General features: G+C 40.0%; 1 protein-coding gene across 1 annotated transcript; it reads right to left on the bottom strand.

Moving 5' to 3' along the window:
* Positions 1 to 25702: 25702 nt before the first annotated feature.
* Positions 25703 to 100649, bottom strand: cdh2 (cadherin 2, type 1, N-cadherin (neuronal)). Its single transcript, XM_054758913.1, has 16 exons — positions 100320 to 100649; positions 98426 to 98534; positions 57955 to 58160; positions 51682 to 51849; positions 50653 to 50808; positions 49532 to 49676; positions 48045 to 48217; positions 45876 to 46013; positions 42907 to 43092; positions 42205 to 42458; positions 40650 to 40792; positions 39623 to 39856; positions 37741 to 37974; positions 37424 to 37563; positions 32502 to 32666; positions 25703 to 27177 (listed from the first exon to the last, which is right to left on the bottom strand). Exons 1-16 carry the CDS (start codon positions 100386 to 100388, stop codon positions 26971 to 26973), a joined length of 2727 nt encoding a protein of 908 aa, XP_054614888.1. The 5' UTR covers positions 100389 to 100649; the 3' UTR covers positions 25703 to 26970.
* Between the last annotated feature and the right edge of the window lie 43530 nt (positions 100650 to 144179).

The following is a 144179-nucleotide window of genomic DNA, read 5'->3' as shown; positions in this document are numbered from 1 at the left end:
GGAATCCTTTTGAGGTGCCCATATCAGCTGTACCTGGAGTTTAATGAGGAAACCCTCGTCTCAGTCACCTGTAATTAGACTCACAAATGACAAGGCCAATGAAGCGATAAAGGAGCAATATTTGTGTAAAACATTACCATGACTCCTGAGCACTGGAATGAAATGCATGATGGCAGATTTATTGACGTTATGCATTCTAAACAAACTCATTTGTCCGTCACCATGTACGCTTGAATGGAAAAAATGGAGATTAGCCGCGTGACCTGTACGTCTCTCTCGCCTTCACAACGCAGCTTTGGTGTTTTTCTCCAAATTATCCTGGTTAACAAAGATCCATCTAAGATGGACGCATATTGCTGTCATGCCTGAACCGGAACATTTGGAGAATTCCTCAAGAAAGGAGATGATTACTTCGAATGTATACGAAACCTGGTCGGAAAAATAGACAACCTCTGAGGTAAAAAACAATCCATTCTGACGGTGGTCGACAAGGTTATGTTAAGTAGATGCTTGTTGAAGCATTGTAGCCATAATGGGTACAATGTTGTTTGGCAGACATTTAACATCACTTTCACCTTGATTGAAGACCTTTTTTTGACAAAGACAGCAATGAGGCGCATGCAAATGACACCGTTTTCCACTCAACAAAAATATAAACGCAACACTTTTGTTTTTGCTCCCATTTTTTGTGAGATGAACTCAAAGATCTGAAACTTTTTCCACATACAGATTATCACCATTTCTCTCATATATTGTTCACAAATCCGTCTAAATCGGTTATAGTGAACACTTCTTCTTTGCTGAGATAATCCATCCCACCTCACAGGTATGCCAAATTAAGATGCTGATTCGACACCATGATTAGTGCACAGGTGTGCCTTAGACTGCCCACGATAAAAGGCCACTCTGAAAAAACTGTCATATTAACTGATCATTTAGATGTAACTTTGCTGCTCATCAATCAAGGACATTTCCCACAGACTAAAGGCCCTTTCTCACCCAGTGGGATGGTTCACTTCTGTATGATATGCATTTTCCGGCGTTTCCATTACAAAGGGCCCACTTTGCTGTTATACCCTCCTATGGTACAGTACAGGTTGCTTGTACTGTATAAGGTGGAGCTAAACATGCTGCTGTCCATTGATTGGTCGGCAGAGCACTGAGAGCAAGAATTTACCCGGAAGAAAACAGTAATGACATTTAAAGAATACTGTGGTTTAAAGTGCCAAGCTGGTGTTTCGCTTGGCAATTTTGGCGGAGGTGTAAAGAAATGAGGAACAAAACATACAAGATTGTAAGTGTTTTGATTAGCTGCCGTTGAACTGCCAGTTTAATTGTTTTAGATGGCCCATTATTAGCAAATCTCACAGAGCACATCTGTGTTTCTGTCTGGCCTCAAAAGGAGGCCCATTGTTCATTTCCTTTCTTTTCTTCGCCTCGCCAGAGTACGAGGCAGCCGTGTTGGCAGTGACGCTGATTGGTAGAAAAAGTAGGAAAAAATGGCACGGTGACAAGCGTGAGCAAACAGTCTCAGCATGATCAAAGCTGGCTGAGTGGAAGACAACACAGTGTACAGTGAAGAAGTGAAGAACATCACCTCCACACGCTACAATTCACCACATGAAACATGAAACGAGGGACATTGCTTTAATTTCAAGCACGTAATTGGTGGTGTAACTTTCAGAGAAAACCCAAATGTGACATCTCCTTTAACCGTAGCCTTCCTGGAGAGATGCTGTTGTTACCTCAGGTGTGACACAAAAACATTCACAGACACATAAAAGAAAAACGTCAAGAATATGACACGGTAACAACCTCCGTTCTGTGTCATGCTCCAAATCTGCCAACGTTTGCATGATTAGCACACCTCTCCCCTGCAGCGAGCATTACTGCATACCCGCCGAGGCACAAAGACATGTGACATGGCTAAGCACTGTCATTAGATGCAAGGGAGGCAAAGTTCAGCAAATGCCGTCTGCGCTGGGCCTAATGGTTGCACGCTTTGGATGAGGAGAACATGCTGTAATTGCAGTGGTTGAGTTAAATGGAGGCGGTTTGTGCTCGGTGGGCACTCTCTCCATGCAGCAGGTTGGAGGCTAGATTGTATTTTCTGGAAGATGGCGGTGCTATCCAATACCTACATCCATTTTCTTTAGTGTGCAGGGTCACGGGGAGAGCTGAGCCTATCCCAGCTGACTGTAGGTGAGATCCAGGGTACACCCTGGACCAATTGCCAGTCAATCACAGGGCTGACACACGGGAACAGACATCCATTTACACTGAAAAGCAATCACAAGTATGCTTACAAGACCACAATATAATAAAATGAGAACATTTTTATGGCCCTGCTGACTGTCCATTGGAATATTGTGGGTTTACAATTCACCTAGTGGTGTAGGTACACACAAAAGCAATGATAGTGGTTTATGTTGTCATACTTGTGACACTGAACACTTTTTAGGCACTAACATGTTGTCACTAGTGGCGTTGTATAAAGGGCCTCTTTAAATCTTCAATTACCTGGAGTGTCCTTGTAACCTCCCTCGAATGACGCCACAGCACTAACCACCGAGCAACAGTGCTGCAAAGGGCTAACCATTATTGATAATTAGCTTCACTGTGCTACTATTTGACAACTATGTTTTTTTCCCCCCACTTTCCACTCTTGTGTGCATTCCAGAATCAAGGCTGGATTTTGGGCAACAACCTTTGAATACTGTATATAGTTATCCCTTCCAGACCAGACGTGATAAGTGAATTTTCGCAAAATAGGATTCCTTGCTTATAAATGGAATATTTTTGTAGTAAGAGCATACAAAAACTGTTTAAGACTTAAAAAAATTTCTTTTAATATTTTTAATATTATTAGAGTACTCGAAACAAAATATAACCCCTATAGTCACCTTTACACTCATGTTACCCAATATAGGAGACATAATAAGAGTAAATAAGACATAAATAAGACTTGTGCTCATATGTGTTGTTATAAATGTGTTCACTTGTGGAGCTGGGTGGCGGGTGGACAGGAAGTGATGCCCGAGGTTCAGAGTTGAGTTTTAGCTTGGCGTGGGTTACTGCAACAACAGTAGCCCGTGTTTTTATTAGGGATTATTGTACCTGTTACCTTGTACCTGTGACATATTTCAGACCTGCATAAAAGCCTGTTGTTCCAGCAATCAAGTCTAGCATTTGTGTGTCTCAATGAACATTACCGTAACTTAACTGACACCAAGTGACCAGTGTAGAATTCTATGTATCATTCACAGCATATTTGAATGCGTCTTTTGAATGCCTTATATGTATTTACCTATTGTATTTGTAATTTAGCCATTTTTATGCTTCAAAAAAATTTATTTAGGCAAGAAATACAGTGCTCCCTCATTTATCGCGGTGGATATAAAACTGTGAAGTAGCCAACTTTATTTGTTTGCAATTATTATATGTGTTTTAAGGCTGTAAAACCCATCATAATACACTTTTCTCAGACAGGCACATTTTTTCCTCACGTTTCTCTCTTGTTTAAACACTCTCAAAGTTCAAATTTTGTTTGAACTTTAATAATCAATCTCTTGGACACAATAAATTATTAAGTGACTCAGTATGTTCACTCCTCTGACATGCCTCGCCCCGGCCCCGTTCGGCTATAGCGTTTTTGTATCCTTGTTAAAACATATAGCTGCTGTTGTAGTATTTTACTCCTCCTCGTAGTCCTCCATGGACCGAAGATTCATTTACAGTTTTCCACAATGGTGACGTAGCAAGGAAACACTACATAAAAATTGCTTCAATATGTATATTTTTTTACTAAGACTAGGCCGTATTCAACTACAGCGTGATTATTAATTAATATATTTGTGTAAAACAGTGACAGAGTGAAGCTGCGTACTTCGAACCGCAAAGTGTAGTATTAAGTGTACAAAAAGTACACAAAGATGTAACACAGAAAGATTTTTTTTCACTTTTAATTCAGTAAATGTTTTTTTCCAAACAGTGCGGAACAGTATGTGCAATACGGCTAGTTAAACAGTAACCCACCAGAAAAGTAACAGTCATCCTGAGCAAAAGCCGCAGATCGATTGCGTGCAACCTAAAAGTCGCATCACATGCACCTCTCCATGTGTTCTCCGTGATGGGGGCGCCCGCACGAAGCGGAAAATGACTGTGTCGAAGTAAACAAGATGTTACAATACCGGAACGCAACCACAAATTAGCCGCATCACTGTGTAAGCTGCAGGGTTCAAAGTGGGACAAAAAAAAGTAGCGGCTTAAACATTGTTAATCATGATATTTACAAGTGTTGGAAAATAGTATACTATGGGACCTTTAAGATTTTAGGGGCCCTGACATCTCTCATGTTGGCTAATAAAGTTAAAAGTCGGTCTGCTAAAAAAAAGGGTATGTATGAGAGTAAAAAGATATCCATCCATCCGTTTTCTATGTCGCTTATCCTCATTAGGGTCGCGGCGGTATGCTGGAGCCTATCCCAGCTGACTTTGGGCGAGAGGCGGGGTACACCCTGGACTAGTCACCAGCAATTGCAGGGGACATATAGACAAACAACCATTCACTCTCACATTCATACTCATGGACAATTCACAGTCGCCAATTCACCTAACATGCATGTTTTTGGAATGTGGGAGGAACATGCAAACTCCACACAGAGATGCCCAAGCGGAGATTCGAAACATGCTAACCACTCAACCACCGTGCAGCCGTAATTTGGGTATACTTACTGTAAATATATACACATCCATAATCTTTATCTGGATCACTGCTGAATGTTACTGCCAATAATTCATCACTGTGATTAGTTGATCTGAAATTCTTGCTCTTTTTGTGTGTATAGATAGCCCTGTTCCTGAGATCAATCATTGCAGGCTCACTGCGTACATCCATTACCTTGCTGGAGCCTTACAAAGGGCCTGCTTGAAGGGGGCCATCAGTGAATGGGCCCCCCGCCATCGTAAATGTGGTTACAGTTTAGAGCTGAACTTCCTTTGTGCTCAGCTAATGGCGCACTCTAATTGTCGGGACTACCTCTACGATGCTGGTGGCTAGAGTAAAATTACCCATTCATACTCCAGTTCCTAAGACCAGTAAGATCTAACTGATCATCTAGCCTTTTGTCTTCCTTACAAATGTATTAACAGAGATTAAAACCTTTAGATAAATCATTGTCTCCAGCATCATCCATATGAATAAAATATAGACTTCCCATAAGGGATGGTCAAACCTCCACTCAGCTCTCCTTACTGAACCGGGTCAGAATGAAAAACAGTGGTAGGGGGTTGGGTTAGAGCCACCATAAAGCAGGTCTGCGCAGATCCATATCCAATTGTAAACACACTAAGGGTTATGTCTTGGTCCGCTCTGGTAACCAGCCCGTAATATGATGATTACTCTGTGGATGTGACCCATAGCATACATTAATGTTTACACCATCTGCATTATTAAAAGCTATGAAACTTAATGGTGATTCACATTTTTTACAGTGTGAAGCAATGCCTAATGGCAGTAGTATTAATCATCATAGCATTACATATCTAAGGAAACGCTATGTTGTCATTTCAGTTAAAAATAGCAGAATTAATATATCATCAGTGCCATGGTAATCCTGGATCACCTATTTTAGTGGTCTATCATGGGTGGACCTGCCTGGACACATGTATAAGCGCTGACATGGACTCATAACACTGTTAATGTTTGGTACATGCAGTACAATCAGTAACTTGGCTACGTTAGTTTATATTGCTTAATAAATACCTGTTGCTACTTACCTCTCTGCATCTTAAAAAGTCAATTGCACTTCACAACAATTTCCTTGACAATAATCAGCAGAAGAGCAGAAGAGTAATGATGGTCACCAACCTTAATTTTAATATTTTGTTTTGCACAGTAGTTGTTCCAGCATTGAAATATCTGTATAGTGGTCCAGTTATACGACAAAAACTAAAATCTAAAAAAAAAAAAAAACGGCACAAAACTGCCTGTTTAGACTTTGCCGGGGAGCATCAAACATGGGACATTGAAAGGTGGAAAAAAGTTGTATTCTCTGATGAGAAAAAATGGAACCTTGACGGTCCAGATGGCTTCCAACGTTACTAGCATGACAAGGAGATCCCACCTGAGATGTTTTCTACCCGGCACAGTGGAGGGGGGTCCATCATGATCTGCGGTGCTTTTTCATTTAGTGGAACACCGGAGCTTCAGGTGGTGCAGGGTCGTTAAACGGATGCAGATGTTGCAGCGGGCATCCCTCATGACTGAGGACCCTCGTCTGTGTGGTAACAGCTGGGTTTTTCAACAGGACAACGCTGCAGTTCACAATGCTCGCTTGACCAAGGTCTTCTTCAGGGAGAATAACATCACTCTTTTGGACCATCCTGCATGTTCCCCTCATTTCAATCCCATAGAGAACATTTGGGGATGGATGGCAAGGGAAGTTTATAAAAATGGCCATCAATTCCAGACAGTTGATGCCCTTCGTGAAGCCATCTTCACCACTTGGAGCAATGTTCCCACAAGCCTCCTGGAAACAATCGTATCAAGCATGTCCAAACCAATTTTTGAAGTGATTAACAAGAACGATGGAGCTACTCCTACTGAGATCATTTTTTGTTCTGGTTTGGAGAGTTTGTTGTTATTTTTTGAGCGATGGTCTTAAACTTTTGATCAGCTGATAAACAGCCTCTTCCAGTTTGTTGTTTCAGTGTTATTTTTTCAAAATGCTTTTTGTCTCACTCCCCCTTCTTGCTTTTGCATATTGTAGCTCTACTTAAAACCTCATTAAGATCCGAATGTGCAAAATACAAATTCTAGCAATTTTTCAACTGGTATTAAGATTTTGATCAAGAGTGTATATCCAGAAAAACAAATATCACTTGTACTGTCAGATCAAAAGTTAGGCGCAGACGGGATCATAGCGCAGTGAACTCTGGAAGCAGTAAAACACACTCTCATCCAACTGCTGCAGCAGACAAGCTTAAGAAGTGCTGATTTCCTGATTAGTCACAGGTGCGTCTCCTGGCTCCGCCCCTCAGCAACACAAAGATGATCTAAAAACAAGAAACAAAACAGAAGTAAACGTGGCCAAAGCGAAAAGACAAACAAAACACAACATTGTTGACAAAGCAGCAAGGCAGAAGGAGAAGAGATATCCACATGGATGACAGCTTCATACTTTGCTATGAGTTGTTTATTGAATTCAATAGTGTTTCTCACTTTCTTCATCAAAATGCTGGCACTCACGCAGTGTATTACTAACACGACAAAACGCGTGCCATGCTATACGCAACATTTTTGTGTACAATTTCAACGGAAACCGAAAAACACCTTAACCGGCGCCAGTGCTCACCAAGGTTCCACTGTACATCCGTTTGTCGCCAGACCTGTCTTTTGGAACACCGACTTTCTTTTCAGACCACACCTCCCTCGTTCACTTTATTGTGAAGATGAACAAAAGCCCTTTTCCCACCAAATGACCAGATGCTTTTAATTGTTGCTAACAGTCGTTCCAATGGTCTTTGAGTGCGTCTCCTGAATGCCTTAAACAGTTGTGGTTTGAATTTTGCGGATTCACTCTATCATGGTTTTAAAAAAAATATACCCTAAGGTTATTGAGGGAACGCTACGCTTAAATGAGCAGTTGGTTAACCCTGCAAATCTTGCGCTATTCTTTTTTTAAACTTGGCAAAGCGTTTGTATATGTTCCTCGCCTTTTGTAGCCAGCTCTGTCAGAACATCTCCCACTGGAGCCTGTGGGAGTCCTCTCAAGTAAAACCAGCTCCCATTGGTTTTGTCCTCCTACTGTATACCCACACTTATTCACCAAAGCTCCTTTTGTCTCAGCCAATCGGTCCCCGTTAGCTCTGGCAGATATCACAGTATTTTCAAACACAAAGAAACGAGTTCACCTTAATACCGTCTTTGGGATATGCAAGTGCTGCAGTTGGCAAATACAGAATAGTGTCTCTTTTTGAAGCCCCCCCACCACCACCACCACTCGTCCTCACTCAGTCCTCCTCTCACGCTACATGATCAAGCCTCAGAGGAAGAATTAAGTCAAGAGCCTGATGGGATTTCTTTTTTTTTTCTGCCAAACCCTGCATGGCTGCTGATGGAATGCAGCCCATAATTTTACATCAATTATACCATTCCGATTTGCGGCTGTGCCCAGTTCATAATGCCCAGTCATTTGCTTATGGAACCCCACTATGAAATTACTCTCAACTGGCTTGTTTTTTTTGTCGATTTTGAGTGACATGACATGACAGCTTTCAAAACCATGTGTGTGGATGTTTCCATGTGCTTAAATACACCTCACTGGCATCTCATGATGCACTTCTCTGCTGCACACATGCGACATGTTTTTATGAACAATGTAAATCGCAAATGAGAGCGTTTAATAAGATGCTTTCTCTGATGCAATCTTTTGTTGAAACACATTATTACCCCTGCAGCGGATGTTGTAATGCACCAGAGAGCGCCCTGTCAGATAGTCCGCCAAGGTAATTTCCAGTGTGTAAACATCAATGTCATACTTGATACGGTTGTGCCCATTAGTTCAGGAATGATGATAGATGGCCACCGATGAACCCCAAAAAACGTGCCCGTCGGTCCAAAGGGGATGAATTTACCATTTAGATGGTATTCTTCTTATACTTGTGTGCCTGCACAAAAATTAATAAGCGGCGTAAAACGTGAAGTAGATATGCAATCAAACTCACTGTGGGATGTTGTTTAGTAATATGAGCACTCAAGCAAATAATGTGCTTTGTTCAAGGATTCCAACACTGTTCTTCAAGACATTTTCAGTGCAAACTTGATTAGATTATGGCTCGTTTTATATCTGTTGATGATGGATTATTTTATGTGGGATTTGTCATTCAGTAATGTTTGGGGATATTGTTGTGTATAAAATACACAATATTAGTGTATAAAGTCACGGTTGGGTCTATTTTCGGTACAGTAACAGTGCAAAATGCACAACTACTAAGCATTTGTGTGAAACTATCTTTAAAATGACGCAAGAAAATGCAATCGCAATCTGCTGGCAGGTAATCTCCAATAAATACAATTTTGAAATGGATCAATAAACTGAAGAACCAAGCGTGGTCTAATCATTTTTTCCACGACTGTAAATGAGGGTTGTGCTCTTGTGTTTTGCAGTAAATGTGTGCCGGATGTGTGGAGGACAGGAAATGATGTCGTAGGTTCAGAGTTAAGTTTTAGCTTGGCGTGAGTTCTGGCAGCAATAGTAGGTCATGTTATAATTATGATTATTATTATGATTATTATTGCTGGGCCTGTTGTGATTCATTTAAACCTGCAATAAAAGCCTGTTGTTCCAGCGACAAAGTCAGGCGCTTGTATGTTTCACCGAACATGACTGTAACATTACTGAACCTAGTGACCAGTGTAGAGTACTACATATCACTTATTTAAATGCGTCTTCTCAATGCCTTATATTTGTATTATTTAGCTATTTTTATGCTTGAAAATGCATAATTTACAAAAAAAAGTAACATTTGCTTAAATGTTTTTTTTAAACTAATAATAGGCTGTATTCAGCCACGAAACAGCTTGATTTAATAATTAATATATTTTTGAAATAATGTTTTTGAGTGATGCCGTGAAATTTGAACTGCAAAGTGGCGAGAGATGACAGTATTGCCAAAAGCCTCGTTTTCGCCAAGTGGTAATTTTTGTTTGTCAACAAGTGTTTATTGCTTACCTTACTACGAACTAGAAGATTACTCATTGTTGTCGCACTTTCTGATACCCTTTTGTCAGCGCTCATCCCGCTGGCACATTTTGGGACATAGGTATGAATGTGAATGGTTGTTTGTCTATATGTGCCCTGCCATTGGCTGGCGACCAGTCCAGGGTGTACCCCGCCTGTCGCCCGAAGTCAGATGGGATAGGCTCCAGCATACCCCCGCGACCCTAATGAGGAGAAGCGGCATAGAAAATGGATGGATGGATGGAAGTGGAATTAAATTCAATGCAATTCAGAGAAATTCATTCTCATCATGTATCAGTTGGACAGCCGTTTTAAAGACTTGCGTAAAACAAGGTATTCTGGGAGATGAAGTGCTTTTCTATCCTCCTAGCCAACAATTTGTTGTTGTTGTTTGTTTTTTTTTTACAATTTTAATGATCTGTTTTATCTGAGTGGGTTTTAATTTGTGATTTAAAAAAAAAATACTATACTTAACTATATTCTACAATAAAGTATTGTGCACATGAAGGCCATACAATAATATTTTTCTAAAATTTGTGCTTTAAATGTATACTGTAAAGTTACCAGACACCTTAATTATCATGAATATCAATTTTCCTTCCTGTAATTCAAATTTGAATTGCAATTCTGCTTCCTGGTTCCAACCGCGATTGAAATTGAACAACTGACTTGGAAGTTAGAGGTCATTCTCAATTCATTCTCAGTTTTGTACAGCCCTGCTATGTTTTCTTCCACCGCACACACAGTACTATTAACTATTTTATTTGTAAAGTATTAATAATTTAGGGGGGTGCGTCGAGGGCCGCCTGTTTTCATGTGTGATAGTTTTTCTCTAAACATTTCAATACAACAACAATTAATTGCATGATTTTCACTCAAGTTTCAATCAATATTATACAAACTTGTGTAGCTGCATGCTAAAGTTCAACACGGCATATCTCAGTGATGGAAAAAAACAAAACAACTCTGAGTGTTTATGCATATATGACCCCTTTCCCACTCCTTAGCACTCAATTTATGACGAAGATGTCAAGAAAATAATTCTCTTTGTTATTGAATTGTAGATGTTTCATCAATTAGCGGCCCGTGTACCACTCCTTGCACTTCTTTTTGAATTGCATGACTTATTGCATAACTGTGAAAAGTCGCCCCGAATGGATTGTGTTTGACCTCTGAAGTTTTGCAGTATTTGAAATAGTTTCTCGTCGCATACGCTGTTATTAATTACCTGAGCTAAATGAAAAGACACTTGAAGTGAGTCTGTACTAATCCAACCATCAAAAGGCCCATACAGTAGCTGTCTCACAAACGCTGTGTCAGTAAAATCAGCTCATTTGTAAACTCCGCTGCAGAACAATGAAAGCAGCTGGAAGCCAAAGAGGAGAACAGGATGATAGAATCGGCTGAAGACAAGCTTGCTTCCCCTTTCTCCCATCATAAAGTGTGATTGATCACAGTATCATGCCATTAATGGTGTTGCAGCTCACATCCAGACTCTGGGATAACAAGGTCACACTTGCACCTATTTTGTGCAGTGCCTTTTTCTTCATCCTCCTCACACTTGGGAACCTTTTCAATCAAACTGACTTGACATCAGAAATCTGGATTCTTGCACTGCACTGCAATGTTATTAGAAGTCTTCCAGGAGGCTATTTAACATACATAACATCTGAAAGACTCACTCCCATCCAACGATAACCAAGGAATTATTGGCTTTGCATAGTCAGTTCTTGGCTAATGGGTCTTAATGGCATCTCCATGGCTCCTATTTAAGACTCTAATTGGCAGTAAGGTGTCCCAAACTGTGGTGTGTTTTATTAAATTAACTATTGATCTTGGCCTCATACGCAACTGACGTCTGAGTCTATGGACACCTTGTTATTGATGCACTGCTGCTGCGGTTGGAAAAGCATGTCAGCAGCCAAGACATTCACTCACTCAGCAACACTGCATACTGCAGATAGGATGCAAGGCATTGTCTTGCTTTTAATGCTTGATTCATTTCCACCACCCTTAACACTTGATTAGAGTTCATGTGTTACAACTACCATATAATTGATCAAAGTAATTTCAAATAGTGTTTTTGTGTTCAAATAGTGTTTTTGTGTGTTGTTTATTTAATAAAATACCCCAAATTCATTCTCAGTACTAGAAAAGAACTCGGAGAGCACAGACCTCCGCCAGCCGACATAGTTCCCCCCATATTGTGATTAACACCATAAATATTAGTCCTATATTGATTGTATCTACATATTCAGATTCATTGACCATGAAAGCATACCATTACCAATAGGATTCATAATGATATCAATATTAGTTCAGTAGTTATTCAGAGAAATTGCATTTTCCGTAATGGCGGTTTTCTTCTGGCTCTATCTCCATAGCTTTTGAAGATACAACAAATCCGTTGGCGCACTCCAGATTCCACCGTGTCTTGGCTACATATAACGGTGTTTGTTGCATGTTTACAGCTTCATTTGTTCTCTTACGATGAAAATTCCAAAGGTATTCTATTTGTTTGTTTTTTTTTCATATTATCCGGAATTATTCCATTATCTGGATCAGTCTTTCATGTTTTGTAGAACCTGTTGGAAGGTTGTCCTGTATTTTTGTTGTCCTGTGCTCTGACCATCCATCCAAATCCATTCAGAACTTTTTTTTTTTTTATTTTGAACACAAACAAACAGATAAACACCGGCAAAAACATAATCTCCGTTCTATGGTTGCACTTTGCACTGCGCTTGGCGGAGGTAAAAAAGCAAGAAATGACTTAACCCTTAATCCATGCTTTTAAAGTAGGACTCGGTGTTCTGTAAATACTTGAATGGACAAACAGAAAACGCAAGACTAAGAACCATTCCAAAAACAGTTTGGACCTGAAGTGTAGGAGTTATTAAGGTGCAGTTATGGCTGTGATAAAACAGTAAGTCGTTTAGCTTTATAATGATCCAAGTTGATTTCATCTTCTGCTGCAATAAACAGGAAGCCTTTTTTGCATCTTTTCCATCCACAAGAGAAATGCAAATGAGCCAAGGAATTCAGGTTAGCAATCATGTCCACTGTGACACCTCTGAATACTCCCTTGAGTAAAAATCTGTGCTCCAACTACAAGCCGCTTGCAAATGTTTCCACCACAGAGAGCGAGCATCATCTCTGCTCCTCATGTTAAATTAAGGGCGAGCAGTCGAATCAGGAGAAGAAGCCATTTGAGTATGGGAAAATAGATGAGTCAGCGTGGGGTGAAAACCTCATTCAATGTCATTCAGCTGCAAACTAAATGTGTTTTACACCTTGAGAGTTAGCCGGGGCCCCCATTTCGTATTAGCATGAAAAAGCAGTTAAGCAATTTATTATAAAGCAGGAATTCCGGCATTCATAAGTAAAAGGGATTGAGGGAGCTTATAATCGCTGTTTATCACTACTTACAGCGGATGGGTGGTGAATACATCGGAGCTGACTAATGATTTTGAGATCCATTATCCAATGTTGAACAGAAATGCGTGGCGCAAATGGAAGCGCAGCAGCCAGTTTGTGAGTACGTGTCAATCAGTGTTGGTGTTGTTTATTTTTCTGATGTAGCCCTCGGCTACCCTTAGACATGACTGCCTACAATAGAGTCAGCAGACAGGAAAGACTGGTCTACTCAGTGGCCTCCTTTCTCCTCAACGTGGACTATACAATAACGATCCCATTGCGGTATCAGCGGCACATTGATCTCACAGTGGCTCAACAGATCGCCTGAGACCATAACACCATTATTTGTTCTCATTGGATGAAATTATCCAGTTATTGTGTGAATGTGGCCAAAGGAGCTAAACTCTTTGAGACAAGAAGGTGATGGGATGTCAAGAGTAGACAGGCATGAATAAATCTAAAGGCTCTGCTGGGATCTGATAGGCTAAGAAAAATATGCCCTGTGCTTCTATTGAGAGCATGGGCCAAATCATTCTTCTGTCCATCTTAATTCAACTGGAATCTGCTCACTGCTGGTCAAGTTTGGACTCCTATAAAGACAGTAAATGAATCCATCTGTGTGGGCATTTAATACACCCCATGGGGTGTCCTACTTTTGCATGTTTGTATGTCTTTGTTTGTGTAAGCCAACTCTGTTACTCCTGAACCACTGCACACAAATGGGTGAACATTGGAAAAAACATGCCCCCCCCCCCCCCCACACACACACACACACACACACACAAACACTTTGTTGCCTGTGCTATTATTTTTCTGACAAATATACCAAGTGGCGGTGCTGTTATTGAACCCCGAAGTTTCACCCGCATAAACCAGATTGACTGAAATTTCTCACCCAGCTCAGTACGCTTTACAAAACACCCACTGTAGCTTTAGGCGGTTCAGCTCAATCCCCCCCAAAATTTGGTGCACAATTTAGGGACTGACAAAAGAAAGATCGGCTGAAAAACATGGCCGTCATCAAGGAAAACACCTACGTCATTGACCGTTTTTTTATGATTGTAAAATCTGTACACTAAGGATGGTTCCATGTCTTCCGAAGCATTTTGAGTACAACCCTCGGGGGGGCACCAAACAAATGCCCTTTACAATTATCTACATGGAATTAAAACATTGCATTTAAAATGTAAAAAAAAAGTACTATTCATGCTCATGAAAAAATACCACTTTGCCTGCAAAACAGTATGACGACTTTTGCTTTTAATTGCTCTTGTGTTATTTGGTATGCGCTCATTGTGCTCCGTGCTCGTTGTGACATGGTCTACATCTGGTCTCCTCATTAGTACACCTGTGTCTTGCCCTTGACCTGTTGTTTAAGCAGTCTTTCAATCCAATCCAATCCACTTTATTTATATAGCACATTTTATAAACACTGTTTCCAAAGTGCTGCACAGACTAGCAAAACCACAAATAATAAGTAAATAAGGGAATCTAAATGTAAATGTAAATAAAAAGTAAAAATCACGACAGTAAAAACTAAAAAATCCAATAAATCAAAACAAAGAAGCGTACAACAGTAAAATATTTAAACAGGAAGTAAAAACAATAAAAAGCAAAACATTCGAAGAAGTAGGTAAAAAAAATAATAATAAAAAAATGAAATAAAATAAAATAAATAAATAAGTACATTGAATTAAAAACTAAAATAACTAAAACAATTAAAACTAAAAACAGTAAAAGACACAGAGGACCACGCGACTCACGTTGAGTTAAAAGCCAGAGAATAAAAGTGGGTTTTAAGACGAGATTTAAAGCTTTCAATTGTGGGGGCCGTTTTTACATGAGGGGGGAGAGTGTTCCAAAGCTTTGGACCAACTACAGAAAAGGCCCGGTCTCCCATGGTCTTAAGTCTGGTCTTATCCACCACCAGTTGGAGCTGGCCTTCGGACCTCAATGTGCACGCTGGAGTGTAGATTTGGATGAGGTCCGAGATGTACTGAGGGGCCAGCCCATTCAAAGCCTTAAAAACAAACAATAAAATCTTAAAATCAATCCTAAAACGCACAGGCAACCAGTGCAGGGAGGCTAAAATTGGGGTAATATGCTCCCTCTTTTTGGTTCCTGTTAAAAGCCGTGCTGCAGAGTTCTGGACTAACTGTAAGCGAGAGAGTAATTTACGGGTTATTCCCGAGTAAAGCGCATTACAGTAGTCCAGATGTGACCAAATAAAAGCGTGCATGGCTTGTTCAAAATGTTGCAATGATAAAAATGATTTGACTTTGGATAAAAGCCGAAGATGATAAAAACAAGATTTTACAATGGCGTTGATATGTTTATTAAGTTTAAAATCACTATCAATTATGACGCCAAGGCTGGTGGCTGTGGGACTGACTTGATTCTTGATGGGGCCCAAGTTCAAGAGGGGGTCATTATTATTAAGGACGATAACTTCTGTTTTCCCCTCATTGAGCTTTAGAAAATTTTGAGCCAACCAGACCTTGACTTCACTTAAGCACTCAAGAAGGGGTGTCAGGGGGGCATGGTCTTTTCTTGTAAAAGGTAAGTAGATCTGGCAGTCATCTGCATAAAAGTGATAGGAGTGCCATGCTTTCTAAAAATTGTACTAAGAGGGCTAAGGTAGAGAGCAAATAGGATGGGCCCCAGGATTGATCCTTGGGGGACTCCACAGTCCAGGGGGGCAGTTGATGAGGTGGTGTCACCAAGTCTCACAGCAAGGCATCTCCCTGACAAATAGGACCTGAACCACTCAAGGGCGGTCCCCCTGACACCCACACAGTTTTCCAAGCGAGATAAAAGAATAGTATGGTCCACTGTGTCGAAGGCAGCAGTCAGGTCTAAAAGCACTAAGATGGCTGAACCACCAGTGTCAGTCATTAAAAACAGGTCATTAAAAACCTTTAAAAGAGCAGACTCAGTGCTATGAAAGGCCCTGTAACCTGACTGGAAGGTGTCTAAAATCCCATCTTCATCTAAAAAAGGCTGCATCTGTGCAAGAACACTTCTTTCTAAAATCTTTGAGATAAAAGGTAGTTTAGAAATGGGCCGATAATTTGACAAAATTGAAGGATCCAGACCTGTTTTTTTAAGCAAAGGTTCAACAGCAGCCTTTTTACAAAAGAATGGCACAATACCAGAGGACAGGCTGCTGTTGATGATATTACACACATAGGGGCCAATAGTTGCCCACACCTCCCTAAAAAAGTGAGGGGGAACAGGGTCAATGGGAGAGGAAGAAGGCTTAAGACCATCAACTACCTTGGTAATAAAAGCCAGCGACACAGGTTCAAACTGATTAAAAACTTTAGAGCACTGTGTCACTGTAGACGAATTAAAAGAGGAGGGTAATATATTGGCACGTATAGACGCAACCTTATTATTAAAAAAGTGCAGGAAAAGTTCAAAGGTGTCAGCAGAAACTTCCAGTGTCGTGGATGGGCTGGGGTTTAAAACAGAATCAATAGTTTTAAAAAGAACACGTGGGTTGTTAATGTTATTTGATATCATATCTGCGAGGTATTTTGTTTTCTCAGCCTTCACTATCTTTTGATAACGCCTCCAAGAGGCTCTGAGGGTTTCGAAGGAGTCTTGCAAACCATCTTTCTTCCACCCGCGTTCGGCTTTTCGGCATTCGCGGCGTGCTTCACGTGTGACATCGTTGAGCCACACTTCCTGCTTAGTTTTAGGGCGCATGGCTTTACGCGGGGCTAGACTGTCCAGTACATCAGTACAAGTAGAAATAAAGCAGTCCATCAGTTGCTCAGCGTCAAGAGCAGCGTCTGGAGCCATTGCAACCCGAGATGCAGTGGCGAACAGAGAGGCAAAGGCAGAGGCCGTGTCAGGCTTGATGAAACGGCCAAGGCGAGCAGGAGCAGGCAGGGAGGCACTGCAGTGCAAATCAAAGTCAAACATGACCGGACTGTGGTCAGAGAACACTCCATCCCCGACAAAGATATTATTAACAGCCAGTCCATGGGACAATACAAGATCTAAAGTGTGTCCGTATATTTGTGTAGCTCCTGAAACATTCTGTACCAAACCAAAAGCCTCCACCAACTCCAGGAAGTCTTTCGCCATAGGCGCAGAAGGGCAGCAGACATGAATATTAAAATCACCCACAATTAACATTCTGTCAAACTTTACCAACATTGCAGCGATAAAGTCAGAAAAATCCCGGATAAAATCATTGTTGTGTTTGGGTGATCTGTAGATCGCGCACAACAGCGGCTCAGTTTGTCGCAGTTCGAAGCAGCTCACCTCAAATGAGGAGAAAGACACCATGGACGATGGCTTATGGTGTAAGAACGTTTTTAAAATAGTAGCAATTCCTCCTCCACGGCCAGTAGTTCTTGGCGTGTTAATGAAGGTACAATCGGGAGGCAACAGCTCAGAGAAGGAAGTGAACTCACCGGAATTAATCCAGGTCTCAGTGACGAATAATAAATCCAAGGAATGCGCTTTAAAAAGGTCCTGGAGGATAAAAGTCTTGTTTGAAACAGACCTCGCATTTACCAGTGCACACTTTGTTGAAAACTTAAGAGCCGCCGGAGCTGCCCGGTTCAGCGGCCGGAGGTTGCCGGGGTTCATGCCGCCAGAAGCTACAGGAGGGCGGCGATGGCACAGCACACAACGATCTTCGCGCCGCCCAACGATGGGCACCAGCCAGGCCCCAACAGAGGTGGGAAAACGCCGAGAGATGAAGCGGCGAAAATAGTCCTCAAAGTCCCTCGGAACATTACGTGGGAACCTTACCGCCTCAGGAGAAAGTGCCATCCAAGTTTTAAGCTTCACCAGTCTTTCACCTCGTGCCCCCTGGCGTCTACGTTTCCTGGGAAGCGACGGCTCTGGCCGAAGCAGAAACTCAGGTTTGTCTGACAGGTACGATGGACGCGGTTTATTCGGCCCCCATTGCTCTTGTTTTGCACAAGCGGCGACAATGTCCTGGATTTCAAGTAGTTCCTGACGGTTATACACCAGCAGAGAGTCGATGGTCCTCATAACAAATGAAAAAATAACAATAAAACTGATCACAGTGAGCTGAGGGAACCGGCGAACCAGACACACCGGCGCCATCTTCCGAGTAGTCAACAAGTGGAACGATAGGGCGACCTATCCCCAGAGGAATGAGAAGTACCTTCTTCAGTCTTTGTGTGTTTAGTCCCCAGTCTTTTGTCGTCATCATATCATTTTGTGAGTCTGCCCCTTGCTATCCTTCATGTCCTTACTCGTGTCCTGTGTTTTTTTTTTTCTGTGTGTGTTTTTGGACTTTTGCAGACTTTGCCTTTTGATTTTGTTTTCTTGATCCTGGGATTCCCCAGTGCCCTAGTGTTTTTTGGTAATTAAACCATTTTGTTGAACTGCATACGACTGTTGCCTCTCCTTGCGTCCCTGCATTTGGGTCCACCTGCCATGCCAACGTCATACTTTTTCTAAGGCGCAAAAACCTTGCTCCTGATTCACCTCATAGCAGATCTACTTGCTGCTACCAGCTGTCATAAAGGGATTCTATGGCTGGATTGGTGTCCCTCAGGACTTTTCTCTGGGACATTACTTTTTCTTTATTTTTACTGTAAACTGCTTCCCTTGTCACTGTTACATGCAAAGGCATTAGTGTTTGGTTGTACTATGTGCACATTGTCAAGCTCAATCTTTAGGAGAAGGTACTTCTCAATCCTCTGGGGATAGGTCGCCCTCTCGCCGACCCCCCTCTGTTGCCATTGACGAGACCTCTGAGTCAGGCAACAACTAGCTGTCCTTGTCCATTCACGTTGCTCTCTCCTGCACTTCCTCCCTCTTATAGCTTCAGCAAAATGTGACCATCGGTCACAAGGTTCTTCCTGCCTCTCATCGGGTGATATTTGTGTGTGACTCTGGTGACTGTGTGTGATTTCTAAGACAGTTGCAGGCCGTGGTCAATACAGAAAATCAGAGGAATACCCATACCCACGAACAATATGACTCCTTGTCTCTTCTTTCACTGAAGGCTTGTAAAGCAAATGTGTGTATGAGATAACATAAACAGAAAAACAGTTTTCGTTGTCTTGTGTGTCCTTATATTATATGTCCTTTGTGGGTCCACATGAACAGTTCATGCAAGAGGGAACAACAACCAGATGAAAAAAAGCCCAAAGTGACACTGAATGTTCATAGAGGCGCTGAAAATCTCCCGCTCGGCCCACGTGCATCATACAAAGAGAGCATCGCTGTCCCCAGGGTGTGAACCAACGACCTCTCATTTCCCCTCCCTTTTCGTTCAGAAGTCCACACGTCTGTGTGTGGACTGTCTGTAACTGAAAACTGATTTTAAAAAAAGTCTTCTGTTTGCATGAAAATGGCATATTACAAAGATGGGAAAACCGGCTGCAAAAAGCCTTGTTTCCACTCGGATTGGGCTGACACTACAGCATTCGGGCATCACTATACTGTACAATGCTGTATTACTGAAACCTTCCCGACTTGGTGCCTCATTTTGAGTTGTTCTGTCTATTTCTATTGTGCAGGGTGGTGGTAATGATTAATAACTGGCTGGAGGAGCGATCACATTCATTTTTTGATGCACCCACCTCTTCCAAGCATGCTGGTGTCAGGTACTGTAAGTGCACTGTGTTTCAGTACACACTCACACCAGTCACAAAAAAAGCATGCCCGAATAATGCACAAATCGGCCCAGGAGCAGTGCAGTGATTGCGGTTTATCTCATCGCACTGTACCATGTCAAACTGAACCAAACTTTACCACATGCAGGGAAACATGCATTAAGCAACACATTATTGTTTCCATTTCAATGAAAACACACAATAAAAAGGATTTGCTTGTTAAGTGTTCACCCTAGGCATGTGTCACTATGTCCAAAACCAAAACAACAATGGCAGATCACAGCACTGTTGTGGCGGTTTACCCCATTTGCTACAATACTGTAGCATTACTTACACGTACATACTGTATACATTACTTACATACGTCAAGCTTATTGAAAAGACTTTCAGATAAGATCACGTGTGTGCATTATTGTAGTGTTTCTTTGTTTGAGTGGCATTGCCAACTAGTGGCCTGGCATGTTTATCACAGTGTTTTCAGTCATTTTGCAGGTTTGTGAATAGTTTGCAGACTTGGAACGTTTCGCCTTGGTCGTCATATCAACACGTGGTGCATTTTGCGAAGCAACTTGCGGCTTATAAGTCCACGTAAGGATGAGGCTGTCAACTTACAACCTCTGAGCACTCGTGAGACGGTGTCTTTGCAGAGTGGTGTTCCTACCAGCACCCACGGGTCCCTGTTATCGACTGAACATGGCTTTCACCACATTGCAGAATTACAAGTCAGCCATTGCTCAGCGTTGTGTTTAAATGTGTGTGTGTGTGTGTGTGTTAATGTGTGAGCAAGTATCACAGAGCCCCCAGTGGCCGCTATGGCATGACTGTTGGTAAACATGAGACTGGAATCTGAGAGCATTAAAAAAAAAATCTTAAATTATGCTGCCGCTGACCTTTGGTGGGCCTTAAGAAGATGGATGCTGGGTGGGTTATCGATGGAACTTTAGTGGGCTGAAGCAGCGAGGGAAGGGGGGCATCTTTCTTTGTGGGCTCCCTGCAGGCTGCCACTGAATGAATAAGTAAGTAAGACTGGATGACAGAGAGCCGACATGCTGGGCACAAGACGTCTTTAATTTATTCGTGTCTAGACCAGGTCAGTGTCGTCACACCAGTGGCTTTCATTTCCTCTCTATGTGCAATATTAGAATCATTTTCTTTTTGCTTAAAGTCTGGCTTGCGATGTCTTGATCTTCAATGCCCGGTCAAAGATCCTCTACATCAGTGGTGCCCAACCTTTTTGAGGCCGGCTGACGTTCCCACAAAACTGTGGCAGACCGCGGGTGGGGTGTCAGGTGGTTGTAATGCCGTTTATTACGTACGTATTGTGTATAAAACAAAGACAAGCACAACATTAAAGCTGAGAGAGAACGATAATATTGTGGTTACATGTGTGTGAGTAACAGGCTGCGTTGTTTTTTACCGTCTGTATTGGTAGTCGCCGAATAACTAGTCTTTGATGTCAATTTTAACTTGAATCCAAAATGACAAAACAACAAACACACAGGTGGTTTTGCTCGGTGGTTTCTGCCCGATACTGGTCCGTGGGCGGGGCCGAATTGGGCACGGCACTGGTGGTATGGGACCTGCTGTTTTTCAAAGATTTACTGCAAAAAAACACAAGTAAAAAGATCCTCTTTCAGCACGAGCACTCTGCTGTTTTGAAGGACCTACTGCAAACAATGCTAGTCAAAGATCCTCTATGCAAGGAGCACTCTTTAAAGCCCTACCGCAGAACATCAGAGATCCTCCATATGACGGGGGGCCCTGCTGCTTTTAAGGATCTACTGAAAAAAACAGCTAGCTCAAGATCTTCCATAAGGCAAGAGTGCACTGGTGTTTTTAGTGTTTTTAGGCTCTCCCAAGTTTGGAACAAGCAACACAAATCACACATTCATTATTGACTCAGAGCTCTCCATACCCGGCTGTTTGTTTTGTTTGGTTTTTTTGTCTAAATGTGCATTTTATAAATCAGAGATGTCTGCATAAATTGGCAGATGAAACCAATGTCATTCCCTTCCCCACTCAATTAACAGCGCCGATAATTTATTTATAACGCCTCACTATTTTTATCCATGCGTCGGTAGGATGGAAATGTGCAAATGAGAAGCTGTTTAGAGCAATTATTTCAGCCCCCTCCCTCCTGCTTTTTCTCTGTCAATGTCAATGATTGCAATGCGTTGTGCGTTTAATCTGCAACATAATGTGTTCCAGAAGCTTCTTCTTCTTCTTGTGTCCTCTTCACTCTGTCAATGTTCACAACTGTGCCTGGCGGTGGATGTTGGATGTGCCTGCCTTGCTTTGTGTCCTGAGCTTCTCTGCCTTTGGGAGATACTCCACGCTGTGAAATTGGAGTGCGGTCCCGGGATGTAAGTTATTTCTCCTCACCTGCCGAGGGATCGAAAGACACCGCTTTGTCAGTGGGAGTTGACCTCTCGGAAGCAATCTGAACATCGAGATTAGATCCACGAGCTAAAGCAGCGATGTGTGATTATTTTGTACCCAAAAATAACTGCTGCTAAGTCATGTTCATACTACACTAGTATCTCTTATCATGAAGGGTGACTGAACATCCTGGTTTTCCAGGACATGTCTTGTTTTCTTTTTTTTGTTGTTTTTTTTAAGAGCATGTCCTGGTTTGGACACTTGGCTGCATGCCACTAGAGATAGAGATAGTTAGTGATATCTTTATTGAGAAGAGTGCTGACATAGCAGAACCAGTACAACAAGAATTTAACTTCTGAAGACGTTGAAGATATGTTCATTTTACATCATTAAGTTTGTGCGTGTGTGCGCACGTGCATGTGAATAACTTTCTACCACCAGCAGTCTGGCACTCACTTAATTGGAAGCCACACCCTCGTTTGTTCCTAAACCTCGCTGGACGTTAATAGATGCATATTAACCTCCAATACTATTAACTACAGGGTCAGGCAAAATGATCTGACACATTTGTAGGTTAAATAAAAGGCAAATAAATGAAAGAAACAAGAAAGTGTTTTTATTTTTGAAAAGTACATATAATGCCATTTTTTTCATATAATGCCATTGTTGTTCGTTTGTTTTTCAGCTGCTGCCATGAATTGGACTGGTGAGCATCGCGCTTTCATTGTGGAAACGTTTGTCAAAACAAACGAACACAATGAGCGTTCCGTTTGGTCTTGGTAGACATGATCCCGTACCAGCTCGAAACACGATCTTCTTATGGGTTACCAACTTCACAGCTACTGGATCCGCATTGAGTGTGTGGACAATAATGGATCCCATTTGACTGATTTCATTTTTAAAGCATAATGAAACAGAATGGCATTACACTAGGTCCCCAACTTACGAACATCCGACTAGCGAACACTCGCGGATACGAACACAAGCCGACTGGTCTATATTTTATTTTATATTGCCTTGTAGTCGCTCAATCAGTATTTATACTGCTACTGTACATGCTTGACCAGTAGAGGGCACTGTGACACTGCTAATGGGACCAACAGAGGAAGAGTTAGATGCTGGGGAGATAAAGCTAAATGGAAAGCTAAATTATACAACCCGGACAGAGCGTGTGATTAAAGTTTATGAAGAGTTAATAGGCCTGCTTAATTCTACACCACCCACAGAACACTACCTCTTTTAGAAGAGTCTAATGACGATTTGTCCTTTTTTTCAATAACTCCTCCTCCAACTCCACCACAACGACGTATGCTCGACCACTCCTCTTCAAAGGTAAATAACATTTATCATTACGTATTATTATATCACTTTTATTATTGTTTTTTCATTAATTATCCTCGTTTAATATTACTACTGCATCCAAACTCATATTTACATACATACACATATACTGTATATGTATACACGTACATGTAGTACCTATATCATTGGTAATATTACCTTTTCCCCGACTTAAGAACAATTCGACTTAAGAACGGTCGTCTGGAACCAATTGTGTTTGTTAGTTGGGGACCTAGTGTATATGTACTTTTTCGAAAATAAAAACACTTTCTTGTTCCTTTACTTTATTTGCCTTTTATTTAACCTCCAAATGTGTCAGATCATTTGGCCTGACCCTGTACTTTTGAACTTTTAAAAAACGCTTACTGTTAGAGGTTCACTTCTTTTTACACTTGTATAACATTTTTAACTTTAAAGTTAGGCCTTGTCAGAGGACACTATTGCAATTTAACAGTCTAAATCTAAAAAGCCAGCACACATTTAATTGTTGTTGTGGTCATGCCACAAAAGCCTCTTGTTGAACTTGTGTGAGGACTGCAGAATTTAGCTTGTGTGTTTGTTTTCTGGATTGAATCCAAGGAGGAAAGATGGACAGGTGAAGGCTAACAGACTTATATTCCCTGACGGCACACCGAGGGCTGGACAAGTTCTTGTGTAGAGCAACCACCAGCCTCCCTGCGTGCCTGGCCCACCATTCACACACAGACGCACACTTGTCATTCCGGTCCACATCCCGCACATATCCCAGGGGATACATGCCTTACAGGCACTTTTTTTTATTATTATTATGGAGGGCTCTTGATTTTTTAGGTCAAGTACAATGTGACCTACTGTTCTTTACAGTAGAAATCTCTGCTGTCGTTCAGCTTGCAGGATGAATTCAGCATTTTCACAGGAAGTTGACCTGAATGTGAGAACATGTTGTTTTGCTTCTGGCCGCTCAACTTTGAATAAAATAGCCTTGGAAGATATTTTCACACATAAAACGTTAAATGTTAGTATACTGCATTAAAAGCATTGGTGGTTTAATGGTACACGCGTTCGATTCTCAGCCAGGGTTGCGTCAGGAAGGACATCCGGTGTAAAAAGTAAGCCAAAACCATCACGCATACCTCTTAACCCTCCTGTTTTCACCGGGAAACTACCGTGTCATGCCCTTCTTTCCCGGTTCCCTCCCGTTCATAGTTCCCAGTATTTTCCCTGTATTTTAACGTTCATGAAAAAAATAAAATCCTCTCCAGCAGCATTGGTTTTGCGTGTCTGGGGTCGGGTACTGGTGGAAATCCTTGTGGAAGACCGGAAGTTCCCTTTTTCTCTTGGAGATCAATAAAGTATCTGCCTATCCATTTATCTATCTATCTATCTATTGAGCTTGGGTATATCATCCATCCATCCATCCATCCATCCATCCATCCATCCATCCATCCATCCATCCATCCATCCAATGTTTTCCTGTCTATGGAAGGACAGTAGTGACAAGCACCTTCCAGCTCATGCACGCCCCACCCCTTCAGGATGAAGCGAATGCTGCATGCGCCCCAGGTATGACATTTGTCTGTATTTTATGTGTGCTTAGCAATAATAGTGATGTCACACTTACATAAACGCATTAAACAGGCCGGAGAAGGTCACAATGTCAAATAAATGTTTCTGCAACATTATATTGTTGGCGACATGCTGACAAACAGAAACCGGTGCCGTGATACAACCCAGTGCACTCAGACGGTAGGCTGGGCTTGTGCACTAAGCCAAGAAGAGACGCTGGCGGCAGCCTCATCTTATGTTTCTGCCCTGTATTTGATCAGGAAATCAGCCATTTTTACTTAAGGAAATGTTAAAAATGATTGGAATCATACAGAAAGTACATTTAGAATAGTTCAATGGACAAATATTACTATTTATTTTGTTATCATTATAGTCATCCATCACCATATCGCAGTTCAAGTTTTGCGGCTTCAATCTATCACAGTTTTCTAAAATGTATCGATAAATAAATCATGCTGTTCAGTAATAAAAATCCATATTGAAGCAGATTTTATATATTTTAAAAATGGCTAAGTGAACTAAAATACAATACAATACAATGGCTATTTCAGATTGTTTTCTACGGGAAAAACGTACTGACTTCTGTTTACGTCAGGATGGCAAGATTGTGAAGTGAATGAAAGACTGCCTGTCTTTTAACTAAAAACCAAACAAATAAACAGCACAGTTTAGCTCCAAACTGGAATTTTATTTGGATTGTTTGGGGAAGAGAGAAAGAGACCAGAACATAGGTTTTCGACAAAGCTCAAAATGTTTTCCACTATTAAAGCTCAGCTTTAATATTTAGTGCCTTGCATGTCTCCCGCCGACTTTTTGGTACAAATCCAACAGTTGTGCTGACGTTACTACAACCACTTTTCAAATTGTATTGTTTTTTTTTCATATATGTATAGATTTTTTGAATACAAAAACACTCTTTTAATTCTACACATGTACTGTCACCCAGATTCTTTTATTTATTTTTTTTTATCCATTGTGTAAATAAATTTTTCCAAACAACATTTTTTTCCGTCATGAAAAGATAAAAACATGCAAAAAAATTGTTGTAATTTGTGGTCCAAATTATACATTTACAGGTTTGGAACTTTTTGCACTTCTTCATATACTACACCAAAATAAAAGATAAAGAAAAAACAAAACATTATGTACACACATCTTTTTACAGTGAAGTAAAACTCAATGATGATGATGATGATGATTGACGACTAAGGCAATGAAAGTGTACATGGATTACCTTTTTTTTGTTTTTGTAAAATACTACATCACTTCAGAAAATAAAACGTAAAATAATGTGCTACAAAAGTGTGATTGATAACTCCCTTTAGTTGCAACCAGTTGCATGTTTTAGTGAAAAAGTCTAGCGTACTATACAGTGCTGCTCTTAATCGACAGATTATCCTTCCTTCATTTTTATGTGACCATATTTAAATAAGCCTTCACAAACAGCACTGTGGAACCAAAGGAAAAAAAAAGAAAACAAATGTGAAGAAGCATACCAGAGTGTCACATACTTGTTTTTTTTTTTTAAATCACTCCAAAAAGTCAGTACCGTTAAAGCCTTGTAACATAAAACTAATCATTTCGATTCCAAAAGAAATGTACAAAAAGGCACATTATATCCCAGTGCTTCTGTACTGTGAAATTCAAGTGTAACTGAGCGCATTCAATAGCAACAGTCTTGAATGGTGTGACTGTCCACCAGTGCTGCCTCCTGCATCAGTGGAGCACAGCCTGTGCCTAAGCTTTCAACAAGCATTTATGTATGCAGAGACTACAACAATAAGCCTAGGTTGGTTGGTTGGTTGGTTTTTTTTTCGAAAAAAATCTCTGAATCATTTTCTTTCTTTTCTCTCACAGTTCCATCACAACATTTCCAAGTCCTTCCACGTGGAATCTTTCCTTTTATCTTTTTATCCTCCAATCAAGTGGCTAGTCCTAGTCGTCATTTCCACCATACATGTCCGCCAGTTTTCTGAAGCGAGGCCCCCAGTCGTTGAGGTAATCGTAGTCCTGGTCACCTCCACTGCTGGACGAGTTGAGTGAGCTGAGGGAGCCTGCAGTGGAGCCGCTGCCTTCATAGTCAAACACTAGCAGGGAGTCGTAGGGGGGAGCCGTGGGGTCGTTGTCCGCCGCCTTCAGTCCCTGTGGGGAGGTAAACAAAACCAATAAGTCGGGAGGAAGTAACATTATCTAGCGACGATCTCTGCCCCCTTTTGCACTGCCATTAAAAGCTCTTTGTGTGACAAGCCGCCAATTTTCCGGCTTCAGAGGTAGTAACACGCCGTAAGAAGACGAGACTGTGCCTGTGTGAAAGTAAGACTCACTTCTCCCTCATTGCAAGCAATCGTCACTGCACACAGTTAATGTCCCACTTTACTTGGTTCTGCATTAAATGCAAAGATAAATGCAGTGGAAGCTCGGTTAACGTGTTTTTCGGTCAAAAATTTGCCTCAGTTTGCATACAATATGGCGCACGTCACGTTATCAATACATTGCATAAGTCCAACTGTGTTTGTGACATATTTTTATCACAAAACATCTTTGTTAGCAGCCTGTTAGCATGCTAAGAAAATGGAAACCAGAACCGGACGTCATTGTCCCCCAGCTTGGTGCCTGTCTATGACATCATCAGCGGTTGACACTGTAGCTCTTTGCTAACTAACACAGTCATGGTGCAAGTCTCTGCTTTTCTTTCGATCACGGCTGAAAAAGAACCCGCAATGGAGACAAAGAGAGTTGCAAATCCAGCATTTTGAGAAACGCTACTGAATTAAAGAGATAACTCATAACTATGACGGTGCCATATTCTCTTCCTCCCTCGCTGCGCCTTGTCGCCGTCTTTGTCAATCACGTCTTCAGTCAAGGTGCACGTGACGTTAAATTCATGCTAGGACCTAGGTTCCCAATTGAAATTCCCTGATGAAAAACAATTAGCGCCTGGCACTCACAATTACGAGTGCGCGTGAACGCCTCACAGGAATCACCGAGCAGAAAGAAGGAAGGAAACAGAGCTTGAAGTTGTTCATTGCTGTGTGTCCTTTACATGGGGAAAAACAAATACATTTGATGATTATTGTGCGCGTTGAGAGTGTTTCATCTTGAAGATTTTATTTATATCGGTGTTCCAATCCCCGCACGGCGCAAAAGGTAACAACCTGTCACTGTTAAGTGGGAATTCCCCTGAAAATCAGGCCTTATTGCTGGTTGTATGTGTTTTTGTACTTTGGATACTGGTTTATCATGTTTTTGGTAGCAAATTAATATGCAGACTTCAATCATAGAGATCACAAGTGGACAAAAAAAGGAAAGCTCAAATTCAACCCGTTGAAATGGAAGAATCCCGACACAAACTGGAATAAAAGATATGTAGGACCTTATAACTTATCTATTTATCAGTGCAGAAAAACTTGACCAGGCAAATTACAATTTTTGGGCCCGGAATTACTTGTAAAATTAATTAACCAATTCTATTCAATATACTTCAAGTTGATTAAGATTTAAAAAAAAAAAAAGGTTTATGGCTTCCGGTCAAATGTCTGAAGTGATGCGCGACTATAAATTGCACTAGGTTGTCCCGATTTTGCGGAACACTGCCTGTTAAAGCTGGGAATGTTGCACCTTTTTCCCTTGCTGCTGGTCAGTGTGAATTTGCGGGATTCTGAGGTAGCTCTTCAGAAGCTCCGCGAGGCTCGAGAGATGATAGCGCCTCGCGATACCTTGTCATATTTCATCTAAATAGCAATCTCCGGCTCATGAATAAATACTTGGAGTGAGCACTGAGCACATCTGTGGCTCAGGCAACGGGACAGTGTTTTTGTCACGCACGTGTGACTGGCGCTCAACATTCACAGAAATCTTCATAACACTTTATAGATCGCGATTGATTTTCAGGACTCCGCTCCTCCTGAGGGCGCACGAGGGACTTGATGGATCGGTAATGTAGGAGCAGAGAGGTGCTTTGGCCACAACTGCCGCCTGCTTTTGCCACCTTCCTAAACAATAAATGGATTAAAGAATGGGATGCAGCTCCTTTCCCTCTGGGAAAATCATCCTCAGTGCCTCCATTTCACAAAAAGAGATTGATTTAAAGTGTCTCGACAATAAGCAATTATTTCCCACTTGTTAGCCATTGTCAAGTGTTTGCTGGAGGGGCCGATAATCTGGTGGGGAATATTACACATGGATCATTCATTACAATTACAGCCATAATTGCTCTGCTGGTTATAGCCTGCCGCCATCTGAAGCCAAAAACACCACGGGCGGCTTCATAAGGTTAGTCAATCACAGAATGCAATTTTAGTCCGGGCGTTTGTTGTTGGGAGTCAGCCTGACTCCTCTCTCAGCTTTTGCACTTCCTGTACCCACTAGAGTGGGCACTAATGAGTTTAATGATGTGTCTCCCCCCCCCCCACCACTACCACTGGTAATGGTCCCTGCTGTGTGGTGCTAAAACCAAGCACCGCCCCCCTCCCCCCGATCCTCAGACAGCCCGTCCTTGATACTTAGGTAAGATTCTTGGTGCCACAACGTGACTTTTACTGACAGTGGAATCTGGGACAAAAAGAACTTGAGCTTTTCTGGGTCGCCACTTGCTCTGACTCCTTGTGAGAGAACGCACCAAAATGACAAATGGCGGCAACGGACGACGATCCCAAAAACATCCATTCCCTCGCGTGCCGGTGCGTTGGCGACACACAGGGTGATGGCAAATTAATGGCGGCGAGGTGAAAAGACGTGAGAGAGACGGACGGCCGGGGTGCAGAGTTCTCATCCTTAGAAAACATGGTTGCCATCCAAAAAGCAGACACAAGCTCCATTTGTAATGCTGTGGTACTTGCGTCTTTTGGAGCATGTGAAAAATACATGACGTGCTCTTTTCATTTGACAGTCTCCCTTCGAGCGGGAGTCAATGAGGGCCTCGGGCAAACGAGGCCACTCTGAACGTTGCACTCGCGATGTTACTTTTTCCCTCTGTCTTCTCGTCTTTCTTTTCTGACACTTGGAGAGAGAAAAAAAAAGATTACATCTAAGTGTGTTAGCATCATGTACTTTTCTGCCTTTGTACATGTCTGAGTAGACGTGCGCAAGATGCCTCAGGCCTCTTCTTCTGGGAAAAAACAATAATTCCGTTTGAGGTAAATTGCCTCCCAAGTTGACATCATGCAGAATCCTATGAACCAAACTGTTTATTATGAGAACATTCCTTTAAAATTCAGCCTTTCATTGCAGGATCCATCCTGGAATTTGATTTGTTTCAGCAGCAAAACAATCCAAACTTTTCTCTAGAATGAAGCTGGCTTCTGAGGTAGTGTCAGGTATGAAAGGGTGGACAGCAATCCCTCGTTTACCGTGATGATGCGGTGAATTTCCGCAAAGTGAGATTCCTTCTTTATAAAAAGAATATTTTCGTCGGGAGCGCACACCTGTTTACGACCTTCAAAATATGTTGGGGGTTTTTTTAGCATTATTAGAGCCCTCTAAACATGAAATAACACCCCTATAGTCACTTTTACACTTGTATTACCCAATATTGTAGACATAATCTTAATAATAACATAATCTTAGACATAAGATTTAACATCGACTCACATGGTCACGGTTGCACATGGTCGTGACCCCAGGATGCAGAGACAGAGAGCGTCGAAGTGCAGGCATAAAGTGTAAATGTACTTGTACTGTATGTACCATATTTCTACACTATATGCAAATCGTGTTTATCTTTTATTCTTTTTATTTATCTTATATTCGTTTTATTTTATTACATTTTATTGAAGAGTGTTTGTTATTTTCTTCTGCAATTGAGCTACTGTAGCCAAGCAATTTCCGTTGTGGATCAATAAAGTCTGTCTAGGTCGAAGTCTAAAAAGTCTTTCATTTGCCACGAGCAGGTGCAAATACTCAGTTTTGTAGCCAGAAGTGGAACAAAAGGTGACAGAGCAAAAAGGCTCTGTGGAAAAATAAAAGAGATGGGAATGTGAAACTAAGATTGAGAGGCCACAATTAGTGACCTCACACAATGTATGCAGCACACACAATGAACCAGCAAACTTAAGAGTCAAACTGATTGATAAATGCAGTTGCACTGCCAAACCAGGTGTCAAGGGGCTGCACATAGCAAATAACAGGAAGTGCATACCAAAATAAGAGGCCAGAACAGGAAATAAGAAAATAACAAAGGAAAACTCATAAAACAGACAACAGCGCCACGGCGAGTGTGACACACGCTGTAGCATTGACAGTGTACTTCCTGTGGTGGCAGCTGTCTCATCAATGTAACATTACTGACACCTAGTGGCCAGTGTAGAATACTGTTTGTGCTTAAGGAGAGACTCACGATGCACTTCAATCACTTTATTAACAATTATTTATTAACGTGCAGTGAACATTCACACAGGAGATGCTGTCGGCCACAACTCAACTCTAGCTAGACGTCACACATGTCACTTCCCAGGTTTCTTAAAGGCACAAGCCGTCTTTTGAATTCCTTATTAGTATTTTTGTTCATTCAGCCATTTTTATGCTTCAAGACCCTTAATTTAGGCCAAGAATGCGTAAAATTGCTTAAATATGCATCTTTTTGACTCATAATAGACTGTATTCAACCACAAAATTGTGATCATTTATTTATATATTTTTTTAAAATAAAAGTGATAGAGTGAGGGCGTAACGTTCGAACTGTGATGTAGCGAGGGATGACTGTACGATGCCGGTGTATGCACTATATACCAGGGGTATAAAATTCTGGTCTGGTCCGCCCCATAGAGAGGCATATCTCTCTTCTTTCCCTGTAACTTTCACAAGTCTCACTGTCTTCTTTACCCTGACAGTATATGTCCTCTTCAGCCGTGTCTATCACTCGTTTCTATCGTCTTTCCCTGCATGTCTCACTCGTTCTTCCGTGTCACTCGCTTCGCTTTTTTCCTCTTGAATCTGTCTCTGTTGTATTTAGAGTCGCAGTATTTTGCACCAGTGCACAGATTTGATTGGCTACTAAGCTAGCGAGCATGCAACTGGTCAGTGGGTTTCCTGAGCTGAGCTAATAAAAACTTAATTTAAAAAAAGCTTAAATTAATGAATGAATATATTGACTATAGGTCCAAGTCTGTATTGGTCAGCGTCTGGGTCTGGACTCCAGAAGTTAGTGATCCCTGCTAGATATTATAATAGTGTGTGAAGTTTAAAGGTCCCATATTGTATTATTTTACTATTATTTTAATATTAACACCGGTAAGTTTAAACTGTGTTGCCCAAAATACAGCCTTGATGCTGGAATTGAAAAGTTAATTTTAAGACATAGCGAAGCCTAAATTAAGATGAAGTTTTTCCTTCATGATGTCATAAAAACGACCGTTTGAGTGAAAGTTTATTTTGCATAAAAATGGGACCTTTGACAACCAAGCCACCGTGTTTGTGAATTTGGAAGTATAGTTTAGTTGTTGTTGTTTTGTTTTGGGTTTTTTTTTTACCTCATTGATGAAGTCTCCAATGTCTCCAGGGTGGGGAGCACCAGACCTCATGGGGTACTGTGGCTCGGGGTGGAGTGGTCTCTCGTCAAGACGCCGGATCCCCACTGGTTTGACACCATCGGGTTCTATCGTGTCGGGTTGCTGGAGCTGACTCAAGTCGTAATCCTAAAGAGAAAAGACGGGAGGTCAAAGTCTGAAGGTATACGTAACGGTACACTGCACTGACTTCCACATCATGAGAATGTGCTGCAGGAAGGACAGGAAGTGCAGGCTCTAATCACCAGACATACAGTAGCATGGTTGCTATGCATAAGACAGGTCTAATCTTATTAACATTACCATGGCAACGGGAATGGCTGTGCAAAGTCATGACCAGGAGAGGGGGAGGAGTGACGGGATGGTATCACTAACAGTAGGTGTGTGTTCCTAATAGGCATGCTGCATAAATGGTACTTTTTTCGGAAGATCTATCGAATGTAATACCCCTTTAAATTCAGGTTTATTGTCTTCCTTCCACTTCATCTTTTCTACACCGTCAACTCAACATGCATCTGTATCATCTCCTGCCTCCCACTACGTGTGCACTGATGGGTAGGTGGGACAGGGCAGCGGGAGGGGGCAAAGCCAGTAACCCCTGAGGCTAGTGGGATCAGAACAACCGTCATCTCACAAGAATGTCATCCATCATTTTTGGTCCATTACTGTCTTGACTCAGTCTTGACCCCTTTTTTTTTTTAAGGTCATACACCAGTGGGGTCAGTCAGCCATGTTATTGGCTGATCAATACGGATTTCTACAATAATAAATAAAATAAGAAAGTGAAAAATGTAAAACAATATACAACAAAAAATATGCTCTATTACAATAAATCACAAAAACATGTATACATAAAATAATGAGCACAATAAAACAAATGCCAACTATAGGAAGGGAGTACATGTACTATATTTGTTTTTTACACAATACCACACTTGAGGTAAGCGATCGGTTCGCAAACACACTTTTCATTGGACAACGATAAAATATAATAATATGATTTGGAGATCGGTTTCATTGGACAGTGATGAATCATAATTACAATGTTTGGAGATAAAATACTTTTCATTGGACAGTGACAAAATATATTGTACAATTTGGGGTTACATGCTTTTCTTTGGACATTGTCGAAATACAATTGCGAAATTTGCAGATACATGCTTTTCACAGGATAGTGATGAAATATGATGGTGAAATTTGGAGATACATGCTCTTTCCTTCGGACAGTGGCGAACTATTGCAACTTTTGGAGATACATGTTTTTCATTGGACAGTAATGAAACACGAATGTAAACTTTCCTAACTTGTTTTCTTTAAACGGACCAACAAATCCCATGAGAATCCAAATGGGAGTTAGAAGATTTGTACATTTTTCTTGAGTTAAATACAGTGGAACCTTGGTACAAAATGATTTGGTTCTATAAATTACTGCTTAAAGGATGTCCCCGTCTCGGTTATCACGCCTCCAAGTGCGCCTAAAAAACTAGTCCGCGGAATCGGGTGCCCAAAAAAAGCATCCGCATGTTGGTGACTCAACAGAGACACATAATGACGATTGTACCTGCTGCTGAAGTTTACAATAAAGTTCAAGTGAGCAAGCGTACCGACCGTCCATTCTTTAAGTTTAGTTTGTTCCCGACTAGAATGAATCAGCGTCTGCGTGGCTCTTCCGTCATCTCCCCTCCTCTCTCCACTCATCCCCGTGTTCACCAACAAGTCTTCGATCAAGGTAAAGTCATGTTAAATGTTCATTTATCCATTTCATTCGTCATTTACAGTATATGTATTTTACTTTGTTTTCTGCATGTAAAATTATAATTATTCTCTGTTTAAAATGTGTTGTGTGTTAATATTTTGGGTGTAAACGATTCATTGGGTTTATATTATTACGGGAAAAATGTATTTGGTTTTTGTATGTTATGGTTTTCATCTGACCTTTTGGACTGGATTAAAGACCAGATTCCACTGTACTTGTCAAGCATTCATCTATTTTGTTATCCACATTGACCTCTCAATTGGCTATTATGGTATATCCATCCATGTCTGTGATCAGCTGTCTGCCTGCCTGTGATAAGCAGTGCAGAGGCCTGGCCAATGGCAACAGCTAAAATCATATAGTGAGAGAGCACCAAATGGACTGACACTTCAATTTCCTCCCTGGTGGGAGATACGGAGAACAGAGGTGGGTATTATACAGACCACAGCGCTGGGAAAGTCAGGTCCATTTTTCCCCTTGTACCTAATACTGACTCCCCTGACAACGCAGACAAGGCCATTTTCTCCCGGTGCCTGCTGTCCTTTGCACCGTTGAGAATGGAAGCTTGTTCGCGCTCCAGTATGTGGCAGCTTGTACTAATTTGCGTTTGAGCATCGTTACTTTCCCTTTCAACAAGTTTTTTTTGGTTTTTATGTATGGACGGTGAGGATTTGAATACACAAGTGGGAGCACTAACAACCGGCAGATGTTTTGATGGTCTTCCAGTCATATTGTTACCTTAGACAGAGCTTCATTATTGGCGCACAGCAGATGTCTGTCTCCAAATGACATCAGCCCACCAATTACAAGTCTCCCAGGCTAATTTGCCACTGTGTTGGGTCAGAGCGGGGTCTCCCGCTTATTTGTGAACCACCATGGCACTTCATCCAGAGAGAGAGCAGCCTATATAGCAAAACACTGCCTTTTTTACGAAGCGATTCCATTCTGCTAACAAGGGGTCATTAGGACAATTGAATTTGTGTCGCTACATGCCTGATCAGTGCAGCGAGATGCAGCGATGTCACTTTATTTATGCCTGTGGCATTTCAGGGGTCGCCACTGTATGGGGCTCTGAGGTGAAAACCAGTTTCACTTGAGCAAACATGTCCAATATTTTCTACAACCAAATAGACCAAAATGTGCCGCTCTCATTTTGAAATGGAATAAGTGTGCTTAAGAAATAACAGGAAGGGTACGTACTAGTTAGTCCACAAGTACAAAACACAATACATGGCTGCTTGACTTTCAAGTTGTTAAAATTTCTCCTCGGAAAAAGCCATCCATCCATCCATTTTCTATGCCGCTTGTCCTCATTAGGGTCGCGGGGGTATGCTGGAGCCTATCCCAGCGGACTTTGGACGAGAGGCGGGGTACACCCTGGACAGGTTAGCAGCCAATCGCAGGGCACATATAGACAAACAACCATTCACGCTCACATTCATACCTATGGACAACTTAGAGTCGCCAGTTCACCTAACATGCATGTTTTTGGAATGTGGGAGGAAACCGGAGTACCCGGAGAAAACCCACGCACACACGGGGAGAACATGCAAACTCCACCAAGAAATGCCCAAGCAGAGATTCAAGCCCAGTTCTTCCTGACCTCCTGCCAACATGATAACTACTCGGCCATCGTGCGGCCCCTCCTCGGAAATTCCATGAATTAATTCAACCTAAGTGCCACCTGACTAAAACCTTTCACCTGTACAGATTACATTCAAACACCTCTAACTGTCATACAAGTATAAAAAGTTAACCACTGTATACACCGTAACTTCCGGTATATAAGCTGCACCGGTGTAAAAGCCGCACGTGTCGACGCCATAAAATGGCATATTGTGCCGCGCACAAGTCAGTCCGTTACGACCAGGCAGCTCTTTATTTGACAGGAACCAATCATGAGCTATGAAAAAACTCAAGAGCTTGTCAACCTATTGGAAATTGCAAGAGGTCATTACTCAATATAACAGTCTGACTCACGGCGTCATCTTACAAACAACACTAAAGTCATCACACAGTAACTTAACAATCAAAAGGTATACCTAGTAAATATACAGACATGTACCAATACAAGTGGAAAAATACAAGTGTGAAAAAATGGGGAAAAAATTAATTAGTTTTTCCATTATGCATTTCATTGTAAAGCATTTCACATAGATGGATGGCACATAGAAAATAGATGGATGGCGCAGCAATGCTGCCTCTGTCCAACAGAGGGAGCCAGAGGAACCCGGAGCCCAGAGGTAGGCTGACATCATTGCAGTGCCCCAGTGAATGGGTTGCTCAGATGCAATGCATTAGGGGAAAACATTAAAATAGTTAAAAAAAAAAACACTCTTGACTCCCGACTGAATACGTAATGGAGAGCGAGCCTAAAGCTGTTTGCAGAGCAATACCGTCACTTCTTTTGCCTACATGCTATTTATGTCGTACAATTTGTATATGTACAGTAATTTATTTTTGATTAATTGTATTACTCTTAATTTTACTGAGTTCAATTTAAAGTTCAAGTTAAATTTGTGGTTCGATGATTAGCGTCACATTTGCTCAGTTTCTATCACAAAAAGCCAAACTGCAACAAACTACAACAACTCTATCATACAAGTGTAAAACAAACTTTCAAAACAACACGGTATAATACGACAAAATAAAGTAAAACCACAGAAAAAACTACTGACATTGTACTGAGCAGTCAGACCCTTCCCTCATTTTTGGTTCTGTGGTTATCATCACATTGTGATATTACTGGTACCCTACTTTGGTGGAGTTAATCATTTATGAACTCCAACGTGTTAAAATGAACTTAAAATGATATGACTTTAATAGCATTCATCTTTGGAGGCTCCAATATCCTGATGTCTTGCTGCTAGCTGCTGCTAGAGCTCTTTATACAATAAACACGAACACCATGTCATTAACCAGGACCACAAAACAGCCTTCTAGCCTCTTTTTGTGCAAATGCAAAGAAGAAAAAACATGAGAATGTTTTATTGAAGCAACTGATTGCCTTGGCAAAAACAAATGCTGAGTGACAAGATAGATTTTCAAGGCTTTTGAAATAATCCACAGTGTTATTAGGGATTTTAAAATGTGCACGTGTGTGTGTGTGTGTGTGTCACATCATCCCTACCTGATCCTCTTCTCCGCCGCCTTCCTCATCATACTTGAGAATGTTGTCTCGCACATCATCCTCTGGATCGATGAGGAGCTGCTTAGCCTGGCGTTCTTTATCGCGGCGCTTCATCCAAACCACAAACAGCAGCACGAGAACTTGGGAGGCACAGAGCAAGGTGTCATATTACAAAACAGCCACATTTTCATACACATGTAATCGGATCCTGTGTCTGCATGTAGACTATGTCTGTTTTGTTTTGCTAATCCCGCATTAATCTTAACGATCATCGGGATCATGTTTAGCTGGCGTTTCAAGTAATCTGCGCCACTCACTGAGGAGGATGATGATGCACAGAAGGATAGAGATGATGGCGCCCGTGCCCAGCCCGGCGGCCATGATATGCTGCTGGTCGGTGCAGTCTCCATTGATGTCACATTGGCACACTTTGATCCTCAGGTGGGAGGTGTTCAACAGAGGCAGGTTTCCAGAGTCCGTGATGATGATGGGCAGCTCGTAAATTCCACTCTCGAGAAAGCCAATTTTCAAGCGCAGTTGAGCATAGTCACCTATAGACGGACAAAAATGAATGCATAAATAATATAGTGTCATTCATACTTCCTACCTGGAGGTTGCGTCAGAATATCAAATCCAAAACAAGGAATTAGGATTTGGAGCATTACAAATCTACGGAATAGCATTTGATAATGCTGCTTAAGATTAAAACTGCTTGCCGTGATTATCCCAGTGGCTTTATCCTATCTGGCTATATTGTGTTTTAACAAACACATCTCTAACAGCTAGCATATTTCTAAAGGCTTTTTACACCGATAGTATAAAACAATACTAGTATTCTCAACGTGTTACTAACTCCATTGTGCACTACTTGGCTGCAACCTGCAGAGGTGGAAGTACAGCATGACCACAACTATGGCATATTTAGCTGTAGTCACGCATGGCAACTCAGCATTATTTTGCTCACTGGCACAGAAAGAAATTCAGCACAGCACAGGCGAGTAAAAATATAAATTTGCATTGTCTCTCTCCTCCGTGTGACAAGTGCAGATATTAAACATAAAATAATGCATAAATGCACACCTAATATTTCACTATATTGCCTTTTAAGGCTTTTGATTGACAGACAACTTTTAAAGATATAGTGTATGTATTGTATACGTAGATCAGGGGTGCTCACACTTTTTCAGCCTGCAAGCTACATTTAAAATGTCCAAGTCCCAAAGAGCGACCTCATACTATTAACATGAGGAATATATATACTTAGTATATTTCTAAATACCACTATTTATGTACATTGTACATGTATATCGGGGTTGCACACACTTCATCAGCATACAAGTTACAAAATGATCTACCTCTAACCAGTAAACTTTGAAACTATTATACTAAATATTAATGATTAGCATTTAGCATTCACAGTTTCAAAGTTTACAGGTCATCAAAGTAGTTCATATTATTCAATAATTCACTATTCAGTTCAGTATGGCAATAAATATGATTACACATTATTCCTCAACAGATGTGTACATAACCTGAGTCGTCTGTCATTATACATACAGTTCATGTATTACGTCCAGTTAGCATATGCTATCAAACATTACAGATAAACAAGAAATGAAAATGGTTATGCAAAACACAATGCAGCAACAATGCAATGACAATGACAATGCAAGTCAAGGCAACATATTAAAACGGTTTCAGCAGTGGGCACATTTTCCAGTTAATCATGAAATAGTAGTGTCAGAAACAAAAGTGCAGAAAACATACATTTCTATGGTGGCGTTCAGGATGCGAAGCAGAGCCATCAAACTTGACTTTTTTTTTTACATAACTATCCGCTACAAGTGAACGGAAAACTTTTGTTATCGAATCTTAACGCTTTAAGCAGTAATTGAGCTGTAATCGGAATAATAAAGACGAAAGGCGCATTGCTTTGCTGCACAGGCACAACAGCGAATCAGGAGGGGAGCTTAATGTCAGCTGAGGACATCAGTCAGTCAAAACATCCATCAAAGTGACATTTATGATGTGGGTGACACATGCACATTACCTTCGCGATTCACCAGTAGATCGCGATCGACATAATGGGCACCCCGGTGTAGATGTATGTATGTGTGGCCTTAGTCCAATGCCCTTTCTCGACATTGCAAATACTGTATTGTGTGTTATTTCAAAGCAATGCAACGTAAAGCGTCTTACCACTGATTCTCGTGATGGTCCAATTCCTCCGGACGTCAGGGGGCCTTTGAGCCAATTCAAAGGCAAAAGGCCCAGCATTGGGCATCAGGTCCCCATCGAGCGCAGTGATGTTTATAGCATTTGGCTCGGGTTTTTCACATATTTCTGCCTCCTGCGGGAACACCCTGGGAGCGTTGTCGTTGATGTCCAGCAGGTAGATCTGCAGTGTGCCGGTGCCGCTTGCTGAAGGGTTGCCTGCATTGGTCATAAAAAAAACAAAAAAAACACATGCGCGCAGTCAGTGCATAAATATTTATGGAGAAGACACACTTGGCAGGTGGGATATTACATATAAAAATCCTGAAATTCCATAAGTCATTGTGAAATTATCATGTAGTAGACAGAGGAGGAGAGGGCTAGGAAGCAGTATGACACTCCAAACAGCTATGTACTCCAGTGGGAGAGGGTCCATCCAAAGTGCATACTGATTTTAGAAACTAATCTCAAGTGAGGGAGAAAGAGCAGTATCAGAACATTTGGCTAGTGTGTGTGTGTGTGTGCATGTGTGTGTATGTCTGAGGAACGTCTTCCTGACCAAGGACATAGGATAGGAATACTAAAGCAGAAAAACAGAGGCCACTGTCGCTCCTCTCAGGCGCCTCTATGTATTCACTGTGCTGAGAGGCTTTTTTACCATTCAGACCACGCTCAAAGCAGCTAGTCATCCAATCCTGACCCATTAATACTGAGAAACCTATTTACTGGTAAAGTTTTAAGCCCATTAACCTACGCTATGCTTTGTGGAAAGGGGTAAACCTGAAAATAGGTGGGTAAGGTGGTGAATTTATCCACGTGCTGGATGCTTCTGCAATTGTTAGCACATTAACCTTCAGGTGAATGATGGGCAGTGTTCGCTAGAAGGTTGACCTTCTAGCATGGAGCATGTGTTTGTGGTTTTAACTATTTGACACCATCTCTCCTTGAGTGTTCTACAATAGTCACAGTGACTTAAAGGAGCTTTACAATGTAATTTCCCATGTTCACGTACCGTTGTCTGTAGCCAGGAATGTTGCATTGTACAGGCTGTTCTTCACAAAAGGTGACTCTCGGTCCAGTACGGCCATTGTTGTGATTCGACCGTTGCTGGGGTCTATCCTTAGCCAGTTGGCTGGATCGGACAGTTTGGTGTATCTGATGAGAGATGTAGATGGAGACATTTGTAAGCTATGCAAGTTTCAACTAGCAAATGGTCAAATACCAATTCTGCACCTCTTTGACATTTTGCTTGATAGAGGGCATATTTTTCAACTAATCTTGCTGAAATTTTACAGACATAGGCCTATCAGTCCCCTGAAGCAATGTACCAAACATTGTGGTGATTTGGTTGAACAGCCTAAAGTCACAATGATTTTGTAGAGCACATTGAGATGTGTATGAAATTGTAATTCTATGGGGCTTAATAACAGCACACAATAATAGCACAGGCAACACAGCAGAGGTGCACGTTCTACAGTAATTGTCATCCTTTTGTGTGCAGTGGTACAGGGGTAGAACAGTTGTTTTACACAAATACAGCAATTCCTCGTTTATCGCGGTTAATTATTTCCAGACCTCCAGAACTGAATTTCCGGGAAGTCGGATTCCTTATTTATAAATGGGACATTTACATAGTTAAAAGCATAGAAAACCTGTTTATGACCTTTTAAATCCATGTTTTAACATTATTAGAGCCCTCTACACATGAAATAACACCCCTATAGTCACCTCTACACTTGTATTACCCAATATAGTAGACATAATAACAGATATTATACATAAAGCATACATAACATTGACTTGCACGTTAGCATTGGGAGAGTTTTCTGGACAGCTTCCTGTGGCGGCTATTGTCTCATTAATGTAACATTACTGATACCCAGGGACCAGTGTAGAATACTACATACTACATGTTTGAATGCGTCTTCTCAATGCTGTATATCTGTATTTTCGTTCACTTAGCCATTTTTAAGCTTGAAAATGCTTAATTTAGTCTAAGAATACGTAAAGTTTGCTTCAATATGCATATTTTTTGACTAATAAGGCCTTAGTCAATCATGAAAAAGCAATAATAAATTAATGGATGAATTGAATGAAAAACCGTGATGGAGTGGAGTTGCGAAATACGAACTGCCAAGTGGCAACAGATGACTGCACACCATATTTTTTGGTCTAATCCAGGGTTTCCAAACATTACTGACAATATACCGTACATGAACAAATGAAATTGTGAAATTGTGATTGATAAGCGTCTCAATGGACTAAATGCATTGGTAGGGATTGCACTGCATGCTTTGTTACAATGGTTGGCAAATATTTGCGAGCTAAGATACTACTGATGGAAGAAGGAGCCAATGAGAAGAGGCTAACACATGAAATCCTATCAGTTTTACACATGGAGTGATGCACATTCAGTGATGGAGCCATTAATGTCACCACTGTTGCTGTTGCTCATTGTTCTAAAGTGATTTAAACATCTGCACAAGATGTTTTACTGAAGGATGTATCTTAACTGGTGGACAATCAACTTCTACGACGTTTTCCCTGCGTGACAGCGTGCCATTTACCGGATGCTTTGTTTCATGAAGCGATCGGGGTCCTGAGCGGTGAAGGTAGTCAGCATGGTCTCGGGCATCATTCCCTCTTCCAGCTTAATGAGTTTGGGGTTGGGCTCAAAGTAAGGGCTCTCGTTGACATCTATCACTTGAATGGAGACTGTGGCGGTGGACTGACGAGGAGAGTGGATGCCTCTGGCTAGGGGAACCTCATTCCTCGCCTCCACCGTCAGCACATACGTCCTAGTCATTTCATAGTCAATAGGCTGGAAAAACAGACGATAAGCTAAAGTGAGTCATACATTACCACATGGAATACATTGAAGATGGGGGAGGACCTTGCACTAAATGGTTGAAAATGGTGTGCACTTGAAAGACAAACCCAGGGAATTAAAGTACCTATAACGTCTCCTCCCTAAATTCACAATAAACTATTCATGCCTTAGTGAATAAATGAGAACAGCAATCCCATCAGTTTTTTATTAACAACCTTCAAATATGTCTGTTATAATGAGAAGATTCAAATTAATATGCCTGACAAACAACTATTATCTGTTTGAAATACTCCTAAATAGAACTGAATGTTGGTTTTGTTGTATTGTTGATGGCTGCAGGGATTTCTCAATCCATCTATAGAATGATTAAATGAATTCAGATCAATCCATCTCAATAAGGCTGCATGATAAAGGGGTGCGCTTTGAAAGGTGACTTTACCTTGACGACTGTTACCAAGCCCTCGTTAGTGGTGGGATCAGTGGGCACGGAGAACCTGCCAGTAGGGTCGCCCCCGGTGATTTTGTAGACAGCGCTCCACGCTTGTGTGTTGGGTTGGTCCTTGTCAGTCACTGACAGGTTGGCCACGATGACATTGACACGGTTTTCGTGCACCTCGCCGAAAAACTGCATGAATAAAGCATGAGAGCGAGAGAGAAACAGAGAGAGACACCGAGAGAGAGAGATATATATATATAGAGAGAGAGAGAGGAAGAGAGAGAGAGAGAGGCAGGCTGTTAGCGATGCTGTTGTGGAAGCAGGGAAACACGAGGCCTCGGGTAACTTATCACGTCGTCATGGTCATCTCATCCCCCTGTTCTCCCCAAACAACACAACAGTAGCATTACTTCTCAGTGATTCACGAGCACACTAAGTTCCTCTTTCGGTCTGGCTGACATCCCCGCTGTTGCATGTGTCAACATTTTTTGAGAAGGGAGGGGGGCTAAACTCCACGCCTGGCTGACTTGCTTGTATATCTGAATAACTTGTGAAATGCTCGGCAAGCAGGACTAAAAAAGAGAGCAGAGCTGCCGCTTGACTGCATACAGTGCTCACAGTGTTGGATGTCTCTGATTCCAGGTTCATTGCTTATGTTGTGGAATATTGAATAACTGTACTCAGAGACACAGCTTGACGGTGGGAAAGAAGGGTGGTTCATAGTTTATTGTACATTCATTTATATATGGCTCCGACCACATACTGTAGCAATGAGCTGGATCATCAATTATCGGCGCAACAGAATATTCACAAAAAAAGGTTCAGAACAAATAATGGTATGTAATGCCATTCACGTCACTTCCTGTTGATTAGAAAATACTTTGGAGGCAAGAGCTCCGCTTTTGCAACCAGAGTTTTAAACTATTTTGGCATATTCCTGACCCAACTACGTGATCAGCAAACCACAAGAGTGCGCTGACATCTCTGGCCTCAACTCGGACTCGTGAGAGGTACGAACTCGCAATAACTACTTTGTAAATACTGGACCAAAACTTGAAGAAAAGACCCCAAATTTCTTGTCAGTGGAGGAAGGGAATGAAACTATAGACAGGAATCTCAACTCCATGTTCCTCACTGATGTGACAAAAAAGGAAATCATTGATATTGTCAACAAAAGTAACGCAAAAACATCAACTGATTGTAATGGAATTGAAATGGAAACGATAAAAAAATAATTAATGAGATTGCAGAACCGCTGACGTACATCAGTAACTTATCATTCCAGACTGGTAAATTTCCAAACAAAATGGAAACAACTAAAGTAGTACCTATCTTCAAAAATGAGACAAACATTAATTCACAAACTACCGACCAGTTTCCTTATTTCCACAATTTTCCAAAATAATTGAAAAGCTATTCAACAACATGCTGGACAAATGTATAAATAAGAATGAATTACTCGCAGACAGGCAAAACGGATACAGAACCAACATTTCAATTTCCATGGCACTGATCGAAATTACTGAGGAAATTACCAATGCTAAAAACCACAGAAAGTGCGCAGCTACAGCATTTATAGATTTGACAAAAACTTTCGATGCAATTATTCACAATATCGTAATTGCAAAAATAGAAAGGTATGGAATCAGAGGGTTGGTTTTGAGCTGGGTTGTAAGCTCTCTAGCAAACAGGAAGCAATATGTGAAGCTAGGAGAATATACATCTGCTAGTTGAAATATATCATACGTAGTACCCCAGGGGTCATTGCTGGGACCAAAACTGTTCAACCTATACATTAAAGACCTAAAACTAATATTATTTGCAGACGATACTACTGCATTTTGTTCTGGTGAAAGTACACAAGAGCTAATAGGAAAAGTCACAGATGAAATGACTAAACTTAATACATGTTTGATAAAAACAGACTATGCCTGAACTTAAGTAAAACTAAAAGAAAGGACAGTCATGCGCAAATACAAATTGATAGTATGGACAATGAAAGGGTGAATGAAAATACATTTCTGTGGGTCATAATAGATGAACATATGAGCTGGAAATCTCACGTTTAAAAATATATAACACAAACTGGCAAGAAATACGTCGATACTGAATTAAGCAAAATTTGTTTTGGACCAAAAATCACTCCATACTCACTCTTACACAGACTACTGACTCTTATTATTTTTTCAATTTTATTTAGTTTTTTATTTTTTGGGGGGGCGAGTACATTGTCTGTACTCTCATGTTATGTTTCTGTCAACTATTAACCCTTTCATCAGTTATCATTGTATATTTATTATTGTTTATCATAACAGTCATATAATCTGTTTAGAGTGACTACAACTTTGGACTTTCACTTGTACAGACTTTCACTTGTATAGCGCTTTTCTACCTTTAAGGTACTCAAAGCGCTTTGACATTTACCTACTGATGACACAGCATCAGGAGTAACTGGGGGTTCAGTATCTTGCCCAAAGATACGTCTACATGTTAATGGGAGGACGGAGGATCGAACCTGCAACCTTCAGGAGATGACTACTCTAGCACCTGAGCCATGCCGCCCTTGACTACCATTTTCTCACATTGTTATACTACCTTATCATTTTCCTATGTATTTAAAACTGGCAAAGAGTATATTTGGAATACAGGAAGTGAACACATGTATTGCAATTGATATGAAACAGATGGGGGGGTTAGGATAAAATAAGCTTTGCTTCTTCCTACTCCTTTTTGGACATGTACAATTGTGAATTGTCCTGTTAGATGTATTACAATGTAACTCATATGCATTCCGATTACTATTAAACCGTCAACAGCACATTCTTGAGCTTTGAGTGTATGCTGACTGTCTGTGTTTAGTCCCTTCTTATCTACTTTTGTGGTCTAGGTGGCAAAGGCACTCAATTAATCAATACTGATCATTCTATCAAATCATTCCTCTCTTTTGGGGGTCCTTAAACCCCAAAGCTTACCGTCTCAGCTGTGAACTCTGGCGGATTGTCATTGACATCAGTGACTCTGATCACGGCCGTGGCTGTGTTGGAGAGGCCGTACGTCGGGTTGCCCTCTGTGTCAGTGGCCTGGATGATCAGTGTGTACTGAGGCACTTTCTGCAGGGAAAGAGAATGAATTGTTTGAGAATACAGCAATTGTATACAGTGTATGTACAGGTGGTCCTCTGGTTACGTATGAGCTCCGTTCCTAGACTGTGATGTAAGGTGAGTTTTGGTGGAAGTCGGAGCTTATACCTAAATTATAGCTAAATTACTCTTCATAAATTACTTCTTAAAAAACTCTTCAGTCACTCACACTGTACAGAAACACATGAAGGAACTAAATGGAAGCGTAATAAAATATGATTTTAAAAAAGGAATGAAAAATAAAAGCCGAAGCACTAGCAACATCACCATCTCAACAATAAGACCACTACGCTGCCACTACGCTAAGTCCTTGTTACTATAGTGCACTGCTGATGGGGATGTCATACAATTTCATGTCAAAAAATCTGAACTATCCCTTTAAACCCCAAAATCTGAACCCTATAAATTGGACTGACTTGAACTTTCTCACACAGCTCAACAAAACACAAAGTTTAAGGTGTTTCATCGAATCACCACAAAACTAGGGAACTGACAAGCACGTTTGTAAACTTTTACCAAAACATGGCCGCCGACAAGCAGAACGTCTTTGTAGGGTCATGGGCTGGACTTAACGAAAAAGTCATTGACCATGTATCTAATAATTATACAACTGTGAGGATATCTGTATGAGATGTACATGCTAGCATGTCTTCGGAAGAATTTTGAGCACAACCCAAAGGGGGGGTGCCACAAACAGTTACAATTATGTGAAACAAATTGGGATACCCTGTGTCAAAATGAAAATCAAATACTTATTAGACTGTGTATTTTTTAGTTAGATTATGGATAATTTGACTGGCACCCATAAGAAGCTGGTGAGACAGCATCCAATAATATAAATGCACACAGTTATATTGAAACAAAGCTATAATGGTTCTTCATTATGAATGCCGACCGATATTGATTTATTCTCTGGGGAGCAAGTGCGTTGCACCACTGCTGCTACACTCTACTGTACACTAGCACCAAAGTGACAAATGACTATTTTCACATTAACAGTTACTCAGGTGATGGACTAGTCACTTGGTAATGAGAATAGGGCAAATTACTTTCACGGTGGCGACTGTCGTACATAAAACGGCAGCCCCAAGGCGGACGTGATTGAGCAGCAACCCAGCCAGATTGCCCTCACTAGGATTACATCAACCTGGCTTGTGCTTTATATTTCATTTTATTTATTTTCTCCCACAGCTCTGTGATCCAATTAGGGGGGAGTTGTTTACAGCACAATGGAGCTATAAATTAACATGTGTGCTTTGGAAATAGGGATTATTAAAATGATCGGTGATCCATGCAACCTTCTTGTATGAGTTAAAAAAAAAAAAAGCCAAGGCCATAGGTGGTAATCAGCAAACGTACTTTGGCTCATTGGTTCTAATCGTCTGTATTAACAAACATGCCCAAGTTGTGATTGCCGCCATATCTTAACAGAACCACAGGATGTAAAGTTATAATGAAACAAGGAATACAGGCTTTAAGAAATTACCAGGAACGCATTGTAATGCACCATCCATCAGTTGGGTAATACCACTTTGATGATGAAGAGCAAGGGTTGTCAAACCTTTTGGGACCACGGGCCTCTTACAGGAGAGACGTAAGTACTTCAGACCTTTTTCAGTGAAATTACAAATTCTAATTTTCAAGTAAGAAACCTTAAAGCTTGCAGAAAATTATAAGTAACAAGTTACAACAACAAACAAGAACAAAACTAGAACAGTCCACATTGACTCCAGGGACACTGAATCGATCCAAATGAACCCACTTGGTTTTAAAAGCAGTACTTAAGTGCTTCAACATTAACACAGTGGTAACAATCTGGGGGTCCCCTGACTCCAGTTTGAGAATCCCTGCTCGAGACGAAAAAGTGAGTCACTGTAGTGCTCATCGGCTGTAGTAATGCTGATACCACATGACACGGTTACAATGTAAGCTACAGTATGCCCTTTACAGTATGCTGTTGTGGAATCTGTGCAACAATAGTAAGAAAAAACTGCAACCCACCTCTCTGTCCAAGCCTGCCGCCACAGTAATGATCCCTCCCGTTTTGTTATTGATAGTAAACATGTTGGAGGTGGGACTATCCGGGGTCTGAGAGAGGATCTTGTAGCGTAGCATCCCATTCGCAGTTTTGGGATCATCTTTGTCAACGGCTGTCACTGTCATCACAAATGTGCCTTTTGGACAGCAAGACAATGATGTGAGTAAACGTAGTGTGATAATGTGCAATTTAGATATGTTTATATAATATTGATGTAACGGTACACAATAATCACAGGTTTGGTACGTATATTACCTCGGTTTTAAGCTCATGGTTCTGTTGAATTTCACAAAATGCTGATGATTGATTTTTAAAATAGAACATAAAACAGGTACCGTGGTACAAGTAGTTCAAAAAGGTTCAACAAAAACCAAACCATACAAAAACTAAGGCAATTTTTCCCATAAGAAAAATCTAAATGACGATTGGATGGAACGTATTGTTGATGAAGACTCCCTGTGCATTCAGATTGAATTCAATAGTGTTCCTCACCTTCTTTATCAAAGTGCTGGCACTCGCAAATTTCTTTGGCCCCATGGGCACTCCATTTTGCGGAATTATACAATACTGGGCTAACAGACTAGTTTGTTACGTGAACTACGAATACCCAAGCATAATTTTGCCGAACATTTTCCACGAAAACTGAATTATACAATAACCAGGGCGTACAAAAACCAAGGTTTACCTGTAATGTATTAAATCCAATTCTCAAATAGGCCACAAGGTGGGCATATCTGTGTGGAGTTTGCATGTTCTCCCTGTGCATGCGTGGGTTTTCTACGGGTACACCGAATTCCTCTCACATTCCAAAAATGTTCGGTTAATTAGAGACTCTACATTGACCATAGGTATGAATGTGAGTGTGAATGGTTGTTTGTCTATATGTGCCCTGTGATTGGCAGGCGACGAGTCCAGGGTGCACCCCACCCAAAGTCAGCTGGGATAGGCTCCAGCATACCCCCACGACTGTAGTGAGGACAAGCAGCATAGAAAATGAATGAATGAATGAATTCTCAAATAAAAGATAATAAAAAAATATAATATATATAAATACATCATTATAGTTTACATTTAATATTTAGGAAAATGCACTGATGCAAGTAATTGCAACAGTAAAGTTTTGAACAGTATTCTTACAAAATGAAAGTTCCTTATTGCCTAAGTGCAATATTAATAATTCCGACTAGTAGCCCAGCTCCCTTTTCCTGATGTCTACTGAACAGTGCCAGCACACTGCTTTCGTCTTACCCACTTGTCTTTGTCCGTTTACATGTTTAACCAGCTAGTCAAAGGCTGGGCTGCACTATATCTGTTTACAGAGAGGACAAGTGACTATATTGCGTGACAGTTTTTTTACAATACTTTTGTACCTTACAAAATGCCCCGTATCAAAAAAGCTGATTGTGAATACACGTACCGTTACACCCCTGATATATATTGTTTATATCACCTGGCTTTGAACCCTCAGGGACAGTGCCATTCCACATCTGGTGGTTGAATTCAGGCCTGTTGTCATTCATGTCGATGACATTGATAACAATGTCGATAGGGTTTTCTACTTGGTTGCCATTCAGGTCCACGGCATGAGCTCTCAGCTGCAAGAAAATATCAACAGGTGAAGCACATCAATGGGGAGAATTCATGAGAATTCATACCTAGAGTACCTCTGTACACTTTTCGAGCTCACCAGAATAGTCTGCTTTGAGGTACTGTAATAAGTAATAAATGAATACTCTTCAAAGATCACACGCTTAAGTGGTGGCTACGTCTGTTATCCAATAAGTCAAACATCTCTAAGGTTGGGCCAGTGGCTGAGTGGTTAGCATGTTGGCCACACAGTCAGGAAATCGGGAAGACCTGAGTTTGAATCTCCATTGGGCATCTCTGTGTGGAGTTTGCATGTTCTCCCCGTGTGTGCGTGGGTTTTCTCCGGGTACTCCGGTTTCCTCCCACATTCCAAAAACATGCGTGTTAGGTTAATTGACGACTCAATATTGTCCATAGGTATGAATGTGAGCATGAAGGATTGTTTGTCTATATGTGCCCTGCGATTGGCTGGCGACCGGGTGTACCCCGCCTCTCGCCCGAAGTCAGCTGGCATAGGCTTCAGCATACCCCCGCGACCCTAAATAGGATAAGCAGCATTGAAAATGGATGGATGGATCTCTAAGGTTCTCCTTGATTCCCTCTCCCTCTATTGTTTGTGTTCAAGTTCATAAATAACCCAAAGGCTACGTTAACAGTTCATTGCAATGTCATAGAAATAGCACTAAAAACAGAGAATGCTTCTTGAGAGCTGGGATTATCTTAATGTCTTAATGTATCTAACACTCACAGCTCACTCAAAAGAAACTCCATAACAAATCCTTTAAATTCTCAGACGGATAAGTCCACTTTTCTGGGAGACCCTCATCAAGCAACAAGTCTTTATTGAGTCTGAGCAGACTGTTTAGGCTACACATGACCCTGGAGCACATACCAACTGGAGGGAAAGTACAACAACACAAGAGAGAGAGACATCATAAGGAAATCATTAAAGTCAGCTTTGGAAACGATCGTGTCTTGACTTACATGGAAGTTGGGAATATGCTCTCGATCAAGGGGCTTGTTAACGGATAGCTCTCCAGAGATGGGATCGATGAGGAAGATGCCAGTTGGAGGTTGATCAGCACCAGGGCCCGTCACGCTGTATCTCAGGGATCGGTTCTTGTCGTGGTCTGATCGGATCTTTGGTTAGAAATGACACAGTACCATATTTTTATTTATTCTGCCTGCCTTGCATTAGATTTTCCTTTATTCGTGCTCAAAAGTATTCCATTCCTAACAATAGGAGGAGTAACCCAACCCCACAAATGATTCATCATACATGCTACTGGGTTCGTGTAGATTGAATGTCTTATTGACAACTTATTTCAATACCAGTGACAATACCGGCTTAAAAACAAGGCGTAATGGGCGTATGCCAATGTGGTATTGAAGTTCTGTTCTTTTGCCGTGTAACTTGAGACGCTTCTTCCTGGTCCACGCTGAGCAATACTGCATTTCCTCCTGACAATATTATCCACTAAGCCCAAGAAATATCCAATTTAATGTGGATGGATTAAATATAATACATACAAATTGTGTGTATGGGACTTAGCACATGATAAGGAAATGGGTTTAATATACGGAAAAGGATCTTAGCTGTCCTGAGCATTGCTTGTCCTCTGTCAGCCGCCCACACTGAGTCTCTCCCACAAGTAAATATAAGGCTTCTGAACATGTCCTTGAGCCATGATAAAAGGACTACAATATCACCACAAGCAACTGAGGAGCTGCCGTGACTGTTGGTGAGCACTTGAGATTTCTCTGTGCCATCAAGTGAGTACGTACTACTGTATGCCCCTTAAAACAACAACAGAAAAAGTGCAAACTGCGACTTTCAGCTAAGATCTGTAAATAAACATTTTCTTCAAGTTTCATGTCTTGTGACCTTCTGAGGGGTAGCTCTGAGCAATGGCGGCCTACACGGTTGTCAAATCGAGGAAGAGGCATTTTCACTGGTTTTGTGTGTGTGTGTGTGTGTGTGTGTGTGTGTGGGGGGGGGGGGTGCAACATTACCCGAACAAGCTCTTGTGGGAATGGACCTCGCGAGTTCTCAGGGACATTGATTGGAGGAATGACCCAGTCTCTCTTCATGCGTTTCAGCTGGCTCTGCGTGTTTCGGGATGGAAATGCTATTTCCCTCAAATCCTTGGACATGACAGAAGCAGGAGTGGCTGCCTTGACCTGTGGAAAAGGATATGATTTAGTCCATAGGCTTGGCAATCACATCCGTGCAATAAAATGTAAACAGACTATATTTACTGTATGGCAATGGCAATACTTCCTACTACATTCCATTATTTAGGATTGTTGCTATCTAAAGAAGTATCTGATTTACACTATGGCCCAAATCCTCTGGATACCATTATTCTGCTCGGTACAGAAGCGAAGCAGGAGTTCCGAACATTCAGAAAGCAACTCTCCCATCCAATTAAAGGTCCCCTGTTATGCAAAATTTAGTTTTTAATGATGTTGTAACAGCAATATGTGTCCCTAGAGCTCGTTGATGAGCAGCAAACATGACAATAAGCTATCATCCCCCTCACTTGAGAGATGAACTTGAACTGTCGCTTTGTTTTCATGAACCTTCTTCCTCATGTACATGATATTGCCTCTGAGCCGCCTCTAGCTAGATGAGCCCACCCCGTGTCTCCGCCCACCACTTCACAGAGGACAGCCTTGCAAAAACAAACCAAGGTAAAAAGAAAACAGGCTTCGCTACACATCTTAAAATAAAACCTGGAGCTCAACTAATTTTACGATTTTGTTTTTCCTCAGCCAATAGGCTAACCTAGCATGATGTTGCTGTTAAAAAGTGACTGTTAGCAACACAAGAATAGTTATGTTTGCGTCCCCCACTTCGTCCCGTGAGCCGAGTTCTGATCAGTTTTCAGTGTTGAGGAAAGTAGTTCCGGCTAGTTGGTCTAGTTGGTGGGGTCACTTTAGTAAAGCATTTTGCTTCTCAAAACAATATGCGTTCAAAAGATTAATACATTTGCATCACAAAACGGTTTTCCACGAAAAAGTCAGACCTCACAATCGATCGGCATTGTAGTGCCAAACTCTTATGAGCTACTTTTTGTTGTCATTGTTATATTTTTCCAAACAAAAGGTACCTTTAGTTGTATCAGGCATTCAAATGAACAAGAAACTGAACAAACAAGGGTGGTCTAATATATTTTTCCATGTATGTTAGCTTTATGTGAATTTCTAAAAAAAAACAAAACCTGACATACTGTAGATGTCCTGTGTCAGTCAAAATAACATGGAAAAAAGTGAATATATAGTCCATATAGTCTACTCACATCTATAGCTGTAGGCCCCGGGGCTGTAAAAAATTCAGAATTGAATTGAGAATGATCTCTAAATTCTAATTCAATTCTTGAGTTTGAATTGCGGTTGCAAACAGGAAGTAGAATTACAATTCAAATTGGAATTGCAGGAAGTAGAATTGAAATTCCAATAAATTCAGATAAATTCATGATGCATAATTAAGGTGTAACAATGGAGCTTTACAGTATATATTTAAAACATGAATTTAAAAAAATATTATTGTATTGTATTATTGTAGATAGTTAAGTATAGTAATTGTTTTTTTTTCACAAATTAACATTGAAAACCCTTTCAAATAAAATAGATCATTAAAATAGTAAAAAAAAAAAAATTAATTAATTAATTACATTGTTGGATCGGAGGATAGAACAGTACTTCATATCCCAGAGTACCTTGCTTTATCTGAGTCTTTAAAATGTCTGTCCAACTGATACAAGATGAGAATTAATTTTTCTGAATTGCATTGAATTGAATTTCACTTCCTGTAATTCTAATTCAATTCAACGTCCTGTGGGGTGGAGTCAATTAAAATTCATCCACTGAATTGCATTGAATTCTGAAATTCGGCACAGGCCTGGTGGGTCCAGCACTTCTTCTCTGCCCCTTCTCTCTCTCTTCCCGTTGTAAGTCCACCTGACAGAGTTCGACATATTCCTGTTTATATAAGTATCCCTTCCGCTTTGTGCTAAAAGAAATGTCACCATCACCATTGTTTCTTGGATTGGCCATCGAGTCTCGAGCATCAATGCGAACCGGGACTGACAATCCAATTGTCTTGAGATGGTTTACATGTATTTATTAAAATTTTGCCAACCGGAAGAAATAACCGCAAACACCAACAAAGAAGAAGCCGGCGAGCACCAGTGAAGAAGACGCGGCTAAACAGTTTGGCTTAACTTCATAAAATAAAAAAAGTGGTCGGCTCAGTTCAACATTTGCAATACAATATCATGCAACATGATTAATGTTCACACATTCACGTTGTAGAAATAACCTAAAGTACCTCATCTTCGATGCGCTACGTTGGACTTCCTCTAAGCGGTCACAATCTAGGAAGTCAAACAATAAATGTGTCCGTCCCATGCCAATGTAAGCCAGGGCTTCAGGATACTACCCGATGTGAAAGTTTGGTGTAAGTAAAGGACGGGAGCTACGCCTACAGCCATGCAAGTTTATTACGTCTCTGTGAGCAACAGTCAAGGGACATTCACTTCCGGCCTTCAAAATAAGAGCACTTTCAGCTATATCCTGTTTATCTGTGTTCACAAGATAAGGGTTTCATAAAAAATAGCTTACACCAACAATGAGGCAGCATACAATGTATACTAGTTTTCAAGTACATTTTGTTTGTGAAAGTGTACTCCTGTAAAAAAAAATATAAAAATGTGTATTATATTGAATGGTTTAATATTTATATGCTGGTTGAAAATAGCCCTGTAAGAACTTAATGGTAAATTGATAAAAAAAAAAAAAAAGTTCATATCATTCTACAATTCATGGAGAAGTTCAGACATTCCATCCAAAAGGAACTCTGGTTAGCACCTTCATTTAAACCATGCAAACTTTTATGTCCCTGCCTTGTTAGGAACCGGAATCAAAACGAGAAATCGTTCAAATTCAGACGATGCCCAACCCTACTTGTTTCGTAGTCAGACATGTTTACTTTAACTATCCCAGCAGTAAACACCGTGAAGCAGGTAATGGAAATGTGCACAGCAGTTGACAGCTGGTGGCAACGCACAGTGACAACAAAGAAGAGAAAATAACGCTAAAAACTTGGAAAATGGTTTTGTGAGGCAAATGTATTACTTTTAATTATTTTGAACGCATATTGTTTTGAGAAGGAAAATGCTTTACTAAAGTGACGCACCACCTGGCTGGAACTACCGACCAGAACTTGGCTCACGGGACAAAGTGGGGGGAAAAGTCACTGTTGATGCGCTACACTGCTGATGAGGATGTCATACAACTTTATGTGAAAAAACCTGAACTATTCCTTTAATGTTGCGGTGTTGTATCTGATATTCTGTTCCCATTAGAGCTTACTAAAAACACTTTGAAACATCCAGCATCAAGGCTAGATTTTGGACAACACACTTTGAATACATGGTACCTATATTACATATGGGATCTTCCATGTAGTCAAATGGCCCTTGTACCTCGTCTTAATAATCTACATATCTATGACACTATCAATGTCAATGAATATAAGTGACAATACTCTGGTCTAGTTATTGCACGAGCATCTTGGGTTGGCTTTAAAATGGCAAAGCTCTTCTCGTGTCCTGATAAAATGCACCCACACAGACACTGCAGCTCCCATAATGGATCTGCCAGTCTCCTCTGCTGTAATGAATGAGATTTGAAACAAAGGAGGGATGCCACCTGCAAGCCAGGCACTAAACACACAGATGGCTCAAATTGCCTGTGCTGCTCTCAAGACTGAAGAAATGCCATAGAAAACCTTGAACACAACAAGGGAGGAAAGAAAAACAACAAAAACACCAAAATCTGTCAGTGTCTAGATGAATGATGTGTGGGCTATCAACAGTGTCTTCTCACTAAACGCAATCTGGAGTGGAAACACCGCAATGAATTACTACTTACGCACCCTATAACGACCGGTGCTGCACACACTACCCCCACTGTCAAGACAGCTTCGACTAATCATGTTTGAAATTTGATTATAATGCTTTCATGCACTAGAAAAGCAACGAGCCGAGATAGGGAAGCTCTGTGTGTGTGCTTTAGCTATATCTATTGCCTTATTAAAATGGGCATGAGTGAAAGCAGCAATTATTTGCAACCTGCATTTGGAATGATGAATGGCAGTTGGGTTTGTTTAGCCTGGTGCCTGTTTGTGGGGCAGCCCCACCCACCACCGCTACCTTCTGTGATTTACCCTTCTAGAATCCCCCTGCCCCATCCCCCTTCAGCTTCTTAAGTGTTTGCCTGTGGATTGTTTCTGTGCTGCATGGATGTATAGATGGTGTGCGAGGGCAGCGTCTCATCCTAATGACGTTATTGTTTAGTTGTCAGTGATTAAAATGTCTCCACAAGGCTGCCACCATTCACAGTGGTAATAAAAAAAAATGTAATCACTGATGTGATTAAGAGATTGTCGTCAGCGTGCACGATCCTCTGCATATGTAAATAGTCTAATTTATGATGTAAAAAAAAATATTTGACGGTTTACCTGTTTGGGATTTACATTTATCTAACCAACAGCGGTGACTAATAGTGTCATTAAAAGCCCATACCTGCGGCTGCATTTGTGAAAACGAGCGTCTGCGGTTAGCTAATAGTTTTTGCCTTTAAAAAGGCTGTTACTGGCTAAAACTTTTATTTTGTTCCCATCTGAGAAATGCGCCTGCTGGCCCAAAGAAAACTTAATTTTGTCTGCACGCATAAAAATGATGACTACCACTCCTCTTCAGATTGTCACTTAGTGCAGGGGTAAGGAACTTATGGCCAGATATGGCTCTTTTGATTAATGCATCTGATCAGATATTTCTTAACATGACAAAATGTATTTATTTTTTTTTCCTCTGACATTTTAAAGTAAAACATTACAGAAATCAGTGTGCAAAATGACATCCAAAATATAAAACATTCTCATGCATTTTAATCCATCCATCCATTTTATACAGCAATGCATGTGGCCAGAGCCGATGCCAGCTGTCTTTCCGATATTTTCCAGATCAGACACCAAAACTTGATTATTATTGGATGATGCGGTAGTCTCCCCAGGTCATTGAGAGGTCGAGAAGTAGCCAACTAGCTAATTCTGCAGCGCAAACCCTTTTGACGAAGAAGATGGGGAAAAGAAAGAAAGATAAGGAGTACCGTGCAAAACCATGTAGCACCAGAAGTCGCAAAAATGGTAAGAAATATTTTATTCATTATTGGTTAGCTTCGGTATAACAACATTATTAAAAAATAATACATTTAGAGACTTATTATCTTCTATAATTGTTGGTCTTGCTTCAAAATACACACATTTAGTTGTATTCAGCTTTAAAAAAAATATCATATGGCTCTCAATTATAATGTTAAATACTCTCGAGAAATTAAACCTTTTGATATGATGTACTCACATTATTATGCCATATATTATTATTACATTAATGCTGACAATAATATCAGTTAACTAAGTTAACTAATCTATACTGTTATACTGACTACTGTAAAGTATATCCAAGTTCCATTTGTACTGTATTGTCCCATGAGAAGATACCCTATAATAAAAATGGTTGCTGATAAGTAAGTGCTGTACTCACTGTGTAAGATTGTGATTATTAATAAAGGCTAACAGTTAGATCTGTCTATTGTGAAGCATGAAGAGCTGAAACAAAACATGTCTTGCTGTCTTGCTGAGCACGATCACACAATTCTCTGGCACTGAAGTTAAACCCTCCCAAAGTAAGACAGCCTTTAGAACTTGCTTTCATTTCCTGACTACAAGGAAAGACTGATATGTCATGTGCAGCAGCTTTTTTCCCCCATGTGAACCTTCTTTTATTCTGAGCCAAAGACAATGTTGACATATGAGCAGTCGGACATTGTAATTAATCGCAGACGACTGCTCGTCTTGTCCAGGAGAACTGTTTAATCAACGCTCTGTAGCTCCAACATATGCTTACTGTCTCCTCTAACATGAGACGCCGCTCCCTTTCAGATGGCGAGGCAAAAGGCTTAAAATCACAAGACGCGCTCGCTGACATATATTGTATGAGGCTTCGCTTGTTCATCTGCTCGTGCTAACCACTGTCCGTGTTAAGTATATGTTTGTGCTCCCGACTAAATTGACATATTAAGTTTTAATGAGCAAGCATCCATCTCGGCTCATGAAACACCTGCTACAATTTGGGGAACAAGCCATCTGTGAATGCAGTGTTGGGATTGATCATTGCAACTTTTCCTGCAATCAAATACATAGATTCTCTGCATATTCACCTGCTGGTTGGAGGGTGTCAGTCGAACAAGGGTAATCCATTGCTGTTGAGTGATGTCGTCAATGGCCTTGATCAGCAAAGGTGACATTTGGGGTCCAGAGAGACTTCTGGCAGCATAGACCACCCCGTCAGCCTCTACCCTGTAGTCAGATGGGTTGTTGCATTCCAGCCGCACCAGACCACCTCGACCACAGTCGACAAACCTCACTGTAGGGGAGAGATAAAGTTAAGAATGAAGAAAAACACAACTCTTAAAGGACAAAGACAAAAGGGGGTGGAAAACAGACAAACACACAGACCATTGGAAGATTCCTTCCTTCAAGCTCATGCATTATTCACTTCAAGCTGTGTCCCTAAGGTATCGCTCAAAACAGGTGCAGAGGAATACAGAGTTTGAAGAGAAAGAAACTAAAAAGTTTAACATTAAGTGCTATTAAGGGGAAAATAGTATATCCAGAATTGGATTTGTGAACAAATGCATACAACGTCTACTTGGTTATAATTTAGCAAGGACTTTCACGTGCTATGTTTGTTCTTCGTACAGTGGATAGATGAATAGCCATCCTCATCTCTTTCGCAGGCACAAGTGACGCCGTGTGATGTTTATTTCATCACAACGTACACACATGCCATCAAGACGTGGTAGACAGGTGCCTCATGGGGGGGCTCAGGTCCCAGTGGGGCCGCAGTGGCAGTGCTACAACACCATGTTGGAACTGAATGGCAAGTACAGCATAGTCTGCATACATGGACACACAAACAAAGTGCAGCCATACTGTCTTTTTAACTATATGATCCATCTGTCTTGGCCTGTTTCCCAGGCTAGCATCCCTCATCTTTACAGTGCACAAAAATGGAACAAAGGCAGAGATAAGACCAGTACTGTATATTGTTGTGAAGAAGCTCTGAATTATTAAAACAGATATGGCATTACTTAACAAAAGACTGCAAGGGGGGAACCTCTTCGTTCTATTGCCACCTTGGGGACCTGGTGATGTCTTCAGAGAATCATTTTACACTTGCGGCAGATGAAGTTCCTCTAGGTCTAAAGTGGGGGATGCAGTAGATCAGCTTGGCATCATAAGTTTAACCTCTAGGCCTAATTAAATAGCCAGAATGTTCCACACCCCTGTTAGTAATAAATCTGTGATGACAGAGGTGAATGTTTACTTTATTACTTGGCCTGTGTGCAAGAGCAGACACCTTTTAGCTATTTCTATCCAGACAAATTAAACAATTTGTCCCCGTTTACGCTGAAAAAGGTCGCAGTCCATGTTCCTCCAGCTCTTATAAAACATATGCAGTGAATTGACAGCATTGTCTCCTCCAATGTGGACTCTTTTTCTGCATGAAGCTAAAACTCTTAAACAGTGTTTGAAACTTCGACACGGGCACGCCCCATAGTGGCTCTACAACAGTCAGTTCCTGCAAAAACCGTTTGCAATGAAAAGCAATGGGAATGTCCCGTGTGTGTATTCATTTATCAAACTTGAACGATCCAATGTGTGAGCAATCCTTCATCCCAACCTTGCTGGAGAACTCTATATACTGTATCGCACCAAAGCTATAGGGCTGCATGTGGCTACCACGCCCCATCAGACATGTCGTCATGGGTACAACGATAAAGGCCTTCCATGCGGAAAGAAATGCCGATGCAGCAACGGGGGGCTGGGGGTTTAAAAAAAGGGGGTGGGTGGGGACAAACAGGCCCCGTCAGCAGAATAGCCAGTCCAACTAATGCCCTGCACCGGGGCCTGGAATTACCTCCGACTCAATGATCCTATTCAAACTTTGCATGCCCACCCCACCCCCATCAGTGACAAGCAACACAAAAACCCCAACTAACCCCAAAGTGCCATAGTGACCCTCCATTGTTTGTTTCATCACTTGAAAAGCCTTACTTGTACAGACAAAAATAAGAGCGTGATAGTGAGAGATGCATTTAATTTGTAAGATGGAATGTGGACTCTTGTGACTGTACGTGGGGAAATGAAAGTGTTTAACAATCTCCCGATTATACGCAAGAAAACACTTACAGTCCCCCCCGCGCTAATGTGTTGTAAATGTTGCTGCAAACGTCTCAGGGGAGATCATCCCAGAAGTCATTCATTTGCTAGGAAGTGAGGTCACCAACAGTTTTACAACAGCCTCCCCCAGTAGCTAGATATGCCAGCTATCTTACACATCCCCCACAGCACCCATGACGAAACAAGGGCAATCTGGAATTATTATGTTTATTGAGCCTCCGTTATTCTTAAAAGCATTTTGTGACTGTCCTTTACTGCAAATATGCATCAACGCCATTTTTCCGCAAGACTGCTGTTGCTATGAGAACATGCGAATGTGTTCTCTTGATTTAAGTTGCACTTTTCTATCATTTACAGTTTCTGAGATGACCTATCCAATGGCACTATAAATAATAGTTTTTCAGGGGGCATTATTTGAACAAAATGACTACAAATATTACACTCACACATGGGGTAATGTTCAGCTGCTGAAATGTGAGCATTCGGTCCAAAACACTTCAGAGAAAGTCAACTGCTTGGAACTGAAGCTTGGATCTGTAAATAAGGATATTTGCCTTTTTGCCTGACTAAGTCCTTGAAGGCAGTGATGTACTCCACTTCAAACGAGCAAAGCATTCCCGCGCATTTATAGTCAAGTCTAAGAATATGCGAGGATATGTGCAGAAAAAATGACATTAAGTGTTTATACGCCATTCAAGTGTAACCACTGAACAATTCATATAAAAATGACACATTTGAAGAATCCAATTAAGAATGCTTTATGAAGAGGTCCCAAAAAGGCAAACTGACACTACTTCCAGTTATCATACTCATCAACCTTGAATAGCATAGTGATATACACCATGGGTGACTGAGATTCCCTCCACTGACCCTATCATTTTCACATGGTTACTTGGCCTGTGTTGGCAGGAAAGAGTGCAACAGAGTTTTCTTCTGTTTATTTGAATAGACTACAAAGGCTATACAGTATGTGCTTAGACCAGGAGGAAAACGCCAGTGGTAGTGTACAGTAATCCCTAATAAAGTACTAAGTACTCCAGCTAAGTAAAAGATAACTTCCCCATCCACTGTGAGCTTCTTAAACTGTCATTTAGTGCCCCTTATTCCCCAGGTAAATCCAGTTTATCTGCAAAAAAGAGAATTCAAATCGAAGCTCTTTAAAACAATAACAAAGAAAAACTTTGAAATTAGGAATGTCTGCAGTAGAGGACAAACACTGAGAGACACAGCAACTATTCACATTGAAGGTATAAGAAAATAAAATCATTCTATAATTGCGGGACAATCATAGGCAAGCGCGGTGGATTATTGTATCGCTTCTGCCAAGAACTGATAAGGTTAAACTTCACCTTTCAGCAGATATCAGCGCATAGCTGGACTGTGTGAGTTGTTTAGATGAGCTTGATGCATTAGTGGGGCACTTAACAGTTACTAGGTTGTCAGGCACTCTTGATGAGGACTTTTAGCAAAGCTGAAGCTGTTGACAGGTGAACGTCAATACAGGGTTTCCACTACATGTAATTGATCGTGGCATACCACCACGACAAAATAAAAGCCGCCACACATAGAATTTTTTTTATTTTTTACTTGAAAGTAATATGAAGTAATATATTGTATAAATGGATATACAGTATATGCTATACAGATACGTATAAAGCTTATTATTGCACAGACTGACTACAATTAGTTTGAAATTTAATTTAAAGTATAAAAATGTTTCACAGCGCTTTATTTTGAGGTTGGTAGTGGTTGTAGTTGAATTTTTAAAAGGAAACCATTTCAAAAGGATCTTGATGTCAAGAACTGGCATGGACATGATTAACCCCTCAGATGATGGTTTGTCATACTACTGTTTCCCCGAGGATTTTTGGGAAATCGTGGTGGTGGGCTGCATGGGAGGGCGGACTGCCACCGCTGTGCCGTGCTGCTGCTGTATCTACAATTTATTTTTTAAATTATGGCAAATAAAAAAATTGGATTACTTATTTATTGACTTTGTTTAACTTTTTCAACAACCAGCAGAACATGAACTGAAAACATTGCAAAACTGCTTATTTAATGGCAAAGTTGCTGAGGGCACTAAGAATGAGTCTAAAATGTCTTAAATTGACATGGATTGATCAGAAGTTGCTATATTCATTGTTTATTATTCAGCTATGTGTGTACTGTGTATGTGTGTAAGTGATCTGTAAGACTTTATTATTTAATTTTTTTTAATGATCTGTGTGAACATCCACTGATGCCAAAGAAGGAAATAATCTGTCAGCCTTGTTCACTGTGTTTTTCTCAAAAGCACCGCGTTCGGTACTACAAGAAAGGTTTTCCAACTGACTTTATATCACTAGCCAAATTATAAGCAAGCAGGAGGAAAAAAAACAAAAAAAAAACATCAGTTTTGCAATGTTCGCAATGTTCATGGTCTGCTGGTTGTTGAAAAAAGTTCACTATTATAAATTTTAAGTTAAATATTATAAGTTAAATAAAAATTGTTATTTGCCATAATAAAAAAATAAATTGCAGATGCAGTAGCAGCATGACACAGCGGTGGCAGTCCACCTTCCAATGCAGCGAACCACCACAGCTTCAAAACATCCTAGAGGAAACTCTGCAATGGCATGACAAACCATCATCAGAGGGGTTAATCATATCCATGCCAGTTCTTGACATCAAGGTTCTTTTAAAATGGTTTCCTTTTAAAAATTCAACTACACTGTAACCATTAAACCACTACCAACCTTCAGTCCACAAAGGTTTATTAAAGCAGAAGAGAAGAAACTGATTAACAAAAGCTGTGTTGGTCAAACTAAACTAAATCCATGTGAGGTTGGAAAACAACTCTTTAAAACAGATATTTTACATTTTGTCTGCAAACAGTCCACCATTTCATCAGGAACACACATTTTAAGAAAGTTCTGTTGTGCTATGAGAGTCCAAGTACTTCCATCATTAACCCCAAAAATGTACAAACACTTTTTTCAATCTTTTTCAACCAAGAAAAGTAAAAATTCAAAACATCTTTATGCCTGCACAACACTAAAAACTTTTTCCCCATCTACGTATATGTGGAGTGACATTTTAGAACGGCTAAGGAACTAAAGCAAATCCCTAATATGAGTCAGTTTAAGTAAAGTGTGCACAAAAACAGTCCAAGCAAATTGTGTTTTACAAGTCATTATTATACACTATATTCTGTATTTGTTTATCATACAGTTTCTGTCAGTATTCATTCATTTTTTTCAAGACTGATTAGGCTGTTGATGTATTGGTATACATTCGTCATTCTTTTTTTTAATTATTAAAAAATGGTCATATTTGAAGCTGCTGAACACAGTAAGTGAACAAACAGACCTTCACGGAGAAGGAGTAGGATTAAATAAACTTTGCTTCTTCCTACTCCTTTTGAGACATGTTGATTTGTGCAAGTCTATGCATATCATGTTCCTTAATGTAAGCATGTTCGAGATAAACAATTCCATTACATTTGTTGCAATTTTATATGATCTTATAAGACATTTTGATGTCACGAGTTGTCTCCTTTTGCTGCTGGGAGAGGAAAACCAGAAACAAGTCCTTAAGTGCGCCAATGGTTGCCCCATAGAGTCTATTAGTGTGCGGGTGCTTTTTATGGAAAAACAGATTAGGCGACTTGCGTTGTCGTGTCAATGCCTCCTTCTGCTTTTCAGCACGTGGGAAACTCACTACAGTTATGTTCTCTGACTGGACTTTCTGTAGTAAGCCATAAATATCATCTGTCATTCGCAGCGGCCAGGAAATCCTCAGCATCTTAAATAAGTAAATTAGACAACATGACAAATCAAATAAGGATCCTCAGCCGCAACTTGCTCTAGAATGGGAGAGTAACACTTTTTGGGTTAGGATGTAAATCACTGCGGTCAAAGAATGTAGCCCAGTTTCTTTGCACGACTGTATGTTTAGCAAAGAGTGGAAACATATTGTTTCCATTAAATTCCTGACAGTGTGCATATTTGTCATCTGTGCAGGGAGTGAGTTACAACTGAGCTGCATTCTGGCAAACAGATGGATGAGGAAGAAATATGTAAAGTTATAGAAGTGGTTAGGGAATTGTATTTGACAATTTGATCATTATAAAATGTTTCACCACAAAATAGTTTACTTTGTATTTGGACATGGGAAAGAACAATGGTTTGAGGATTCAATCAAATACATATCCGATACCAACTATACTATAAAAGAGATACTGGTGATAAATCAGATTAACCATTAAGACTGAATAGGGCGACAGGACCTTTGCCGGGAGACAACAGTGCACACAGTTCATTAAATTTTCTGATTTCCACTGAGCAAAGGTTGTGCAAATGAATGAGCAGGAAGACAAAAGCCATTATCCATGGAGACCGACCGCAGAGGAAGCCGCATGTTATCAATTTTGATGAAGTTGACGTGACGTATATTAGTACGTGATTAAATTCTGACAAACCGTCAAACCTCCTTGCGTGCTCATTCTGTATGCCGTTCACTTAGTAGAGTGGGAAACCAGACCTGGCGACTTGTATTATAATAATCATCCTCATGCATGACGAGGAGTCTTCATACACGATACACCTCACAAAGAATCGCTACGGATAATGCTAATCCTCATCACTCTTAAGTACTGTCATGTGATGAATGAAACCATCTTGGCACTATACTCATTTTGTGCATAAGTGAGTGGAATGCGTATTTTAAACACGTACAGTATGTAGCAGTTATGACAATGCTAGTTTGCAAAAGAAGATGAAAAAAAGGCAAAGTTTGTGCACCGTATGTCTCTTCTGTCAAGGTCTGCTGTCAGTCAATTCCATTTCAACCACTTCTTCAGGTATAGACCGAAGCGCTCCATTGCGTCCAATTACAAACACAACCACACACCCTTACGTGCTTTCCCTTTATTGCTTTCTGTTTTGAAAGCCAATTATAGAAAGGGAGGATTTTCTATATTTTAATATGGAAAAAAGGTCATTTTGAGTGCCATGATGTCATGTGTAACTTAGTCACAAACCCATGCTCATTTTGGAGCACAAAGCAAAAGGAATTTATGCTTTTCTGCCTTTTGGGCAGGAACAGGAGGCATGTGGATCTTCTTTGGCCACGAAACAAAGCAGCAGACAAAAAATGAGGCTGACAGCCTCTGGAAAGCACTGTTATGCTGTATGATGCAGACTAAGAGACAGTATCTCTGTATCCATTTTTATAGCTGTTTGTGCTGCATAATCATTTATCGGACAAAAATACTAACCTAAAGGGTTAGATTAAAATCTATTTAAAAATAAATAGCATAAATGAAAGAAAAAAGCCACAGAGACGCCTAAATGCTTCCTTTCAAGACAAACAAAGCAAATGAGTCAGTGGTAGGTGGCAGTTACAACTACCCACCATTATCCTCTTTTTTTATGCCACACTTTTCAAAATACTGGGGAGTCTTTCTTTAAAACCCATTCATGATAACAAAACAAACCAACCCAGGGCTACAGAGGCACTGAGTCCACAAGCCTGAGGAAAAAACGTATAAAAAACAACGTGAGCAAGGAAAAGAAGCCTCTTCAAAGAGAAGGATTAGGGCAGCTGCCAATACGCAAGATGCATGTGCACATGTTTGAATCAATAAGTGTCAAATTTCGCTTGAAATACAATTAGCCTGCGCTTGACAAAGAACGAAAGTGGGGGGAAGACAGAATAAAGACAAGCCCCGCGTTGCTCTTAAAAGATTTTAAATGCGAGACAAAGGCTTGGCTTCACGGACTCAGGCAGTTTGTTATGTGCCGCTTGACTTACACAGACAAAACAGTTGGAGCATACATTTGTGAAATAAAAAAAATAAAAATACATGTTTTCTGACATGTTATATCTTTGTACTGTTTGTCAGTTAATGGAACTAAGGAGCAAGAGTTGCCTCTATCATCACAAATCCACTTTAACCTGCTTGACCCTCCTTCACACCCACCCATTTGCGCTCAAAAGAGTGAGTGAAACAGGAAAACGGCATGAGGGATGGTTGGGTAGAGTGGCAAAGTAATAAATGTCTGTAAAGGATGAAGGAATCATATTTTTAAATGGATGACATGAAAAGTTTGCCAACAGGAGACAAAGAAATGTGGTTAAATGCTTTTGCAAGTGCTGCAAGTGTAGTGCTGACCTGGATGCCTCAGCTGTTGCCATGGCAATCACACTACATCGCAATTACAGTGGTGCCAAACTCCCCAATGAAGTATGACATAAATACAGTTGCAGTATAATATTGCACTGGCGCTACTACATCACTGTCAATTAACCCTTTTGTCCCTGACCTCACAGTAGTGTTGTTTCAGCGGTCGTATTAATACATTTATAAGAGACACGTCCTCTCTTTCACACTCATGTATAACTTTTTTTCTGCATTGAAGCAATTTATCACAATCCAAGCAGCCAGTCAGACAGTATGCTGCAGTGAAATCACATATTAAACAAAGTTAAGAGCGCACATCTTCACAGCTTTTGTACGTCAGGTGTGAGCGATTAACATTGGCGTGGGTCCGACAGAAGGAAGCGTCCCCTCTAACATGTATTATCTGTGTTCAGGGAGCATGGCTGTGTGACTGGACTCTTTACTCCCATGTAATCAGCTCAACTGAGCTGGGTTCAGAGAGGGATGTGTGCAGCTGTGCTTTATTACAGACACAATGAGTCCCAGATTAGGGGAAGTGGAAGGAGGGCGGAAGAGAAAGGGGAATCAAAAGGGGGGAGGAAGGACTATGTCACTTCCAAACACACACATCTGTCCTCAGTTTGTCTGAAGCTATAACATAACACCAAACCACAAGCATGACCATGTACAAATCTGTCTGTGCCTGGAAAAACCATCTGTGGAAATGATTCCAGACTTTCAGGTTTTTAATGTGACGATTGATGGTAGATTCTGTCATCGCGGAATACAAGCCGTGGTGGTCAGGGTCACACAAACATGTATGGTGGTGGCAAGAAACATCAGGTGGCCCTGTAGAGATGTCAAGGAAATTACTGCGGCAGTTGTTTGGATCTCGTTCAGCAGTTCGTTTCCACGTCAATTTTTAGTTTAATCTTGCAGAAACACAGGGTTTTTGTTCCTACAGTTGTGAAGTGCCACGGCGATAAACATGAATATGTTAGCCAACAGTGATGTGGTCAGAAAAGAGAGTAAGTCAATACCTGAGAAGGACATTTGTTGTGTGGGTTGTGTGCAAAATGATGTGGAGGGCATGATAGCATACCAGTAATATACTGTAGCTTTCCTGAAAGTTTTATATAGTTGTTCCTCATATATCGTGGTTAATTGATTCCAGATCCGACCGCAGTAAGTGCATTTCCACAAAGTAGGATTCAATATTAACACCCCTACAGTCACCTCTACACTCATTTTATTCTTTGCTTACACCACATTGTGCAGGCCACGGGATCATTGCAGGGACACAAAATAAGGGACAGCCTCTGCAAGCATAGCAAGCTACAAAACGAATGAGTTAACCTCTCCAATTTACTTATTCTAAACTTATTCTAAACATGTTTCAAACAGAGTGGGGAGGAAAGACAAAGTAAGAAGCCAAAAATGTACCACTTCCACACAGAATGGGAGGAGAACGTTTTTTCACTCTATTATGTCGGACATGCCATGGCTGACTCCATGCAGTGTGAGGGTAATATAATCAAATGTCATGTCTTATCAGTTTAACATTACTGATGCCTAGTGACCAGAATACTACATATAACTTGTCTTTCAATATTTGACTAATAATAGGCCATAGTCAACCACAAAACAGCAATCATTTATTCATTAATACATTTTTGAAAAACGAGCCGCAATGTAGCAAGGGGAGACTGTAATCATTAGACAAATGATCAATGACTTATTGGCAATTAAGTCCCGCCCGTGCCCCTGTAAAAATGTTTAGCTTGATGTGTGCAGTGGTTCAGGAGTAGAAGCGTTTACACTAACATACAGGGATATGTACTGTATATCTTCAAGTAATGAATGCAATACAGTAATCCCTCGTTTATCACGGTTAATTGGTTCCAGTGTAACCCGCCCTGCAGAGGGAGTGAGGTTTACCAACGTACACTCGCGCAGCCTCACAGGCTGGCATCCGTTACACCAGACCCAACCGTGATTAGCCAATTTCCGCAAAGTAGTATTCATTATTTATAAAAGTAATATTTTCGTAGTTAGGGCATAGAAAATGAAAAATTGAAAAAATTTACATTTTACACTATTGGATCTCATGGAGGTTCTAAGTAGAGCTTCAAAAAGCAAAAGGAAGAATCATGGGAGTGAGACAAGAATCTTTTTGTTTTTATTTTATTTCATTTCCAACAACCATTAAACTGAATAGGCTGCTCATCAGCTGATCAAAAGTTCAAAGTGTTGATGTCACTAAAAAAAGGTTGAAAAAACACTATCAAAATGAAAGTCACATGTAATTGATCGTGGCGGCGCACCGCTACAAAATAAAAGCCGCCACACATTAAAAATTAACTTGAAAACAATGTTAAGTAATATACTGTATGAATGTATATACTGCATATGCTATATAGATACGTACATATATAGCTTATTATTTACGCACATATTGAGCACAATTAGTTTGAAGACAATTTAAAATATCAGAAAAATGTTTCACTGTGCTTTATTTTGAAAAACATGAACCGGAATTGCCTCTGCCGTGTCGGCTCTTGTTGCGGCACTAGCATCTTGTGATGACATTCACTCTGTTCCTTATTATTGTGCAAATAGAAAAAATTGTGGGTAAAATGTGCAGTCAATTGACAACAGCTTGTCACATGCGCAGCAGCCTATCAATGCCAACGTGTGTGATTGTTCACATTTCCATCTCATTCGACTTTCTGGCGTCTTTTACCCATTTGCACTGCCTCTCTGCCGGTAGCTACCTAGATCACGGGCGAGCTAGAAGTGGCTATCCCATTCATGCGAACAATCTTGCTCTCTCGTTATCATTTTTCGTACAGGTATGTATTGTCTTCAAAACACTAGATGTGTGCCTGAGTTGTTCAACAAACACATAGTGTATCCAGCGTTAGACGTGGTGTTGCTATCACAGTGGTCTCCAACAGGAAACTGAAACCAGGAAAATGCAACAAAATGAAGAGCTGTGAAGCATACAAGTGTATTCAAGAGTTGCATGTTGTGTACGAAAGTACATACATGCACTAACATTGAAAGTACTGTCTGCCTTTCGCGCACCCCTCGACAGTTCACCGCGCCCCCCAAGTGGTGCCCGCCCCACTATTTAAGAAGCGCTGCCCTACAGCAATGCTACGGCGGTAACGATGTATTAGTTAGCCAACAAAGATGTGGTCACGAGATAGAGCTATCCAAGCTTATGAATGAATATTATGTGCAGTCTGATCATTTTGTGTTTGCTTGAATTGGTATTAAAACTCCACCACCACCAGTATTATAGAACACTAAAGTAGGTGATCTTGGCAGTAGCATATTGTCGCTATTATAGTCCAGCATGTCATCAAAATAATTTTCACGCCACTAAAATGACTATGCGTTGTTGCTCTCAGCATGATAACAATCTCATTATGCAGTGCTTTCAAGGCACGGCCGACGCAGTGTCATAAAAATGCAATAAAATCCGTGATACTTTGTTGTACGTCACCCTAATCAACCCGCCAAAGATGAGAGGCGCAGGGTTGAGAAATGGGGTTCTGTGTTAGGTCAGTCCTGTCCTATCATTCTGCTTCAGTGGAAGCTCTCAGGGAAACACACAAATGAGTTCACGGTGTGTTACTTCGGCAGAGACAAGATTCACCAGAAGGACATTCCGCTTCCATTAGAGCTTACTGAAAAGCCGTTCTATCTCCCTTTTACACGGCTTATGCACAAGGAGTGATTAAACATCAAACCAAAGTGTTTCAGCCTAATCCGCCACCATTTCTTGGTACGCCTCCCTGTTTGTCTTATACTTTCTTTCTTCAAATATACATAACTCGAGACAAGCTGACTATTCTAAATTAATCCCATGGCTAAGACGTTTGTTGGCAGATGGCAAGATTGTTTCTTTGTTGCAGATGTTTCTGACAAAACAGGAAATGCTAGAATGAATTTGATGGAGAGAAAACAGAGTTTTAGCATTCTCATTGCAAAGGCAAAGCCAGACCTGAGCTGGATGAATTTATATTTGGCAGGCACATTAAACAAGACACTTCTTCCTTGTTGGAAATAGTTGGGGGAATTAAATTGTTCCAGGTGGGCTCTGATTTTTCTCTTAAAACTTCTCTCCTAAGCCTCAAGGTTTAAGGAGAGCAATTTCTGTTACCGGAATTGAAACTGTTCTTCTAAGCGGCTGAACACACAAAGGTTTGCGACTAGTTTGATTCTTTATACTAATTCTAATCTCCTCTCCTCATTTGACCACAAGCCTCTGATTCACTGTGTGAAACAGACGGCAGTGGAGGAGGTTCTTGTTGGTAATATTTGGCTTGTTTTTATGGTGCTCAAAAGCAGAAATATCAATTTGCTTCACAATTGCACTTTTCTCAGCACTTGTCGCTTATAAAATACCTCTGACCCAAATATATGACTGTATTTCTTCCCTAGAAAGAATTCTGAAAGATGCTTCACCTTATATTCGTGGTCGAGAGAGCTTATTCAAAGTGTTCGCTTTCACAAAATTGACAAGAGCGTTTGTGAAAGAGAGTGAAACACATAACAAGGCCCATTACCAGAGCAGCAGGAAGCTTCAGAACTAGCCACTGAGAAAAGGAATTCCTAGAACTGGACCGGACTGTACTGGAGCAGCAATGGAACAGACGGATGTTACACTGCATTGGTGCTTCACTTCACTGCACTGCTGTTTTATGGCACCAGTTATTAAAATATTATTTTTTTAAAATGTCCTGAAAAAGACGAGTCGTCTTATATTCAGGTCAATGCGGTATTTACTATTTTGATGTCATGTGGATGCCATACGTCATTTATGACCACCACCCGGTATGTGAGAATGTTCAGACGGAACACCCATGATGGTGATGATAAAAATAATTCCAGCCACAATAAAGTTTTACTTGTTATAATTCTCCAGAGGTCAGGCCATGACAGATCTCCTTATTAGCCAATATGATCTCCTACACTGCTCTATTTCCTCCAGGACCACACCAGACAGATACCACAACGTGGACACTAAAAGATGTACGGCCTAATAACTCATATTATATGAATTCAATAATCCACAGCCCTGCATGCTTGTTGATGGGAGCCGTAAAACAAACTTTAATATCCCCGTGTGTTGGAAGAGCTAATGATCAGCACTGAAGGCGGATGGGCTGTAATTCAACTGTCCGAGGCCACCTCACTGCCAATGTGGACTGTAAGTCTGCAAACAGTATATGGGAGTGCTGAGGAGATGTCTCTCCAAGACAGACACACAAGCACCAATAACATTCATATGTCAGCACTGAACGCACCCCACCAGCTCATTTTGCTTTCTTAAGCGACCGCTTTTAAGCAGCGGTGCGTCATCTGGGGATAAATAATTAGTTCGAGGAGGTCGTGCTTTGGTGAATGGGACAAGATCAGCAAAAAACGGCATACAGGGTTTGAGATCACAGACTGTCCGCCAGCTGTGTCTGTTGATGATCTAGAAACCCTTTCATGCCTCAACGACATATGGTTTGAATCAAATACATATGACTTGTACTGGGCTTTAAAAACAAGCCAAGGGTCCGCTGTATCACCAGATGTAAACACATAATAAAATGTATTTCGGTTTGTGGACACACAATTCACATCGGCTATTGTAAATGAAATTGTAAAAAGCAGTCCAATTGTTATTGTACACAACTCATCAACAATTTAAGTCCCATTTTTGTCACCTATATTTAAACTTTAGTGATTTACAAGACATCACAGTATAAAGGTTGCATATTTCAATACTCTCAGATGTCACAACAATGTATTTGAAGTACCCGAAATTAGATGTCACTGAGATGTAATCCAGCAATTAAAAATAATTCAAAACAGAAAGTGCAGATTGTGTTGTGAAAGGTAATCTACCCCACAATGGAGATTTTTTTCACTATACAAAATGGGATGCCTTTTAAACGTACAATAAAAAAAATAACTACAGCATGAAAGAGCATGAAAGTTATATTATTTTAGACTGACAGTTTCTGTAAGGGCAGCTTCACAGCATGTAGCTAACCAGCTAACCACTAGTGATGTGCGGATCGATACGGAAACATAGGTACTTACGATAGATCTTCAAGCTCTAAAACCGATTCTCAAATCAAAATATTCATACTTTGATACTTCAATAATTTGCGGTAATAATGGAAAGTAACAAAATTATTGAGACATTGTCAAAATGGTATGCTGTTTAAAATAAATGAATAAATTACTCTGAATGTCTTACATTCTTTATTTTATGAGCTATGCTATGATTTGAAATACAGAACTACAGTACTACAGTAGTAAAATGTACCCGACACTTTAGGTGTATTTGCACCAGTATCAGTATCGGATCGGTATCGCCGATACCAGCCTGAATTTTACTCAGTGTCGGATTGTAAAAGAAATCAAACTACAAACAACTTCTTTGAAACAAAATTAAATGGCCACTTCTTTTGAAAAAGAAGTGCACAAGGAACAAAGATACAAATGCAGTTCACAGAAAAGAATTTTGCCTCACTTTCATTTGCAGTTTGTATTACACTAGGTCCCCAACTTACGAACACCCGACTAGCGAACATTCGCGGATATGAACACAAGCCGACTGGTCTATATTTTATGTTGCCTTGTAGTCGCTCAAGCAGTATTTATACTTCTACTGTACATGCTTGACCAGTAGAGGGCACTGTGACACTGCTAATGGGACCAACAGAGGCAGCGTTAGAGCTAATGGGACCAACGACGGAAGAGTTAGATGCTGGGAAGATAAAGCTAAATGAAAGCTAAATTATACAACCCAGAGCGTGTGATTAAAGTTTATGAAGAGTTAATAGGCCTGCTTAATTCTACACCACCCACAGAACACTACCTCTTTTAGAAAAGTAATGACGATCACGATTTGTCCTTTTTTTCAATAACTCCTCCTCCAACTCCACCAGAACGACATATGCTCGGCCACTCCTCTTCAAAGGTAAATAACATTTATCATTACGTATTATTATATCATTTTTATTCTTGTTTTTTTCATTAATTATCCTCGTTTAATATTATTACTGCATCCAAACTCATATTTACATACACAAACATATACTGTATATGTATACACGTACATGTAGTACCTATATCATTGGTAATATGACCTTTTCCCCTACTTAAGAACAATTCGACATAAGAACGGCCATCTGGAACCAATTGTGTTTGTAAGATGGGGACCTAATGTACTTCAATTTGTAAAAGTGCAGGTATATTAAAAGTAATAGGGGTATGTAGAGCTGGGTTTTAATTTGTGCAGTATTAAGTAATAACATACATAGTTGTGTGCTTACAAGTTGAAGAATTTTGTGAAATAAATGCAATGTTACAATACAAACAGTTGGACGTTTTGATATATTTGTTAAAAGTTTATATATCACATTATTGTGTAAACTCTGCACTGTCCAACCATATCCATATAGCCATATATCACATACGACAACATAAACTGGGACTTACATCCCAGCGTACAGGCTCCAAAAATGGGCAAAATCGCAAGAGACACGAACGTGGCCCGCCAGGATTTTCAAACTCGCAGACAGCACGCAAAGCCCGTAGGAAGAAAATTAGGATGCAAATTACATTTCACATTACATTGTGTACACTTGCTCTACGTGCCGGCCACAGCCATCAAATTTCCCAAAAACGTTAAAAACACAAATGTTAGCAACACTAGCATAGCTATGTGAGTTACAGTGCTAAAATTTCAGTCACATTTTAACAGAGCTCCAGGATTTCTTTTAAGATGTATAGCGAAGCCTTTTTTTAGTGGCCGTATACACTGTCTGGGTCATTGAGTTAGAGTGGTATCATTTCCATGAGGAGGGAGGTTTTTCCTTCATGATGTCATGAAGACCCACAACTTCAAAACTGACCCCTCCTCTCCTGTGACACAAACAAGCAAGGGAGATGAAAGCATTCACTCTCTCATTTATTTACAGCTCATAAACAGGCTCTAGGGACATACATTACATTAGAACATCATTCATTTTGCTTAATGGGGGACCTTTACTCAATTTAAGAAATCACTGTCCATATCACAATGTTGTGCACTAACTATACTGGACAGTAGACAAAAAAACATCCTGCAAATGTTTGAAGATCCTTATTTTATGTTTAGAAAGAGTGTAAAACTATTCCTGAAAACGACTGGGTCCACTGTGGGACTTGAGGATGTGTGCTGGTAGACACGGTAAACAGGAAATGATGAGGAGGCCCGTGATCAGTCATTAGTTGGAAGAAATAGGGAAACTGAACAAAATCACTGAGTGGAGACTCTTGCCCTTTGACAGAAAGTGGCATTGTGATTTAACTGAGGTTCAAACCCAAAGCAAAGCTCAGAATAGCAACAAGTAGCGGCATGCCGGCTCTATCCCCAGATTGATTCTTTTGAATGAAATTAAGGTAGTACCTTTTCCTGAAACAGTCCTTTGATACATGCTGATACAGTCTGGAAAAGGGCGTTGTCCATGAACCTCAGTGTGCTGCTCCATCTTATATTACACATCCCCCTCATCCTTTGTGCACAGGGACAATAACATTGCTTCGGATGGGGGTGGAATGTAAAGCGGGGAGGGGAGCGATCTGGTTACCTTACCAACCCACTGCCGTGTAACAACACATGAGAGGAAGCTCAATTACATGACAACGGGTTTGTCTTCCTTGTTTTCAGCAGTGCTGTGTAATTGCCTGAGGTCTGAGATGTTCAAAAGGAGCATCAAGTTGTAGATGTTGTCTGTGATAACAACAGCTTCAAGCACTTTTATGATCTCAAAAGTAAACCCGGTGCATTTGTGTGATAATAACACTATCACCCCTCTGTTTTCCACACATATTTACATAATGTGGGCGTTGAGTGGTCAAAGATCATCCCCATCACAAATCCCTTTGAGTGAGGTCTCACAGCCAGCATGAGCTGACTGCTTTTAACCTTGCAGCAAAAGAGAGTGTCTCTTCCCTTGCTGCTGCGTTCCCATTACAGATGTGGCCACACCTCTACTACGACCAATTTGTTGTTTGAAAGTAACCTGAAGCAGTCAGTTATCACACCACAGAAAGGGGAGTTGCAAAAAAAAAAAAGAAAGAAGGGGGTAGGGAGGATAGAGCTCTACAAGTACCCTGGTCCACAATGAAAACCCATGTGGGGGAGGGGTGCTTCTTTCAGCTGTCACATTAAAAGAACCATCTATTAGAAACAATGGTCGGTCCATGTAGTCTCTCAAGATTGGCCAAAGGTGTGGCGGGGGGGTGCGAGGGTGACACTTTCCACTACGCTGGTCTACGCTACAAAGTTGAACATGTAAATAACATTTGCATTGGCGCTCAGTGTGAGTGAGCAGCATACAAACAAGGCTTAAGTGTTCGACATGAAGGACAGTATGAGAGACACAATTTACAAGATAAGAACGAGAACTTCTCCCTTCACTATTACAGTATTTTTATTTTGCACAGAATGTCAAGGCAAGGACCTGACATACCTTAAAATATTTACTTCATCAAGTAAATAACATGGACATAAATAATACATTACAACAAAACTACTAACTTAACATGAGTCAAAGTCCCTCATGACCACTCTGCTGTTTTTTAACCGCTGCAAAAACATTACTGTAGTCAAAGATCCTCTATGACAGGAGGGCTCTGCTGTTTTTAAAGATCTTCTGTAAAAACTCGAGTAAAACATTATCTATTTCATGGAGTGTGCTCTGCTCTTTTGTTAAGAATCTCTTCCGCATATTATATTCCAATATTCCGCATTTGGCCCGCGTTGCTATGTGAAACTTTCACACGTGTCGTAAATGTTTTTATTTGGGATTAGAGCCTCATAGTGTTCTTATGAAGGCTTCTGTCAAACACCAGACATCTAATGGCCGGCAAACGAGCTGTATATTATGTTTTAATGTGAGCTGAAAAGGTATGGCCACCGAAAGGACAACATGACAGCTGCAGCAGCAACCCAGGATACCAGGAAGACCCAAGCACAAACATTTGTCTTTCTACCCCTCTGGAATCCACATAAGGGGGGTCATGAACATTGCTGAACCCCCAAGAGGTGCTTCCATAGCAGCTGCGTGGTAAGTTTTAGTGCCCATAAACAAAGGCAAGATGGGGTGTCCAGGGAGGGATGGCTGCTACCATGCAGTAGTAAATGGTCACTTTATAAGACTCACATTCAGGTAAATTCATCAAGTCATTTGGACTGAGGATGACAAATGAGGTGGTGCAGTGGTAACATGAGAAATCCCTTACAGCATCATAAATCAATGACAATATGCATCATACACTGAGATGTTCCATGTTGTCCAAACATATGTCCATCTCAGTGTAGGCTTGGCTCCCCTGCACAAGTAGACCTCTGGGAGCCGAGCTTTGAGGATCATTGTAGCATGTGGAACACGCCAGCAAACTGGGTGAGAGTGACACCCAAGGGCTTCATTTAAACACGGTCAGACAGCTGGTGCCATGAGCTATGACAGCAGATCATTCTTATGGAATTCAATTCCCTTTTTTACGGCCGTGGAACTGTGGGCAAATTGCAGCACTCTTCTGCTAAGAACATTCAAGCGTTGTTTTATGGGTCTACTGTAGCAGAGAGCAGGTCACTTTAATGAGGGGCAGTGTCTGATCTGTGCTCCTCCTCACTTTAAAACTACAGCCTCAATGCCCATGCTGGACCCTTAGCCACATTACGGACATGTGGCCCCTCCATCTACAAACATGGCCCCTTAATGGCCCATTACAACATACAGGGCCTGGGAATGTGCCTCAATTTATAGTATGAATGTATCCAAACCCAGAATCATGTCTATCATGGCCACATTAGGGAGGCCCATCAGACCTAATAAGCCTTATTCTTTCCAGAGGATGGCTGTTAAACTCCATGCTACCATACTAGTGCAGCCTGCTGCATTAAACAAATTAATGTCGTCTTCAGTGTTACAATTAAAGCATAGAATAACATGAAACTAAGAAACTCATTAAAGCCAAGCAGGCCCCCAGGAAACTCAATTATAAATTATTTCAACAGCCCCTTAATGTAGATGTATTGTTTCAGCCATATAAGCTTTGACTCATTATCAACATTATCTCACTTCTCAGGTAGGGTTGTGCTGATTGATCGACCACCGATCGACATCAGATGATTTCCGTAAAAAAAAAACATGTGATCGCCGTGTGCCGATAAATGCCTTTCAAAGCTGATCACAAAAAACGCAAATCCTACATGTCTGCTGTGTCACGTAAGGCTGGCAACAAAATGACGCCTTTCGTATTGAGCTTGACACAGGCTACGCCAATCGATGCCAGCGTGTTTGATCACTCCGTTACCAAATCAAGCACTTTGCCTAGCTGGCTGTTGCTGTACTTTGCATTGGCGGCAGCTAGCTAGCAGTTAGCTAGAGTTATCCGCATAGCTTTTGGTCTTCAGACTCCATATGTGACTTTTTATCACAGTTCCTACCACATTTTATTTTTGAAACAAACAAGCAATACGGTTAGTTCAAACCTCATTTTTGGCCCACGGGGAAGCCACAAGTCAATATCACGCTCATATCACGCTAACTTTTTTAAGTGTCACTAAACAACCTTACTTTCTTGTTGTCATTATCCTAATTATGTCTTGTCCTCAAAAGACTTTGTGTGTGGATGTTAAATGAACATCACCACATAGTGTGTCCAGCCTTACTATGACAGCTAGCTCACCAGCTGATTTTGAGTAGCTCACAAAGACTCAGAGTATTTGATTCAACTCTTCGTAGTTTTTTTCTTACACCTGTTGAAGTCAAACCCTTTATATAATGACAAATGAGCACAAAATAGTGTAAAGACGATGGCCACACTGTTTGAGTGAAGATCTGCTTGGTAAATAAAGTAGTGTGCAATGTAAATGTTGCCAGTCATAAATAAAACACAAATAGTTCACAGCTCTAATAGTGGTGAAAGTTGGAGACCCCTGCAACCTGGACACTGAATTTATTCTCTTTTAAGTTGAGCGGGACAGATTTGTATTTAATAAAGATATTTATTTGTATTATTTTATTCAGATAATTTTGTTATCTTGAGCTAAAAAATAATTATTGAACCGTTTATTTCCCATGTGTTTGTATTATTCCAAAACATGCATCAAATTAAATTCAGGTTCGTGTCAAATAGTACAAAAGGAGAGGTTCCGCAGGTCCTTCATAACGACCGCTGTCAGGCTCTACAACACCTGCACCACCTGAACCATGTTGTAGTCACGATGCTTTACTTTACTGTTCTCTTTACTTGTCTTGCTTGCTTGCTGCTGTAACAAGTAAATTTCCCCGCTGTGGGATCAATAAAGTACATACAATACAATACAATACAATACAATACAATAAAATCAGCCCAGATGTTTATTTTTTAATAATTACCTATTTGCCAGGGGCCCTTGGATTTGTCTAACGGCACCCCTGACCAATACCACTCATCATAAATACACTGAAAAATGTACAGTTAATCCATGTGATTGGTATAGGTATCGGCCCATATCACTCATGGATGATCGGTATCGGCATAAAACACTAATCAGTGCATCCCTACTTCTTAGCCTTCTACAGGCGGGGGCGATGCAGTTGCCCCTGACAACCCTTTTGGCTTTTGCCAAGTTGAGCCCTCTTCATTTAAGTCTTCTTTATTTCACTCTGCTTTTCACTTGGGGGTCTCCTGCTTTTATTACATTCCCTACCCTCCGACTCCTCCCCCCTCGCGCTACAAACTCAACCGTGTTATCCATGTCAAATCCATTGGAGACAGCCGGAAGAAGTCAATATGGAGCCAATAGATTCTCTGCTATGACTGTGGAACTCCTGAGGCAAGGCAAGGAAAGGCAAACACCAACTATGACTAACGGCTCAGAACAGCTGTAACACAAACATACTATTGTAGCTCTAAGCAACGTAGCTGAAAAATGATCTGCAATAAAATGTTTTGGCTTCGCAAGACTGCATCATTTGAATTTTTTTTTTATTTCTTTGTTATTTGTGGCGTCTCCTATGGGTTGTGCTTAAAAGGCTATGGAAGACAAGCACACTTTGAAATGGGTCCAAACATTTGACTGGTATTGTATGTGTCATACAAATATCCTCAAAGTTTTATAATCATTAGATATATGGTCACTGACTTATGGAAAATTAGTTGCCAAGTCCCGACGTTTTGCTTGATGGCGGCCATGTTTTTCAACTAACGTTGCTCAAATTTTACAGATGTGTGCCTGTGAAAATTCAAGGTGTGTACTAAATGTGTGTACCAAATGTCATGGCGAATTACCCAAACACCTTAAAGTGCTCATGACACACCAAAACACCTGTTAATCTTGTTATTACCGCTGTGAAAATAACATTGAAAGGCATATAACCTGTGTTAGATGTGTGCTCGAATGTTTAAATATTTAGTACTTATTATGTTTTGTAATTTCTGTCATGCTTCCGCGTTTGGTGGTGGCAGAGCAAGTGACGTCAGATCCGGACAGTCCCACTCGGATCTTATGCTTCACGACAATGCATTCTCTGATATTATCCCCCACTTCGCGCTAGCTAAGAAGCTAAATGGTCGTCTTTGATTGCAGCATCACTACGAATCTTAGAATAATAATATGGGTTATCATGCCAAATTGCTTGCTAAACAACAATTGTCTGTCGTCTTCAGCTATGTGCAGTGTGCAAAGAGCAAGCTGAGAGTTGTCAGTGGCTATCACTGCCAGTAAAACATAATCACACACAACACAATATGATTGAATGTTGTTATTGCTGTGAATAATATTGTCACTTTCTTCTCATGCGTTCATGGCAGTGTTTGCAGCTGGTTGCCGGTATCACCCATAAGTGTTCTTGACGTGAATTGTTAGCAAACTATGGCTTGCTGTCACTCGTCTTTCTAACCTGTCTTGCAGTGGATCTGTCAGTTTCTTTACTAGATCTGTTCTACAGATCTTAGAATAATAGTATGGGGGCTAAATAAGAAGCCATCGCTGCTCACTGGTCTTTTATTTTGCAGTGTGCATAGAACTGTCTGTGTCACTTACTGGAAGTCAAAAAAACATACTTGTGGCCATTTTTGTGTGTGTTATATCATCGTTATTCGGGGTGTCACAAGACACCCGGCTCACACGATGACATAATACATGTGGGTCCATGAGAACAAGACGATACAAGATTTTTTAATTTTAAGGAAAGTACAATGAAAAAATATGGCTGGACAAACAAACTTTTTTATTTACAACATGTGCATTTTGAAATGATTATTGTCCCACAATTTGACACTAAACAATATAACTGTCTACATTTCTTGATACATTTTTGTTTTACAATTGCAATTACCACCTGCCAACATCCTGTCCATAGCCGCAGGTGTGAAGAGACCAATGTGTGACCTGATGGAAGACACACCACCAGTGCAGTGCCAAGCAGTCATTTCCCCTCACTGACAGACCATTCTTTATTTAGAATAGCCTGAAGAGGTGTGCGTTCACACACACAAGACTAACGGAGCTAAAAATAAACCAATACCACCAGCACATACTAACCAAACCGTAATATATTGTATTGGTTAGTGTCTCTTGTGAATGTAAACAGAGGGATCACAGGTGAAAAGCATGAACCACCAACTGTACAGAGCTCCTTGTCCCACTCTCTATTGCCCACCCAGTGGCAGGAAGTGTAAAGGAGACAGTGAATACTAACAATGCAGCCAAGTGTCTCTTTGGGCCCCATACAGCAGGCGCAGGGTGGAATCATAAATGAGCGACTTTGACAGAAAACACATAGGCTTATCGGGGGGAGAAAAAACCTAGTGACGGAAGAGCAGGAAAGGAGGCAATGAATTTGGGGAAAGAGCAGAGGTAGTCCTGATATGATGCGGGTGGTTATTTTTTGTCAGCAGCATGTCCTTTACTAACAAAGGGTCTTTCATATTTCCTGTGAACAGAGACAGAGCCTCTCATTAATCCCACGAGGGGAAGCTTCTCCTCTGCACACAATTTGCCCTTCCTCCCATTACCGTTTACAGGACCAATGTAGAGCACCGTGTGTTAAAAAACAGTTATGTCTGTGCTAACTCATAACACATGCGCCAGACATTTGCTTCTCTCCAAGCCGTGGACAGGAAGCTGTGGCAACCCAGATCCTCTTGTGCTATTTGCCTGCCTATCCCAAAAATGGTCTGCCCAGCTGTTTAATTTTTGTTTTTTTCAGCAGATGAAACCCACTCTGATGGGTATAGAACACCTCCCCAACCTCCTCTTACTCATCCCACACAGCTGCCTGTGTTCAATGCTCAGCCCCCTTTGGTGGCCTGGAAAAAAAGAGCTAAGGAATCGACCTCTAAACTGTGCCAGTGCAAGAAAGAGAGGTTTACAGAATTTCTAGACAGGGAAAAGGAAGAAAAAGACCTCTCACTTAAGCATGTGTGTGGCGTCGGGGCCGCCTTATTTCAAACAGACACAAATCAATGTTGGTGCAATTGCATTTTTCCAAGCACACTGCAGACAGACCGATAAATGGTCAGAGGAGGAGGTGAGAGACTATATTGGCTGTGGCCGCGTTTCCATGCAAAAGTCTTCCAGCTGTCAGCAAGGTCCGAGACCTTGTAGTGCTTCATGTGCACGTGCAACCACACCCTTGTAATGAGTTCACCAGTTGTACTTAGAAGGTGCACAGCATGACAGCATTCTGCTCAATGATTTAACATCCATTAAAGGCAACATTATCATGGTTCAAATACGTACATGAGTCATTGCTATTGAAAGCTCACAGGGGACAAAACCAATGTCAAAATGTGGAATACATGGTCTGTACATGTTTAACTAAAAAAGACATTTTAGAAATTTGCAGTTTAGTTATGGAGTATTTCTTAGTGCCTTTAGTTCCATTGGAAAATTAACATAAAAATCTCAACACATTTGCAGTTTCCCCTATAAGTAATTTAAGGATACTTTCCGTACAACAGGTCCATAAATTGTCCTTTTATTAAACAAACTAAATAGGCTTATCTTATTTACACGACAGCATGTAATTTCTGTCTGTACACGGTCGTGTGTTTATAATCTCTCCTGCGCTCTGTATTGTGCACAGAATAGCGACTGCATAAATGGAATCACACGTCTTTATTTTGGAGTCTGTCTATTGCTTTTTAGTATGAAAGATCGTGGTTATGTGGTGGTGTAAAAATACATTTTGCTGCATAATATATTAGCTCTTTCCCTGAAAACGGCCACAGGATGTCACACCAGCATCTGTCCCCAACAATATGAATAGCTTTAATATTCAAAACCGAAGACATGAGGTAAACGAGGTAACATCAGCGTGTATGTATACAGTATCTGTCACGTTTAATGTCAAACACAAAAATGGATTTGGTTGTACACAAAATTGCTAATCTGTTCTTCCTCCTGTTGCATTCCTTTCTAAGAGCTACACAGGTGTTCATTATCTGGTCAAAAACAGCCATTTTTAATTTTGCATTCTAATAATCCAAACTATATTTTCTTCAACAAATATGTACGATGGAACAAAATGAGCAGATGTCTGCCTGATGCAACCTCACAACACAAAGTAACCCTGACAAATGTAGAACAAAGCCTTGTTTGTGTCTTCTGACCTCATCTGCACATTTCGTGGTGTGGGGACAAGAAGGGAAACATTCTAATGAGTTTGCCACAGTTGTTTTTCCGCTATTTATCCAACAAGATCTTATTTAAACAGACAATATGTGTAGTTGCATGTGTATTATAGAGCCGAGGCCTTCACTAAACAAGTAATAATTGGAAGAAATAATGTCTCAGCAGGACTCATAAAAACTGGTTCCAGTAAGCCCAAAACTATGCATGGAAGATTACAGTTTCAAGTTTAAGGCTGCGTTCACACTTGTGGTTCGGTACTCTGGTCCGGATCAAAAATTAAAAAAAAAAAAACTTGGTGTGGTTCGCATAGCGTCCACACTGGTAATTTTGTCATGGGACCACATGCTACACCAGGGGTCACCAACGTTTTTCCTTGTGAGAGCTACTTTTACAAAATGAAAATGGCCAAGAGCTACCCATTTTTGTAACATTTATTTTCAGAGCTTATTTTAAACCCAAACAAAGCGAATATGCTTGTTTTACCAGAACATTAACAAAATGCTGGTGTCCACAACTCACATTTTGTATTTCAGAATGCAGCGGGCACCTCATGTGGTCGTAGGGGGCCCGCGGGCACCACGTTGGTGACCCCTGTGCTACACAGTAAAGAACATATGCATAAATTAAGGACATGATTGGACAGCTTTCATCACATACGGTATTATGTGATGTAACTCATAACCATAACAAACCATAATACCGTGTTCTGTGTTAAATACAGATTTAATACAGCTTTTTTTATATTCTTTTATTCTTGCCGGCTTAGGTTTCACTAAACACCTTTATAATGTAGTTTCAAAGACCGCCGTTGTCACATACACCGAGGAAGAGAGAGCAGAGCAGAGTAGCAGCACTTCCAATGCATTTTCTCTTATTTCTACAATGTTTACGTGCTCTTTGCTGTCATTTTAACACATTTTAGCATTGTCTTTGGTTCATGTAGGGTTCACATATGAGCTTTAAGTCAACCGAAGTGATAGCGGACCTCGCTTGTTTGGTGCACACCAGGGCCCAATGTCCGCGTTCACACAAAACATACCTATTTTTAAATCAATGTTTTTCTGTTTTTCCAATACACACTTTTAAATCTATTTTGCGTATTTTTTCCCAATACACATTACCAGTGTCAGCCACTAAATGTACAGTAATCACACAACCATCACACAACTTTGTTTTTGTTCTCCAACCATATTAGGTAATGGTGGGAGCATATATACGTGTATGTGCCGTATATCAGCTGGCACTCACTTGTCCATAGTCTCCACTTGAATGCAACATGCTCCAAAATAGTCCTCACACTCCACATGGCCTAGTTACCCCCACACACATGTCTTCCTTTTTTACATGCTGTATAATTTGATGAGTACCAGACATACGATAAGTCAATTGCACACACAAGCTCACAATCTTCTCATGCATTTAGCCTTCTGTTGCATATAAACAAACACTTGAAAAAGTCCCTCTAAATGAGCACGTCCAAAGCAGTATAAATGATGGTGCATTTGCTCTTGCTGCCTAAATGAGGCTATAGCAATATCCAATGCACTGCATTAACAAAGCGAAAATACAACATAAAAAAATGTCTTTTCAAGTTTTAATGGCCTTTTAATGGCAAAACACACTTATAGAGCGACTTCTTTAGGTTTTTTTTCCCACTGGGGATGTGGTGCTATACACAAACAATGCATCAACCAAAGATATGCTTCTCAAGAGTCAATAAGAGTGGTCAGTCAACCCCCATAGGGGACTGGTTATGATTATAAACGCAAGTGGTGGGGCCAGAGAGGAAAAAAAGAAAAAAACATCATAGCATGTTGATCCAATAAAAATGCATGCCTTCCTAACCCCCTGCCTGGTTTTTACAGGCGGGGGAGCTCAAAGAGAGGACATGGCTGCAATAACATGTGCTCAATCTCCTCTATCTAGGGCTTTGTTTCTTCGCTGTCTACATGACATTGTTTTCATGTTTCGTTTTTATTTAAACGCTTATCTGTCTGATCAAATTTGCTGCTTTGTCATTATAGCTACAAATTTACAAACAATGGCAATGGGGGGGAAAACTGAAATAAAACCACAAAGTCAGTGTGAAAATTGAAATATTGAAATATGAGACTTGCAAATCAGAACAGTACAACAATAAGGACCATGGCCCAAAATGCACTGTTGTAAAACGATATGCTTTTCGTGCCAAGTGTTCATCTTGCATAAGCAGGTCACACCTTGTATCAAAGCCTCACACAGGGCCAATTTGGCAAACTAAAAATGCTAACTTATGGTCTCAAAGTGGATGTTTGCAATTTGTAGTTGGCATGTCTAACTGTAAAAAAATTGAGTGATTTAAATGCGAGTAAGGCTCTCTGGTCCGGACCAAAAACAAAAAAAGATACTTGGTGCGCACTTTGGTGTGGTTCACTTTGCGTTCACACTGGTATGTTTGCCATAAGGTCCAAGGCAGTAAAGAACATACAGTATGCATAAAGTAAAGACTAGATTGGGCGGCATTCATGACATATTACGTGACGTAACTGAAACATTCCAAACCAAATGTCTGCTGGATTGAATATTTAGGTTATTTTTACTTTCTGCTGTATCACTGGTCTACACCCAAAATGCTATTGAAATGAAAGTAGTCATTCTTGGCTAATTTTGGGTCACTGAGTATGAAAATTATGTTTAAAAATGCGCAATAGCTCTTTTTTTTAAAGATACACCACCACTGTGGTATACCATATGCCCACAATTAGCAATAAAGGTAGGCCACATAATGCTGAATACAGAACCTACAGTATATTCACTTCACAAGAAGTGCCTAGTTTACACATAGAGTGTATGGAGACATATCACATTGTGCATTACTCCCTATACGTTATTATGTAATAAGGAACCTCGCATAGCTTTTTTGATGGCCATAGTCTTGTTCAGCAGCCCAAAATTGACCAAGGGTGATATGTTTTATCTCAGAAGCAAAAATTTTGTGAAAATTTGTAGACCAGTGTATTTTACCAGCTTATTCACCAAAAGCTTCTAAAATATACTTTTAGAGACCCTAAAGAGTGTGAATATGACTCTGTAATAAGCCCAATTCATTCTTCTTCTGTCTCTAGCTGTATCACTACTGACAGGCGTGAAAGGTCAATAACCTTGGCTCGCAGCCCTCATGTGGTTAGCAATGCCATAAATTAGCGGCTCAGGCCGTTATTCCAAACTTTTCGAGTCACCCAAAGGAAGCTCATCTTCTACAAAGGTCACGATGCTTCAAGCACTTAGTTTTGAGAGTGAAAGGCTGACGTAGGGCCGAGGATTGAATGCATGGCTCTAGGGTAGAGTGACACGCATGAAGGTGGGATGCTGGTATTTGTGGTGGTTGAGGAAAAGTTTGCAGTGGGGTGAGATTTTCACGGTGCAACAATTGCAAACAGTCATATACGTAGACAGGAACTAGAGGTACAGCCCTTTCACATGGGAATGTAAGACAGACCTTTCTAAGTTGTGTCGCAATTTTTCTCTCCTGAGATTTTCTGGTAGCTTTTTTTGTGTTTGTTGTAATTGTTCTGAACTCCTACTTCAATGCCAGTGACTTAATGAGCTGCTCTATATTAGTTTGAGCTACAAACTAGTTGAGACGTAATCAACAGCACCCCTGCTGGTTGAAGCCAAGTAGTGTAAGTATTGCAGTCCTCAATAACCAACTATTAATTTTATGCAAAAAACATAATTTTCCTGTCATTTTGTGCATATTTTCCAAACCCACAAGGTTATTTTGTGAAACGTTCAACTGTATGGGCAATGGTTACATTATGCCCATCAGCCCTTCAGCAAGAATATACTCCCTCCAGCCTCAGTCCTGCTGAGCAGGCAGCGCTACGGGAAATAAAGTGGTGACATGCCGCACACTCTTTAATGACTCAATAAATATCGATGGCGGCAAGAGACAGTATAAACTCAAGACGATGTGAGCCACCAAGCAATATGTTGCGTTCTGCCTTGGTGTACACTCAAGATCGAGACGGGAAAGTGTTGCTGGTCAATCATAATATCTGTATACTGCGATGGCAGGCGGGCGCTGGTGTCAGCAAGATCGACGCACAGTAGATCACCCCAGACACGTAATATAGTGCATATTCTTATTACAAGTAAATGAGAGTGAGGCTACAATTTTTTAGGGTGGGAAATAGACAATGTTTTCAATGAAGTATTCTCTTCAGATTGAAGGGCCCATATTACACTATTTTTCCAACACTTTTTAAGCCTCAGATGTCCCACAATAGTGTACTGGAAGTATGTTGTCCAAAATCTAGCCTTGATTCTGGAATTCAGATGGTTTAAAAGTGATTATAATAAGCCATACTGGGAACACACAGTTTTGTGCGTATGTAGCATTAATGCTAATGAGCCGTTTGTCCACGACTGTCCAAAAGACACTATTATGCACTTTATCCATTGTTTTTACATATACACTGTAACTCTGCACTTGTCCAACGTAATAGATGCCATAGATCACATACAACAACATCACATTAAAGAGTGGGACAGTAGAACACAAATGTTAGCAGCACTAGCATAGCTATATGAGCTACAATGCTAACATTACAGTAACATTTTAACAGCAACATCATGCTACATTAGCCTATTCACTGAACAAAAATGAAATACTTCCAAAAAACTTACAGCTGTCATAACTATTCATTTCTCACATCTGATGCTCATAAATGTATGCTCATAGGACATACATTGCTGTTGCAACATCATCAAAAAATCAGTTTTGCATAATGGGGAACTTTAAACAAAAAACTGTACAGGTCCTTGGTTTTTTTTGCTGTTTTGTAGTTCCGTACTCCCATGAATTAACTGGTAGGTAAACATAAGACTCGCTCCAAAACTAGCTGCAGAGTCATGTGTCGCGGAAGAATACACTATGTGCGACTTGCGCACATTCACAGTGCTATCAACAGTGGACGGCCGTCACCATAATTAAAGTTTACATTTTTAAGTCCAACCAAAGGTTGTATGGATGACGAGGAGGCGGTTGATCAACAATCTCTTTACTGCAAAAACAAAACAGGCTACTGTCTGCAAACTCACCTGTCCTCCTCCTTCCCACAGCCACACACACAAGAAAGAACACCTGTCATGTTCAAAGACGGTCGGAAAGACCTGCCATGTCACTGATCGACTGAAGGCGGCATTAATAACTAGTGTATTCGTCTTAATATTGACATGGAAAGGTTTCTATTTAGCTTTTATTTTTTTATTATTGTTTCATTTAATTCTTGTATTTAGTGTTTTATGACTGTATTTTATGTCCTTAATGTGTTTTGTGTGCAGTATGAGTGCCTTTGGACTTAATTTAGGTATACAAGTAATTTCGGTGCAAGATCAGACTTACACCAAAACTTGACTTATATCACATTCTAGGAACGGAACTCACACGTAACCCGAGGACCACCTGTATTTACAATAGAAAACAACGAAGAAACGTTATGTCTACAAGCTTATATCTATTAAAATAATAGACAACACTTTGTAAATTTCACATACAGCTCATGGCCAAACAAACAAGACTTTGAAGACATGAACTGACAACATAAAAGAGTGAATGCTTCACGGCTGTCCTTACATTACTCATTTAAGTCACATCCATCATTGTAGGGTGCTCCTCTGTTTCAGAATGTGTGGTTGGAGGAAGGGAGGGGAAGGAAGGGAAGGGAATAGCGGATGAAAGGATGATGCATGCACAATGTCACGAGATACAACTTAGTGAGTCATCAGGAGGGCTAGTGTCTAACGAAGCGCTGGTGCGCTGAAATTGAAGCCTCTGTCGAAACACAATAGTTGGCATGGCCTGCGGGAGTTAGCCGCCTCTTTGTGAACATGGGTTATAGTATCTGGGTCGATCAATGTGCCCCGGCTTCAAATTTCTCTCTTATTGTCAGCGGAGACGTGATGGCGAGCCAATTTGTCGTTTCGTCAAAACAGCATGAGGGCTTGAAGTGGGTAGGAAGAGCTAAACAGCACGGGGATCTTTCTAGTTTTCACTGGATTACTTCTAACGTGTGATCCGCAGCCAATGAATGTAACACAACTGAGCCTGAATATATAGCCAACTGCACCAAAGATTTAATGAGACAGAGAACATAATGGCTGTGGGGAGTGGCTCCTTCACATGCCGGCTGATGGAAAATGTAAGGACAAGGCCTTGCCGCTCTGATTTCATTTAAGGTAATGAGAAAAAGGCGCAACGGGGAGATAAAGTGTGGTCTAAATCGAAAGGCTATATTGCAGAATAAGCAGATAGAGTTGGCCCGCAGAAACCGAGGTTGGATTGTAGACAGCATCCTTGAAAGAGATATGGAGTTGGTTGCTTTAGCAGCCTAAAAAAAGAGACTCTCCTGCTGAAGAAAAATGGCTGTGAAAGCTACAAATCAGTCACAGGGAGGGTAAACAATTATCTTAACATTGATGCATTCTCTTCTAGTTGCAAGCTGACATTTTCTTTTCTAAAAATACAAAAAAAAAACAAAAAAAACCCACTAGCCTTGTTTTATGAAGGTGTATGTGCGCAAACTCAGGTCAATAGTTATTTATACACAACCTCGTTGCATAGTGTGAATATTTTCTGCTCTTTTTGGGGTGTTCCACACATGGCAAAGAACGGTACCACCTCCTTTTGTGTAGCCCACTCATGCATGGAAGGATTGTGTGGCTATGATGAGAAACACTTTTTTTCACAGCATCAGGCCTGTTTGGCGGGACCCAGGTGTGATCTCAGAGCGAATAGGCTATAAAACCTTCACAAGATCGTGTGAAGAAGCAAGTAAATGAAAGCCTTCCAAATCTGACTGCGATTGAATTAAAATTTTGTGTTATTATATGCGTCGTGTTTAGTTCCGTTAAAATAAACTCTGGTGTGTCCAGTTTGTTTGGTCAAGCGTTATCATCCAAATCCGTTGGTGTGCACCAGATGCACCATGTGTACATCGGACCTTAGCCTCAATAAACACGGCAACACATAATCCACATTGCAATTCAAGTTCAACCGGTCAGATTTACAGCCATGGTCTTGCATATTTTTCGGTTAGGGTCAAACAGACTTTACTAACACGTGTGTCATTGTCTCTGCAACCAAGCTCTCACACGTTAATTATATGCGAAGGACAACCCCCCGCATGACTTCGACTAAAGCCCAATGTCAGACAGTGTTAGGTGCCAATAACGGATGGCAGGGCCTGTAGCTGATAACAAAGATATGAACAGAAATGACGAGAAGCCATGCCAGCCATCTACATTTTACTCCGCTAAGCTCCTAAGGCATGGTGTGCTTGCACATACCAAGGGATTATTTTCAGGCTGCCTTTAGTTGGCTAAGAACTTAGAGCCTAAAAAGGTCAGACATAAATAAATTACGCTTTATTCCACCATGCCACCCAGCAGGCTCAGAAATGCACCTACCAATTAGCCACAGATGGCTACACTGGCTTAAAATGCTACCATTATTTTTATTATTTCACTTTTACATTTTTTTTTTGTCCTCGGACTGCAATGGAGCTTTGATGAATTTAAAAAAATAGTGTGGGCTTGGAAAAAATAGTATGTATGGTGGGCCTGGCACTACAAGACACCTAACGCCTCTACCTCTGCTTCATTGTTATGTTTTAAGCAAACTGCACCAAAGGTTCTTTTCCACAAATATATTCTGCCAGGATTCAATCTACTGTCACAGTGTGTGTTGGTTATGTAGGCCATGGTGCTCCCAGAAAGGAGAAGGGGGAAAAAAAGATGAAAATAAATGTATGCAGGGTGAAAACAATAAAAAGAATAAAACTCAATCCAACCTGGGAATTGGAGCACGGCCTTCATTACAACATATTGATCACTGCAAACAAAGACACTGGATTTATTGATTTACTTCCAGGAAAAAAAAAAGAATTAAGGTTATGCAGGCGATGGAGTGATGTTACAAACAAACTGTGTGTATTAAAAAAGAAGGAATGGTCATGGGCTTGGTACCGCAGCAGGGGCAAATACTATTCACAAAAAAGAAGAAGCCTAACAGTGGTTCATGTTGCACTTCATATTTCAACTTCTGCATTATGCCTGCTCTGTGCTTATGGATCTCATTTTACACCCTCATTTGAATAGTAAAAAATATTCATGTTATGTAGTCTTGACACAGATTAGACACGGAGACCTTACAGACCTCAAACACAAAGCTAATTTATGTTATGTTTATGACGACGACCTACTTTAAAATATTGACACGTTTCACATACAGACCACAAAAAGATGCCATATACAGTATTAAATACAGCAATATTATAGCAGCTTTAAGGAGTGGGGGAGGAGGGGACCCAAGCGTTAGCAATACTAGTATAGCTACAGTATGTGAGCTACAGTGCTAACATTATAGTCACATTCTAACAGTAATATAATGCTAGGTTTGCCACTCTTAACATTCTTAAACTTAAAGCTCCCATCCTCAGGTAGACATATACACTGGGCGGGCTCATCTGGCTAAGGGTGGGCAGAGATGGTATGATGTATTATGTATTAGGTATCATGTATCATGTATCATGTATCATATCGTAGAGTCATTAAAACCCAGAACTTCAACAGCAACTGAGCTCGTCTCTCAAAAGTGGAGCAAACAAGTGAGGGAGGTGATAGATTTTTTTCACATTTGGTGCTCATAAACATGCTCTAGGAATACTTTATACTGTTACATCACTAAAAAGTCAATTTTGCATAAGACAGTCAGCCCTCGCCACATCAGTCTTCCAATTTTGCGGTGTCACTCTATCATGGTGTTTCAAAAATATATTAATTAATAAATCATGCTGTTTCGTGGTTGAATACAGCCTGTTAGTCAAAAGCAGTTCTCTGTCCTACAAGCCAAGCCATGCTCGGCCCATGTGTCATTGCACCTGCTTTGAAGAGTCAGGATCTTGTTTGCTTGTTCTTCCATTCATCTAGGCCAGAGGTGCTCACACTTTTTTCTGTTTACCATTTAAGGGCAACTAGAGCAACAATACTATTTGCTCCCCTAGCTGGACAGGACAAGGGGGAAAAAAAGAAGAAATGAAAATAATTATGCAAAAGACAATGCAGCCGTAGTCAAGGCAACATATTAAAAAGGTTTCTGCAATAGGCACATTTTCCAATCAATCATGAAATAATAGTTTCATAAACAAATGTGTATAAAACACACATTTCTATGTTGGCGTTCAGGATCCAAAGCGGAGCCATCAAACTATTTACTTTTTTTCTTCATAACATAACATAACATAACATAACATAACATAACCAGCCCATATCAGTGAAGAGATAACTTTTGTTATGGATATAGGCATCTTACCGCTGAGTTAGTTCATCCATAATCGGAATAATAAAGATGAAAGTTTCTTTTCCATGTATCACTGGAGACGTCTGTTCACCACTTACTCTGCACGGAGGCGAATCGGGAGGGGAGCTTAATGTCAGCTGACTGATGTCATATGGCATCTACAAAGTGACGTTTATGACGTGGGTGACACATGCGATTGACGCACCCTACCTTCACAGTCAGCGGTAGATGATCTGATTTAGACTAATGATCTGGACGAATGATCAACGATTATTGGCGCCGATCTTCGGCATTTTGACATATTGAAATATCGGCATCTGCCTTTTTTTAATCCGAAGGCTGATAAGAGCTCAAAAGCAGAACTAATGCGACGCAACATTCTACAAACCTACATGGTTAAAATACAGCGGCGCACCCAAACACTGCAGCCGGCATTTTTCCTGTTGACTCGAAGGTACTTACCTTTGTGAAACAAGGCTGGCATAGTGTCCTTTGCCCCAGTGAGACTTGCCAATTCAGAGCCAGTTGTGCTAGTACAGAATGCTGAAGCTGACAAGTCCCCAGCATGTACGCCGGTTCAGGAATTCTACACTTGGCAGATGACAGATGTTGTCTGTCAAGTTCTTTGTTTATTTTAATTGAAAAGTAATTAAATTAAACATGATGATCTCGTTACATTGTCCGTAACTTCCTACTTCTGTACCTGAGTATATTTCCGATTAATTGTACTGCATGAAATAAACAAAATGATTTGAGTTAAAGTAAGTTAAAAGTTGGAGAATGTATTATTCAAAATTCGGTTGCCAACATTTTCACTTTTACTGCATAAATACCGGCTCCACATAGCAGTTATCGCCCCCCTTGACTAGTAAAAATCGGTATCGGCCCTGAAAAAAAAATATCGGTCGATCTCTAATCTAGCCCATATCAACAATCCCCCAACTAATGTCACCTCCTGTCGATGTGCAGGAAAAAGGGTCTTGAGTGGGTTGCTGAGTACTTGGGCTGGTTTACAGGAGAGGGTCGAGCAGGGTCACGTCTCAACAAACACAGGGGCCCCCCTTAAACACACGTAAGTGGCCACAGCTGTACCCAGGACCATCACAAATAACAGAGCGCAGAGAACTGACACAATGGCGCAAAATTGATGATTTGGTACATACGGTGTTGGAGCAGTGGCGTTTTAGTTTATTTAAATAATTGTCCTTGTGTAGGCAATGCAAGGACGAGCAATTACACCTTCTGATAGAGAAGAGAACATTCTTGAGATCTGTATGCTTGTAGCTAATGGTTGACATTCCTGACGCTGACACCAATCGTTTCAATAGTTTTATTAAGCTGGTCAAGTGTAAACCCCACTTGAAGTGAGGCTAAAGCAGCAAAACAAAAGCCCACAGAACATGCAGGCACATCTCGATGAATTAGAATATCGAGCAAAATGTTTCCGACTTCAGGAGTTCAATTAACAGAACAATTTTTCCAGGTCATTTTTTGATTAGCCGCTTACAACATTTTTTTCTAAATATATGGAATAAATCAGCTTTCAAAAATGTTCATATTCATTCAGGTGTGCCTGTACCTTAAGCTTTCGTTTATCACGTTTATTTAGTTTCACTTCTGTAAAGTAGGATTGCTTATTTATAAAAGGAATATTTTCATAGTTAGAGCATAGAAAACCTGTTTACAGCCTTCTAAATATGATTTATTATAGCCCTCTAGCTTTGAACTAACACCCCTATTGTCACCTTTACACTTGAATTACCCGATATTGTAGACATAACAAGAGTAAATAAGCCGTTCTAGACATAAAAGTACTACTATACTATATACTCCTACTATAACTACTATAAATGTGTTATCTAGGAGAGCATAGTGACATAGTGGCAGACAAGAAGAGACGTCAGATTCAGAGTTAAGTTTCAGCTTACCGTGGGTTACGACCACAACGTTTTTATTAGGGATAATTGTGCCTGTTGTTAAACAACTCAAACCTGCAATAAAAGCCTGTTGTTTCGGAAATTAAGTCTGGTTATTGTGTGTCTCACCGAACATTACTGACTCCTAGTGACTGTCTTTGAGTGTGTCTTTTGAATGCCTTATATTTGTTTATTAGTTAAATGGATAGTTTGGATTTTTTTGACATGAAGTTGTATGACATCACCATCAGTGGTGTAGTACAATGTTTTCACAAATAATAGGCCGTATTCAACCATAAAAGCATAATTTATTAATTTTATTTTATTTTTTTAAAGTGATAGGGTGAAGCCATGAATTTCGAACCGGAAAGTGGCAAGGGATGATTGTATATACTGTATATGGAGGGATGGTACACTGCAGTTTTAAGAGCAATTAGGCTCTAGGCCTTTTGATTAACCCACTTTTTAGAGTGGGAAACCTCTGCTGAATAATGCTCCCACTGACACACTTTCCAATTTTAAGGCCCCACCTGGATAAAAACAGCACAAAGCACGTCAGCGCTAAAAAGCCACCACAATTCCACTGAGGGGCAAACCACCAACTGCCTACCTGAAATTTAATGTGATTTTGTTCAACACGTCGCTTAATCAGGCAGCTACAAGATAAGAGAGAACACACACACACACACACAGAGCTATTAATAAATAACAATGTTTTCGTTCCAGCCTCCATTCACTTATCAGGCCAGAGCAAACATTCTATTCTTTCAAAGAAAGGGCATCCAGGCACAGTGCGAGCTAGTAAAGCATGTCATGGCTTTGCATCACCTCACAATAAGCATAACCTCCTTTTACCGGCTGACTGAAGAGCGTTTCTAAAAAAAAATAATAATAATAATTGTCCTTCATAACTTTTCTTTGCACCACTCTGCCAAATAACTTTACAAAAAAAAGCATTTTTATAGAAAATCAATAGAGCCTCACTTGGTCGGCTGATGGTTAAAGTCTAGAGGACACCCCAAGGAATGTGATTAAATCTTACAATCAACTCTGCTGGCTGGCCTGGCCACAGTCGCCAACAACTTATCCACAGGAAGTCGTCAATTTGGTGCATACAATGTGCGCTGTTTACATGTGAAATAGCACTGTTTCCACTTTTTTTTTTTAACACATCTCAAGCTGCGTATTCCCTTAATCGACAACAAAGGAGAGACTGCAATTAGACCAGACAACGGCTTAACAGCCTGCTTTGTCATTTGCATATCTTAGGCAAAAGCAATGCAAAATGAGAACATGTCATAATTCTGGAAATTAATACTGCATGCTGATTGTGTTACACAGATTATGGAGCCGATCCTATTTCAAATAAGGGAAGTACACCTGAAAAACCCTAGCTTACCCTAGGTTATGTATGAGACAACAGGTAATGGTAATGGTTGGTGTGTCTTGGACATGCTTACAAGTTACATCAATGGACATCACATTTACACTTACACAATTCAACAAAAATGTCCAAAAATGAGTAGGAAGAAGCTTATTTAATCTGACCCCTTTTTCCATGTCTCAGCTAATATAAATGTCTGCAAACAGCAAGCTCTTAGTGCTTTCCATTCATTATTTAGCCCATTCTGGTCGCAAATCACAATGCTAATGAAATGCGAGGACACAAAGCATTAGCCTTGTGGTCCAAAACAATGTCCCCAAACAGCATGGCCAGAGAAAAATTTTAAAACTTAGGCAAACTTTTCACACTGTGGGGGATTTTTGTCTTTCAAAACAGTCCGCAGGAGCTTTCCGTTTGAGAATGCAGTTACATTAACATCCCACGCTGCTGCATTACAATGACACAGGAGTGCCCCTTCTCTCTCTGTCAAGGAAATCTCCAGTACAACAACCCTCTGGGGGGAAGGGGACGGCAGAGCAAAGAGGGGAGGGGTGTCTCTAAAATAAAGGGAACCTGATTACCCCTGGTCACGGCTCATCCGCGAGCCGGCAGTAGGAAATCCATCACCTGCAGGATCAAACAGAAACTTGTGCACAAGGTAAAGCTCAGTGAAAGCTGCACCCACCCATCCAAGCACTTTCCTACCCTTGTCATTGCTGCCTTCCTCCTCCTCCTCCTCTCTGAATCACACCAACAGAGGCGTGCAAGTTTTAGGCACATACTGTGAAATCCAACACAAGTGAGAATCTTTTTTGGCCCAAATGACCTCGAGGGTGTAACCTCCCTAATGGCACACTGGTGTTATATTCCTCTTTTATTACTGACTGTAGACTGTATGTGCAGCTTCACAGTAGCAGCATTCCTCTTTTGACAGTAAAAAACAACTTTACAGGCATTTTGCACTGCACGCCAGCTTCTACAGAATGTCACATTGGAAGGAACAATGTCAAAGCCGATTTTGATGGGATAAAATACTAGTATTTGCGTGACACTAAAAATGTACTGTAATACTGTAATGTTATAACATTTAAGTCTGTAATGTTATAATGTCAGGAGACTAAAGTGAGAAATAAAAGTCATATTACGAGAAAGTCGTACTTTTATCAAGTTAATGTCATACGTATAACTTGACAAGATTGTCATCAACTAGTATATCTGTCAGCAGATATTTCTTTAAGCTTGTTATAAACGTTTTTACTCTTGCAACCTTACATCACTTTTATCAGAAAACAACGGTTTTACTCTCGTAAAACTTTATTCTTGTAACATTACAACTTTCCTCTTTTTTCCCCAAAACGTTTTAGCTTTACATATGACTAAATCCTTGTAATATTCCAATTTCTTTCTTGTAACACCATAGCTTTATTAACTTCCCTCTCTGAAAATTACAACTTCATTCATAGTACGTCTTTTTTCCGCACAACATTATGACTTTTTTCTCATATTCCGCTTTTTTCCCATAATATTAGGATTTTATATTATTATTATTTTATTATTAATGTCACGCCTGTTCCAACTTTTTTTTTTCTTACCAATGTGTTTTGTAACATTGTGGCTTTATTCTGTTAATATTACAACTTTATTGTTGACTTTTTTTTCTGATAAATGACATCAGTTGTCTTGTAACATTCCACATAAATTTGCAATTTTGCTATTTGCCAAATTACATCTCTACACTTGTAATATTACTGGTTTTCTTGTCACATAATGGATTTTCTGTGTCTGTAATTTTAGTACTTTTGGGGGCCTCAAATACTCATTAGTCATAATAAACAGCGTTAATTACTTAATTTAAAAGTTGCATAGGTACTAAAATGTGTGTAATGGATTTTCATTATGTGCCCACCATCCCCCGCTGTGAAATATGCAAATTGAAGCAACTGTTTAGCCACAATGTATGCCTTCACTTTTGAGGAACAAGCTGCACAGTGTGCATAAGTCACAGATCACAAAGAAAAGCGAACATGTAAGCAAAATGGGCGAACACTATATAAATGTGAACCACATGTCAGCTTGAGTTTATGAGGCAAACAACAGCCATAGTTGCTCAGGTGGTAATTGTTTAAACAATGTTGGCCACAGTGGTTCGCAAACTTTTTACAGTCGCGCAACCCTTAAGACATCGGACCTGAAGCCATGTACCTCCTACTCCTGCACACTTAAAAAACATAAACCTTTTTATTTTAATTAACTTTAAATATTGAACATAATTAATTGGTTAATTAATATTACAGTAATTCCGGGTCAAAAAGACATACGCTGTATTTTGCATTGTCACATTTTGATAAAGTTTCACATGAGCACTAAGAAATAGATATAGTACGTAATCACGTATATTTTATTCCAGTTTAATGTTGGCATCCTTCCATATGAATTTGAGCTTCACTTTTTTAGTCCAATCATGATGACTGTAGTTTAAGTCTGCATATTAATTTAATACCAAATTGAAGGGAAAGGTTTAACAATCACGATAAAGCAGTTTCAGAAGTAAAAATGTACATACAACCAGGGAAACCCTGCTTACAGTGACAGGTTTTCGCCACTGCACCGTGCAGGGACTGGAACACCAAAATAAATGAAATCTTCAAGACGCAACACTCTTAATGCACAAAATAATCATCAAACTTACTTATTTGTTCATATAATGCACTCAGAGCAATGACCCAATTCATGTTCTGTCTCCTTTCTGCTGCGTTCTCCTTGGGCCATTAGGCGTTCAGGCGCACTCGTAATTGTGAGTGTTAGGCACTAATTGTTCTTAATTTTCCTTCACGTACCCTCTATTACAATTGGTGTACCCCTGGGGGTACGTGCACCCCACTTTGGGAACCTAGGGCCTACCATGTAACCCACACAGACGAGCATACTGACACACACAGCCAATCAAAAGCAGACAAACCAAAATGTACTTACCAGTGAAAAGGGGCTGTCCTTTGTCGGTGTTATCTGGCAGTATGACCTTGTACACATCTTCAGAGAAGCCTGGCCTGCATGGTGGGGTAGCCCTGCATTCTGCTGCAATCTGTGGTGGACAGAGACAAAGTGGGGGTGCAACAAAGAGTCATAAATCAACTTCAAAAAACGCCCTACCAAACCTCTCGGTCACGTTCTGAACACCCCCCTTCTCTCACCCCTCTCTCAGTTGTATAAAAGCATCTGTTGTTTTTATAGCAGGGACTGCAATTAGGATAATGAGGCCAAAAGGGTTAAGCATTAGCCAAAAAGCATGGCTGGGCAAGAACAAGCTCCATTTGTCCCAGTGGAGGGGCCTAGGCACAGGGTGGTGCTACTGCCAAAGTCTGCATGGGCGGCCTTTCTGATCAACACACTCTGGACAAACTGTGTACTTTTCAAGAACAGGAACAAGGCAACGAAACGACAATGCCAACAATGTGCTATTGTCGCGATACAAATACCCAAGATGTACATTTGGAAGAGAAACTAGACATTTAACAATGACCAACTGTGGATTTACTGGAATTTGAATTCCTCCACAGTTGAAATGAGTCATCAAGATGATAAAAAAGACATCAGGGAATCAGAGGGCACCTTTTTCTCAATATTAGGGTGTGTTCCTAGACAGAATTAAGCAACACTACTACTAGTGTACCAGTGTACACTCTCACCACAGCACTCATCATCTCTAAAGATTTGAATGTAAACAGAGAGGTTGCTCAAACTAAAAAAGAGCATTTTGGGTATCTAATCAGAGGAATTTAAACAGAAAATACTCACACAGAAAGAGAGGGGGAGGAGTGGAGCTGGAATTGTAGTACATCTACAGGAACTAATAAAGTGCCACCTTAAAAAAATCATTGCAGCTACCACCGTTTTGTCATGAAATTACAACATTACTCCTGTAAAAACTTTACAAAACCTTTTCTTTCACGTTAACCTGTGGCTTTAGTCCTGTCATTACAACGTTTGTCTCATAACATTATGAGTCGTAATTTATATTCAGAATATTGAAGGGCTTTTCTTGTAGCATTATAGCTGTATCCTTGTAACATTTCAACTATATTCTCAATCCCGCCCCCCAACATTATCATGGGGGGCGGCATCATAAGGCAAATTTAATTAGAATTTAATTTCAGTTAGTTATTTGTACTGTTTAATGTATATCATTTCAATTATATACACGTTTACCTATTTTAAAATGGTAAAGCACATGAGCCGTAAGTCTAAACAATTGAAACAAGCTCTGCTTCTTTCTACCTCTTTTTGGGCATTTTGAAGTGTGCAAAAGTTCCTTACTGTAATTTTCTTAAGCATGTTTGAAATGAACTAAACCATTACCAATGCGATGTCCATGTACCACTTCATGGAGCAAGCGTACCACCAGTGGTATTTTCACCACAGTTTGAGAATCCATGACTTACAGCTTTAAAACCTAATATTTCTGGTTAGTATTGTTGCCTATTTGTGCCTGAATTTGCCTTTTAAACGCTCCACCCTGTTGCGTGTTAGACTAGACACTTAAAATGTAACATATTTGTCGGTATTTAAACAGCACTGATGAGGAGAATATCTTAACAATGATGCTATCAACTCTAAACCATCAGGCATGGATGTACATGTTAAATAAGGTCAGAGTAGGTTAATACCGATTGCATATACTGTGTGAAATGTGAGTATGTTACTAACTGAAGAGCGTCGAAATGTGGTAGTTTAAACACATTCAAAACGTAGTACAGACAATAAAGGGTATTGTATGGGTTTAAAAATAGGGGTGAGTTGCGAAGAAGACGCTAATACGTTTAAACAATCTCCACACAAACCGGTGTCCCGGTCGGTGCTCGGAAATTACCTGCAGTCCTGCCAAGATCGTCAGCAGCAGGAGCAGCCCGCTGCCCTCCCGTCGTCGTGGTGGGTACATTTGGCAGTAAATCCTCTTCCAAACCAGGCGAGATACAAAACCACAATCCCACTTTACCTCGCAAAACAAAAAACAAAAAAACGATTCCTCTCCTTTCGTCTTCTTGTGTTTTTAAGACGCACGGCTGTGCAGCGTGTTGGGCTGCAGCATGTAGCAGCCTCCTGCTGGAGTGTATCCGGTGGAGAGTGAAGTAGAGCACTGGCTGGTACTGAAGCTGCTGCCGCTGCTCCCTCCCATCCACTCCAGCACAACAATGAAAAAGAGCTCCAGCCACTCCACTAGAAAGCCTCTTTCTTTCCTGCCTTCCTCTTTTCTCTCTCTGTCTCTCCCTGCTGGTCACACTCACTGCTACAAGAGTTAAGATAAGTCAAAGATCGTCTTTTTCCAACACTTTATCAGCTTCAGTGCCACTTTCAAAAGAGGTTAATGAACAAAGTGTTGGCCTTTTATGCTAGAAGTCGTTATCAAAGAGCTAGAGGCATCAAAGAAAAAGCGATGCAGAATTTTCCAATCAGATTGCTCACATTTTCATTATTCCATCGCCATCATTTTTAGCATAATCTCAGCATTCTACTATTACACATTCACAAGTGTAAAAATTTAATAATTTTGGATATGTTTATTAAAATTCCACAAATAAAACCTACTTTTCATTTTTTTAATGATCACATTCAGTTTTGCGGAAACACGGTCCTTTGTCTTAATCCGAGTGGTTTACAGCAGAAAGCATAAGAGTGAAATTCTAATCAACTAACAACTTCAATGTTCTTATGATTTTGTAAATGAGTGTTTTGTTTTTTTTCCAGTTTTTAGGAAATCATTTTAGGAACCATTCAAAGTAAGGTGACAGTATTTTGATTACTGAAAACCAGGACACTTGGCCCAGCAATGACTTACTCAAATGATACTCAAGTTTACTCAAAGGTGCATTATATCTTCGAAACATTTAAAGCAGTGATTCTCAGCTGCTGGGTCGGGCCCCCAAAAGTGGGTCGCAAATCCGCTTTCAGTGGTTTGGGGTTCTATGCCTAGGGGGAAAAAAAAGAATAACTCGATGTCCGTGAATGCACCTCGTATTCTTGCCTGTGTTATTCGCTTGCTACGCCACCACGGGGTGCGTGCCATGTTTATGGGCGACTTTGTCAAGCTTGAGCAGGAGGGAGAAGACATACTGTGACCTGTATCTGATTTTTTTCATGTCCGTGTGAGCAGCACAATTTTTACAAATGCGACGCAGGCCTCATTCTTATGTAGCTGTAAATCCGATATGTATGCGATGCTGCTGTAGTATGAACGGTGAGGTTGCATATATCCGACCTAACCGAGACTTGAACAAAGGTACTCATTGATGTAGGCAAAAGCTCTTCTTGTGATCCGAAAATTATTTTTAAAAAGTGTCAGTGAAGCGGCTCATGACAATCTCCCGCCTTTCCTGCCACCCACACGCTCCTCGGAACAGATGCAAGTTCTCCACAAACTCCCATAGCCAAAATGTTGCCCTCTTTTTTCTTAATCTGCTACGTAGGATCATTTGGTGAAGAAAATATAGACTCCCGTTGCACAAAATCCTTGAAATTGACACAAACATGCCAAGGAGAGCACACACACTGCAGCAATCTTTACTTCCGTAAACACACGGAAATGCATTTGACGTCGTGCTTTTGCGCATGCACATCACTTCTTGAACGTTTTGCGTTCACATTAACAAGTCACATTTTTTTTTGGTAATAAAAAATCGGATTTTAACAAAAAATCCGAATTGGGCATTATACCCCGCAGTTTGAACGTAGCCTTAGAGTGGGCCTGTCCGACATGTAGCTGCACATACAGTATCTGCTGGAGAAGAGCGTGCCATAAAGAGGGGACGGCGACTCACCACTACAGCGCACGTGTTGCAAAAATAATGGTGTGAAAAAGTGTTTGCCCCCTTCCTGATTTATTTTATTTTTATGCATGTTTGTCACACTTAAATGTTTCAGATCATCAAACAAATTTAAATATTAGTCAATGACAACACAACTGAACACAAAATGTAGTTTTTAAATGATTTTTTATTATTATTAAGGGAGAAAAAAAATCCAAACCTACATGGTACTGTGTGAAAAAGTGATTGCCCCCCATTAAAACATAACTGAGCATCTTTCGGTCTAGAAAGGGTTATAAAGCCATTTCTAAAGCTTTGGGACTCTAGCCAACCACAGTGAGAGCCATTATCCACAAATGGCGAAAACATCAAACAGTGGTGAACTTCCCGATGAGTGGCCAGCCAACCAAAATGACCCCTAGAGAGCAGCGACGACTCATTCAAGAGGTCACAAAAGACCCCACAACATCCAAAGAACTGCAGGCCTCAATTGCCTCGTTTAAGGTCAGTGTTCTTTATAACACTTTTGTTCTTCTTACTCTTTTGAACGCATATTGCCTATATGTGCCGTGTGATTGACTGGCGACCAGTCCAGGGTGTACCCCGCCTCTCGGCCAAAGTCAGCTGGGATAGGCAGCCATACCCCGGCAACCCTAGTGAGGCTCAACAGCATAGAAGATGGATCAGTGGATTATTACATACAGTCAAACCTGTCTTAGCGGCCACCTTTATAGAACGGCCACCTGCATATAGCAGCCACTGAAAAATCCCCCGCAGCAAATTTACATGTTATAGACCCTGTGTATAGCAGTCACCTGTCCAACGCGGCCAGCGGCCACCCATTTTGTCTCCTTTGGTCAATATCTGACCGCATATAGCGGCCAAATTACCAACTCAAGTAGAAGCTTCATGCACAAAAAAGTTTTGTTTTTCAATCAATGAGCGTGTGTAGACTTTAATTACTGAATCCTAGCTCAGTCACAATCATTCACAAGATCCACACAAACTGTCAGTTGTTCTACATAAAAAAGCCGTTTTCTTTTGAGCTTGCTATTTCCTGGTCAAACATGTAACTTACAACTGCTAGCATGCATGCGGCAGCGGGAGCAAAACTGAGTTCGGTTGTACTTAATTGAAGTATTTTAGAATGTACTCACGTTATTTTTCATCAATCCTCATCCACAAATCCATCAAAGTCCTCATCTTCTGTATTCGACACAAAAAAGCCGTCTTCTTTTCCGTTCACTACTAGTCTGTTAACTCGTCAGTGTTATTCAGCTCCGAAGCAAAGAAGGAAACTTCTCCTGTTGCTTCTGCCAACTTTATTTATTGAAAGCGGCCACCAGACAGCAGCTCAGAACACACACAGCGGAGAACACTGCAGGACTTTACATCCACGCCAACATAAACACACTTCCCAACTCTCTCGAAACTCACAGCTAGCACTGAGCCTAGCTCTCCAGCTTGGAACGCCCACCGTCACTTCCTGATGAACTAAAGCTGTAATGACACTCTGCCGTATAAAAAGTAAAATATTAAAAATAAGCGTAAGACATTACGTGGATAATAACAAGCCTGGTAGATTCAAGATTCAAGAGTTTTATTGTCATATGCATAGTAAAACGGACAGTTATACTAAGCAATGAAATTCTTATTCTGTTCATTCTCCCAAGAAAAGAAAGAAAACCCAAGAAAAAGGATAAGAACATCAGTAGTGCTGTACAACTTTTATCCGCAGTCCCACAGTGCCCTCTACTGGTCAACATTATTTTTTTTCCCCTTTACTGGTCAACATTCAAACTGGACGCCAACCTGTCTAGAGAGGCCACCTGTCTATAGCGGCCACTTTTGCAGACGCCCTCTAGTGGCCGCTATAGACAAGTTTGACTGTATTATCATAACAGTGGTTTATTTGGACTCAAAAAATGCAGACAATAATATGTTTGAGCGTCAATTTGTGGGACAATAAACATTTCATAATGCACCTGCCTAGTTTTTTGACTCAGTTAAATAAAAAATTTGTTTGTCCCGTCATATTTTTTCATTGTACTTTTCTTAAATTAACGTTAAAATCTTTTCTTGTGTACCCAATCTCGTGCCTCGTCTTTTCTCGCGTGTTAGGTGTCTTGTGACACCCCTACAATTAACCCATTCCAGATGCCCAAAATGACTTCTGGGTGCGACTTCAGACTCGCTAACAGGCATTTTTCGGATAAAGACATGTTACAAACACAATTGGACTCATGGAGTGTATTAATAACACGACAAGACTGAGTCACTGACGTGTGCGATTCTTTGTTTCGTCACTCGAGTCCACGGAATCATTGCGGGCAAACTGACTAATTTGTGTAACATTCTCATCTGAGTTCGTCAAATGAATGATCTTTACAGGATACCGTAGTACTGTGTAGATTAAATATTGTGAGATTTGGCTTTGGGTGTGTGATCCAAGATGGCTGAATAAACAAGCAGTGCTGGAAGTAGTTTGTGCACATCTTTATTAATACCACAAGATTCAATATGCCCAAGGGTAAAATACCGCGGTTTGTTACGTGCAATATTGTATGATAACCGAGATGGCGAACGAGAACTGAGGCAAAATCCGAAAACGTGGGCATTAGAAAATTGGCGTTCCACTGTAAAGAAAAATGACCAATTTTCTAACCCTTTTTGAACTAGCCACAAATCAGTGGCAACAAACATGATTGTGAAAATAGCCCAGACTTTATTGATTATCAGGTGGGCCATTTTGGTGCTCCCGTTAATTACAGTTTACAGCACATTTTATCTTAAGGACTATTGTCACTGTGCTAATCTATGCAACGTCTTTTTTAAAAACTCTCTCTTCCACACATGCAGTCGTCCCTGGTGTCGGCCCTAATCAGCTCTCTGTTTCACAAACGGCCCCAGCCACTGTGGAATTTTGAGGTTTGCATTCTATTCATTCATCCCCACTTAAGCATTTGTTTCATGCTCGGCTAAAATATGCAATGAATTATTCCCCTTACATTATCGGCTTATGTGGTACAGCTGATGAAGGTTAAATTACCTCAGTTGTGCCACTGACACCTAATTAACAATCAAGGGATGAAATATACTGTATAGTGTTTATGACAAAGAGATATTTCAATTGTCTTTTTGTTTTCATCCACCTTCGAAGGAACAGGAGCTGACTTTTGGTTCACCTCTCCCTCCAGGGTAATGTATTGTTTTCCATGTTATTGGTGTTTTGAGGTGTTCACAGCGAAGGAGATGGGTGCAATGCTGATCTCCTCCGCCTCCTTACAAATCAAACCATCCTCCCCCCTGAGGGTGTAATCCTAAACAAACCGCCAGTGCTATTGCAGCCCACTTTCAGTCAGCAAGTCCAGGAAGAGGAGTGTTCACTGCTGGTAACTGTGATTGAAAAAGTGATTCATGCTTCCTCACATTTGTGTCATTGATTATCATGCCTGATCGTTCATGTTTTTCAATAATTACAACGCTGTTTGAAAGAAATTAACGCTGTGTGAGACGCAAATGAAACAATGTTACTCATAACAGAAAACAAATTACATGAAGTATAAAAAGACAAACGTTTGAAAACCTATGATAGTTTGGAAATCAGGGTGTTTATTTATTCCATGTAAAATAAAAAAAAATGGCCGACAACAGTGCTACTTTTGCTTATGGGTGTACGAAGTGTACATTTACTACACCGCATTACTTACCAAAGTCCGTTTGTTTGTTTATTTCCAGCATGCAGACAAGGAGTACATTGGGGAACATCTCGTGTTTAATGTTTCAAAATCTCCATTCACACAATAATGTATGAAATTACGATTTAATCTGGGACAAAAGGTAGTTGAACGCTAAACTTGTTTTTTTCACTGATATTTCACTGAATATCTCCATGATTTTTTTTTTAATTATATGAATGTTTTATGAATTATTTTACTATGAATTTCTCACAGGGCAATTTTCAACCAGTATATAAATATCAAACCATTGAACTTGAACATAAACGTTATGAAGTCTCTTTACATAGGAGTAGATGTTCACAAATTATTTCTATTTTTGAAAACCTCATGAAAATCAGTTAAACATACCCTGTTGTTTATGTGTTGGAGAGTGCCTTATGATGCAGAATAGACTAAGTGTAACTTAACCATGTTAGTGAGTTCCTACTAAACTGCGTGCAGAATATCAAACATGTACAGTGAATGGAGTAACACTTAACACGAGGTTTGGTCAACTTCCTGGCTCAAGCTACAGTTAACGTGAGGTCGTTTGTGTATGAAAAAGTACACAGCCTTACGTTAGCTGGATATTTGAGTTGGGCACTGTATTCATAGTATAAAGTATAGCGCGTCAAAAACAGGGAATTCTGTATACCGTGAATCCGGAGGTGTTTAATCATGTTAGTGGTGCACCCTCCTTTGCATGATATGATGGCATTGCAAATTAGTTTTGTTTTTTTCATATATAATATAACATAGTTTATTTGTAGGCTTTTTTTATTAAATAGAATTTTATTAACAAACAAATTGGCAGTCCAATGCAGTGCAATTGAGTATAAAACATATCACTGCGCTTTACCGTTCATTTTTTTGCATAATTTCAGTCGACCTTTCGAGCGCAGTTGCACATTGTCCATGGTTGAAATGGATGAACTCTCAAACGGTTCCTGCCGCTTCTTCTTCGTTGGTGTTATGCGGCTGCTTTTTTCCAGTCGGCGGGCTGGTCAACCACCAAACGTAGGAATCGAAAATTTTTAAAAATGAATGATTCCGGGAGAATCGGAATGTTAGTTCTGTTAGTTCTGGCATTGTCTGTTCCCTTTGAGCTCAATGCTCGATGCCCAACCCTACTTCTGGGTGGTCTAATTCTAATTTGTTTTACTTTTTGTTAAAGTCTTTTGCACTTGTCGGCCACCAACATTAACCAGAAAAGAAATGTACCAACTCCTCAACGTTTTCACTTCCTATAACTCTGGGATTTGGTACAGTCCTCTTCCGGGTGGTGTAATTGTAATTTATTTTGCTTTTTGTTAACGTGTTTTGCACTTCTACTGCCGTGGAGGAAGTGGGAGAGAGAAGGATGTTGGCTAAGCTGACATCCATCATGGACAACACCTCTCACCCGTTACATGACACTGTTGTTTCCCTTAGCAGCTCCTTCAGCAGCAGACTGTTACACCCACGGTGTAAGGAGGAGAGGTTCCGCAGGTCCTTCATACCGACCGCTATCAGGCTCTACAACACCTGCACCACCTGAACCATGTTGTAGTCAGTATGTATTCTTTACACTGTATTCTTTACTTGCGTATCTTGCTTGCTGCTGTAACAAGTGAATTGTGGGATAAATAACGTACAAATACAAATACAAATACAAATATAGAATTTATCTCAAAAACCTACAATAAAAAATGCCAAAGTTTCCAAACCACAAAGGAAAAAGCTTTCCCAATTGACTAAGTTGCATATTAAAATAAGTTTGTAATTAGCGAATGTGACAAGATCATGTTTTTGTCAAAGGCATTCACATTCAACGTGGGAGAACAGAGCAAGAGATCAAACTAAATGACCTGTTGAAAATTGATATCACATTTTGTTCAATTTATGTAATCTAATCTAATTGAGAGTGGAATCAAACCGCTTCATCTCTTTGATTAATGCAGAGGAGGCTATCTTTCATCAGGGCTTGTCTCGGAGGCATCCGACAACACGATTTGGTCTCTGTGCAGTTGAGTCAAAACGCGGGCATGTTCCATGTGTCATAAAAACATTTGGGGATGGGATGCCAGTGTAAAATACGCAGTCAAAGGAGCTGCCAAGGTTGCAGTTTATAGGTTATATATTCTCAGGCTGCTGAAGATAAGGTTGTTTCTGCTGCTAGTTGTATGATTCATGTCGGCGACGATGCTGACACTGCGCTTGACTCTCATCAGTGTGGGTGTCTGAGGGCGTGAGCCCTTGAGGCCCCTACCTTGTACTAGGCACAATTGGTTACAATGTGTATCATTGCAGTACGGTGGCCTTGACGATACCGAAGGACAAAAATGGACAAGGTCAGCACCTCTTTCAAATACTTCATGCTGACTTTGTGTTGATACAGGAATATCCCACAGGTCACACCTTTTTCTAGCTAGCACATGCTGCAATGCAAAGCACAATCCAAATATAGATGAACTTCTGTAACAACATATGCGCACATCCACTTTTTTTTTGCTGATTTGGTGCGAAAGCATGGCAGCGTTGTGGGATAATGTATTCTCTTTGTACAAACACAGATATTTTGACCCCTCTCAACTCTAATTACCTTGTCTTTGGCAATCCTGTACAGGTCAAAGGTTGCTTTGGAACAAATTTGTGTGAGGCCTATTCTTCAGAGCCATTATCAATTCCAATCAAGCCTCATTGTTATGCATTCAATAAGGAACCTCCAAGGACCAAAGTAATACTGTGATTATTCTACTCCCCTGCCAAAAAACATTGGAACAATGCTGGTAAATAGAGTCGTGCTTGCATTAGGCAGCCGATTCCTGCATATGTTTAAACATTTAGTGGGATTCTTCAATCTGTACCGTTAATACAGGGTTTTAATTATGTTCTAGTGAGGTCACAGCAGGCCAAGCTCAATGAATATTATTTGGCATGTTTCAATAGAAATTATGAAAAATCTATACTTGCAAAGTTTTTGCACATTTTAGTGCCATATAGAGGAACTTTAGTAGTTTTGCCGTAGGACCTGTCATATAGAAGATCTTTGACCAGCTTTTTTGTTGTAGAGACCTCAAAACAGCAGATCACTCCTGTATCAAGGATCTTTGACTCACAGCTTCACATTATGCAGTTGTATCTTGTTTATCGTAGTTAATTGGTTCCAGACCTGACAGTGTTAAGTGAATTTCCGCAAAGTAGGATTTAATATTAGTAAATGAAATAATTTGGTAGTTCATAGAGCATAGAAAATCTGTTTATGACTTTCTGAATACGTTTTTTAAAATCATTATTAGAGCCCTGTAGACATGAAATAACACCCCTATAGTCACCTTTACACACCTATTTTTCTTTGTTTACGCCACAATGCACAACTCTAACGCGCCGGCTACGGGATGACTGCAGAGACACGAGACGGCTGCCGCATGCTACCGAGCCAACTAGTTAGCCTCCAGTTTGTTTATTCTAAACTTAAGAAAATGTTTCAAACAGAGTGGGGAAGAAGGACAAAGTAAGAAGCCAAAAACATACCACTTAAAAAAAGGTATAACTGTCCTCTCATATAAAGGATCTTTGGAGTTTTTGCAGTACATTCTTAAAAAGCAGAACATTCCTGTCATGTTGATGATCTTTGAGTAGCAGTTTTGTGACGTAGAGCCTTAAAGACAGCAGAGCACTCCTGTCATATCAACAATCTTTGTTTTGCAGTTTTGCAGGAGAGCTTTAAAAACAGCTGAGAACTCCTGTTGTATAGAGGATTTTTGACTCACTGTTTTGCATTATATCTTTGAAAAAGGTAAAACTGTCCAAACTGACTAGCAGTTTAGCCAGAGAGCCTTAAAAACAGCAGAACGTTACTGTCATGTGGAGGATCTGTGACTCTTAGGGGTGTAACTATTCATCTACTACATCGATGTATCGATTTATATTCCTATGATCCAACTACATCTATCTGTGTTTGGCAAGTTGCAATTCCGGGCGACATATATCAATCTAACATCGTTTAAAAGGTAATCAATCGATTGCATCGATACTAGGAAATAAAGCATTGGATTTAAGCACGGCATTTCTTTATATGAATGTGTGTTTTTTTTAGCACTTTTAATGATAAAATCGTTAAACGTTACTCGTGGCCACGTGCCAGCAGACAACAAAACGTAGCATGGCGGAAAGCAGAGAACAAGCTAGCGAGCGAGAAATAATTAAGCCACCATTGCAGTCCAGTTTGTGGAAACACTGACTTTTGCAAAGAGGGAGATGTTCTAAATAAGTCGCTCGCTGTTTGTAGGACAAGTAAAAGTCAAATCTCTCCAACCACCTACTAAAGCGCCGTGGGATTTCACGCAACACTGACAGTCCAGGCACCTCTCGTTCCCGCTACAGCAGCGGCACAAGGTAATGTCAGCTCTTACTGTACTTTTATTGAAAATGTATTGAATACTGAAAATTAGAAAAGAAAAGGTTAACCTATTGTTAATTCAACCTGAAGTGTTGGTTGCACTTTATTCAAATAAAAGGTGAATGCATTTGCCATTAATTGCTGTTTACTTGTTTGTTTATATCTATAATTAATTTATACCTGATTCCATTCTAGGAAGCTGGGAAACTTCACCTGCACTGTCCAGTATCCAGGCATTTATTTCACAATCACACTGGTTAAAAACTGGTTACATTTTTGGCTAAAAAGTTACTGAATGGATTTAAATTTACTGAATCCTTTCGAACCGTATCATCCTTGAATTGTATCGCCAACCACAAATCATGATATGAATCGACTCGTTAGTAAAGAAAATCGTTACACCCCTAGTGACTCTGTCCTTTTAAAAAGGAAAAACTTCTGTTTAAGGATCTTTGGAGTTTTTGCAATAAATGCAGAATTCTCCTGTCATATCAAGGATCTTTGACTAACAGTTTTGCAGTCCAGGCTTAAAAACAGCAGAGCGCTTCTGCCTTATGGAACATCTTTGGCTACAGGGGTTTTTGCAGTAGATCCTTAAAAACAACACATAGCGCCTGTCATTATAGATGATCTTTGACTAGCATTATTTAGGACTTTATTAGCCATTGTGTGTGGTAAAAAATGTTACGGTAGACAGCATAGCCTTGCAGTAGAAGTGATGGCAAAAAGAAAAAGTGTGATACTCAAAGAACCAGCAATGGAACCTTGGAAAGTGGCTATAAGTTTAAAAGGATACCATCACATTGCAAGAACGTACAGCCTCCAGCAGAAATACAATGTCTGACCATGCATCTGTACACCCTTGGTATTTGTAGCTCCAAAACGTGGTGAATTTTGCCTTTTCTTTGCTATTGATCTGCTAAAAGGCCAAAATCTCTGGTCTACTGCATGTGGCCTTTTTCATTTAAAGAGTAACCGCCTGTGGAGGCGCAGGGTCCTTGATGGATTTGTAGGGAACTTTTGTTGCTGATGTTCCACTCCTGTCCTCCTGCCCTCAGACTCACTTTCACAGCATGGCTTTCATGTTGAAAAGGCAGTCGGCCAGGTAGTTTATTATTACATTTAATCAAAAACTGGAGCTTAATTTAATAATATATTGTTTTGACATGGTGATCAGCAGGGATAATTTACAGTACAATCATAAGGCCAGTTTTATGCAAGTGGCTCAGGAGCTTGTTATTAATGTGTGAATAATTACTGTGGTCTTTTAACTTGCATGCAGTGTGCTCATTACAATAATTAAATTGTGATGACCATAACAAATGGATCATGAAATACCAGGATATGTTGGTATTATTATTATACTGTATATGTATGTATTGTTTTTCCTCAGTGATTTAGATAAAGTGCAACAGGAAAGAGCTAAATGATGATGTTACATTACAGCAGACAGAAGTGCTGATTCGATACATGCATTCCAAGATGATCCTCATTTATTGTAATTGCTATGGTTGATATTCCACACTAACCGGTGGGTGTTCACATATTTTTTTCCTTTAATGTGAGCAGGAAGAAGATTATTATCTGGTGCATCCTGCTATCTCCACAGTTCATTAGCAGTCAGCAGGTTATTTCATGATTCAAATGCAGGTTTAATTGTCTTTTTTTTTTTTTTTTTTACAGATGAGACTGCTACAGATAATTTAAAACACAACTTGCATAATAATCGTGCCAATTAGATATGCACTTTTTTGCTTTCAGTCAACTATAGCACTGCCATCCGTATGCTAAAACAGTAGAACCTCCAGTCAAACACCCCTTTCAACCCTACCGTATTTTGCCCTTCTTTCCTGTCGCCCTCCTGTTTAGTTTTTCATAAATTCCCTGTATTTTAAATTCCCTGTGGTGACGGTATCAGTGTTTTTTTTTTTGCTTTTTTTCCCAGAAAATATACATATTTTAAGTGTCTTTACTCCTTCTTTGGCTTTTTTGTGACGCTACCACAGAAGGGTGTAACTGAAGTGAACAAACTATCAGTAATTACTGGGACACGGAGAAGGGGTAGGATTAAATATGATCTGCTTCCTCCTACTCCTTTTCTGATGTGTGCAAGTGTAAACATATGATGTTCTTGAATGTTACTTGTTAAAGGTGCTGTCTGTCATAGTTAGGTACAGCAGTGGGGGCGCTAGTGGTTGAACGTTCTATATCCCGCCCTCTTCCTGCTCAGCCACGATCGCTAATTGTCGATAGCTTCTCTGAGAAGGTGTGTATGTGCATCTGTGCACGAGCCATGAGTAAGAGAAAGCTATTCACGCCACTCCCCCTTTCCGGGCCGAACGACAAATCTCATTCAGTATAACTTGGAATTGTGAAGAATATAAACGTTTTTTTGCACAGTCTGTTCTCTAAAATCACTACAGTTGTATGGCGTTATATTTGTGCCAACTTTTGAGGTAGCAAAGGCAGATTTTGAGCACAGAAATGAAACTCCAGCGTAAAATAAAATAGTGTGAGCGAACATAGATGATGTTTGTGCTCAATAAATGTGATTTGAGAAAATCTGAGTTACGTAGGTATGTATAATGTTGCTGTTTAAATTATTATGGTTAAAAATACAAGGTTTCTCTCTCAGCTGGAGATAAATCTGACGACGAATTGATGCTTTTTCCAGTAACACATAAAACCAAAATAAATATAAAACAACTTTGTTTCCAAAAACCTGAGGCTTGGTAGTTGTTTACCATTGCTTCCGGGATAATATAACATGCGAAGGACAACTGTATCACCGTTACTATATTCTTTTATTTAGTCTTTCGTGAATTTATGCATTTCATGGCCTCTGTGTTGCACTGAAAAGCAAAATGGCATAAAAAAAAAGTTTATCACAGTTAAATGTTGAGGATGTTTCAGTATTCGGCAGTATATACAAGTAATTTATACAACTTAAAAGAAGATTTGCAGCCAAAACAGCAGATGTTAGTGGCAGGTTGCTCATTTGGCTCACTCGGGAGGTGATCATGAGACATATTGCTGTTATTCCCAGCCTTCACTCCCGTATGTGCACACACACACACACACACGCACACTTCGCCCTTCCTCCACATGACTGTAATGTCAATATGTCGTAGAGTTTTACCCAAATATATTTTGCAATTTCCCATTCTCAATCATTGACAGGACTATTTGCTTGAATCACACGTGACACCAACGCACAAACCACGCCGCACGCAGCATATGGGCCGACTGGTATCTGCCTGTGTCATTTAATAACAATAAAAATAAAAAGACTGTCAAGGATGTTTGATTTCCTTTCTTTCTCTCCCTTGTGTCATTTCACAAAAGGTCCTTTTAGGATCATCTTTTTTTCAACCTCTCATTTTGAAAGGCTCAATTTCTTTCACACCTTTTCATGGCCTCTAATTGGGTTCCATTGATTTACTCGGGCACTATGGTGACTTGGCTGCCTTCTCTGCTGACCCTGCAAAAAAAAAAAGAAAAAAATCAGGCAGGCTGTCTAACTGGCCCTGCTGCACACACACACACACACACACACACACACACACAATTCCCAATACAAGCAGTGAATGATTGTGTCAGTGAGCTGGAAGTGAGTCAATCTGCCGCTACTGTGTCCCTCACAGTGGACCCACAGATTAGTGGCTCACACAAAACAAAAACACAATACAAAGGTCTCGCGGTGTGACATTGGGTGGAGGTGTGGGTAAGGGCGGATGAGTTGAGGGCGACGGGACCAAATGGCGCATCATCAAGAGACTCGGTGACACACAGCCAGTCAGCTGTTCTCCGGGCAACCACCTTGTCACCTTGGGCTCACTGGAGGAAGTGTAAGGACGAAAGCCTGCTGGGAATAGGGTGTGAAGGATAGGCCGGAGAGGAAGTACAGCCAGGTGCCCACTTGTCCATATGTGGCAACAACTGTGACTGTGAATGAGGACTGAGGGTCCATTGATTTTAACAGAACATTCTAAATTGGGTTCCAAACTGTATTATGAAGAGTGCTGAAAGTATAGATTTTAGACTAGTGCTCCTTCTTGTCAAACATCACACACACTCAAACGTACGACACCAGTCTCAGAAGATCCAAATCAAAGTCATTTGGTCACAAAAAGCTTCTCCATCAAGTCATATCTAGGAGCAGTCACAACCTACCAACATAAAACCAACAACAACGCCAAACATAGCTTCACAAAACCAACACTTCCTCTTCGGATTGCCTTCGCCCGTTGTCCGTTGCGCTTGTATTTATCACGAAAAGAATAAACATCAAAAGAATCCTTTTGGTTGCTTACTGCGCTCAAGTCTCAAGAAAGACAACAAAGTCTTGTGGGATGTGCAGTAGTCTTCTTTAAGATTGGAGGAGGTCTTTCATGGCATCATGTATGATGATGGTTCAAACACTTCTATGTACTTCAGGTCACATTTGGATGGATGGATGGATGGATGGATGGATGGACGGATGGATGGATGGATGGATGGATGGACGGACGGACGGATGGATGGATGGACGGATGGATGGACGGATGGATGGATGGATGGATGGATGGATGGATGGATGGATGGATGGACGGATGGATGGATGGACGGACGGACGGATGGATGGATGGATGGACGGATGGATGGACGGATGGATGGATGGATGGATGGATGGATGGATGGATGGACGGATGGATGGATGGATGGATCTTAAGGAGATTCTAAGTCGAGCTTCAAAATGCAAAAAGGAGAAATGGGGTGAGCAAAAAAATTAAGTAAGCAATTTATTGCAAACAATATAATATAATAACACAATGGTAAAGATTGTATTTAGAAAGTCATAAACAGGTTTATGACTTTCTAACTATGAAAATATTCCATTTATTAATATTGAATCCTACTTCACGGAAATTCACTTATCGCGGTCGTGTCTGGAACCAATGAACCACGCAATAAACCAGAGGTGTCTGTACACTGGAATGGGCTGTTAAAGGGTTAAGACCATGTGTACCTCACAGTATATACTTACTTCCCCACATAACTCACTGATTTAGCCAAAGTGTTATCATGTTGTTGGTTTCAATGCAGTGATGGTGATGTCGGCAATAACATTGCTAACAATTAGTTAATAGTTTTGTTACCCCAAATAAGTAATAAGTATGACTGTTTCGATACAGTGTTATCACTGTGGCTGTTGATATTATTTCATTATTTCCATAATGGTCTTTATGACCGTTGTAGACATTTGCTGTTATAGTCCTGTTGTTGGTTCCTGTTGCTTTGTTATTGTTGTTGCAATTGTTGTTCTTGCTGGTGTTGCTGTCTTCGTCTCTAAGTTGTCTCTCCTCTTGTCCCCGCACTCCTCCCTTCTGTCTTCTTTTTTTCTTCTTCTCTGTCCACTCCTGATCCGGTCCAGCCGCTCCAAATTAGCATAACAACTTAGTCAAATTAAATCTATGGAACAGGAGAAGAGTATCTTACACTTTTCCCTGGCAGAGAACATCTGTTTAGCATGTAAGGACATTTAGATCAACAATACTATCTGCCCCAATGGCTGCACGGGACATAACAAAGGTTTAAGACCATACCTCATAGGATAAGGTCATTAAACATGGATGAGAAATCCATGAAAAAGTCTTAACAGTGTTGTTGTTTCCTCCCGTCACCTTGTGTCCACCTTCTGCCATGCATTATAAATGTCTGATTATGAGACAAACTCCTCAAGTGTGCACCATGCTAGATTTGGTATTCAGCTCACAGCCATTGCTGCCGTCCCCTCCTACCCTTATGAACAAACACAGGAGTGTGCACACACACATACACACACACACACACACACACATTCATGAACAAACGTATTGCTCACAACTGCTGTGTCAGCGAGACTGTGACATGAATCAGCCTCATGCAAGTGTCATCTTTGTAAACGTTCAATTGTAGCCCGCCTGTTTCATTTTGATGTACTGCACATGGCTCACTAGTGTCTCATCATCATTGAATTCTTTTCATACTTAGGATATATGAACAGATTTCAGTGGACTTAATGCACATTTTAATACATAGAAGCGCTAGCAATAACTATTTTATAGCATCGCATCCCCATAGCATTGCAAGGTACTTGAGTGCAACAATAACGTTCATAGTTATTCTTTAATAAACGTAATATACCTCAAAGGAGCCTGTTTTCATGAGCATTTTGTAGGACTTTTTAAATAATTGAACATATTCCTCACTTTTATTTTTACTCACTTTTTAAATTTTTATTTTAGGCAACATCTTTTAAATATTTATGTTTATCAACGAGCGAAAAAATGTCAAAAGAATTAAAAAGAATAAAAGTGTGGTTTGATGTAAACAAATGATCGATAAATGTGGAAAAACCTAACTTCGTGATATTCAGTAACAGAGGGATAGACTCTGGCGCTTCAGTTAATATAGATGGTATTGAAATTAATAGAGTAAGAGAAATCAAGTTTTTGGGTGTAATTCTGGATGAGAAGTTGTGTTGGAAATCACATATACAGTACACAAAGGTAAAAATATCTAAAATAATAGCATTGTTACATAAAGTAAAGGACTCACTGGATAACAAAGCAATGTATATGTTGTACAACACCATGATTGTTCCACATCTGACTTATTGTATTGAAGTGTGTAATATTGAAGTAATATTTATTTTGCATAAAGAGCAATAAGAATAATCAGTAGAAAACAATACAGAGACCCAACAAATCCACTATTTCTTAAGGTAAAACTATTGAAATTTTATGAATTAGTAGAATATAATATATTGCAAATTATGCTGAAAGCTTATAAAAAAAGTTTGCCAATTAATATTCAGAAAAGATTTGAAAGAAGACAAAGTAAGTATTTGTTAAAAGGTATAATGATTTTCAAAAAAACAAAATTCAGGACTAAAATGATGGAACGTTGTGTTTCTGTAAAAGGAGTCAGTTTATGGAACAATCTAAATAAAGAAACTAAAGAATCCAAGTCTGATACCATATTTTAAAACATGGTTAAAACGAGTATGTTGAGGAAATCTGAACTATTCCAGTTATGATTGGCTGTCATACCATGGTTATTTTTGTTGTGGGAAATGGCATTGGTTGAGTTATACTTGAAATGTGTAACCACCTGTGCGGCTGGTTACTATAGGTATATTTTTTTGTTTTTATTGTTTTTAAATATGATTTTGTTTGTGGCTGAAAAAGGGCAGAGATAATAAGACTTGTCTTCTTTCTGCTCCCTTTCATTCTGGTTTTAAGAGTGTTTGGTTTTATGTTATAGGGTTTTAATATTGTTTGTTTGTTTTCTTCTTTCTGGAATGGAATAAATGTTTCAATAAAAAAACAATAAAAAAAATAGTCCGTTCCAGAAGGTCAGACTCAAACCAAAACGGACTCTAACCAAAGCAAATCCACCCAAAAATGTTAACTCTAAACACATTTTATAGACAATAATTACAGTTTTACATACAGAAAACACGAAATAAAAATTACAAAAATAATTACAAATGACAAATGAATGAGTTACTAATAACAACATAATAATAATCATCATAATAACAGCATGGGCTACTGTTGCAGCTGTAACCCACGCCAAGCTAAAATTCAACTTAGCCACTTTGCCGTCCTCTAAACAACTGGACCACATTAACTACGACACACACAAGCACAAGTTTTATTTATGTCTTGAATGGTTTATTTACTCTTGTTATGTCTACTGTACGATTACTGTATATTTAGATTTAATTATGGGTACGACTGAATCAATTAATTCGAATTTTAAAAATATTACTATTAATGCAATGGGAAAATGTCAGAATACTCTGATTTCCATTTTCTATGCCAGTGTTGTATTGAGCAGTTGATGCAGATAATGCTGCCTGAAGGAGTTGTGCCATCACGTGAGTGTCACTCAACCTCCCTTAGCTGACATTACTTTGTGCTTCTTTAGACAGCAAAGTAGTTCAGACTGAAGCAGGTTGCTACCAAGTAATGCACTCAATTTTGACTCAATTGCTTCAAAATGTACAATCTGGGTCAACATGTCTGCTAACTCACTATTGATGCTTTTCCATTGGCCAGGTACCAGGAACTACGACTAGTATCTGCCACAATGCATTGTAACATTTAATACAAGACTAGAAATGAAAAAAAAAATGCTAACATTAGCTTACACTGTTGTTGTGCCTCATCTCTGGACACTGCAGTACTAAACTCCGTAGTCTCTGCTTTGCTGCAACTGCCCTCCGTTTCCTCTTGAATCACATTGCTGGGAAGTAAATACATTTTAATATATTGTTATTCATTCATTCCATGCCATCCCATTCCATTTTCCTCCGCTTATCTAGGTCTGGTTTGCGGGGGCAGCAGTCTCAGTAGGGAAGTCCAGACTTCCCGGAACCCGGCCACCTCTTCCAGTTTCAATTTGTATGCGTGCAATACTGCTTTTAATGTGATTCCACTTATAAGGCTTTTGTCTGTTTTGGTGTTGTGCCATGAATCAAGTGAACTTAAGTGACCTTGTCGCGTTTCCAGAGATAGAAAGACTTCATAGCCATTGTCTAGATTAAAGCCATGAATCGTAAATTGTAGTTGGCTGACACATTTTTGGTAGGCGATTATTGAAAGAGTCCAGGAAAACAAAAACACATCAAAAGCAGAGATTAAATTAGACATGCTTAATAGTTTGTGGAAATATGCGAGACAAAGCAATATTTAGGATCATTTACTCACCACAAAGCTTCACTGTTGGACATTTACCGTGTCATTATATGCTTGAGGAAATTATTTGATTTTTATGACTGAGGTAGAAATAGTACTACTGCTGGATGCTGCTCTAATCATCCCATTGTGTTCCAAATGTATGTTGCCACCCGTGCATGCATTGTGAAGACCATAAACATGGTAAGCTAATCATTTGTAGGCATGTTGTATGAAGAATACATTCCTGAGGGGTTTTCTCACTTGGCATTGGCTGAAGGGTCTGTTATTATTTCTAACAACGTTCATGGCTCAGCTCACTAATTTGCTGCAGCTCTGGCGGTTTCGTTCTACCATGTAAATGCGATCCAGTTTGCTGACAAAGTATTTCTGTTGGCTGTCGTCTGTTCACAACATTTAAGAAAAAAAGTGATAAATAAGTAGGGTATAAAAATAGAAAGGGACTCAGTAGAGCGCAGATATTTGCCAAGGAGGAAATATTGTTGTATGCAAAGAAAAATAAAATAAATACTTTTATTTGCAGTGTTGCATGTATAAAAGTTTGATTGTATTCATTATGAAAAATGATGAAGTCCAAGTCTGGAGGCGTGGTTATGAACATTTCCAAAGGCCCTACTCTCATTAACATTAATCTAAACTGCTCTCATTAAGCCTCTCCTGAAGAAGAGCAGTGTTGATGCCACAGCACTGAACAACTATCGGCCCATATAAAACCTGCCATTCTTGGGAAAAGTCGTAGAAAAGGTTGTATACCAACAGTTTACTGACTTTCTCCTCTCTAACAATGTGTTTGATACTTTCCAGTCATGCTTCAGGCCCCACCAAGGCACCTCAACTTTGGCAATGTTCAAACCCAGCCTGAAAACACTTCTATTAAATTGTGCATACGACAACTGAAACTATTTTATCTGCACTCTTTATTCTTAATGTGGCCACATGTTGGCCACACGGTCAGAAGATCGGGTTCAAATCTCCGCTTGGGCATCTCTGTGTGGAGTTTGCATGTTCTCCCCGTGCGTGCGTGGGTTTTCTCCGGGTAATCCGGTTTACTCCCACATTCTAAAAACATGCATGTTAGGTTGACTGGCGACTGTAAATTGTCCATAGGTGTGAATGGGAGTGTGAATGGTTGTTTGTCTATATGTGCCCTGCGATTGGCTGGCGACCAGTCCAGGGTCTATAAATCTCAGCCAAAAAAAAATAACCACCTTCCGGTCCCTTCGGCATCACTAGGGCCAACTCGGCATAACACTTCCTGTATTTGGTAAGTCCGTCAAAATAAAAGCATGCCAGTCCCACATGCACGGTTAAGCCACACATTCAGTTCAGACTTTTCACTGAAAAATAAAAAAATCTCACCCATATTCAACTCTTGTTGTGTTCCCACATACTCCGAAAATCCCAAGTACTTTCAAGTCATCAGAAGAAAGTCTGATTCAAGCCTACTGTAAGTTATTGATGTCCAAGTCCAAGACAGGTTAGGAGTCTTTGACGATATTGTCAAGCTGAGTTCAAAGTCATCAAAATTGTGACCAAGTCGCGTGACTCGAGTCCACAGCTCTGGAGAGTGCATTGTCTGGTGGAGGTTTTGTAATGACCAGACATGTGCCCTCGTCATGTTTCACATCACGTAGCGCAATAGTGTGGATTTATTGTATATTTCACTTGTGTGTAAGCAGATACATATAAGTACATTTTCGACATACTGACATGAATATCCTAATCTAGTCATCCATGTAATTGTTTAATAGTGTAAACATGTATTGATACTACACGTTGAAGCGGAAAACTATCCTAAATGACAAAATACACTAATGTAGCATTATTTAATGAAAACATTATACTTGTGAAAGATTCCTTCAAAAGGGATGCACACTTAGAAGATGTACCACTTTTACAGCACGTTTCCTTGGCATACGCATGCGCAGTTGCGCTAGATGGCAAAGGTTGACACAGTCTGCCTTCTTTTTATTCTCTGCTGCGAGCATTGAAAACTCACCATACTTAGCAAAGTGCTTGTTCTTCAAATGTCATATTAAATTTGTTGTGTTGAAACTTTTCAATATGCTATGTTTTGTGGAATGTGTTGCAGGATACAAACTTTACATCACTCTCATAAATCACATAAAAGTTCCACACAGCAGACATGTTTGTTTGGGGTTTGTCGCCGTATGCCTGCCCAGTGTGACGAAAAGGGGGAGGGGACACGACACTACACACAGACTGCAGGCTGTGTGCCAAAGGTTATCGATTTTTGTAATCAGCGTTGAGAGGCATGGATCGGCATATGCCGATCGTGTGCTTTTTTTCTGATTCGAATCGGAACACTCTTAACAAACACTATATAAAAATGCTCTGCAAAATACCTGTATACAACCATATGCAGAACTATGTACAAATAACAGACTTCCTTGATATTATAATTTGAAGTAATATTCGTTGGGCATTTCTTTACATATGAATCAATGTGAGCACCCACTGGCAGCCGTAGCACCCTTAGCATTTGCCTATTGCCTAATGGATCAGTTGCCTGTGCATGTGCTCGAGCTTGAGCAAATGTACCATGGACTTAAGACTTTTGAGTCTGTCTATTTATTTCTAGGATGCAATGTGATAGTTATCATTAATAACTTGTTTGAGGCATGATCACATTTTTAAAAATTATACTACATGTCTACATTGTGTTTGTGCATGTGCTCATGCACAAAGCAAATAGGGACTTTTGAGTTGTTCTGTTTATTTCTAGTATGCAAGGTGGCAGTTGTCACTCGTTGGTGGAAGGAGCGTTCACATTGGCACAGAAAGCAATTTTAGTATGATATGCACAAAATTGTAATGGTTTCTGGTTGTGCACGTGTATGTGTACAAGATGCGTACACTTGTATGTGTTTCAAGTAAAGCAGTGGTGTAGGTTTTGTGTAAATCTTGCTAATATAACACACTAGCCAACCAACAAACAGAGGCGCTCACTTTTGCACTTGGCAGGGGGAATGATCACTTCTACCTGACCTCGTTGTATAGCTTAAGGCTCCATCTTTATATAAATCGATTTCATTCAGGCCTTTGTTATCACAGTTATGTGCCACAAGTATATTTAACCTAATCTAACTTGACAAGGTTAATTTTTGTGCGCCCCGCCGTACAGTAAGACAGATTGCTGACCTTTCGACACCCGCTTTCATGGTCAACTTTTAATTAGGTCTCCCCTCTCACTTCACTGCTTTGCTTTTCTAATGCGGGTGGATTGCAAAATCACATATATTAGATGTGATGCAGGCTGAGTAGGTTAAGTGAGCCTTGCCCCCCCCCCCCTTACATTAATACTGATTGCCCAAGCCTTCGCACATGAAAAGGTTACATCCACCTTCAATTAAATTTCTGGTGCTATATGTTAATGTAAATGTTAGAATAATAGTAGCAAGGTCAAGAGCCAGAATGTTAATTCCCTTGTGCCTAATTTACTTTGTTTCCTGAAGGGTCAGAAATTACTTCTCATAAATGCATCATTACACCTTTATTTCAGCTCCTGCCTGTGGGATAAATTAGACAGACGTCACCTTGATTGCTGCTTGCTGTTCCAGCTCCATAGGTCATTAATGCTTTCGCCACCAATGCGCTTTTAAATTATACGAGTTTCTGTGTAGAAATGGGCTCGTCCCACGCACAACTCCCCAGTGTTGTAAAAAAATAAACAAAAAAAAAATGCAAGAGTGGAACCTATAGGGTTGTCTCATAGGAAATAATGGAAATATAATAATCAGTTCTAGGGTCGAGATGTGGCCATTCTAAAACCTTTATTAAATGTACATACATTGTTTTAGGTGCCATTTGAAATATACTTCATGTCTTAACAGACTTATAAAAAAGTGAATTGCTATTAAAATAAATCATTAAAAACAACAAAGTGTATTCTTAACCTTAACTTTGATGTGTAGTGACTAGTGTAGAATACTACATGTCATTCACAGCGTCTTTGAATGCGTGTTCTGAAGGCCTTATGGTTGTCATTTTGCCATTTTATGCTTAAAAATGCTTAATTTAGGCAAAAAATATGTAAAATTTGCTTCAGCATGCATACATTATTTTTTGACACAAGTGGATATCACGTTTATGGCATACCTACTAACTTTTTCAAGTGTCGCTGAACAATTTTGCTCTCCTGTTGTGATTATACAAATTATGTCATCCTCAAAACACAATTTTTGTGTGGTTGTTTAATGAACACAAACACATAGTGTGTCTAGCCTTATAATGGTGATAGCTTGGTAGCTCACCAAAGTGTCAACGCATATTTGATTCAACTCTGAGTAGTTTTTTATTAAAGTTTAACTGTTCATCTTCCACTGCTTATCCAAGGTCGGGTCGCAGGAGCAGCAGCCTAAACAGGGAAGCCCAGACTTCCCTCTCGCCGGCCACTTTGTCGGCAGATCCCGAGGTTTTCCAAGGCCAGTTGAGAGACATAGTCTCTCGAACGTGTCCTGGGTTTTCCCCGAGGCCACGGGTCGGACATGCCCTGAACATCTCCCAAGGGAGGCATCTGGGAGGCATCCTGACCAGATGCCCAAGCTACCTCATCTGGTCCCTCTCAATGTGATGTAGCAGCGGTTGTACTCTGAATTTCTCCCGGATGACTGTGCGTCTCACCTTCTATCTAAGGGAGAGCCCAGCCACCCTATGGAGAAAACTCATTTTGGCCGCTCGTATCCGCGATCTTGTCCTTTCGGTCACTAGCCAAACTTCATGTCCATAGGTGAGGGTAGGAACGTAGATCGACCGGTAAATTGAGAGCTTTGCCTTTCGGCTCAACTCTCTCTTCACCACAATGAACTGAAGCAGAGTCTGCATCACTGCAGACGCCGCGGCAATTCACCTGTTGATCTCGCGTTCCATCCTTCCCTCACTCTTGAAAAAGAGGTACACTCCTGATCTAAATCTGAAGACCAGTTGAAAAATTGCTAGAATTTGCAGAAGTAGAGCTACAATATGCAAAAGCAAGAAGGGGGAGTGAGACAAAAACACGTTAGGAACTAGGAATTTAAACAAAAACCAAAAAAAACTGAAATAGGTTGTTTATCAGCTGATCAAAAGTTTAAGACCACAGGCTATAAAAGCCAAAATTTTGAATACATATATATATATTATGTGAGGATTACTGCTTGAAGGCTTCATGAATTTCCACAGTCTTAGAAGTGTAAAGAAAAACGAATCACTGTTAAAATCAATCATTAAAAGCAGTAAAATGTCTTTTCAATCTAGAAGTTGACCATGGTTAAAATGGAAAAAAAAACCCTCACCCTTAACACTGTCGACAAGTAAGTGAAGGATGCAATGACAGCCAAGGCAATTACTGAGTGCTTGGGAGGCGAGTTTCTTCACTTTGACTTGGTACATTCTATTTTTCTCTTATTATAATCATCAACTTATTGTCACTTAAGCCATATTTTACTGAGCAGCCAGGACACAGATCTGTGTAACACTTTCCAGTTTTGCATTTAGTTCCTTTTCCTGTTCTATGGTTATCATTTCCATCACTAGTATCCTTCTGTTGTGGAATTATAAAAACAGAAAAGACGAATCCACAATTTTATTAAGTGCGACTTTAGATGTTTGGGACTGTATACATGAGAAGTGAATTTGTCTCAGCGCATCCCTTTGAGCACGTAAGAGCGAAAGGGCCCAAATGTGTTGAAATAACACCGAAATTGATCCTGACAGTCGGGCACTTATGGATGTCACAGGCTCCCAAATGTGATGACAAATTGTATTGTGGGTAGACTTTAGGATTGTAGCGGGAACGTGTCATCTTGCATTACTGTGCGGGAGACTTAGGGATCAGGTTAAATAAAGTGACAGTGAGACACGGAGGCTTAGGAGGACCATTGTGGCCAATAGAATTGTGTCTATCTTTATTGAAGAAAGGGAAAAGCTAATGATCCAAAGCATACCACATCAGTAAAACATCTACTCATCAGGGCCACATGCAGACAAATGGAAAGATGCTGGCAGCCACTTTAATATTCATGCTTTTGTTAATTAAAATTAAAAAATCAAGTGATCACGGTTATGGGGGGTTGTTTCTAACTCTGTAAAGCACTTTGGGTTACATTTTATCTGTATGAAAAGCGCTGTAAAAAAAGTTTGATTTGATTTGAAAAAAAAAATGTAAAAAGCCTACATCTCAGCTCTGTGTAGTTTTTAGAAGTATGATATCTTCTCATCTGATAAAATTGTTTCTCATAACATCCTGTAACCTTTTACATTTCTTTTGTCAGTGGTGTGCCGTCAGCTACTATCAGCAGCACTGACCTACATTTACAACTTCAATTGTAGTATTTGTTCCATGAAATTGTATTAATTTATTCCCAACAGTCTATTTTCTTCATTTCAGAGTGTGTTTCTTGGTTGCACTGCTTCCAGTAGTGTATTTTTTTGTCCAATCAGTCCAATTCCGCTTCTAAATGTTGCCATGCCAATGTAATTTGCCCAGGGCCTTCATAATCAAGAGTGCCGTACTCAATGGAGCTGTTTTTTTTAACCAATCAGATTTCAGATCCACCTCACAAAGCCACAGTGACATCAGCATTTTTTTTTGTCCTCTGATTCGTTACTCAGAGCAAAACTGTTCGACAAGCCAAGTTACGTCTACAATGGCTGACAGAAGAAGTGAAATTGACATCTGTGGTAGATGTATTTTATTGAAGTGTTTTTTGTTTTTGTCATGTTATTAGATAAATATTGATTCTGAACTGCTTCTGATATTTTACTGCAGAGGTTTGGAGTTATTTGAGAACCTTTTACCACCAAGCCATTCTATTTATACTTGTTACATTTGGCTGAGTGCCAACTTTACAAGCAACGGAAGACACCGATGGAAGTTGCCTCCGCTTGAAGTTACTCGCAGAAATCAGGCATATCGGTGACGATGTATTCAAAGATAAAGGGCTAAGTGGGTGTCTTCCTTCATTAATAATGGCACTGTAGCAACCTCGCAGTTAGGTATAGTATTGGAGTTTGTTTTTTGTTAAGCGACTGGATGGCGCCATGTGTAATGATGCAGCAATACAGTATATATTATTATTATTATTAACTTTCTTATGTTTTTAGCAATACTGGCTCTAACAGTGTCTGCCAATAAAAAATCTGATGGGTTAAGTCTCCACTGAAGGCCCAGGTACCAAATGCACCGCCAGCCACGGGTATTTTTAGTGTGGCTCTAATCCCTAATCCTTTGTAATGTTCTAAAGCAGGCCATGTTTAATCATACAGTGGAACCTCGGTTTGTGTCCGCCCCGGTTAGCATGTTCTGCGTCGAAAATGTACGCCATAATTTTGCCTCGGTTTTTGTTTCGGATTTTCCAGCTATGGTATGCTTCTTGTTGTGTTCTTAATATACTGTGTGAGGCCAACTGTGTTCTTAATGTATTTTTAAAGACAAACGCGTCGTATTAGCTTGCCACTACGTGGAAACAGGCCCCGGTAGTCAGCTGCGTTACCCATCTCTGATATTGACTCAGAAATGAAACACAAAAGACATATTTTAGTTTTACAATTATAGTTTTACATGCATAAAACAATTCCAAATTCATATAAATGATGAATGAAGGGGATTAAAAGGCAAGTTTATATAAAGTACATTAATTCGCCAATTTAGTCAAAGTATATTATATTAAATAACTGTAAACTACAGCTGCCGATGTTTTGATACAAAAAACTGGACATCATCAGCTGACCTTGACAAGAATTTTTTCCAAAAAGGACCCCCAAAAGTATGCCTGACAGCCAGCAAAATATTTCATGAAGCCCCCGTACATTTTGCGTTAATATTGATTAATATCTTCTGCTTCTCAAACACATCGAACATGACAGACACGCTCAGTCTTGAGCATTAACTCCAGGATGGGACGCTAAAAATATTCCCAGCAATATTATGATGTTAATTGAATTTGTTTTACCCGCATCGCAATTGCAAAGGACATTGCGACATCTCCCTGCATGCAAAGCAGGAAAGGAAATGTGTTAGCTTTTTCATGGCTGATTAGATTTTCTATATGTGCATACTAACATGCTAAACAGGATTCTCCTAGCAATGTCCTTCAAGAGCCACATGATGATCATTTATCTTGCCAACCAAAGTGAAAACATTTTGCTTGTGGCTTTTGAGTCCCTCACTAAAATCCAGAACAATTTGTCGGGTTGACAGAAGAATTGATGTTGATCATTTGTGCAAAGGCGGCATGGACTTTACGTCCCTCTCCCGTTGGCAAACAGAGCTATTTATTAGAAAGATATGTTGGCTTTCTGAATTGGAGGTTAATTGAAATGTAGGGTTAATTGTTTATTGAATTATACAGTGTTTGCCTCATGTAAAGCATTATCTTTGTATTTAATGGTGCTGCCCCTTTAAATACCAAACTCTGCCTCTAATCTCCATTAAGCAGAATTTCATTAAAAGATAAATCCTCGTTCGCTGTGACTGTCACACATCAGAGCACAGAGTGACAGTACATGACAAATTAGTTGTCAACAATATTGATTTGTCAACATTTCATCTGGGATCGACCCACGGCATGCAAACTCATTCGCAAAACTTTGGAATTTGAGTTAATAAGAGTTTCAAGAATAGAAAGGTTTCATCAAAAGCAATACAGTATATCCTTGCCTGGAGAAACATGCTATTAACATCCTGCTGATATGTTTCTGATCCAGTCCAGTGGGAGTCCAGTTTGCTTGTGTTTTGTTTTGCTACACCCTAAGGCTGTGGCAAATGGAATATTGCTAATGATGCCACCTTATTCTGCAAAACTGTTCTTACACCTGACGCCACTGCTTCCAGTGGTGCTCCTTTATAGCACTCTGCTTTCTCCAGGATTAGCAGACATTATAATAAACAACAACTGACAGGCAGACAATCGAGGGATTTAGGTGTGATTGATTCGAAACTCAAGATATTTTAGTTGTTTCCCACAGAGGAACATTAGATGGCCCATTAGCTGGGCTCCGACTTTACAGGTCAATTATAAACCAAACACTTTTTCAGCAACAAAACAGGAAGCAGTCAAGTTTGTTCAAAAGAATGCCGTCTGATCCAAGACTTGGATCCAATGAGTGCTGTCAAGCAACTGTTTTTCATTCTGGTAAAGAGAATAGCTACAGTCAGTCTGGATTACTAAAGAAGTTAGAATCTTCAGCACTATTTATGAAAATATGTAATATTTTTTGGTGTCTGGGACAGATTAATAGGATTTAGATTATTTCCTATGGGAAAATTTTCCTTGGTTTTTGTCCCTTTTGGTTTTCTTTGAAATCTTTTGGAATGAATTAATAATGAAAACTGAGGTACCGCTGTAGATATCTCAGCTCATATGTATAATTTTGAGAGTAAAGTACAGTCGTCCCTTGCCGCCTCGCCTTTCAAATTTCACAGTTTCTCACTATCACGGTTTTGAAAAATTATATTAATTAATAAATCATGCTGTTTTGTAGTTGAATAAGTCATATTATTCAAAACTATTGCATATTGAAGCAAATTGAAATTATTTTTTGCCTAAATTGAGCATTTTCAAGCTAAAATTAACTAAAATACAAATATAAGGCATTTAGAAGACGCATTCAAAATATGTAATATTCTACACTGGTCACTAGTGGAAGTAATATTACTGTAATGTTCAGTGAGACATACAATCACCAGACTTGATTGTCGGAAAAACAGGCTTTTATTACAGGCTTGAATGATCGCACAACAGGCACAAAATCCCTAATAAAAACATAGGCAACGCCAAGCTGAAACTAAACTCTGAACCCCCGACGTCACTTCCTGTCTGCCCACCACTCAACTCCGCTAAACCGTAATGCATTTATAGCAACACACATAAGGATGAGTCTTATTTATGTATTAAATGGCTTTTTTGCTCTTATTATGTCTACTTTCTTGGGTAATGTGAGCCCAAAGGTGACTGTCGGGGCATTATTTCATGTCTAAAGGACATTAATAATGTAAAAAAAAACATATTCAGAATGTTGTTTTGTGCTCTAACTATGAAAATATTTGATTTATAAATAAGGAATTCCACTTCGCGGAAATTCACTTATGGTCAAAACAGTACGGTGGCGTCTGAGTTGATCTCACTGCCACATCATGTCTTTGGGAATCATGTCAAGAATCACGTCTTCAGTGAAGGCAACCATAAATGTTCATTTATTATCTTCAGTCAACATTTTTATACATTTCAAATTGTTTTCTGCATCCATCCATTCAATTTCTATACCGCTTCATCCTCATTAGGGTCGCGGGGGCATGCTGGAGCCTATCCCAGCTAACTTCGGGCGACAGGCGGTGTACACCCTGGACTGGTCGCCAGCCAATCGCAGGGCACATATAGACAAACAACCATTCACACTCACATTCATACCTATGGACAATTTAGAGTCGCCAATTAACCTAACATGCATGTTTTTGGAATGTGAGAGGAAACCGGAGTACCCGGAGAAAACCCACGTGCACACGGAGAGAAAATGCAAACTCCACACAGAAATGCCCAAGGGAGAATCAAACCCAGGTCTTCCCAATCTCCAGGCTGTAGAGTCAGACCTTCTAGAACAAATGATGTCAACCAAGGTCTCCCAGTAATAGAGCATATAGTACAATTGTACATGGGCAGGTTTAAAGTATTACACACAATCACACAATGCAGTCAACTTCACACCAGGATGCTGAGAGGTATTTATGTTCGGAAAACCCACGATGGAACCAGGACGAACCAGAGCAAGAGGTGTTGCCATGGTAACCTCAAGACAAATGGGACGAAGAAGCTCCTTCTTCTGGGGGCAGGGATTACAGTATAACTATCCATGGATTTTGAGACATTTTGAGAGGTCATGATGTGACGGAATGGCTAGTCCAGGATTGTATGGTTTTGCTTCAATCAATCAATCACATTGTAAAATAAATCTAAGACAGTGAATATGAAATCGATGGCCGCTTGGTGAGATTTTGTCAATGAAAGATCTTGCGCTTACAATTTCCAGTTAAAACTACTTCAATGACTTTAAGATTCAACTAGCCAGCCTCAGTTTTACTCGGAGATATCTCGGCGGGCCTTGTCCTGACATGCCTTGTACCGGCCTCCTGGCTGCCAGGGCTAACAGACAGTACCCAATTGCATTTAAAGGTGAGGTTTTGTTGTATACATATGGCACATAAGTATAAGTAGTTGAGTTCATTTGAAGACACTATTAACACTACGCTCCATCCTCTGTGTGATTACATGACAACAATATGAGTCTAGACAAAGTTAATTAACCACACTGTGCTTCTGTGTTTTAATTGTTGTGCTGCATGGGGGGGTTGAACTTTCTCGACATATGTATGATTAAAGAATTTTCACGGGAAGCTGTGCTTGATAAAATGTCCCAGATTTAAAAAAAACAACAACAAGAAAACGACCACCCTTGGAGAGCATATTGCACTTAATGGCGAGGCATTATCATTCAAAGGTGCAGCCAAGCATTTTGGTGCCTAAATTTAGTTGAGCGTGATTATCATCAAAAGCGATTCTGATATAAACAGAAACAGGGGTGCAAAGGAACTCTTGTGATAATCATAAAAAATACAAAGCATCTTTTGGTGTCAAACTGTCAGCCAACAGCTCTGATGAAAGGGGTTTGTAAAAAATATATGTTTCACCAGCTAAAATGTTGCTATTATCACCGCGCTCTGACAGCTGGGATCTAGAGGGAGCCGTTAAGGAAAGGTATGACATTTTGTACAAAAAGAAAGCATTCATTCAATAAATAAAAAATGCATTTCACGGAAGCAAGAGCATCTCTGAGAAGGATGTCACAGTCTAATTAAAAAGCTGCAGCCGGTATTTAACATTTATCAGCAGGGGAGGACGTGAGCAGCTTTATTTTTTTTTGCATTAATGAGTCACAAATAACACTAAGGCAGTTATTTGGAATCGTGTGAAATCGGTGCCATAGATAATATGTTGATTTAGACGAATAAACAATTTTCACTGTGGTTGTTTCTGCTGTGGGAGGCTAACTAACAGCGAGTTAAGACCACTGGAATCAAATATTATAATGATGCATTTGTACAGGAGGCCAAAGACGTTTCTCAGCCAGAGTTCGGAGCGTAATTAGAGAGACAAATAGCTCAGGCTTATCCTGACGGTGGGAAAACCAATTTCAGAATCTTAGGGGATAACAGTGCCTGTTCATACGAGAGCTACATGAATTTTTATTTTTTTTTTAGAATAATAGTCATTAGTTCCAGAGCACTTTAACGAATCACAAATGGTCAACACCTGAGAATTGTGTTAAACTAGCAGTAATTAACTTTTCCTCTAATAGAAGTGTCATTTACTGTTTAATATGTCGCGAGACAAAATGAGATTTTAACATTAATTTTTAAAAAAGTACAATGAAAAAATACAATTGGAAAAAACAAACTTTTTTATTTAACCAAGTCGCAATACAGGTGCATTTTGAAACATTTATTAACCCACAAATTGTCCTCCTTTAATATGTAATTTTTCACTCTGTAAAGTTGCGGAATTGGCAGCTGTCAGCCAGCTGTCCTTTGATATTTATAATTTAAAAAAAAAATACATTATACGTAGATTTAAAGACAAATCTTTTTGTGTTTTTATTAGTTATTAGTATCCACATTTTAGATTTTTCTAGTTATATTATGCCTTTTTGCTCTATTTTTCCACTTGCTGGGTTTTGTTTATTTTCACATTTCACAGAAGGCCCCTGTGCCACACTATGGACACCCATGCGTGTTTCACCAGGACGTTGAGGTGATGCCAGGCAACGGAGGATTGCGTCGGAGCTCTGCCTCCTTGGTTCTGTCGCTGTTCAGGGTTTGGGTTGCATTGTGGAGCTGTTTATGCAGCTTTCAGACCTGCATAATATAGCACAGTGGTATGGAGGCGGCATTCCACTCTCGCTCGCCTGAGAGGTGAGGTGTGTGAGTTGTGTGAGTTGTGTTAAGAAGTGGAGTTATGGTTCCCACAGTACCATTATTAATGTTGATGGTGATGAATGGTTACGCCGATTAAGGGTGCAGACGAGTCCAACCATCTACGTGTTTTCATATGACAAATCTTAAGTAACTTTGATCAAATGTAGAATTATTACAGCTTTTTGCCTGGACATTAACACAGTGCCGCAGCTGTTCAACTCAGATGGAAAAAACAGCCACCTGTCACTGGCTGACACTGACACCAGGTAGGTTGTATTTCAAGGTTTAAAGTGTGCGTAAAGCATTTAAGGCGCTATTCCAATCCTGCCTCGCACACTGCCACTTCCGTATTATACTGTATTCATAGCAGCAATGCCATAGTTCACAGTCTGATTGGCTTCTGGCTGCCCTGTTCTTTTGAGACAGCTTTTTTCCAAAAGAGAAATCTCATCACGTTTAAATCTTGCAAGATCTCGTGTGACACCCCTATTGTTTAATGCACAGTCAGACTTCTTGCTGCTCGACAGTTGATAACCATGATCTTAAAATTCGCATCAGAACCCATGCTCTGTTTGTCAACCTTTGAGACACAGCCTCTGTGTCGCCAGGTATGCGTGACAGGAAGAACAGCTCTGACCTGCAGGGTACAATGTCTTCAAAGAAATCTTGTGTGATAATTAAAAAACACAGTCGTAAAAGCACAGTGCACAAATGTGGATGTTAGCTTCCGCACTGATACTAGAGTGACATACAGTATATGTCAAAAGTTTGGAGACACTTTTGCATCATATTGAATGACAAACTGTCTCCAAACTTTTGACGTTACTTGTCACTAGTTTTTCAACCGACTAATAAGCAGCTCATTATTAAGAACCTACAGTATCTGTGCAGATGCTACTTCCTGCCAGTTGCCATCATCCAAGGACACAATCCTTTTTGCCTCTTTGTTTGGCTTCATGTTTGCTTCCAATTTCCAACAACGGCCTTTTGTTTGTCATTTCTATTAACGTTTGTTTGTTGAGCGTTTTGTATGCGGTCTTTGACAGCTCTGTGGTAATTGTTGTCAGATGATTAAAGTCTGAAAAAAGTCCTTGAAAATTAAATTTGAGGAAAAAGTTCCTGTCTCCAGGTGAAGTGGTTGGATGGAAAGACCCCCCCCCCCCCCCCCCCCCCCCCCCTTGTTTTTTTCTGCAGCTTTTAACTGATTGTCTCCAACCTTGGTGGACATGTAATGGGTTGATAGCAATTTGTGGCGGCCTTTGACATTGACCCTCACAGGGAGTGCCCACTAAAAATATAGTCAAAAAATATCTTGTGCAACAAAAGACTTCATACCTCTATTGAAAGCCCTTGATGAGCGTTTGCCAGAACTGTAATTATTCTGTCATTCCGATATGATGACACAATGGCACCCACATCCCCCACCCATTTTTCTTTTTTTGGAGAGAAAATTAAACAGCATATTAAGCCCAGTGCTTTTTAGCCACACAAAAGAAATACCTGAAGTAAAAGTAAGATACCCAATCATTACCTCATCATTTATCAGGCAATATTTAACTAACATTTTAATGCTCTGCACATGTACAAAAAAGTATGAAGGGTAATTGTATAATTAAACCATAGTAAAGTAAAACTACTCACACTTTGATGGGACTGTATGCAGCTGGCTCAAGATAAAACCGTTTTAAACCCAAAAATATAAGAATACCACCACTGGCTAGCATATGTTACCAGTGTGGTTTAAAAGAAGAAATTCTACATGAAATAAGTATATATTTTTTTGTATTAAAAATTAAACTTAATAGAAATTGGTGTATATTGTAGTTCAGTCCAGATAAGACGATTGGTCACTCACCACTGGTATAAACAATTTACATTCATGTTGTTGTCTCGATAAGCTATACATTCAGTGAGAGCTAACATTAGTAGCTAAAGCTCACCAAATTGCTATGATTAGCTGACAACAAACATAACTCGAAAAGTACTTGGAGAGTGCAGACCTCCACCAAGCGCTATAGTTCCCCCCATATTGTGATTAACATCATAAATATTAGTCCTACATGTATTTTATCTACATATTTAGATTCCTTGACCATGAAAACATACCATGAGCAATAGGATTCATAATGATATCAATATTAGTTCAGTAGTTATTCACAAAAAACGCATTTTCTGTAATGGCGGTTTTCTTCTGGATCTAGCTCCTTAGCTTTTGAAGATACAACAAATCCATTGGCTATATATATAACGGTGTTGGTTGCATGTTTACAGCTTCATTTGTTGTCTTCCTACGATGTAAATTCCAAAGGTCTCCTATTTTTTCATATTGTAGATCATGATATCTGGAATTATTCCATAATCTGGATCAGTCTTTGGTATTTTGTACAACCTGTTGAAAACTTGCTGTGTATTTTTTTTTTTTCCAAGTGCTCTGGCCATTTTTGGGATTTTGTGGAGTTATATGCACAAATGGCAAAAATGGTCCTGTCTCGCAATGTTAAAGAATGCTTTAAAAAATTCCTGGATCCGGATCACCCCCCAAATTTAATCAGTTCTTCCATATCTCATTTCCGAACATTCCTGAAAATTTAATCCATTAAGAACTTTTCAAGTTATTTTGAACACAAACAAACAAACAAACAACAGATAAACGCTGGCAGAAACATAACCTTTGCGCTTGGCAGAGGTAACTAGTGCGCATGTGCGCATGTGCGTGTGGCATCACAAAAAACACAAAAACAGCCAAAAAAGACAAATCTGTGGCGTTAATCACTGAGAGATTTGCAGACGTTTTTTCCAACATGCCATATCCCCTTAATGTTCTCAAGGTCTTATTTATTGCTTAAATTTGGTCACTGAAACTATCAGCAAGAAATCTTTTTTATGAAGATTTTAATGGAAACGACTGCCGTCTGGGATTTTCTATTCATTTATTCTGTCAGCATCTCTGCATTCCCCTGGATCACAGATTTGATGCAGTGTGACACTCTTAAGCTATTTTTATCTTCTCTCCGTCGTGTTAAGAAATTACAAGTGATATATACTGTACTGTAAAAAAGTCGACATCGGACTGAACTTGAGATTATAAAACCATCTAAGCCTGCGTATTGAGTTTTGTTCCTCAGCGACCTGTAAATCACAATAATGGACTATTGAAGTCTGTGCACACAAACGACAGAGACTTGAACTTCCCAACAGTTTAATGATTTTGGACGTTTTATTAATTATAGGACCGTTTCCCCTGAGTGATGTGAGCAAATGTGAGCAAATATATTTTCATCATATTCAATACAATTGTGTGTGTATGGTAGACAGCGTCAATTAAGTATCCGTTCTGCTATATTTGTTTAGTCATATGTACATTAGCTGAATATCAGGAATGAAAGTTCTGACAAAACCTGACACTCCAGAGAGTTGATTGAGTGGATTTTTCAAAGTATGTTTCATCTCTTGCCTTTGGAACTAAAAATCTATCCATTTGGAGTTCTTTATATTTGTCAAGCTGCAGGTAAATACACTTGGAGGGTGTTTGAATGAACATACTGTCAGTCACATTGGTATTGCACAATCAGATTATAAAGTTTGGCTTTCTAAAAAAAATGATAAGGAACTAATTAAAGAAAATGAGACACGGCAGCAAGCAGCATGCCATGCGTTGTCTGAATATTAGGGGTGTCGCAAGATCTCATGACACGAGATCTCGCAAGATTAGAACGTGGCACGATTTCTCGTTCAGAAAATGTCTCGCGATAATACATAAATCAATTACTCACATCCATCCATCCATTTTCTATGCCGCTTCTCCTCAATAGGGTTGCGGGGGCAGGCTGGAGACTATCCCAGCTGACTTCGGGCGACAGGCGGGGTACGCCCTGGACTGGTCGCCAGCTAATCGCACGGCACATATAGACAAAAAAACCATTCCCACTATGGACAATTTAGAGTTGCCAATTAACCTTTTTTTGGAATGTGGGAGGAAACCGGAGTGCCAATGTACGCACGGGGAGAACATGTAAACTCCACACAGAAATGCCCAAGGGAGAATCGACCCAGGTCTTTCCTATCTCCAGACTGCGACTGTGTGGCCAACATGCTAACCACTAGACCACCGTGCGAGCCCAAATACTCACACAATAAATGAAAATGAACTTGATCATTTTGCCTGCCTCGACATATTGCCATACGCATGCATGTCTGTTTTCCTCGTCTCTCGCCTCCAAACAGGCAGGAAAAGCGTTCACTCTGTGCATTCATTCAGCACCTAAACTCAGTCATGCCGTCGCTTTGTCTCTGTGGGGGGAGGTGGGGCCGTTAACATACACACACACAGTGCAGCAAGGGAGCCTCATGAGTAACAATGCAAGGTAAAGTAGTAGAAATTAAGAGGAAAAAAGAAGATTGCAAGGTCAAACGTCACAGCCCCCGTACGGGAATATAAAGAATGAGCAAGGTGAACCATCAACACGAGCAGCCAGTATGCCGAATTTGTTTGAAAGTGGTGGCGACATAAAATGCAACACTTTTCCACCTCAAACATATCCACCTGACCCAGTTTTCCCATCTGGGAAAAAAACTACACATCAAGATACAGAGCCTTCGCCCCGACAGTCAACACTCACTGAGACGTTTAGTTGACAAAGTAAATAAAAGTAAATAAAGTAAATAAAACGGAACAGTGCAAAATGGTGTGCGTTCACAGAAAATGTAGTTTACTCCATCTCAAAAGAAACGCTGCTCTTTAATACAGTTGAAAAGCCAGCATTTCCAGAAATGTTGCAAATGTTTGGCAGACATTATCGATTGCCTGTGAGAAAATACATGTCAGAAATTCCAATTCCACAACTTTACAGAGTGAAAGATGACATATTAAAGGAAATATTGCATTATTATGACACATTTTTACACTTTTTTTTTTTTTTTTATACTATCACAACATTTGTGGTTTATTTGTTCTCAAAAGTGTTGACAATAATATTGTTTATTGTGACTCGGTTAAATAAAAATGTTTGTTTGTTCATTCATATTTTTTCATTGAACTTTTCGTAACATTAATGTTAAAATCATGTCTCGTCTTTTGATGAGAATCAATCCATTTGGCATTTTCTATTTTTCAAGTTGCTGCTAAATAAACTTTGTATTTCCCAACCACGTGAAAACGTTGGGCTTGCTAAAAAACTGACAATTATTATTTAGTTATTATTATTATTATTTTCAAAAACAAGCTGTAAGAGGCTGGCATGGCATCAATAACATTCATAGATCATGTGATGTTCACGTCGCGTCTCTGTCAAATTTTGAGTCCAATGTCTTTTCCTTTTTCAGAGAGGCATAGAAGTAAGCAACATACCATGCATTATGTTCATGTGCATGCCAAAGTATGAATATCCACAAGTCGAGCCTCCCATGTGCCACCCAACCTAATTCATAGTTTGATGTTTTGATGCCAAGTAAACAGCATATCATGTCCCGTCTTGAAAAAAGCATAGCATGGCATCACATAATGCATGCATAACAACACGCATCGATCACATAATGCCCGCATTGTCTCTATTTGTCCATGTGCCAATCAACGTGACATTTTTAGTTTGATATTTTGGTGCAATGTAAGCAGCATGTGATGCACTGTCTTGGGGAAAAAAAGCCAGTATCTGTATGTTGCGCTATTTGTACTCAGGAGTTTGGAAATTAAATAACCATGTCACTATCATCGAGTGCCAATCATTTGAGCCACGCCTGCCTGCCAATTCTGATAAGACTGCCATTATTCGAGCATCCACACTAATCTTGCCATTTTTTGTCATTTAAAAGTATCACTTAAATCATTTTGAGCTTCGCTGATTTTACTGGGCTTGGTCTTTTGATCCTTTCAGCAACATGTTTTTATTTTGGCATATGGCCTTGATAAACTGAACGCTGACGGTCTGTCCTTGTTCTGCCTGCTGTTGTGGGCATCTTTTACGAATGCTCCCATCACGCTCCACTGGCTTTATGTTTCAGCAAGTTCAGTTGGTCAGCCGTGTCATCCATTTTATTTTGGTCAGCTCTGTCATTGCTCTCTCTCCGAAGTGCTGCTCTTTCTCAGTTGTGTATGATTGTGCACATAATAGCCCAGAGCCCCATGCTTTGGTATCATGGATCTTGTCCAATTTTCCAACAGACGTGAGTTCAAATCCACTTTGTGGATTCTAATCTCTTTGCCCATGTCCCACAAAAAAAACCCTCTCATGTTTTTACCCACATTCTCATTGTGGCTAACTTGTGGCCAAGACCTCAAATTCAATAATAATGCCAGCAAGACCTCATCAAGCCTCACTCTAAGCTCGATGATGGAGATATTCATCAGACACTCCACACTGAGCCTCGTGTTTTGCTTACTGTTTTTATTAGTGAATATCCACAGGCACCACTGTGTCAGGACCCACAAATGGCTCTCTAATCCGCTTGTTTTCTCCAAGTTCTTTCAAGCTGAAGCCAAAAATGTACTTATACACTCCCTTAGTGTCTCTTTTGCCCCCACTTTTCATTGCTTGTTGACAGAAGACAAAACATTCCCATGGTGGACATAAGAAGAGATGTAAAAGGAAAGGCGACTTACAAATGGACAGCTATATTAACAATAGTAATGACAAGTCAAGCTGGATAGACCATAATTGTTAATGACATTTATTCCGAGGTTTTTTTTGGAAAGCAACCATAGTGCTTTCAGGACTATAAAGTGGCGTCCTCAATGTGTTCCAGGTTCAGGCCATGTGCTGAAATTCAATAAGCGTGATGTAACAAAGTGCAGACAGACCATCCATCATACATAAGCAACAAAGGGTTACTGAGTGATACTTGGCTTGATTAAAACTCTATTCTAAGAGCAGAAAAACACAGCTACAACAGTACCTCTGTTTACTTTTTTTTCCTAGGGTATTTTCCAAACATTAGGCCATATTTAGTATAGCATGTCCTCAAATGGGAAAGGTATGAAAATTATGTTGATAAAAAAAGATGATATCATGGAAGATATTTACAAAGTTCCTCATCAAAACACCATTACAGTATGTGCTAGCAGTCATGAAGTTGCATACTAAAAACAACAAAATGCATCTTGATTTTGAACTAGTGAGAAGCTAAGCCATAATCCTAGCTTCCCAAATTTCTGCAATCATACAGAGTTCTGCAAATGTCCAGTCGTATGTCTTATATTTCCAGCAGCATACTCACTGTCTTCAATTCAATCCTGATTGGTTAACCAAGTAGCTAATCATTCTTCATGGTTATGTTCGTCACTTTAGTTGTCAGAATTCTGACGCATATAAGCATTTACAGCAATTCTAATGCACATCCAATACATTTACAGTATATATTTTATTCTCTCAAGCTTAATCGCACTGGCACAACAAATTTCAACATAATCAAAGTACAAATAGGTGTCATGTCATGGGAGGGTTAGCTATTACTTTTAATACTTTTCAATCAAATCACTGTGATGTAAATCCTACACGATTCCTGTTTTCTAAGTCAGGGGTGTCCAAAGGCTGTTTTTTTTATGGGCCCACGGCACATTCTAAAAAATATAATTTAATAAGAAGACTAAATAAAGAAAATGTAAAAAACTGCAAAAAAAAAATGTAAGAATCAGCAGTAATTTAACAAGAATAAAGTCAGAATGTTAGGAGAAAAAGGTTGCAATGTAACAAGATTACAAGAATAATGCAAGAGGAGGAAACATTTCATTTTAGTAGCAAAAAGCTGAAATATTAAAGAATAAAAAAAAAAGTTATGACATGAGGAAAAACAGAACAATGAATAAAGTTGTAATTTTTTAAAAATTAGGTTGTGGAAAAAGTTGTAATGTTACGAGAATAAAGTCAAAATATTATGGGAATAAAGTTATAATTTTTTATCATTTAAGAAGAAAGTTTAAATATTTGGAACCCCCCCCCCCCAAAAAAAAAAAAAAATCAACATAAATGGGAAAAAAAAGAGAGCAAAGAGCGAAGTTGATACTAATAATAGGCTTTTTCACAAAGTTGAGATGTTTTTTCTTAAAATACATAAATAAGAAATATAATAAAAATAATAAGAAATGTGACGTTTTGAGGCTTATTTTTTTCAATAACATTAAGAATTTGTTATCAATGTTTTAAATGTTCTTTGCAACCTTAACCCCCCAAAAGCACAGGATTTCAACAAATGTAGCAAAATATGCTTTATTTGCATATTAAACTCAAGTGAAAGCACATTTTTAAACACTGACAGCAATTTAGCGGCCCGCCTGGACCTTGATTTTGCCTGAGTTTTTTTCTAATGGAAGCTGCAATATTTTTTCAGGTGTTCATCTAAACAAACTACTCCATCCATACCATTTTCCAGCGAAATGGCTTTCAGACAACAGCTTTTACCCACAGGCCATCAGGCTCCTCAACGAAGCACTCGCACACGCCGCACGCAACACACGCACACACTCATAGCACTTTATTTATTTATTTATTTGTATTATTTACTTGTATTAATGTCTCTTCTGTTGTTGTTGCTTAATTTATTGGTATATATGTTTATGTGTTTATGTTTCTTATGTTCTTATTCTTTCATTTGTTTTCTTTCTTTTCTTGGGAGAATGAACAGAATAAGATTTTCATTGCATGGTATAACTGCTGTTTTACCATGCACATGACAATAAAACTCTCTTGAATCTTGAATCTCTCTTGAAGATAATGCCTGTTTGTCCTCTCCTGTTTAAAATCATCTCTGGTACTTCCATGCATCCTGCCCTTTTTATAGGATCCAAGGAGATAATTAGCATTCATCATCCATGGACTCAGATGAACTACAAATATGACTGCATGGAGTTAAGTGTTATACGGTATTTACATGTACCATTCTGGTTTACAGCCAGACATTGTTAATTAGCTGTATGGTGGCAGCCTTTGTGATTAGTATTTTGCATGCTAATGTTGTTGTTTCATGGTGGTTGTCCTAATTAAAAGTTTGGAGCTTTCCAGAATTAGTGGATGCTATTTTCCTTGAGCCTCTAAATTGCTTATCCTGCAAAAGCTACACCAAAGGCTGTGATAAATGGACAGAGTGCAAATATGGCTTGAGACGGTAGTGTGTCTCACTAATGGAAAAGATTACAATTTCATGTTTACCGCAAGCTGGAGAGATGATGTTTGTGTGGCTGGAACCTTTGTTTTAAAAAATATCATTCACATTTTCTTGCATCTCACTTAAATGTTGCTTTATTTATCTTCTTCTACTTTCCTTCATTTTGTTCTACTTGGCTCGTCCCCTGTGGATGGTACAGGTCACTGTGATTTATTTTAAAGGGCTTTTAGGTTGACAGGTGGTCAGAGGTGTTTTTCTTGGGCCTCAACAAATGTGTTGCGTTAGTGGTGCCTGGCGCTAGCTGGTCGTATTTAAACCCCCCATACACACACACATGAGTAGGTGCTCACATTTAACAACACATTAGAACGTCAAGTAAAAACACAAAGACCCACACGAGACAAAAAAGTCCCATCGTGTTAAACCGCACTGAAGCAAATATTACAGCCACACTAAACGTTAGAAGTTTCAAGAGAATTAGGTCATAACATTAAGACATTAACATTGACTTGTTTTTGTCCTTTAACAGTGTTTATCATATCACAAGTATGTTATGTATTGTTCTGGTAAAGTCACTTCTACAACTACTTTTTTTCTTGTAACATTCTGACTTTTATTTGTGTCTCATTAAAACTTATTCTTGTGACTTTATGACTTAGTTTCATGTGTTATTACCTAATTCCCATCACTTCATGACTTATTAAGATAACCCTACAGTATATTATAGAGCCCTCTATTGCCCTATTGCCACATGAAATAACACCCACATAGTCACCTTTACACTCGTATTACCCATTATAGTAGATATAATCAGAAAAAATAAGCCATTTAAGACATAAATAAAACTTGAACTTGTGTGAAACGCGGCCATTTTGGCCGCCAGAGCCGTCGGCATTGAATGTTACTGTTTATTGTTACTGAGATGTATCCTGGGGTGGCCGCTGTTGGCTTTTTTTTTTTTTATTGTGGTAAATTCTGGGGCGGATATGTGGTGACCCACAATATTATTCTATAGCCAGTCATTAAGTTTACTTCTGTTTCCGGGTCATGAGGTTGTTGTAGCCACTTAGCGGCTAAGGAGTTGTTGCTTGTTGTTGAGTGGAAAGTAAACTGTTTGGTGCCACCATTCTCTCGACTCCTGTCTCGTTGTGAATCACATCTCCACACCGTGTTATCATTATGATTATTATGTTATTATTATTGTGCCTGCTGTGAGATAGTTTAAACCCGCAATAAAAGCCTGTGGTCCCAGTGATTAAGTCTCCATGAACAATTACAGACACCTAGTGTCTAATGTAAAATACTACAGTCACAATTTGAATGCGTCTTCTTAATTCTTGTATTTGTATTTTAGTACAATCCTTTTACAATATTTTTCCCCCTTTTACAACCTTATTCTCTGAAAATGGTTACTTTTTTCTTGTAACATTCCAACTTTATTTGCGCATTACTGCTTTTTCCTCGTTTTCTTCATACTACAACTTAATTATCAGAAAATTGCTCCTTGAAGTTACCAAATTTTTCTTATTAGAGCTGTAATCTTAGAAAATTACAGTTTCATTTTTGTGATGTTAGACATTTTCAGTTATTGTTCAGCTCCACAGTTTTTTAACAGTTATTGCCGAACAACGATAAAGAATCCAGTAATCTAGTGAATATTTGAGATTGGTTCCAGCAGATCTTGTTACAGCCCTTCCGAAAACCGGGTCTTAGAGACGTTTACTATCGCCGTCATAGCACAGAATGAGTCCTTTCTGTCATGAAACAGGATGAAACCAAACTAATTGGCTCGTCCTCTCATTTGTCTTTCATGTCATCTGTAAAATGGCTCAGAGGCCACAACATTCTGTCTAAATTAATCAACAGTGTACAGTCTTCTGGCCAAGAAAACGAGCAGAGTTGAGCTAAATGGTAAACGGTTGAGTCTTTGATTCATAGAGCACGTTACATGCAGTCAAATAACCCCATCATAACCGGAATATTAGCAATAACCCGGTTGCGCGCAGCCATGCAAACACCAATAACCCTTTAGAAAAAACGGAATATGCTCATGTTCCGGTTTTTAAAAACCCGAATATTACTCCTGGGTTATTCCTTTTCTAACCCGAAAATCGGGTCACGTATACGCTTATCGGGATATCCCGATCAAAAGGAACATTAATTTGTGTTCTGCACATGTTCTATTGGAAAGGAATCTTGTGTCTTTGGCAGGAACTACTTGTAAACATGACGACACGCAAAACCCGAGGAGGAAACAAGCCACCTCGTTAGTGTGGTGAAAGACAAGAACATTATGTCTTTCATTGATGGAAGAAAGTAGCGCAATAGCAAAATCTATCAGAAGATGAGCAAGCAGTTACGCGAAACAGGGTTTGTACGAGCGCATCTTTAAAAGTGTCCGGGGGGTATAGCGTGGATGTGGATGGCACAGCTTCGGCTCCATTTCCTATTTCTTCACGTTCCCGCCTTCCATAAATGAAGAAAGTGAGACAGAATAGTGCCAAGTACTGGTGGTGGGTCAGTACCAGCACCAAAACGCAAACAAAGAGGTTCATTATCCACCGTGCCAGTGTTGTTGTTGTTTTTGGATACAGGAAGAAGAAGCGGAAATGACGCACATTGCGTCATGATGTTTACCGTGCGTCAAAACATTGTTTTTCACAGCTGTAAACGGGTTATTCCAAATGTTTAAGAAACCGGAATATTGACCTTAACCCGAATATTGACTACATGTAAATGTAGTGATAGACTTTCCATAGACAAAAGCCTAATTCTGCTTTTTAGAGTTCTGGCTTGATTCTAACACATAGCTAGGGTAGCCTCTTCTATAGGCTCCCCAAGGACCCATACCTACACCCAATTCACCTTTTGCAAACACTCCACATTCATGCAGGAGCAGGCAAAGCACACTGAATAGCTGAGTTCTCCTTGGATTGCTGATGGCGATATTAATTTGAAATTCAAGGACAATGACCGGGCCAACCTGTACAAAAAAACTAAAAGAGTGACTCACAAGGCATTTTAATCCAGTCAATACGGTT

Source organism: Dunckerocampus dactyliophorus, chromosome 2, assembly GCF_027744805.1.
Source record: "Dunckerocampus dactyliophorus isolate RoL2022-P2 chromosome 2, RoL_Ddac_1.1, whole genome shotgun sequence".
NCBI lineage: Eukaryota > Metazoa > Chordata > Actinopteri > Syngnathiformes > Syngnathidae > Dunckerocampus > Dunckerocampus dactyliophorus.
The sequence above is the reverse complement of the archived record's forward strand: the minus strand, read 5'-3'. Positions and strand labels throughout refer to the sequence as shown.

What these genes read in the sequence shown, in the direction of transcription:
- cdh2 (XM_054758913.1), bottom strand. Translation starts at nt 100,388, where the DNA reads ATGTACCCACCACGACGACGGGAGGGCAGCGGGCTGCTCCTGCTGCTG. An exon ending in CCCTGAGGGTTCAAAGCCAG is followed by an intron (nt 48,218 to 49,531) that starts GTGATATAAACA and finishes GCTGTCCAAAAG; the next exon opens with GCACATTTGTGATGACAGTG. An exon ending in TTCATGAAACAAAGCATCCG is followed by an intron (nt 40,793 to 42,204) that starts GTAAATGGCACG and finishes ATCTCTCATCAG; the next exon opens with ATACACCAAACTGTCCGATC.